Here is a 106,176-nt window from a genome sequence, read left to right as displayed (position 1 = left end):
TTTTTTTTTTTTTTTTTTTTTTTTTTTTTAAGAGAGAGAGAGAAAGCATGGGAGGGACACAGAGAGAGAATCTTTTTTTTTTTTCAACATTTATTTATTTTTGGGACAGAGAGAGACAGAGAACGGGGGAGGGGCAGAGAGAGAGGGAGACACAGAATTGGAAACAGGCTCCAGGCTCTGAGCCATCAGCCCAGAGCCCGACGGGGGGCTCGAACTCACGGAGCGCGAGATCGTGACCTGGCTGAAGTCGGACGCTTAACCGACTGCGCCACCCAGGCGCCCCACAGAGAGAGAATCTTAATCAGGCTCCATGCCGAGTGGAGCCCCGGGGGAGACTCGATCTAATGACTGTGAGATCATGAGCTGAAATCAAGAGTCCGATGTTTAACCAACTGAGCCAACCAAGGCGCCCCACAATTACTCTTTTTTAACGATGTGGCAATGGGGAGAGAATGGTCCATGCCTAAAAATAGCAAAAGCATTTAAAACCTGTCACCAGTCAGGATCCCACCTGACAAAACTATTATCTGATGACAGGATTGGATGTACCCAAATAGGCCAAAGGAATAGTGTTTGATCATGAAAAATAGTAATTTATTTTAGGTAACCAGTGAGATATTTTTAAGTATCAGTCAAATTTGCTTTTTCTTCATGTAAATCAGCTTCATAAAAAGCATCTTACTCTGAGATGTAGCTTGTAGCTTTAAATGTCATCTTCTGATGAGCTCAGAATAGATAGATCCAGTTTTACAATCATTACAGGCTTCTGAAATATAAAAGAGAAAATAATTCAGCAAAACTAATGTATATATCCATAGAGTCTCTAAAAACCAACCACCACCACCCCTCAAAAAAAAAAAAAAATCTCATTTTAGTAGCTGGGTGGATTGACAGAACCAAGAATTAACTGGGTTTTTTTCCTGGACTGTATACAAACAATTTATTCTTTAAAATGGTTTAGGAGTACCCTGGTATCCTCCTCTCTGAGTTTTTTATACGTCACTATGTCACATCCTTCCCTCTTCCCTACCCACCCGTCTCCCGATGTCATTTGTTAGGACCTGTGGTATTGGTTGCTACTGGTACCCTGGGTGTGCACGTTGCCCCCATCTACCCTGTCCTTGGGCTTCTAAAGCCCCAGAGTATGGTGGCCTCACAGGAACCGCGGTCTCATTTTGTTAGCATCTCTTATCCCAAACTGTGGCTCACCACGACCTCCAGGTGCCACCTCCTGGAACATGGGGGTAGCATAATGTATCTCCTGGGAGTGTCCAGTTCCTGGGCAAAAGACAGGGAACAGAGTTACTAGGCCTGTCATCCGAATCTCTGATCACCATTTCGAGGGCAGGGTTTAGCCAGCTGCCCTCGAAATGGTGTGCAGCCTCTGGACTTTTCCCAGAGAGCACTCACCATCTTGGGCTGTGCGAACACACTGCCTTGGTTCCAAGCCTGGCACAGAGTCTATGGGAACGAGATAAATTGGGAGTCAGTGGTGTTTGCATAGTACAGAGCAGGTAATTTGCTTAGCGCCATGCCTGGGGACAAGGCCAGCCCTCAGTCAGTTGGCCGGGTTTATTCTCATCCTTACCAAGGCCCTGCCCTGGGTCTATTTACCATAAAGCAGCGTATGATACCTGCATTAAGAGGGGGTCATAAGAGGCTCTGGAACACCCTGCGAATCATTCCGAATTGACATTAAAATATCTCCACGATACGTTGTGAAGTGAAAAAAATCAAGGCGTAGGATGACATGGCTATGACCTGCTACCAGATGCATAGAGTATCTGTGGAAGGATTTTAAAAACTGACGGTTAAACCAGCAGGGTGGAACTGGACGTCATGGGTCGGAGGGAGCCCTTGTATTCTATAACTTTTCTTCATTTTTTTTTTTTTTTGTACCTGTGTGTCTGTACAACCTTAAAAAAATTTTTAAAAGATGAAACCTGAAACCAACCAACCAAACCAATCAAAATGCCCAACAAAGTTCTCTTACCTGCTTGAGTTTCACAGACATTTGCATATATTCCAATTTCCATGGGTGTATTTCCATAGTCTCTGGGTGCCTGATCTCTCATAGCTTTTCCTACATAAATTGGTACAGAAACATTAAACCAATTCAGCCACATTTTTCTCATTTCCTCTGCCAAGGAGCCGAATCCCCCAAAGTTCTGAAACAAAGAATGACCCTGCTCCAATGGCCTACACTGTCATCCATTGAAGGAAAACCATGGGCTCAGCGAGGAATCCATATCACCCGCTTCTCCAAGCCAGAAGCCCTTCTGATTTATTTATTTATTTCTCCAAGGAACATCCTTTGCCCATCAGATTATGCAGATTGCATTTGGGTTGGCCAGAGACACATTTTCTTTCCTTTGCTGAAAAAGAACAGTCTGTAAAAAGCTTTGTAATATCTGCAAGAGACAGTAAATTACCCAGCCGAGTTCTATTGAATCCTGGCCAGTAATCAAGAATGCTAATTCCACTTTTGCAAGACCCTGGGCTTTTTGTAAGAAGGGAAGACAGGTTGTAAAAAGGTATAAGATGTATACATTTTGACATCTAGTTTCAAGTTTTGTGTCAACTGAGTCCCTGACTTCTCTGACTTAAAACTCTCTAGAGGAGGCACAGGGGGAGGCACAGGTGGCTAACATGCATCACTTAGGTCTCTCCCTAGCTGTGACAGTATCTCCCCATTCTACAGGTCAGAACACTGAGGCTCCAGCAAGTGAAGGAGCCTGCCCAATGCCCCTCGGCTCACTGGTACGGAGACATCCTGTTTTTTTTGTGCAAATCTTGATATTCCTCCATACTTGTGGGCCAAGTGAAAAGGCCAAATTTCAAAATCTTAAGTAGAGGTGGTCCTGAGAGGTGACTGGCGAAAAGCAGTGCCTGGGGCTTGATGCAGCACCTGAGGTGAGGCAGAGGCATGTTGCTCGAGTTCATCTTCAATTACGGAGCTTCCTCGGAGGGGCAGGGCCAGCAAGGAGGTGGACAATTACAAGGCAAAGCTCTTGCCTTTGCGGAGCTGGCGGTCGGGACCCACCACCTCATTTGCAGGGCCCAGTGCAATGCGAACATGCGGGGCCTTTTGTTAAAAAATTATTAAGATTTGTGTGCCCATGTTTACAGCAGCATTACTCACAATAGCCCAAAGGCAGAAGCAACCCAAGGCCCCACTGACAGACGAATGGACAAATTTAGCGGATATATGTATTTGTATCTATGTATGTATCTGTGATGGAATATTCTTCAGCTTTAGAAATGAAGGAAATTTCTGACACATGCCCAACATGGATGAATCTTGAGGACATTACGCTGAGTGAAATAAGCCTGTTACCAAAGGAGAGACACCCTAGGATTCCCTTAGATGAGGTCCCCAGAGTAGTCAACTTCATAGAGGAAGAAAGGAGAATGCTGGTTGTCAGGGGCTGGGGTGAGGGGAGCTGAATGGGGAGGGTTTAACGGGGACAGGATTTCAGTGTTGCAAGATGAGAAAAGTTCCGTGCACGGATGGTGGTGATGGTTGTGGAGCAGTAGCAGTGTCCTTATACTGAACTGTATACTGAACAGTGGTTAAGATGGTAATGTTTATTGGTTTTTTACATGTATTTTACAATTTTTTTTAATTTTTTTAATGCTTATTCATTTTTGAGAGAGAGAGAGAGAGAGGGAGGGAGGGAGGGGCAGAGAGAGGGGGACAGAGGATCAGAAGCGGGCTCTCAGCTGACAGCAGCGAGCCCAGTGCGGGGCTTGAACTCACCAGCTGCGAGATCCTGACCTGGGCCGAAGTTGGATGCTCAACCGACTGAGCCATGCAGGCGCCCCCTTCGTCGTATCCCATTTTTAATTTTCCTCTCCCTTCCTCTTCACCTTCTCTCCTGTTCTCTGCATCCAACGCCCACGGAAAACCGTGAAAAGCTGCCAAAAGCACTTACCTGCTCTGTACTTTGGTAGTATCCAAAATGTCAGAATTGGGATTATTACCATTAGCACCAGCAATAATCCCAGAAGCAGTAGCTGCAGACAGAAAGGACAGCTGCCTCCACCTGGAAGAAGATAGCGGTTCATTGGTTACCGCACAGCTTTCTTTTCCAATGACATTGAACTGTAGAGTGTTCTGGAAAGGGCAGTTTACAACCGTCTCCTAAATTAACTAATTTAATTGCCTCAGACCACTATGGACACTTGCAACTCTTGAGAGGTAACTTGTTAGTCAGTGAAGTTCTTAAAGTCACAACCAAATACATCTTCCACAAGGGGTCGCACAAAGGAAGAGAAAAAACAGCACAGCCTTGAACCAGATTCCTGGCAACACTGTTAGAGTCATAAGGCTCAGAACAGCCTGGCCACTTATTGGGCAAAGCCCTTAGTCATGTTGGCATGATTTATGTCACCTAAACAGCTACCATTCGTTATTAACTACACGCCAGATGCCGTGTTAAGCACTTTGCGTGCATTGCCTTATTTATCTCATTGATATCACTCCCATTGTACAAATGAGTAAGGCTCAGAGAGGACTTTCCTACAGTCACACAGCTAGTACATGGAAGGGCTGTGGTTTGTAGGCAAAAGCAGGACTCTGGAGCCTGAGTCCAACAGGCTGCCTCATCTGTTAGAACTTACCAAAGAGCAGGGTGTGGGCTCTGTTCTTCTGTGGATGAGGCTAGGTGAAGTGTTCAATGCCCAAGTGTGCCTACTGCCCTAGCTAACCTCATTTTTGTTCTACCCTCCTCCTACCTTGACAAGTGTCCCTTCATAAGGACCTGGAAAGCCAGGTTTGAATCTAGAATTCTCAGACTCTTCAGACTTCTGTGCCAGAATATGGCGGCATGAAGAGAGTCAGCCCTAGCCCCAGGCCCAGCCCAGCTTTCCACTCAAGCTCTGATGTGCACCCCAAGGGGCCTCACCTGCACATGGATCCTCTAGCCTGCATGTCCAAATGCTGTCCACACCCCCCACAAGCAGCCCCCTACACTTGAGTCTAGGGATGCTCCTATCCTTCCTTACCCTGGTACAATCTTGGGAGGATGAGCTGGGAACAAGACTTGTGTAGGTCCTGGAAGGAGGGTTCTGATGTGACTGGGTAGGGAATTCAGGTGCAGGTACCCAGAATACGGTTTAGGAAAGTGGAGATACAGGGTCCAGGTGGGCACATTCTCATGTTCCCCTGGGCCCCTCAGCCTGTGGGAAGATACATGGCCAAGAAGCACCAAAGCAGTGCCTTCCAAAACACAGGACTGGGACAGGGGCCCTTCTCACCACAAGGGTGGTCCCCCAGAAGTCTAGACTCACCAAGCATTAGTAGTGGGCAAGAAACAGCCAAACGGGAGGGCACAGACATTAGAAGTCAATGAAAAAGCAGAAGAAAATCAAGACTGGGCTCCAAGCCCAAGAAAGATGCAAATTCTAATGTGCTAGCTTAGAACCTAGGCAGTGGGAGATCAAGGCAGGAAGCAGGGTCAAGTCAGGAAATCTCACTGCAAGGTTTCTTCCTGACCTAGCTTCTAGGCTTTTTGTCTTCTTTTGAATGGCAGAAAGAAACCCCATCAGAATTTGTGTGGAACCTTCCAAAGGAAAGGCCTTTGCATACAGCCAAAGTGGGAAGTGCGTGGGCAGGGGAGAGGCTGGCTGCAGTTTTTGGAAGCAAATCCAGAGCCTGTCGAAAGAGTTCAGGTAGCCCTTACCTGTCGAGGGATTGATGAAGACTGGTTGACTGTATTTTGCATGGTCAGGCAATTTGTTTTCAGCTTTGCACCTATACTCTTCCCTTCCACCAGTGCTTTTCTTGGTTAAGTTGAATTCAGCGGGCTCCCTTACGTACTTGGAAATGGCTGGTGATATGGCAGTATCTTTTTCAAAGAAAGTATAATTGATGGGCAGAGAGCCGTTGAATGAGATGCAATGCAGTATTATATGTCGGTCTGTTTCTATTTTAATGACGTTAACGTTCAGCACTGGTGTAATCACTGGGTCTAGGCAAATGAAAGTATGTGTTAAAGGGATGAGCAGAATGGATTCACCCACTCAGTCCACCAGCATGGATTGAACCTCTATTCCTGACTGTGGACGCAAAGATAATGACACCCTTCTTGAGAAGCCAAGGAGCTTGCAGCCCAGTGGGAAAGACCAATGGTATATGGTTAGCTCCACTCAGTGTGGCACAAGCTGGGTGCTGAGAACACCAGAGGGTGGAGGGTGTCTCTTACTTTGAGGAATCAAAGCACAAACTTGCCTTTCAGCAGAATTCTCCATCTGTTTATTGTTGACAAGTGTAATTCTGTCAAAGATCTAGTTCCCAGTATGAAGTTGAGAGGCGCTCTTAGTCCCAGTCTTTATAAGGCTACATTGTTTTTTTTTTAATCAAAGAAATCTAAAAATATAATCTTTTCTAACTGTATTTTTATTTATAGAATTCAGCTGAATGATTATCTTCTACTTCCTCCCACAAGCAGGAAGTAACTCTGATAGATTCAAGAGAACTTTTCAACAGGAAGTGTGTGGGTCTGCTTAACTCTGTCAGGGAAAACCCTGTGGTGTGGGTATTTTGTGGGAGAATCCAGCTATATTATTTATTTAATAATTCAGTAATAAAGCAGTATTATAGGAAAGGAAGGATAATTGTTGAGTATCCATCATGTACCAGGCTTGCTATTCACATTACCTCATTTCACTTTGTAACAACAGTACTACAAGGAGGATAATATCATGCCCATTCCGCAGATGAACCAACTGTGATTCAGAGAGGTAAGAAACTCACACAGCTAGTAAACCAGCAGATCCAGGGCCAACTCTCAAACAGATTTTTTTTTTTTAAACAATATCAGTTTGGCACAGAAACAATGAAATACAAGGACCCAAGTATAAGTAAAATCAAGGAAAATGATTTAGTCTCCTTGCTCCACCCCTCCCTTGAGCAGAATCCCTGAAGCAACATCCTTGACAAGGCAGCACCTGGTTGGTGATGGTGGTCTCAGAGAGCAACTTTGGGAAGAGCACTGATAGGACATTCTTCCAATGGAACTGAAATTATACCTATCTGTGGGACAGAAGCTCAGGAAATGAAGACTTGGGGTTTTTTTAATCAGCTGATTTAAGGCTTCAGCCATCAAGTTCATAAACCATCTAAAACTGGGCTTATTCCTTACAGGAGTGTAGGTCCCCGTTATTCAAATGGAAGAAACCCACACTAATAGTGGGTCTTGACATCTTTTCTCACACTGAATCTCAGTGATTTGAAGGACAATCCTATGTTTTCTCTGCCAAGTAAGTGCCTACTCTCCTCACCCCATGCTGCCCACAAAAGACTGAGATTCCCACCCAGAGTTAAAACCCATGTTAAATGGTATTTTACCATTTAACCCATTTTAATGATTGAGGGCTGGAGATATAGCAAAGGCGCATCTAAAGGGAATATGCAAAGTTGCACGGGAAGCCAGGGGTGCACAGGTTCCCCGACGCTCACCCCATTGCTCTTTCTGCAGTACAAGGCGGCTCAGTCCAGCCTGGTGGCCTAGATGGACTATTATCAGCGGAGGGCCTGCCCTCACGTCATGTACCACATCCTAAGACCATGTTTGTAAGGATTTGCCCCTTCTTCACTCTTCTTCTACAGTATGGCTTCTGTTCATTTTGGGTTCAAAACTGTCCTAAAATGGTTGGTTTTAACCGGGACCTCCTAAAAGCCTTATGCAGAGATTTGCATCTGTAATCTCATGAATATGTCTCAGGAAAAGTACCCATCACTATCATTCGATTGTTAAGACAGCTATAACCTAAAATGCTAAGAACCCTTGCACTAGAGCAATGGCGCTCAGTAGAACTTTCTGTAATGATGGAAACGTTCTGTCTGCACGAACAAGGCAGCCACCGGCCGGCTGTGGCTATTGAATACACTAAGGAATTGAGCTTTTTGCTTCATTTAGTTTTAATTAATTTGGATGTAAATGTAAATAACCACACGTGGCTAGTGGCTACTATGCTAGAGAGTACAGACCTAGAGAATCACTCAAAGATTCGATCAGTGAGTCAGAGCTCTTATGTTTAGAAGCCTCCAGGTTCCATGCCCACATATTACCTGGAAACCCTCTCTCCCTCTCTCAGAAGTCCTTTATCAAGGTCACCTTTATAAATGAGACCATTAATGCTAGGTTGTGAGAGGCTTGGGTGGGAAGATGAGAGAGAAAAATATAGCAGTAATAAGATGTGGTTGGGCAGGAAGAGTGCTGGCTGGTGGGATGCCTGCTGGGTGGTCACTGCAAAGGGAAGAAGTTGGAAAAGACCTGGGGCTTTGAAGACCCTTGCCGCAGGGTCCAATACTGATTCTAAGTCTTCTTGCACCTTCAGAGAAAAAGTAGTTTTTGCCTACGTGATGGGAATCCTAGAATAAAGCATCTAGAAAAGATCTCAACAATTTCCCAAATTGTTCGCATAAGGCTTTTTGTCTAAGGCAATCAGGCTATCATTATTTGAAATAGCAACGAGTCTTTGGAAGAGGTATGCCGGATTGCCACGATGTCATTCCCCAAATACCAGCCGTGGCGGTTGGCCACCATGCCTGCTATCTTCCACCCAGCCGAATACGACAGGCACATCTGTGGAAGCCCAGAAGGCGCAAACTGAGTGGTTGGTCATAAGACACTAACCTGGGGCGCCTGGGTGGCTCAGTCACTAAGCTCCCGCCTCTTGATCTCGCCTCAGGTCATGATCTCACTGTTTGGGAGATTGAGCCCTGCGTTGGGCTCAGCGCTGACATTGCAGAGCCTGCTTGGGATTCTCTCCCTCTCACCTTGCCCCTCCCCAACTCGCACCCTTGCATGCACGCTCTTTCTCTCTCTTAAAATAAATAACTAAACGTTTAAAAAAAAAAAAAAAAAGATCCCAACCTAAATGGGAGTACTTGCTTCAGTACAATGATCTCAGCTGCAGAGGGCTCACCAAAGATCCTGCCTTAATTCATTGGGCCCTATGCAAGATCAGCAAATATCTGTCCCAGTCCCAAGACCTCACTCTTAGGAGCTCTGTTAGGAATTGGGTCCCCCTTCTTCTGGTATTATGTTTTCAAAACTGACAGAAATAGGAAAGAAAAACTTACCTAGGAAGGAAAATTGGATCGACCATTTAACATTTCATATTAAGTCTGGCAACGATGACCCTATGTATTATAATAGCTTAAAGAAGTCTATTAATCATTAAAAAAAAAAGTCTTCGGAAGAGCAAGCAAAATGGAATTAATAAGAATAAAGATCTCAGTGACATACTTTCCAAGCCCTTGAGTGAGTATTCACAGGAGAGCAGAGAGCCCATTCTAGGACAGGAAAGTATCCCACAAATCACAGGGCCCCCCCAGGGATGAGTCTCTACTTACCAACAAAGGTGAAGTTGAACTCATGACTGTATTTGATAACTGAACAGTTAGAAACTTGGACTTTGCATTTGTAGGGACCCAAATCATGGGCTTCTGAGACGCTTAGGTTAAAAATCATGGGTTCGCCTTTGCCTTCCTGGGTTCTCAGGTGCTTCTCATGCCGAAACAAAAGATAGGTGATCTGTAGTGATGGGTTCTGGCTGGAACAAATTAAAGACACATTTTGACCCCTCGTGACTGCATTTGTTTTTGAGTTCAAACTTGGAGAAAGGAGTTCTGGAAAACAGAGTAACACAAGAAAAAAGTCTTTGTTAATGTCGCTTAATAACTAAGTGGTAATCTGGCCACAGTTTGTGGGTCAAGGGGTAGAGACGCTCGTTCCTGGAGAACTTTCTTGTCAGCACAGCCAGGCTGACCAGTGTGTGAGGAAAGCCTCAGCACCTACAGAGGCTCCTTCCAGTGACGGATGGGTGGCCTTGACCAGCTCTTCCGTGCTTGCTAGCTCTTCTGCTGGTGAGAGCTTGAAGTGGACACTCTAATTTTTCCTTCTTTCTTTTTTTAAATTTAAATCCTAGTGAGGGGGCGCCTGGGTGGCTCAGTCGGTTAAGCATCCGACTCTTGGTTTTTGGCTCAGGTCACGATCCCGCGGTTTCGTGAGTTCGAGCCTCACATTGGGCTCCAAGCTGACAATGAGGAGCCTGCTTGGGATTCTCTGTCTCCCTCTCTGTCTCTGCCCCTCCCCCACTCGCACTATCTCTGCCTCTCTCGAAATAAATAAATTTAAAAAAATTTCATTCCAGTTACTTAACGCACAGTATGATATTAGTTGCAGGTGTACAGTGTGATAAAAGACACTCCCTTAAGACTGGCTGTGCTGACTTAGAGATATTAAAATTCCGGGGCGCCTGGGTGGTTCGGTCAGTTAAGAGTCTGTACTCGTGATTTCAGCTCAAGTCATGATCTAACGGTTGGTAAGACCTAGCCCCTGTGCTGACAGCACAGACCCTGCTTGGGATTCTGTGACTCCCTCTCTCTCTGCCCCTCCTCCACTCTCCCTCTGTCTCTTTCTCTCTCTCTCTCTCTCTCTCTCACTCTCACTCTCTCTCTCTCAAAAATAAATAAACATGAAAAAAATTTTTTGAAATAAATATTAAAATTCTAGGTTCTCTGACCAAACATTATGTCTGGTGACCTTTTTGGACCACTATTTCTTTTAAATTTCTTATTTTGAAAAAAAATTATTGAAAAATTTTTTTAATATTTATTCATTTTTGAGAGAGGGAGAGAGACACAGAGAGAGAGAGACATAGAGAGAGAGAGACAGACAGAGGGCAAGCAGGGGAGAGGCAGAGAGAGAGGGAGACACAGAAACTGAAGCAGGCTCCAGGCTCTGAGCTGTCAGCACACAGCCCGATGCGGGGCTCAAACCCGTGGACTGTGAGATCATGGCCTCAGCCAAAGTTGGGTGCTTAATCAAGTAAGCCACCCAGGCGCCCCGGGAAAAAAAATTATTATTTCAGAAAAATTTTAATACAACAGTAGAGAAGAGTATGTAATGATCCCCCAGGGGCCTACCACCCATTTTCAACAAGTATCAACTCGTAGTCACAACTGCTTCATCCGCCTCCCATCCCATTCAATTATTTTTATTTTTATTTTTATTGTTTTGTTTTTTGATGGGGGGGGAGTGGCATGTGAGTGGGGAAGGGCAGAGAGAGAATCATAAGCAGGCTCCACACCCAGCACAGAGCCCAACTCCGGGCTTGATCTCACAACCATAGGATCATGACTTGAGCCGAAATCAAGAGTCAGACACTTAACCGACCAAGCCACCCAGGAAACCTCCCCTTCCATTATTTTAAAACAAGTCCAAGACCACATATTATTTCCTCCATAAATTTCAGTATTGAGAATAAAAACAGCCCTTGACAAGTGAGAACCGGCCTGGCTAGGAAGTGACCCACCGCTAAGAACACCAATACCAGACAAAGACCCTGTGACCATGTTGGATTGAGACAAACACAAGATAATTTCACGATCATCTCCGAACGCAGATAAAGACGTGAGCATCGTCCAAACCATAAAAATGGCCAAACATCCCCCTGAACTGGCTGATATGAGTGACTACTGAATCTTCATCAGCCCTGACTCTGCCTTGCTCCGTTCTTCCTGTCTTTTAGATCGTAATTATTGAGATGGCCAACCATATCACTATCCTCACTCCCTGAAAGAATCCAATCCAGAGGAAAGCCTGCTGCTTTGGATCTCCCTCCAAAATCACCTAACATAAGTCCAAATCTTATCATAAGATTCTAACACCTTCTTGCTGAGACATCCCATGGCTCCCATGGGACACACTTGCTGTCACTTCCAAGAGTCAATACACCCAGCTTTGTTCAACTACACATGTGTCCTTGGTGATCTTTGCCTGGAGGACAGTGATAGTTTGTATCTCTAAAAGGTAAAGATTCTTTTTTGTAAAAATACCATTATCACACCCAAAAATTAACATTGTTTTTGAAATGTTGTATCAAACATCTAGTTAGTATTCAAATTTTCCTGTCTCCTGGTGGGGTTTTTTTTTGTTTTTGTTTTTGTGTTTGTGTTTGTGTTTTGTTTTTTTAGGATCCAAAACGGTGCATTGTAATTAGTTGATATGTTTCTTACATCTTATTTTTATTTTTATTTATTTATTTTAAAAATTTTAATGTTTATTTATTTTCGAGAGAGAGAAACGGAGAGTGAGCAGGGGAGGGGCAGAGAGAGAGAGGGAGACACAGGCTCTGAGCCGTCAGCACAGAATCCGACAAGGGGCTCAAACTCACAAACTGTGAGATCATGACCTGAGCCGAAGTAGAGGCTTAACCGACTGAGCCCACCCAGGTCCCTCCCTGCTTTTTTTTTAATTAAAAAAATTTTTTTTAATGTCTATTTATTTTTGAGAGAGAGAGAGTGAGGGGGAGACACAGACTCTGACACAGGCTCCAGGCTCTGAGCTGTCAGCACAGAGCCCGACACGGGGCTCAAACCCACGAACTGTGAGATCATGACCTGAGCTGAAGTTGGACACTTAACCAACTAAGCCACCCAGGTGCCCCTATTTCTTATGTCTTTTTAAATCTGTAGATGTTTCCATCTTTTTCTTTCCCTTGCAACTTATTTGTGGAAGATGGTAAGCTCTTTGTTCGATAGTGTTTTCCATGGTCTGGATTTTGTTGATCACATTCCCATGGTATCCTTAACCTTGGTCCTCTGTCCCTTGTCCCCTCAATTTAATGAAATTCAGATTAGCTTTTTTTTCTTTTAAGTTTTATTTATTTAAGTAATCTTTACACCCAATGTGGGCTTGAACTCATGACCTCAAGATCATGAGGCTCATGCTTTTCCTATTAAGCCAGCTAGGTGCCCCCCAGATTAGTTTTTATTTAGCAAGAATGCATGAGGATAGTGTGCACTCCTTCGATTACGAGGCACATAATGTCTGGTCATCTCTCTTTTTGTTTCTTAGTCGGCTTTGACAATAATCACTTGGAAGCATTATTTCATTAGAGGTTGCAAAATGGTGATATACTAATTCATTCCTTTTCCATTTATTATCTGAAATAATTCTATAAAGAGAAACTTGCCCCCATCAACTATGGTTATATGGAGATACGGTTTGCATTGAAAAAGCAGGATAAATGCTTGATTCTCTTCCTTTATTGACTGGTTCTGAAAATAATGAGTTGGTTTCCTAGCATCTTGTAACAGGATATTTTTCTTTCACTGTTGTTATTTGTTTGTTTAAGAATCATTATGAACTTGGGGCACCTGGGTGGCTCAGTCAGTTAAGCATCCAACTTCAGCTCAGGTCATGATCTCATGGTTTGTGAGTTCAAGTCCCGCGTCGGGCTCTGTGCTGACAGCTCAGAGCCTGGAGCCTGCTTCGGATTCTGTGTCTCCCTCTCTCTCTGTCCCTCCCATGCTCATGCTCTGTCTCTCTCTGTGTCTCAATAATAAATAAATGTTAAAATTTTTTTAAGAAAAGAATCATTATGAACTCATAGTTTACATATTTGATGTATTTCAATCCATTGCAATTATTATTTTTATTGTCCCATTTTTTGGCCATGAGAAGCATCTCTATACCAGCTCCTGAGTCCTTTTTTGTTTTGTTTTTTGTTTGTTTGTTTGTTTGTTTGTTTGTTTTTAAGTAAGCTCTATATTCAATATGGGGCACAACATGGGGCTCAAACTCATGACCCCAAGATCAAAAGTCACATGCTCTACCAGCCAGGAGCCCCTCATGAGTCCTTTGACACTAGCTAGTAGTCTTTGATAGCTTGTATATTTGTATTTTATTATTTTAAAATGCCAAGGAAAAAAATAACCCTCATCAGAAAATCTAATGTAAAAGAATAAAATTATTAAGGAATTAAAGAAATATTAGAAAATGTTTTTGTATCACCTGAGAAGAAAAGCTCTTCCAAATAAGACACAAAAATTGGAGCCACAGAGAAAAGACTGAAAAATCGACTCCCCTAAAACTTAAAGCTTTTCTATGGCAAAATTAAGACAAGTGACAATCTAAAAGGAAATACTTAACATATAAATGAAAGCAAGGGATTTTTCATGTATATATATTTTCATGTATGTAGGTAGATAAATAGATAGATAGATAGATAGATAGATAGATAGATAGATAGATATAGATAGATATGTCAATGGCAACTGAATAAGAAAAAGACAAATAAATGGACAAATAATATGAATAGGTAATTTCCAGAAGAATGAATGCAAAAGGCCATTAAATAATGGTAGGGCCACGGGACAGTTTGGGTAGAGGAGGAGTTTAGGCCCCTCAAAAATGTCATCAAGCTCCCTTCCCCTTTTTGATCTGGACAACTGACATTTTCTCAGTTTCTGTAAGCTCAGCTTCAAGATAAAGCCTCTCCTCTCCTTCCAACCAGACAGCTGTCCCTAAATTTCCTTTCCATAGAACTTCTGGAGCTTTCATGACCAATAAACATGAAGCAGATGCTCTGGCTCACAAGTGATGAGGTCAAAACAGCACTGAGATATTGTTTTTTACTCATCGGATTGGCACAAATTTAAAACAGATTGTGTCCACTGTTGGAGAAGGCTGGGACACACACCCTGTGACTGGGTACCCGGTCTGCGTGTTGAGAGGGCAACTTAACAATTCAAATGTACATGCCCTTTGACCTGGCGATTTCACCTCCAGGATTTTATCCTCCAGAGATGCTCTCCCCCTCTCCTGTGTCCACAAAGGATGTTTTGTATGAGGATTTTCATTGCAGCATTGTTTACATTACAAAGAAAAAAATGGATAAATCAGTAAGAGGGGTGGTTACATGAACTATGGCTGAGTCACATTATGAAATGCCAAGCAGCCGTTGAAAAAAGAGAGGTGAGTCTACATCTACTGCTTACAAGGATTTCTGTGATGTATTGTCATCTAAAAATAGGACTGGGCCCCTGGGTGGTTCAGTTAAGCATCAAGACTCTCGATTTCAGCTCGGGTCATGATCTTGAGGGTCGTGAGTTTGAGTCCCACATGGGGTTCCGCGCTGACAGTGGAGAGCCTGCTTTGCGATTCTCTCTCTCCCTCTCTCTCTGCCCCTCCCCTGCTCTCTCTCTCTCAAGTAAATAAATAAACTTTAAAATAAATTAAAAAGGACACGTCACAGAAGAGTTTGTTTCCTATGGTACCGAATAGAGAATGACCGTTGATAAGTGCTTGCTTCTGGAAATGGAGAATTGGAGAGCACAACAGCACTTTCATATTTCATCTAGTCACAGCAGCATGGGCTGGCATTTACTGACAGCTTACCATATACCAAGTTCTGTGCTAAGGGACATGGCTTGTCTCACCGAGTCCTCGTAAGAACCCTCCCAGGTAGGTGATGTTATTATCCTCACATCACAGAGGAAAGAGATTAAGTGTCGGGTGGTTACATCAGACACCCAGCCTCCCTGCTGGAAAACGGTAGAAACCGGGGTTAGGACCACAAGCCTGGCTGGTCTAGTTCCATGATGATAAACCACCTCCCAATATATATTTTTATTTTGTTGCTTGAATTATTTTACAATGATTATGTGTTGATTTTCTAAATTAAAAAAAAAAAACCAATAACAACAGAGAAAGAAAGAAACATTTCAGCGTAAAAGCAATCTCAACATTTAATCTCTGAACCTCAGCAAAGAGCCTTCAACTCCCTCCCTCCCAGCATTTCCTTTTAAACTGTAGGTAACAGAAAAGACTTGACTTTGGTTGTTCGTCTAAAAGCAAAGAAAGACTTATTCGTGAATGGTCGTGCTGAAAGCTGACCATCTCCACGTGTCGGTGAAAAGAGTTTTGGTAAAAGAGAGAAGGAAGTAAATGAAACTTACTGTTCCTCCATTCACAATCCAGGGCAGCTCTTTGAACTGAGAGAGAGAAAAGGAACATGAGAAAACTCTTTTTCCACATCACGTTTTGGTTTGGAGACACAAGCTTCAAAATAGCAAATGAGCCATACATGCGAGAGAAGAAAAAAATGCCCTAAAAGAACAGTTTCTTGAAACAGCTCCAGAAGAAATTAGGGAGGAGGACACAGGAGGCATGATGACCCCATACTGGTGAGTCATTTAGGGAACTTCCTCTTTTTTGACAACGTAAAAGTAATTGGAGGTGCCTAGACAAGTTTGAAACAAAATATGATTGGTTGGTTTGACCGACCTGTGTTCCCCCAATGAGTTCTTGCACGAAGAGACTGGTGGTTCATGGGTTCAAGCCCCATGTCAGACTCTGTGCTGACAGCTCAGAGCTGGGAGCCTGCTTCAAATTCTGTGTCTCCCCTTCTCTCTGTCCATCCTCCACTCACACTCTGTCTCTCTCTCAAAAAGAAACATTAAAAAAAATTAAAAAAAAAAAAAGAAATGTCTTGTATTAAATATTATATTAAATGCTGGTTCTTAGGCCCCACTCCAGACTTACTAGGAATAAAACCTGGGACTCTGTATTGTAACAAGGGCCCCCAGCAGTCTCTGAGTCTCTACGTTACAACCCAGAGAGGCTTGTGATCCACTTCTACTCCATCTAGAATTCTCCTGGCTCTGTGAAATGTATGCAGAAGTAGAGTCACATAGCGGCGCCTGGGCGGTTCAGCCGATTAAGCATCTGACTCTTGATATCAGCTCAGGTGGTGACCTCGGGGTCATGGGATCCAGCCCAGGGCAGGTTCCACACTGAACATAGAGCCTGCTGGAGATTCTCTCTCTCCCTCTCTCTCTGCCCCTCCCCTGCTCTCTCAAAATAAATAAATAAAAACTTAAAAGAAGTAAAGCCACATATTCCAGTGTCACCAGTCTGAAGTGGGGAGTAGGAAGTGTGAGGGGCTTCCCAAGTGGAGGGAGCTGTGATCTGGCCAGGCCACTTTGGTGGTGATTTCTTTTGCCACTCTAAGGCCTGCCCTATAGGTCTCCCACTTTTCTGTGGACAGGGGCTCTCTCTGGGGGAAGTCAGTTTCCTGCCCAGGTACATGTCCTTCTGGGACATCGTCCAACCTACTGTGTGCATTCGGTCCAGGTGCTCTTTGCTTGGCCTCCCCACGTCCTATCCTGTGGTGGTGAGTCATTCTGGGTCTCACACCTACCCGCCCCTGGGGGACTGAGCAAAGCCAGGGTCTGCCACCTGGCCACTGTCTGGAAGCAAATCATTAGTTAACTCTCAGTGCATAGAAGGCCCTTATTCCCTTCTGATAGTAAAAGTTGCTTTTGGGGGGCACTTGGGTGGCTCAGCCGGTTAAGCACCTGACTCTTGATTTCAGCTCAGGTCATGATCTCATGGTTCTCGAGTTCGAGTCCAACATTGGGCTCTGCACTGACAGTGCAGAGCTTGCTTAGGATTCTCTCTCCCTCTCTCTCTCTCTGCCCCTTCCCTCCCCGTCTCTCTCAAAATAAGTAAACTTTTTTAAAAAGTTGCTTTTGGGACACCTGGGTGGATCAGTCAGTTAAGCGTCCAACTTTGGCTCAGGTCATGATCTTGCAGTTCGTGAGTTTGAGCCCCGCATCAGACTCTCTGCTGCCAGCACAGAGCCTGCTTTGGGTCCTCTGTCCCCTTCTCTCTGCCCCTCCCTTGCTGGCACATTTTCTTTCTTAAAAGTAAATAACCACTAAAAAAATTTGTTTTCAGTTGCTTTTTGGGCACCTCTTGTAAAAAACACGACAGTGATTGATGGTGATTTTCTTTTTTTTTTTTTTAATGTTAATTTATTTTTTGAGAGAGAGAGAGAGAGAGAGGGAGAGACAGAGTGTGAGAAGGGGAGAGCCAGAGAGAGAGGGAGACACAGAACCCGAAGGAGGCTCCAGGCTCCGAGCTGTCAGCACAGAGCCCAACACGGGGCTCCAACTCCCAAACTGTGAGATCATGACCTGAGCCGAAGTCGGATGCACCACCCAGGTGCCCCAGTGGTGATTTTCATGCTGGGATAGTGGTGGTAATTTCTCTTGCTGAAGAGAGGGAGGGAAGGAACCTCACAAGTTTAATCTCTGGTGGGATGATCCTTCTCCATGTCAGAACTGTTGCCAAAGGAAATTGGAGGTTTTGCAGGCATGGCCGGTTTGACACTTTCCCCACCAGTATCTCATGCATCCTTGCCTGGGTGGTGGACGGGGCCAGTCCCTGAGGACTTTCATGCCCAGGAGGACTGGGGGGCAGGGGCAGGGGTACATTCAGAAGAGCTGACGTGTCTAGAACATTTTCCCTGTATGAAACTCAACTGGGTCAGGAAACTTGCAGACCGCAGCTTGGACGCTTAGAGAGCAGAGGAAGTGCTACCAACAGCTGTTGGTAAGTACTGATTGGTAGGGGTGCGTTAGCAAGGCCCCATAAAAGGAAAGTAATTTGTCAAAGGTTACACAGATATATCAAGAGGGAAGTCTCAAATGGAAAGAGAAAAATCCATCCGTGGACTCGTCATGCTTACTAACAGTAAAGTTAGTCTATTCCTCTTACCTGAGAACTTTACACTGATAATCTCATTCAATCCTTACAAAATCTCTGTGAGGTGTGCGGAGGTATTACAAATATTTAACAACCAAAAAAAAAAAAAAAGAAAAGAAACCCACAACCCCCCCTCCAAAAGATTTAACAACCTACGGAGTAATGTAAATAATTATTAACTCAATGCACAGATCAAAAATTTTAAAACACACTCCACCACCGCCCCTGCTTTATTTCTAAGTAAACTAAACCATGTGATACAAAGCTACTTAAGAAGTGATATACATATTTTTGCAAATTGTTAATCAAATCATTCTCATATTGTCCAAAATTTGGTTGATGTTTAGAAATGGTTGGTGCAGTCTTTTGATACAGGGCTCACTGTCGGGGATGATCTGATATGGGGAAGTGCCTTGAACTTTTCCAATGAATTCTTTTAAATAGATAGCCATGGTGGGGCGACTGGGTGGCTCAGTCGGTTAAGCAGCCTACTTCGGCTCAGGTCATGATCTCACGGTCCGTGAGTTCAAGCCCTGTGTTGGGCTCTGTGCTGACAGCTCAGAGCCTGGAGCCTGTTTCGGATTCTGTGTCTCCCTCTCTCTGCCCCTCCCCTGTTCATGCTCTGTCTCTCCCTGTCTCAAAAATAAATAAAAAAAAAGTTAAAAAAAAAGTTAAAAAAATAAATAAATAAATAGATAGCCATGGAGTAATGTGTAGTCTCAATAGAAAATTCCTCTTCCCATCAAGGATATTACTCATGATGTTAAATCTTCAACCCCTGATGACCAATAATAATTACAACTTTTTATTTATTTATTTATTTATTTATTTAAAATGTTTATTTATTTTTGAGAGAGAGAGAAAGAAACAGAGAAGAAATGGGCAAAAGACATGAACAGACACTTTTCCAAAGAAGACATCAGATGGCTAACAGACACATGAAAGGATGTTCAACATCATTCATTCTCAGGGAAATACAAATCAAAACCACAATGAGATACCACCTCACACCTGTCAGAATGGCTAACATTAACAACTCAGGAAACAGCAGATGTTGGTGAGGATGTATCGAAAGGGGAACACTTTTGCACTGCTGGTGGGAATGCAAACTGGTTCAGCCACTTTGGAAAACAGTATGGAGGTTCCTCAAAAAATCAAAAATAAGGGCTCCTGGGTGGCTTAGTTTGTTAAGCATCTGACTTTGGCTCAGGTCATGATCTCACAAGAGTTCGAGCCCTGCATCAAGCTCCATGCTGACAGCTCAGAGCTGGAAGCCTGCTTTGGATTCTGTGTCTCCATCTCACTCTTCCCCTCCCCCACTTGTGCTCTGTCTCTCTCTGTCTCTGTCTCTCTCAAAAATAAGTAAATATTAAACAAAATTTTAAAAATTAAAACTAGAACTACCCTATGACCCAGCAATTGCACTATTAGGTATTTATCCAAAGGATACAAAAATGCTGATTTGAAGGGGCACATGCACCTCCATGTTTAGAGCAGCACTATCAACAATAGTCAAATTATGGAAAGAGCCCAAATGTCCATCGACTGACAAATGGATAAAGAAGATACAGTACATATATCCAATGGAATACTACTCAGAGATGAAAAAGAATGAAATCTTGCCATTTGTAACAACATGGATGGAATTAGAGGGTATTATACTAAGTGAAATAAGTCTGTCAGAGAAAGACAGATATCATATGATTTCACTCATGTGGAATTTGAGAAACACAACAGATGAACATAAGGGAAGGTAAGGAAAAATACAATAAAAACAGAGAGGGAGGAGGCAAATCATAAGAGACTGTTAAATGCAGAGAACAAACTGAGGGTTTCTGGAGGGGTTTTGGGTGGGGGGTGGGTTAAATGGGTGATGGGAATTAAGGAGCACTTAATTGGGATGCGCACTGGGTGTTATATCTTGGTGATGAATCACTAAAATATTCTCCTCCTGAAATCATTATTACACTATATGTTAACCAACTTGGATTTTAATAATAATAATAATAATAATAATAATAATAATAATAACTCAACTCTAGAATATTGTCGGGTGGAGATGAAGTGCCATAGAGAGAAAAAGGCCTCATGGAATCTAATTTCTGAGGGGATTGTTAGCTTGGTGTAACTATTCTCTTAAGAAACTGTAGGGGCGCCTGGGTGGCGCAGTCGGGTAAGCGTCCGACTTCAGCCAGGTCACGATCTCGAGGTCCGTGAGTTCGAGCCCCGCGTCAGGCTCTGGGCTGATGGCTCGGAGCCTGGAGCCTGTTTCCGATTCTGTGTCTCCCTCTCTCTCTGCCCCTCCCCCGTTCACGCTCTGTCTCTCTCTGTCCCAAAAATAAATAAACGTTGAAAAAAAAAAAAAAAGAAACTGTAATGTTGGATACATGTCATACAGCATTTGTCAAAACCCACAGAAGTGCCCAACACCAAGAGTGACCTTTAACATAAATAAAGGACTATAGTTGATGATAATATCTGGGTATTGGTTCATCAATTGTAACAAATGTACTACACTAATGCAAAATGTTAATAATAAGGGAGACTATGGAGTTGGAGGCAGGGTGCGTATATTGAACTCTATGTACTACCTGCTCAGTTATTCTGTAAATTTAACACTGGACTAAATAAATCAAGTCTTAAAAAAAACAAACAAACATGCTATCTATATACTGTATGTAAATGAAAGCATTTAAAAAATTCAAAAAAATGATAAAACTACATATTAAATTGTGTTAAAAATTCTGACAGCATTTTGTGAATATCCTCACTTGCTGTATAGACACAATTTTGATTTGAAAATTTCCAGAATGTTTACCTGTGTGAAGTAGATTTAAGGTATTCTTTTTTTTTTTTTTTTTTTAATTCAAATTCAAGTTAGTTGGCATACAGTGTAGTCTTGGCTTCAGGAGTAGAACCCAGTGATTCATCTCTTGTATATGACACCCAGAGCTCATCCCAAAAAGTTCCTTCCTTAATGCCCATCACCCATTTAACCCATCTCCAGGAACCCTCAGTTTGTTCTCTGCATTTAACAGTCTCTTATGGTTTGCCTCCTCCCTCTCTGTTTTTATCGTATTTTTCCTTCCCTTCCCCTATGTTCATCTGTTGTGTTTCTCAAATTCCACATATGAGTGAAATCACATGATGTCTTTCTCCGAATGACTTATTTCACTTAGCATAATACCCTCTAGTTCCATTCATGTTGTTGCAAATGGCAAGATTTCATTCTTTTTCATCTCTGAGTAGTATTCCATTGTGTATATGTACCGTATCTTCTTTATCCATTTGTCAGTCGATGGACATTTGGGCTCTTTCCATAATTTGACTATTGTTGATAGTGCTGCTCTAAACATGGAGGTGCATGTGCCCCTTCAAATCAGCATTTTTGTACCCTTTGGATAAATACCTAATAGTGCAATTGCTGGGTTGTAGGGTAGTCCTAGTTTTAATTTTTTGAGGAACCTCCATACTGTTTTCCAGAGCGGCTACACCAGCACAATGAGATACCACCTCACACCTGTCAGATTTAAGGTATTCTTTTCATTATTTTGCTCACTGACATTGTAGAATTTATTAGAGCAATGAGCTTTGCCAGCATATGATTACCATTCCTATTAAATATATTTAGTATTTTCAACTTTTCACATTACAGCTGCTGAACCCCATTTATTCACAACCTCTGAAGGCTATTCATGTTTTTTGTTACGATAATCCAATTGTTTTTCATTGCACGAGCAGAAACTGTTTATTTTGTACTTTTCTTGCACAGTATAAAAAGATACTCTGGGCTGGGCCCTATAGCAGACGTTCTGGGCTGCAATTCATTATCTGTTTCGTATCTTATTTGTTCCCACGGATTCTGTATTCAATTGACTAGTGCTCCCCAGACTTCATATCCGTCCAGAACCTTAGAATATGGGCTTACTCGGAAGTGAGGTCTTTGCAGATGTAGTTAGTTAAAATGCAGTCGTACTGGTGTCCTTACAAGAAGGAGGCTTTGTGATTCTTCACAGAGGCAGGGTCTGGCAGGGGCTCTGGTAATTTTGTCTGTTTTCCAGTTTTCCTGCATCCAGGATGGCCTGGGCTGCTGCTGAAGAAGGCAGCCCCATCCCTGGGTCTCAGAATGATTTCAACTGACCCCCTAACCCCTCCCAGGGAAGGGGCTGCTGAAGATTCTGGGGTGGGTAGGAGGAGTTCACAAGGCCAGATGCAGGCCTTGCCCTCCTTCTCCTGATTCTTCTTGGACTTTCCTCCATCTGTCCGCAGCTGGGAATAAGCGACTTTGGTGTCCATGCCTGGACTGAGCTGGTGACCTCCCAGTTGTGGGGGTCACCACTCAGGAACTGCATCATGTGACTGAATTCACCAGGGTCTGCCCTGCCTCTGAATTTGCTGCACACTCATCTAGAGTCTCTCGAGAACCCGTGGGGAGGATCTAGCATGTACTGAGGTCTTGCTAGTCATGGGTCGGTCCATCAGATGGACCAGCTCCCTGCGTCCACGTAACACAGTGAGTTGTTCTGTTTCGAGAAGGGAAAAACCATTCGGGAACAGACGGATCTAAGTCTGCAGCTGGTAGAGGGAGATCTGGGGTACTAACCAAGGTGCCTGGCCATACCTAGCTATGGTAGATTGTAGTAAGAAGACTAAACCACATCTCCCTCCTCCCCTACCTACGATCACTGGGGAACACAGGCCCATCCTCAACAGAAAACTTACTTCAGCAAGTGTCAAAACATTTATCTTCTTGGAAGAAAGTTGAAGGGGCTTCTACCACACCAGCTAGCATCAGAATCCCTGCATCCAGAGCTGTGTCGTATAGACCTAGAAATTTCCCTCTCGATCTACAAGTGTGCCAAGGTAGGCACAGGGCATCCCTGCAGTTTTGCTTGTAATCATGAAAAACTGCAGACACTTAAGCGCCCATCGATTGGGAACTAGTTATTTAAATGATAGACATTCCTTACAATGGTATGTGTTTTGACATCCTGTTCTTTGAAACAGTTTTGCTGAGATATACACACCATAAAATTTAAAGTGCACAGTTTGGGGGTTTTTAGTATAACCACAAAGCTGTGCAACTATCACCACAATCTAACTTTAGAACGTTTTGGGGGCACCTGGGTGGATCAGTAGGTTAAGCGTCGGACTCTTGATTTTGGCTCAGGTCATGTTCCCAGGATTGTGGGATCGAGCCCTGTGTAGGACTGAGTGTGGAGCCTGCTTAAGATTCTCTCTCTCTCTCTCTCTCTCTCTCTGCCCCTTCCCCATTCACACCCTCTCTCTCTAAATAAATAATAAAATAAAATGAGAATAATTATAGTTAAAAAAAGAGTATTTTTATTACCCCAAAAATGATTCCCATACATAATGAGATCTTTTGGAGACATTTTTTAAAAATAAGGTCATTCTGTATGTATATAAATGAAAATATATTCATAATGGGCAAAAGGTGAAAAAAAAGCACATTGCAGAAATATATAACATATTATCCAGCGGTGCCTGGGTGGCTCAGTCAGTTAAACATCCCACTCTTGGTTTTGGCTCAGGCCATGATCTCATTGTTCATGAGTTCAAGCTCCACTTTGGGCTCGGCACTCACAGCACAGAGCCTGCTTGGGATTTTCTCTATCTCGCTGTCTGCCCCACTCTCCCTCTCTTTCTCTCTCAAGATAAATAAATCAACATTTTAATTTACTTAAATTCTTTTTAATGTTTATTTATTTATTTTGAGAGAGAGAGAAAGAGAGCATGAGCAGGGGAGAGGCAGAGAGAGAGAGAGAGAGAGAGAATCCCAAGCAGGCTCTGCACTGTCAGAGCAGAGCCCAGCAAGGTGGGGCTTGATCTCAAGAACTGTGAGATCATGACCTGAGCCAAAACCAAAAGTCAGACACCTAACTGACTGAGCCAACCAGGTGCCCCAATAAATAAACATTTTTAAAAACAAAATAAAAACTAGCAGTACCTGGTGACTCAGTTGGTTAAGCACCCGACTTCGGCTCAGGTCATGATCTTGCAGTTCATGAGTTCGAGCTCCATGTCAGGCTCTGTGCTCATGCTCTATCTCTCTCTCTCAAAAATAAACATTAAAAAATTTTTTTAATAAAAAATAAATAAAATAACATGGTAAAAATGGTAAATTAAAAAAACATTATCCTATTTATTTATTATAGTATGTATACTTACATATATATCTTTTTTTTTAAGTTTATTTATTTTGAGAGAGAGAGAGAGAACACAAGTGGTGGAGGGGCAGAGAGTGAGAAAGTGGGGGAGAAAGAATCCCAAGCAGGGATTTTTTTCAGTGCAGAGCCCAATGCAGGGCCTGAACTCATGAACAGCAAGCTTATGACCTAAGCTGAAACTGAGTTGGACGCTTAACCTACTGAGCCACCCAGGCATCCCTATGCTATATTTTTTAGAAATACTTAAAAAAATTTAACGTTTATTTTTGAGAGAGAGAGAGAGAGAGAGCGAGAGAGACAGAGCATGAGTGGGGGAGGGGCAGAGAGAGAGAGGGAGACACAGAATCCGAAGCAAGCTCTGGGCTCTGAGCTGTCCACACAGAGCCCCACACGGGGCTTGAACTCACAAACCCAACCATGAAATCACGACCTGAGCTGAAGTTGGACGCTCAGCCAACTGAGCCACCCAGGGGCCCCTATGCTATATTTTAATATAATTTTTTACATCAGTGATATGTTTAGAAACAAATAATAGCCAAGAGTGACATAAGTCCTGGAGGTGTCCATTGATAACGAAGTGCTTAAAAGAAGCTACTGCTGATAAATGTGAAGGTAAAAGAAACGATTTTTATGCCTAACCTAATCTTCCATTAGATGGCGCCATTGTCAAAGGTCTGTAGTTTGAAATGGGCAGGGAAAGACAGGTGGCACCCATTAACTGTTTCTGCCTGCAACCACTTTGTTTTTGTTATTGCTTGCTTTTCTTTTTTTTTTTTAATTTTTTTTTTCAACGTTTATTTATTTTTGGGACAGAGAGAGACAGAGCATGAACGGGGGAGGGGCAGAGAGAGAGGGAGACACAGAATCGGAAACAGGCTCCAGGCTCTGAGCCATCAGCCCAGAGCCCGACGCGGGGCTCGAACTCACGGACCGCGAGATCGTGACCTGGCTGAAGTCGGACGCTTAACCGACTGCGCCACCCAGGCGCCCCTGCTTGCTTTTCTTTTAAGTCACAGGGTGGGGCTGGGGGTGGGGGAACAAGTTAAATCTCCCTTCAGCTGTGTCCTACTATTTCAAGCCGAGGGGTCAATGAAATGAATGCTTATTAAAGGAATTTAGTCATTAGAAGAAAAATACAGTCAGATGCATGTAAAGACTGACAACTAGGAACGAGTTACTTTCCCTCGGTCCTGTAAAAAATTCACTACTGATAGTCTAATTATCAGAAGTGCAAAGGGCTGTTTGCTCCTTTGGAATTTTCCGTAAATCTGGGCAGACTGGGGATTCCTACTCTTTCACCATCAACAGCCCCTTCATTATTTTCATTCCACAAATCTCATTATTGGGATAATTTTATCCCAAACAGCATTAGCTAAATGTTAATGATTTTTCTATTTTGTATTTATGTGTGTATGGATTTGATTGATTAAAGTTTCTTTTTTCTTTTTTTTTTAATATTTACTTTTGAGAGAGAGAGACAGAGTTCGAACAGGGGAGGAGCAGAGAGAGAGGAAGGCACAGAATCGGAAGCAGGCTCCAGGCTCTGAGCTGTCAGCACAGAGCCCGACGCGGGGCTCGAACCCACGAACTGTGAGATCACGACCTGAGCTGAAGTCGGACACTTAACCGACTGAGCCACCCAGGTGCCCCTGATTAAAGTTTCTAATGGACAGGGAACAACCTTGCCAAGATGATACAATTCCAGCTAAAAACAGGACGAACTTGAGCTGGGTGGTAAGAACAAAGGCCCTTGGGTTGGCCCCTAACCAGCCATGGCACCATGGGTGAGTTACTGTTAGCTGCACTGACATAGGACCGGGCCACAGTGCGTGTAAAATCACTTAGTGCACTATGATAAAGGGCAGTTACTATTACTGGGTTTTTATTCAGCGTGTGTCACTTCATCCACAGGCAGCCTTCCTCTACCTGTGGTTCTGGAGGCGCAGCTTGGAGGGGCAGCAGGCAAGAGACCAACCCTGGAGCTGGGAATGTGTTTGCAGAGAACCAGCGGAAGGGTAAAGTCCTCCTGCCGACTATCCCTGGCTGGCTTCCTCGTGATTTATCGCTATGGAAACTGAGCTCTTTTCCTCTTCGCTGGCGGCTGCTTGGGGGCTTGCTCAGAGCTCAGAAGTTCCTTCCTCTTTCCTGTTGCAGAAATGCCACAGTGACCGTTGTCCAAGAACTGCAGCTCACACCTGAAGAGCTGGATCTTGGGAAAAACAATCTCATTTGATTCCCCAGGGGTTGTGGGGGCCTTCTGGGTAAGCGGAGGCCCGAGAACAATGCAGCCTCCGGGGCTGAACCGGGCCCCCGCTTTTCCCCTTCCTTCAGCTTTCCTAGCTGCGTTTAAAAAATGGACTTTCAGGCAGTCGCAGGTAGTATTGTGTGAACGGCAGAAAACTTAAACTCAAAGTCCCTTTGTGTGGGCAGAGCCTTTCTACAAGGGCCAGGCAGATGTGATCTATGGGCAGCACAGGGTCTCTTCCACGGCAAGTGCCTACCCACTCGCGGAGACCTCCCCACCCCCAAGAGCAATCTGTTCTTGGAGGGTAAGGCTTTGCAGATGGAGGGCAGATGCGGAGGGGGGAGGGGGGAGAGGCAAATGCCTGGGTGATTGGTATTCAGAGGGCAGGCACCCTGTGTCATCACTTCCACATTTACGTGAGTTTCAGGGGTTGTCACCTGGTGCTTGGTGACAGCTGGCTCTGCTGGGGTGGGCCCAGCACTCAGGCCAATCTTCAGAAGCCAGCACCCGGCTCAGAGCACCCTGGCCCTGGTATCACGCACACTGTGCCAGGTTCTTGATGTGAGGACACAGGGCAGGCGATGAGTGGGGACCCCAGAGACAGTGAAGGAAGCTCCCTGGCCAGGAAGGAGTTCTTGAGACACTGTCAGGCTCATCAGGCCCTTCTGTGGCTGCCCAGGTAAGTCATGGCCAACCTCAGGGGCCGTCTCTGTAAGCCAGCTTAAGGGATGGCATTTTGGCCTCATCTATGGGGGAGGAGGAGACTAAGGACACCTTACATTTATCCTGTCACTGTTCCAGAGGTCCACGTGAGGATAATTTTCTGGTTGCAACTGATCATGAAATTATCTGGGAGGGAGACATCCCACTTAGGAGCTGGGGCATTTTAGTGCATCTCTAGAATAATGTTCAACCCCCCCCCCCCCTTGCCGCGCCGAACATCCACGATCTTTCCTGGGTCTCAAAATGTTTCTGTTCACTTTCCACCTAAATGTCCCATTATTTGGAACATGTTTGTTCCTTGTCACCCTCGGAGAAGATATCCGAGTTTTTTCCAGGTTGGAAGTAGCAGTGTGAACATTCATGTTTTATTTTTGTCAGTGGAGTGGCCTGAACCCCTAGATCCCAGGAGGGCCCCAGCATTAGGGAGAAGATGGTGACAGACGTGGTCTTGCCACATGCCTTCAGAGCAGCTCAGATCACCTCTTCCTTTTAGTACAAGAAAAGGAGCCTCTTGGAGGAGAGCATCCGGGTTCTCCCGGATTTGCTCTGTGCCGGTGGGACCAGCAGAAATGGAGGACCCTCGGGGCACCTGGGTGGCTCAGTCAGTGAAGCGTCCAACTCTTGCTTTCAGCTCAGGTCATCATCTCAAGGTTTTGTGGGTTCAAACCCCGAGCGGAGCCTGCTTGGGATGCTCCCTTTCTCTGCCCCTCCCCCACTCGCACTGTCTCTGTCTCAAAATGAATAATTAAACTTAAAAAAAAAAAGAAATGGAAGGTTTTCACGTAATGCTCAGCTTCCCTGTCACCACCTGGCGTCACTCCACACAAGACCCAGGAGAACTGGAGGGTGGAAGGCCATAGCATATTTTCCTGGAGATTTGCTCAGTTTGTCGTTAATAGTTTGTTCCTTTTTATTGCTGAAGAATATTCCATAGTATGGATATACCGCTGCTTAACCATTCACCCATTGAAGGACATCTGGGCTAATTGCAGCTTTTTTTGGAAAAGTTGGAATTATAAATAATTCCAGCACAGCTGCTGTGCACATTCATGTACAGATATTTGTGTGAACACATGCTTTTTTTTTTTTTTTTTTTGAAAGAGAGAGAAAGAGAACACCAGCAGGGGAGAGACAGAGAGAGAGAGAGGAAGAGAGAGAACCCCATGCCCAGGCTTCATGCCCAGGGAGGAGCCTGATGCAGGAATTGATCTCACAACTGAGAGATCATGACCTGAGCTGAAATCAAGAGTCAGACACTTAATTGACTGAGCTACCCAGGTGTCCAACATGCTTTTTATTTCTCTGGGCAAATTGGTGTCTTTTTAAACAGCTCTCATTAGATCTCATGGTTCATGAGATCCAGCTTGGGACTCTCTCTCCCTCTCTCAAATAAACATTTGGGGCGCCTGGGTGGTTCAATCGGTTGAGCGTCCGACTTTGGCTCAGGTCATGATCTCACGGTCTGTGAGTTCGAGCCTGCATCGGGCTCTGTGCTGACAGCTCGGAGCCCGGAGCCTGTTTCGGATTCTGTGTGTGTGTCTCTCTCTGCCCCTCCCCTGCTCATGCTCTGTCTCTCTGTCTCTCTGTCAAAAATAAATAAACATTGGGGCGCCTGGGTGGCGCAGTCGGTTAAGCGTCCGACTTCAGCCAGGTCACGATCTCGCGGTCCGTGAGTTCGAGCCCCGCGTCAGGCTCTGGGCTGATGGCTCGGAGCCTGGAGCCTGTTTCCGATTCTGTGTCTCCCTCTCTCTCTGCCCCTCCCCCGTTCATGCTCTGTCTCTCTCTGTCCCAAAAATAAATAAAAACATTGAAAAAAAATTAAAAATAAATAAACATTAAAAAATTAAAAATAAATAAACATTAAAAAAGTAAACAGCTCTAATTAAAGCAGATCATTGAGGTTTGTGAGGGATCCATTTAGAAAGCCCCATGTGTTCTCACATTCTCAATATTAGAAATGTTTACACGGGCTCCCAGCTTGGTCCTAAATCACATGAATCTCATGTCTGTCTATTAGCACTGTTTCCTGTGCATATTCTCATACCCTAACTTGGCTGCCTTTTTTATTTGTATGCATCTATTTATTTTAATTTTGTTTAATCGGGTAGTGAAGTTATAAAGAAACAGGAAACAGCAAGACAGTTGTATAGAACAAATTGAAGGATTACATCCTAGAATAACCTTGGTAAATAAATATTTTATACTCTGTGTTCTTCACCTTTTTCACACTCTGACCCCTTTGGTGTTTGTTCAAAGCCGAAGATTTTCCTATTGTGGGGCATTTCAAGAAGTCCTGAAATGTTTTTCTTCTTCTTCTCCTCCTCCTCCTCCTCCTCTTCCTCCTCCTTCTTCTTCTTTTGATTTTGTTAAAACTAAAAAAAAAAAAAAAATGTTTTTCAACATTTATTTATTTTTGAGAGAGAGAGAGAGAGACAGGGTGCGAGCAGGGGAGGGGCAGAGAGAGAGGGAGACACAGAATCCAAAGCAGGCTCCAGGCTCTGAGCTGTCAGCACAGAGCCCAGCTCAGGGCTTGTACCCATGAACCGCGAGATCATGACCTGAGCCGAAGTTGGACGCTTAACCGACTGAGCCACCCAGGCACCCCTGAAATGCTTTTCTTCTAGAGGCATTTGTACAAGGAGTTCAGGCCTTGGAGTCAGGCATCCAACACTCCAACAGACTTTACCACTTAAACTGACTGTGGGACCTTGGGCAAGCGTACTAACCTCTCTGAGAGTCTTGTTTGTCTCCTGAAAAACCCCTCTCCAAGTCAATGAGCAGAAACGCCTCTCCAAGTCAATTTAAAATAAGGCAGGGCTTCACTGAAGGTTGTTTGAAGGGGACTTAGAGGGGAGAATCCCACTTCCCAGAGAAAGTCCCAGTACTGAGGCCTTTCCCTCAAAATCAAGTCCAGGCCGGCCCTCTCAAAGTCAACCAATCAGTCTTGCTCACTCCCAGATGGGCTCCTTTCTTCTGGGTGTGTGTGGCACATCCAGAACTTTTGTCATTCTGCCACCCTTGCTGGCTCCACATGAGACTTGAGCTCTTAGGCTACATTTTGTTTTTGTTTTTGTTCCTGTCCTGCTTGCTGTTTGAGTGGTCAGACAGATCTCAAGTTTCTACAATGGGGACACAGATGCATGTTCATTGTTGCATGGCCCTTCCTAGCATCCAGCCAGAACTGTGACTACCCCCTCCCCCGCCACAATCAACAGAAGCCACTTAACCACGTTCACAATGACAACAGCTTTCTTCTTTCCTTTCTCTTTGTGTTTAACCTTGGCAATCAGCAGGAACACTGCTCTGACCCACCAGGTGTTGGTTTTGACAAATATTTGCCTTCTTAGTAGCTTATTTATCAGTAAGATGAAGAGATGTTCAACAGGTACACGCTCCCCCTGGAGAGGAGAGTGGCTTACGTGGCCGCTGGAGTCCCCGGGGAACTGGCCTGCACACTTGCTTTCTTGCTGGAGGCTGTGTTGCCCAACGTTGGCCCAGAGGGTACTCCACAGCCCTCTAGAAACATGCCCTCCCTCCCTCAGCTGTCTTTAAAAACCTTCCCAGGGGCGCCTGGGTGGCTCAGTGAGTCGAACGTCCGACTTTGGCTCAGGTCATGATCTCACGGTTCATGGGCTCAAGCCCTGCTTCGGGCTCTGTGCTGACAGCTCAGAGCCTGGAGCCTGCTTCAGTGGTCTCTGGGAACTAAGGTCAGAAGTTTAACGTTGTTTTGTTTTTAATTTTTTTTAATGTTTATTTATTCTTGAGAGAGAGAGAGAGAGAGAGTGACAGAGCATGAACGAGGGAGGAGCAGAGAGAGAAGGAGACACAGAATCCCAAGCAGGCTCCAGGCTCTGAGCTGTCAGCACAGAGCCCGATGCGGGGCTCGAACCCAGAACTGTGAGATTATGGCCGGAGCCGCTAAGTTGGCCACTTAACTGACTGAGCCGCCCAGACGCTCCTGATTAAAAACTCTCCTGATTTAATTGTCCCACAAGTCGCAGATTGCACATACTTCTCCACAAGGGCTTCGGGACAGACCTGGCTAGATGTCTTGCTAAAATCGAGGAGCCCTGTACCTACAGGATTTTATGGTTTTGACAATCTAGTGACCTTGACAACAAAAGAAACCAGGTGCAACTGTCATGACTTATTTTTAGAAGAGCCTTGTCGGTTTTCTGGGCATCTCCAACTCTTGCCTGGAAGCCGCAAGTGCTCTCTGCCCACTCCTATAAGAGTTCTGATGTGATCTGCACCTGTCTGTTGTCGGTCCTTGCACTGGGCACTCCTCCTGTTCTGCCTACTTCATGACCCAGGCCGTGTCTAACCCTTAACACCTGGCCTGACCCTTCCGGGGCGTGACCTTCACAGGCGGCTCTATCAGGCCTGGCCCAGACTCCCCATCCTCCACCCTTCCCTAAACTCTCAACAGCTGAGGTCTGGGCCCTCGCCATAATTTCATTTATTTCAACAAGGACTTTATTGAAGCTCTATACACTTCTTGACTGAAGTGTGAGCCATCATAACTCACTAGGAAAAGATTGTAGGGGATGCATAGACACAACATGAAGTTTTTACATACCTAAGAAATAATCTGCTGGAGCTTTATGGAGGGTAGATGTCACGGCCCCTGTCATCTACGGTTTTAGGATTCCCTATCTCCCCCACCTTTTTTGTTTTTGTTTTCGAAGGAGAGAGAGAGAGAGCATGAGCAGGGGAGGAGCAGAGAGAGAGGGAGACACAGAATTCGAAGCAGGCTCCAGGCTCTACGCTGTTAGCACAGAGCCCGACGCGGGGCTGGAACCCATGAACCGTGAGATCATGACCTGAGCCGAAGTCGGACGCTCAACCGACTGAGCCACCCAGGCGCCCCTCTCCCCCACCTTTTAAACTCAGGCCATTTTTGGGGTTTCAGGTTAGATACTGGACGAGAACAAGGTTGCCCTTACACTTGCAACACGGGGAGGCCCAGCCCAGGGATAGCACAAACCTGCCTGGCCAAAACAGTGGAGAGGGGAAACCTCTGAGAGGCAATGTGTTAGCAGGAGCTACTAGTTGCTGTCAAAGCAGGTGAGACTAGCACTGTCAAAGCAGTGCTGAGAACTGAGAACATCCTTGTGGCTCAGCTCACATCGTTCCCGGCTTCTGCTTTCTCCGCAGCTCCCCCAACCAGATTTCCTGTTCAGACTGAGGTGATAGTTGGTCATAAGAAGCCGACCTACACTTCTGCCGGCCCCATGAGAAAGGACAAAGCAACACACGCACACTGGACCGGGAGCCACCCCGGTTGGTAATGTTTTAACTATTTCTAAGTGCTTTTCTCTCTTAGATCCCCAGAGCCTATGTGTACAGAGAACAAACTGTAAAGGGATGCTTGTGAACAGCAGCCGTCAGCCAACATTCCTATATCTCACCTTCTGTGTTTTCTGCTACTTCTCTTCAATCTCTAGTAGTAAAATATTAGGAGAAGGATGGATTTCTAGAGCCTAATGCTGTGGGCTTAAGAAGGCAGTTTGGAGAAATGGCTGCCACCTGTCCCCAGGCAAAATGAGGCTCTGGCACCCATCGAGATGGGAATCTACAGACACTGATGGGGTGACATGAGGAATGGGGACACCGTTCCTGCTGGAAAGTCCCCTAAAAGAGGGGACTACGCACTGAAAAATGTCTTTAAGTTATAGACAGTGGGCTTAAAACTAATCCCTGCATACAGGCAGCTGCCTGCTGAGTCCCACGTGCAGAGGAGGGAAACTGCCCAGACCTCCCCCTGGATAGGAAGGGGCTCAGAGCTGGGAGCCCGAAGAAACTTGGGGCTCAGTTACAATCTCAGCCTCACTGCCGATAAAGGGCTTGTTGGGGTTGAGCAGGGAACCTAATCAGTGTTTGTCAGACTGCTTGTCGAGTACATTTTGTATTTGCTCAACAGCCAACTTGAAAACAAACTTCTGGATCAAAACCTGATGATAAGCTGGAAACTGCCTGTACTTTAAACCGAAGTCACTCTTTGTATCTAAAATTCGTTTTACTGATCTCTGGATAAACCATGACCATTCCCCCCCCTGCCCTGCCACCCCCCACCCCTGCCCCGCGCACACTCCCCAAGAGTTGTTCCTGGCAGGGTAATTTTTCCTTGAACTTAAGATAAACCGATTAGGGTTTCCTCTTAGTTTAGTGAAGTTTACTGCGTCTTGGATAGAAAGGACAACAAAGGAGAGTGAAGACAAAAAAATATATATATTCTCTTATTTATTATTGTTATTGTGACCACTGCTGCCTGGATGGTATTGAGAGTGATCACCCTCTAATGGAGCTATAGTTTGCTAGCATTTCTGGATTTGATCAAGGCACCTATGATATCGTCATGAGGAAGCCTCACGTCCTCATGGAGATGGGTAGGATACATGACAGCAGAGGAAGGGGATTTGTAGCTTGCTGATCATTTATATCAAAAGAATTTTGATTAGGATCAGCCTGGGGCAAATCTGTAGAGTGCTGTAGGGTTGTATCTTTACTCCCCTACTGAGTATTTTTATTAATGACTTGGATGAGAACCCTGCTGACCTTCTGATAAAATCTGTGGATGATCCAGGGGCACCTGGGTGGCTCAGTGGTGGAGCGTCTGATTCTTGATGTCGGCTCAGGTCATGATCAGGATGAAGCCCCGCGTCGGGCTCTGCACTGACAGTGAGGAGCCTGCTCGGGATTCTCTCTGTGGATGATTCAAAACTGGGAAGAAGGAGTCAGAGGATAGTCAATTGTCAAGAAGATGGATAAAGACACTGGTTGTAGAAGTAGATATCGTTTTTCTGCTTAGACTGATGGGGAAAACCAGAGAGAAATATCCAGGGAAGGCCACCTCTGGCCACCTCATTTTCTGTCTTCTGCAGGGAGCTTCTCCCAGCACGCCTGACTCTTTGTTGAACAGTCTGTTGATAAATCAGCCTCCAGACCCCTCGAGGGCAGGGCCAGGACTTTGTCTTTCCTGGTGTTTAGCAGGGTGCCTGCTTGGGATGAGGCCATCCCTCTGCAGGCACATCTTTGCTGTTTCATTAGGTGGGGACTCCTAGAAGACACTGCCCTCCTGGTCCTGGGCCGGGCCTGGAGCAGAGCATTTCTGACCCTCCCTCCCATCTGCAGCCCCACTTAGTGCCTGTTTTGCCTCCTGTCCCCTCAATAACCTGAAAAAGAAACGCATGGGAAACTTCACTGCTTCAGCCCCCTGAACGTTCTAGCGTTTCTGCACCTGACTCTGGTTTGGCATAAGTGTTCCTGAAACAGAGGGGGTCCCGAGTGACGGTTGTCAGGTAAAATGCCGGATGCCCAGGTACATCTGAATTTCAGACAGCCCAAATCACTTTCTAGTCTGTCCTGTGCAATACATGGGACGTACTCCTATTACAAAATGACTTGTTGCTCTCGTGAAATTCAGATGTAAGTCGGGGTCGGGCATTTTTATTTGCTAAATCGGATCAACCCTACCAGGGCGGCCTCTCAGGATGCCTGGCCCAGCTCATTTCCAACCCAGACCACCACTCACACAAGAGCATGCAGACCCTTCAAACCACCCCTCCCCACACACACACACACACTTCCTCCTTCACTCCGATGGGCTCCTCAGGCCCTGGTCTCCTCCATTGGGGCCTTGGGCCCTCATTTCCTGTGGTTAATGAATTGCTGCATCTTGCCTCAACGCTGGCTTTCTATCAGCTCCCACTTAGTCTAGGTCAGCCTGAGGCCAGCCATGGAGAGCAAATCCGCTACTGTGGCCCGTGCGTCGCCATCGTACATGATGACTCTTTACAACCCATCTGCGCTTCCAGCACATTCACTCATTTAGCAAATATGTACGCAGGGCCTCCTACATCACAGGCATTGTGTTGACTGCAGGGACACTGCAGTGAGCCCAACAGACCCACGTCTGTCCTCACAGAGCTGACAGCCCAATAGGGGCGACACCTCTTGAGGCTCACACAGGGACACCTGGGTGGCTCAGTCAGTCAAGCGTCTGACTTTGGCTCAGGTCACGGTCTCGCGGTTTGTGAGTTCGAGCCCCGCGTCAGACTCTGTGGCCGACAGCCCAGAGCCTCGAGCCTACTTCGGATTCTGTGTCTCACCCTCTCTCTGCCCTTTCCCTGCTTGCACTCTCTCTCTCTCAAATAAATAAACATTAGATAAAACTTTGTAAAAAATAACAGTTTGTGGAGATGTATTTCACACACCATACCATTTAACTGTTTATAGTGTACAATTCAGTGGTCTTTAGTCTATTGACAGAATTGTGCAACTATCATCACACTCAACTTTTGGAACTTATTTTTTTAAGTAGGCTCCACGTCCGGCACAGAGCCCAATGCGGGGCTTGAACTCACAACCCTGAGATCAAGACCTGAGCAGAGACCAAGACTTGGATGCTTAACCAGCTGAACCACCCAGGTGCCCCATCTTTGAGAACTTTGTAATCCCTCCTACGAAGAACCCTCATACCCATTCAGAGTCACTCTTACTTCCCTTAACTCCCCCCGCCTTAGGAAACTACTAAGCTACTTCTCTCTATATACAGATTTGCCTACTTTGGACATTTCATATAAATAGAATCATATACATGTGGCCTTTCATGTTTGGTTTCATTCACTTACCATGACGTTTTCAAGGTTCATCCATACTGTAGCAGGTATCAATCCTTCATTCTTTTTTCTACCAAATAATATTCTATTGTATGGATGCATCACTTTTATTTATCCATTCATCAGTTGATAGACATTTGAGTTCCCCCTGCCTTTTAGGTATTATTTGTAATGCTGCTGTAAACGTCCGCATACAAGTATTTGTGTAAGCGTGTTTTCATTTCCTTTGGGTATATATACCTAAGAATGGAATTGCTGCTGGATCATATGGCAATTCTAGTTTTTAAGCTTTCCAACGTGGATGTATCATTTTACAATCCCACCAGCAATGTCTGAGGGGTTCTAGTATCTCCATCCTCACCAACATTTATTATTATCTGTCTTTTTTTTTCTTTTTTTTTTCAACGTTTATTTATTTTGGGGACAGAGAGAGACAGAGCATAAACGGGGGAGGGGCAGAGAGAGAGGGAGACACAGAATCGGAAACAGGCTCCAGGCTCTGAGCCATCAGCCCAGAGCCCGACGCGGGGCTCGAACTCCCGGGCCGTGAGATCGTGACCTGGCTGAAGTCGGACGCTTAACTGACTGTGCCACCCAGGCGCCCCTGTCTTTTTTTTTTTTTTTTAATTTTGGTTTTACCTTTTTTATTTTATTATTAGTTTTTATTAAGTGTTTATTGGGGCGCCTGGGTGGCTCAACCAGTTAAGCGTCCAACTCTTGATTTCAGCTCAGGTCATGGTGTCACAGTTTGTGAGATCGAGCCCTGCATCAGGTTCTGCTTTCACAGTGCAGAGCCTGCTTGGGATTCTCTATCTCTCTCTGCCCCTCCCCCCATCTCTCCCGCCCCCACCCCCTTCTTACCCAACACCGCTCCTAGCTTCTCAGAAGAAGCACTTCCTGGGTTGTTGTTTTGTTTTGTTTTTTCCTCATCACAGCAGGCAGTTTTTTCCTGTGGTTAATGAATTGCTGTGTTACACATTTGTGCGATTTTCCTGGTATTTGGGCAGAGGCACAGCATGTAGAAACCACGCTGTTCTCCTTCAATTCCCTTTACCGAAAAGAGGAAGAAGGGAACAGCACTGTAAGGAGAAATATAGTTTCTTAATTAGTTACCAAACAGCTAAAATAGTTTCTGGAACTTTTTTTTTTTTTTTTTTTTTTGATTATGGAGTTCACTGAGGACAAAGAGCTAGAAGGGGAGAGATACGTGAGGGCCACACACATATAAAAAGCCACCGAATTGACTATTTTTATGTTTATTTTTGAGAGAGAGAGCTTGCAAGCAGGAGAGTGGCAGAGGAAGAGGGGGACAGAGGATCTGACACAGGCTCCATGCTGACAGCAGGGAGCCCAATGTGGGGCTTGAATGCATGAACTGAGAGCTCATGACCCAAGCTGAAGTCTGATGCTTAACTGACTGAGCCACCCAGGCACCCCTTAATGGATGAGTTTTAAAAAGCTGAACTAGAAAACTTTCCATTTATATATTTTTAATTTTGAATAAGACATTCAGACTGTACAAATAAAGAATAAGGAGCCTGATCATCTTTCCGATGGATAAAATAAATGAAGGAGAGCATACAGTCCAGTTCTTACATCATAGCTGGGGGAAAAGAGGAGGAAGAGATTGCTGCGATAACTAGAAAGAGTGGGTCCCCTAGAAAGAGACTAAGAGGGAGGCAGACCCATAGTGAGTGGGGGTGGGGAGGCTCTCCTGTGAAGGATCAGCCTCATGTTGACTTGGCTCCCGGGGGGGCCTCAACACAAGTCACCCTGTAGCAAGTATTGTCTGGGCCGGGGTGGTGGGGACAACAGTCATTCCAAATAATGTCCAGCACCCGAGGCACAGCTTTTATTTTAGACTTTAATTTCTTAATTCGATTTTTAATAGGTAATACATTTACATGACTTCAAAACTAAAAAAGACACGAGGTTTCTGAAGAAAAGCACACCGGAAACTACAACAACATTGCTGTTTGTCAAGAGGTATGCTCTGTCTGTGGGCCAGAATACTCTAAGACTAAAAGGTCACTTCTCCCCACAATGGTTTACAGGTTCAATACCATTCCAGTCAAAATCGCAGAAGGCCTTTTTTTAGACAGAGATCGAAAAGTTGATTTTATTTTTTTATTAAAAAAATTTTTTTTAAGTCTTTAATGTTTATTTGTGTTGAGAAAGAGACAGAAAGCAAGCAGAGGAGAGGCAGAGAGAGAGGGAGACCCAGAATCCGAAGCAGGCTCCAGGCTCTGAGCTATCAGCACAGAGCCCGATGCGGAACTCGAACCCATGAGCTGTGAGATCATGACCTGAGCTGAAGTCGGATGCTTAATCGACTGAGCCACCCAGGTGCCCCTGATTTTATTTTTTTAAGGATTTATTTATTTTGAGAGAGAGCACAAATGGGGGAGAGGCAGACAGAGAGGCAGAGAGAATCCTAAGCAGGCTCTGCACTGTCACCACAGAGCCTGATGCAGGACTTGAACTCACCAAGTGTGAGATCATGACCTGAGCCGAAGTCAGAGGCTTAACGACTGAGCCACAAAGGTGCCCAGAGAAATTGATTTTAAAATGCATAGGGAAGGACAAAGGGCCTAGAATAGCCCAAATTGAGACAGAGCAGCGATTGGACTCCAGTGCCCTCAACCCAGACCACAAAGTCCAGCGTTCCTTGATAACTGAAACCCAGTGCCTCCTACTAGCATATCTTGCTTGAATGCGGAAAGAGGCTGCCTCCCAAAGGAGGGACTCCCCTACCAAGACTGGTGAAGACTGAACCAAACCAGTCTGCGCTAGGGTTGGGCCCCTGGCACTGAACTGTCACCGACTTTGCCCCTCATTATAATACTAAAAATCAAGCCTGGTGGAGATTTAACATGCCATTGAGACGTGCCATGCATGACAAAGCACGTTCTGTCCACTGCACCTGTGCGCCCAACTTCCTGTATCTCTCCCCACCTTTACCTGTTGCACCGCACTCCTTTCCTGCCTCAGCCTCTTTAAAAACTTTCCCCAGCCTTTGTTCAGAGACCCAGCATGAAGACCCTTTCCTCTGTGCTGTCTCCCTCTAGATCCGGCATAAACCAGAACTTCTAGTATGGCCTCTAGAAAATCTCTGTTCCTTGGAGAGCCCAAGGACCGGAGTTGGTAACAGATAGGGAACAAGTGGAACTCTCATACCTCACTGGTGGGAATGTAAAATAGTATACAGCCACTTGGGAGAACAGTGTGGCAGTTTCTTAAAATGTTGAAACACACGCCTATCATACAACCCAGGCATTCTACTCCTGGGTATTTGCCCAAGAGAAATCAAAGTGTGTGTCTGTATAAAAGCATGTTCGTAGCAGCTCTCTATGAGCTCAAAATTGGAAACTCAAATGTTCATTGATAAATAATGATTTAAAAAAAAAAACGATATATTCATGCAGTGGAATACTACTTGGCAATAAGAAGAAATTAATAATTGACTATGCTGATAAGAGAAGATAGACCCCCCCCCCACATATTACATACTGTATTATTCCATTTTTATAAAATTCTAAGAATACAAACTAACCTATAGTGACAGAAAGCAGGTGTTTGCAATGAGGAATGGTGCCTGTGGGGTGGATATTAGAGAGATTACATATTCATTTATGTATTACAGAGGTTAGCTCTTTGTCGATGATGTGAATTGCAAATATTTTTTCCAGTTTGTATTTTTTCTCTTGACTGACCTTTTTTTTGGGGGGGAGGGACAAAATAGAACTTTTTTTTCATGGAGTATAATTTGTCAGTCTTTTATTTGATAACTTCTGGATTTTAAGTCCTACTTGAACCAGCCTTTGGCATTTCGAGGTCATGAGGAATTCTTTCACGTTTTCTTCTAGATCTTCTATGGTTTTGTTCATACCTTCAGAGGGTCAGTCCATTTGGAATTTATTCTGGTACATGGTGTGAGTTGGGGGATATCGTTTTTTCTGCTTTTCTTTTAAAGTATTGGGGCACCTGCATGGCTCAGTCAATTAAGCATCCGACTCTCAGTTTCGGCTCAGGTCATGATCTCACATGTTCGTGGGTTCAAGCCCCATGTCGGGCTCTGAGCTGACATGTGGAACCTGCCTGGGATTCTCTCTCCCTCTCTCTCCTCCTCCCTTACTCACGTTGTCTCTGTCTTTCTCAAAATAAATAAATAAAAATTAAAAAATTAAAAAAATAATAAAATAAAGTATCAACACTTATTTTAGGGCACCTGGCTGGCTCAGTCGTTTAAGTGTCTGACTTCGGCTCCAGTCCTGATCTCAGAGTTTATGGGTTTGAGTCCCTGTTTGGGCTGTGTGAAGAGCCTGCTTCGGATCCTCTGTCTCCCTCTCTCTCTGCCCCTCCCCTGCTCTCTCACTTTCTCTCAAAAATGAATAGACATTAAATCAATAAAATATTGGCATTTATTTTGAAAGGAAGCTTTATTTTCTCATGGTGTGCTAAAACTATTAGCATTGTATGTGGAACAATGACTAAGTTTTAGAAGTTTCCTTTGGAACTTAGGGGCATCGGGTGGGACATTTATCACCATTGCTTGAAAGTCACCTTGAGAAGCACAAGCTGGTTACTCCACAGTATACAAAAGTTATCCTTGAAGCCAACCTTTATTTGAGGACTCATGGTGTTTCTTTTTTCTTGCCAAGTAGAAATTTGGTAGATGGGTGGAGCGCAGGAGCGGGGGTGGTTTCCAGTAGGTTGCTTAAGAAGAGAGTTTACAGTGGGGAGGGGGATAGAGGAAACAAAACAACAAAAGTAAATAGCTCAATAGAAAAAGTTCTGTTGTGTTACATTGCTCTTTCATAGCTCTTATCATAACTTCCATTGAACCGAAGATCAGAGAGAAGAATTGTTTTCTTGCTGGGAGCCATCCCTTCTTGGTATTTGCCCTGCAGCAGAGAAGTCTTTGATTTCCATTGTCCCAGTTTGAACCTGACTTAGATTTACCCTGTGTCGGTATCAGAGAGTAGCATTTCAGAAACAACACTGCCCTCAGACCTCAAGGCAGTAATAGTCTAATTCAGACAATACTGTTAACTTGTCTTCATTCACCCGATCATCCACTCTATTAATGTTTTCTGACCAGACACTGTCCCTGCGATCATGCAGCCAGCCAGCCGTCCTGTCCACGCGGGTGAGGAACAGGCCATTATCGCATACTGTAGAAAATGTCTCAGCCAGGGAAGCCCAGGGGGGTGAGGAATGTAGACAGGGATGCGGAGGAAGGGTGGTTCAGTGTGGGAGAGACAGAGGAGAATTCTGGAAGAGTGGATACCTAAACTGAGTTACGACACCTGGGTAGGAATAGGTCGGAAAAGGAGAGGGGATGAGTACTCTAGGGAGGGGTATGGCAAAGATAAAGGCTCAGACACGTGATGTGTTCTGGGAACTATAAATTCTAGCAACCAGAATGTAGGGGCAAGGAAAGAATGGGTGACAGACCCGGCTGGAGAGGTAAGCAAGGGCCGGATTGTGGAGGATTATAAACTGACTTTCCCTGGAGAGCAGTGGGGAGCCATTCCAAGGTTTCAAGCAAGGGAGTGAAAGGACCTGATTTATGTCTTAGAAAGCTCCCTGTGGCCTGATATACTCTGTATGTTTAAAGGCACAGGCTGGAGGGGAGCCACCAGAAGGCATGGATACCTCGAAGAGCTGCCTTCATTCACGCTGAAACCAACCACAGAAGCCAGGGAGAGCCTCCTAGGTCCAGCAAGTTCCAAGCTGAGCTTTCCCCAAGGTGGCAGGTCTGTCTGGTGAACCTGCAATTTTCTGGAAAAGTCAGCCCTGTCCGATAGCATTGCCAGGAAAGGCCGGAGGTCCAAACTTATGCTGTGTAGACAGGCCCATTGGGTTTGGGGTGGCGGGGTGGGGGGAATGGCTCAGGAAAATCAAGAGATCTTGTTGGGTGTCCAAAGAAAGAAGTCCTTTGGGTAGAGGTTGGAAAGAGGGAAGAAGCCTCTCACCCTGCTGTGAGAAGGGGCTCTAAACCCAGGTGAGACAGGAGGGTCAGGAGCACTAAGGCAAATGTCACTTGTAACTTTAAAACAAAGAGTCTGCATTCAGCGGCCCCCTCAGGAAGGCCAGTCATTTCCTGAGGGGATATCGGGCCGCCCCACGCTTCATTGTTTCCAGTTTCCAAGCAATGGCAGCCATTACCTGATCAGCACTATAGTCAGTCTCTGCTTGTGGTGCCAGAAGTTACTAGAGTGCTTTTCTCTACTTTCACAGGGCAGATTTATCTGTGCCACGAGGGAAGTGTCTTCTGCCCCAGGGGCATGGGCCAAAGGCAGAACTAACTGCCTGAAGTCTTTGCTCTCAGGATGCAGCTGGAGACAGCCCAAGACGGCAAGATGTGGCTCGGGGTGCTGCTGGCACTTATGCTTTGTGAGTTTTTATTCTCTTTCCACTGTCCTTACACTTCATGAGAATCAAAGCTGAGGAAATGAGCATATTTCTTCTGTCTTTTCTAGGTCCAGGCCTTGAAGGACAAGAAAACCGTAAGTTGTAAAGTTTCTACCTAGCTTCACTGTGTCTTTTCAGGATTCTTAAAACTCACAGCGAATTGCTTGGGTTTCATGTTTATAACAACTGAGAAACATATTGAGAGCTAAAGTCTATTTCTTTCTGGCATTTTTAGAAGGCTTTTAGAATAAAATGCCTCTTCTAAGCCAAGTTCTAATCAGTGTGTTCTAGGAGTCGCATACATTTTCTCTAGAAACAAGTGCATTGCTATTTGTGAGGATTGGGGAAGTGATAAAAAAGGAGTGATTCCATTATTTGTTTTACCATAAATTTCTTAATTTCATATTCTCCCCTATGCCCCATTGTTTTTGTTCAAATGAGGCATGATCAATTTGTTAGATTCTTGAAGACAGAACATAAATTGTTGTTACGACTTTTCTTCTAAATGATCTGAAACAGATCCTGGATTTCACTTCCCATCGGCCTGTGAGGCTATGATAATATTTGTAATGTTTTGTGCTTGTGGACAGGAAGGGGGGTTGCTTCTGCCCATCTTGGAGGTCTGGTTTATCATCCACTTTAGAGCTAATTTTGAATCTTTAAGACAAGTTCAGATGCTTGACGGGGTCTGGGGGCTAAATGGAGGGAGAGCCCACAGAAGAGGATCCCCTTGTCGCTCGGCAAAAGAACGGGGTTGACTGGATTGCAGACAGTTGTATAGTTCTTTGGAGATGATGTGCACGGATGACGCTAGTTTGCTGAGCCCAGGCTTGGAGCAGTGGCTCTGGGATTGGCCAGTGCGGCTACTAACAAAGCCAGTCTGTTGGTCTCCTGTCCATGTGCTCTGGTGGGCATTTGACTCCCAGGGCAACTCACGGAGACAGGATATCCCTGATCTTTGTAAGCATCCTAATGGACCGATAATGTCTCTATGACTCCAAGAAATAACCAACTCGCCCAGGTGAGAGCCAGTTAGCAAGGCATTGGCACTAGAACTTTCACTGTGTAAAATATGGGTCTCTGTCTAGAGCCAGAGGCCCAACTCAGATCTTTTTTAAAAAAAAATTTTTTTTAACGTTTATTTATTATTGAGAGACAGAGAGACACAGAGCATGAACAGGGGAGGGGTAGAGAGAGAGGGAGACACAGAATCTGAAGTAGGCTCCAGGCTCTGAGCTGTCAGCACAGAGCCCGACGTGGGGCTCGAACTCACAAACCTTGAGATCATGACCTGAGTCGAATTCGGTGGCTCAACCAACTGAGCCACCCAGGCTCCCCCCAACTCAGATCTTTAAAGCCACTTTCACTTTGCCTCTTTGAGACTTTTTTCCCCCGAATCTGTAGAATGGGGATGATAAGAGAATTGATCCCATAGAGTCTGTATGAGGATGAGATTAGATAAAAGGAAGTGACTTACCTGCGAGGCATGCGATGACTGACAATGGTTTAGTATCTGGTCTTAGCCCTCCACAATCATGGCTCCTGCACTGCCCCTGTGTGTCCGTTGCTGTTCACATACCTCAGCTCTTGTCCACACCATGCCCTGCAAACACGCAGGTTGCTGGGCTTCTGCTTCCCAGGACCTCCAGTCTCTCCCACCTCCCTACCTCACATGGGAAGGTATCACTCCCTTCCCGGGGTTCCTGGAGAAAGGCCTCTGTATCTTCAGGGAAGACCTCAGAACTGTAGGACTTGGAGCAGGGAGACTCTCCCACTGCTTCCTCAGGCTATCACCTTGTTTTACACTTGAGGAGATGGAGGCTCAGGGGCCACGAGGTACTTGTGTGTGATCAATGCTGGGTGTTAGCAGAGTGAAGACTAGGACCAGGTCTCCCGTTCCTCAGGTCACCCAAGACCGTGCTGACCACACGTTTGACACGCATGATGCCAGCTTGCTGTACATTGCCTGCTCTGTGGTCGTACTCCTTGGTCAGCCTTGGCCCTTTCCCTTCCTTCTATCCCAGTCTCCCCCACTCAGCCCCAGCCCGCCTGCCTGCCTCAGGAGATGACCTCAGCTCCATCCTTCACCTAGAAAACACTGCTGTCTGCAGGGAACTCCCTCTACTTCCCGCCCTGCCCTGTCTACAGGCTTATCTGTCTCCCCACCCATCCTCCCAGCTTCCCTCCCTGCTTCAGAGATGTCAGTCCCTGTGGCTGAACGGGGCCAGCCTGTCCACCTGGGCTCTGAGCCCATCACTCATCCGCCCCGATCTCCCTCTACCATTTTTTTAAAAATATTTTTTATGTTTATTTTTATTTTTGAGAGAGAGAGAGAGAGAGAGAGAGAGAGAGAGAGAGGGAGCACAAGTGGGAGAGGGGCAGAGAGAGCGAGACACAGATCCAGAGCAGGCTCCAGGCTCCAAGCTGTCAGGACAGAGCCCGATAAGGGGCTCGAACCCACGGAATGCAAGATCATGGCCTGAGCTAAAGTCAGACGCTCAACCGACTGAGCCACTCAGGTGCCCCTCGCTCTATCATTTATTTAGTTCACCATTCCACTTTCAGTATCTCTGTTTCCCACTCCGTTCTGGCTCTTTCTCCTCAGTCTACAAACACAAGTGGTAGTTTTTGGTTTGTTTGTTTTTGTTTTGTTTTTAGGAAAAAGAAAAAACACAAACAACCCACCTCCCTTCATTATCTTGTGTCTCCCCCCAATGAATCCACTCCCTTCCTCAAATTTCTGTCAAGGCTGGTTTATAACTGCAGTCTCTGCTTCCTCAGCTCTTAGTCTGCCCTCACTTAGTACTCTGGTTTTAGCCCCCACACCCCGCTGCCACCAGAATCCTCTCATTAAGGGCTCACCAAAGACCTTGTACTACCAAATGCCACGAACACTCCCATCCCTCACCTTTCTGGACCCCTTTGCTGCCTTTGCACAAAGCCTCCTTCCTTGACCTTCTAGACTCTTCCTTGGTGTTCTCCCACCCCTCTGACAAACCCTCCGCCTCTATTATTAATGACAGTACAGTCATAATGTGGTGCAAACATCTCCACTGTCTAGTTCCAGAATATTTTCATCACCCCAGAAAAAAAGTCCTTTCTCATCCATTCAATATTCTCAAGTCTACCCCTTCCCCCAGTCTCACTGCACCTGCCCTACCACAGTCTTTGTAGGTTTTCACCTGAACCATGGTCCAGGATGTTTATAGGCCTCTGGTCTCTCCCTCCAGCCCATAGTGATCTTTCTTTTTTTTACTTTATTTTTTTAAATTAAATTTTATTTATTTATTTATTTTTCAACGTTTATTTATTTTTGGGACAGAGAGAGACAGAGCATGAACGGGCGAGGGGCAGAGAGAGAGGGAGACACAGAATCGGAAACAGGCTCCAGGCTCCGAGCCATCAGCCCAGAGCCCGATGCGGGGCTCGAACTCACGGACCGCGAGATCGTGACCTGGCCGAAGTCGGACGCTTAACCGACTGCGCCACCCAGGCGCCCCTAAATTTTATGTTTTTAATGTTTATTTGTTTTTGAGAGAGAGACAGAGACAGAGCACGAACAGGGGAGGGGCAGAAAGAGAGAGGGAGACACAGAATCCAAAGCAGGTTCCAGGCTCTGAGCTCTGAGCATAGAGCCCGATGCAGGGCTCGAACTCATGAACTGTGAGATCATGACCTGAGCTGAAGTTGGATGCTTAACTCACTGAGCCACCCAGGCACCACCTATAGTGATCTTTCTAAAGCTCCAATGACATTCTGTCACCCCAACCGCCCCCCGCGCCCCCCCCCCCCTGCCAAATACCCTTAGGCAGGTCCAGCTTGTCAGTACCCTAAGAAACACCCTCCATTCTTGCACCTCCTTCCTAGCTTGCCTGGCCCCTCGGGCCCCATATTCTGGTTTCTGTAATTGTATGTGCCCAGAATACATTGATGTCTTGGTTCTAGGTAGTTTTGCCATAAACATCTTTGCTATAAGCATTTTTGCTGCATAACTACTAGGCCGGAAGGTAGTTTTATCATGCAAGGCTAAAAAAATAATTGGTTGACAGCTGGTTTTAACAACTGGTTGAGTTTGGTTTCATTTCTCCATTGACATGGTGCTCTGTTTTACCTTCTATACATCTTAGTCTTCATGATGGTCTATACAGTCGTGTAGAATTTTGAACCCACGCTTCCCATAGAACTTTGGAACAGCTATCAATGGACATGTGACAATCTTCCAAGAACAAACAACAGGATAGGAGGCAATACACTTTCACAGTGTAGTACAAAACTCTGTTACAAATATGCATCCTAGTATTTGGAAACTATACCTCTCTCTCTCTTTTATGTTTTTTTTAAGTAGGCTCTACACCCAATGTGGGGCTTGAACTCATGACCCAGAGATTAAGAATTGGATGCTCTAGGGGCATCTGGGTGGCTCAGTGCGTTAAACATCCTACTTCGGCTCAGGTCACGATCCCAAGGTTCATGAGTTCGAGCCCCGCGTCTGGATCTGTGCCGACAGCTCAGAGCCTGGAGCCTGCTTGGGATTCTGTGTCTCCCTCTCTCTCTGTGCCCCTCCCCCACTTGTGCTATCTCCCAAAAATAAATAAACGTTAAAAAAATTATTAAAAAAAAAAAAGAGTTGGATGCTCTACCAACTGAGCCAGCCAGTCACCTCAAAACTATACCTCTCTTAATGAGGAAGAAGCTTTAGTAAAGAAAGAATGAGGAGACCCATCAATAAGAAAAAAAAAAAAAAAAGTATAACACTATGAATGAAAGACTTTGAAGACAAATACTTAGGTACAATCCATGAAATAAAATCAGTTATTTACATAGAATTGGCATGAATCTACACACATTTTAAATGTATTCAATTATTTTTTATAATAGTTTTTCTGATTTTGTTATTCATTTTTCATGTTTTGTTATGTCCTCTTACATGAATGTCCCTCTTTTATTTTCCGTGATTTTATCTTTTACGGCCAAATGGCTTTAAGACAAATTAGTTAGGTGTTGAAAATGTTTGCAGCAAAGATCCTTACCATGAAAATACCAAACATGTGACCTTTCATGCCCCTGTGCCCTGGAACATGCTGTTCTCCTGCCTGGAGCACCCCACCACCCGTTCTTGGCCTGATTCAAGCTTTGGTTCAAGGGTCACTTCCTTCACACTTTCCTTGGCCTCCCTAGAGCCACCTTTTTTTTTTTTTTTTTTTTTTTTTTTTTTTGGGTGCTTAATTCATTGTACTTCGGTCATCTAGGTCTCCATCAGCCCATATGGTCTAGGACAGAGGGGATGATTTCTTACTCATCTTGTAATCCCAGCACCTGACACAGGTGCTCACTAAATGTTTCACTGAAGGAGACCCCAACTGAACTTGGAGATGCTTGAGATTCAGATGAGATGGGTCCGTGCATTCTCTGCTGAGCACCAAAGTTCATCAGGGGCTCCCTGCTAACTAGCTCCCTGTAATTTTCCTGACTACAATGGGGGGGGCACCTTTCCTCCCCCCATTTCTGAGTCATTTCCAGGTTGGCCAAGACACTGGCTGAGTCATGATGCCTCATCTTCCCAAGAAACATGAGCATCCGCTCACGGGGAGCTTGAGGTACAAGGAAGCAGCCCCTTCTTTCAGGGTCTGGGCATTTGGCATGATGGTCCCTTATCTGGGCTGTGGTGACTTTGTTACCATGGATCCCCCTCCATCAGGCTTCATCTGTCCAGGTTGAAAAGATCTGACCTATTTAGGCTGCTGCCTAACCCCAATCTTTCATCACAATTGTTCGGTAAAGAAAGTCGTGGATCCTTTTCTCTAGAACAAATGCACACTTGCATCTACTCGAAGGTGGTTCGTGGGCCCCCTACCACCTACCCATGAGCCTCAGGAGGCCCAGGGAGCCCAGACGTGAACACTCACTCTGTTGCATAAATAGTGAGACCTATACATGGTAATCCAGCTTGGCTCTTCCTGGACAGTTTATTCACAAAGAGGACAATGTTTTCAGTATTATCTTAATAATCAGGTAGAGATTTTTAAAGATTAGTTGAGTGGTGTACTACTGCTTAACAAATTACCCCAGAATTTAGTGGCTTGAGATAATGATTTATGGGGCACCTGGGTGGCTCAGTCAGTTAAGTTGACTCCTGATTTCTGCTCAGATCATGATCTCACGGTTCATGCGTTCATGCTCTGTCAGTGCAGAACCTGTTTGGGATTCTCTCTCTCCCTCTCTTTCTGCCCCTCCCCAGCTTGCATGAGCACACATGTGTGCACTCTCTCTCTCTAAAATAAATAAACTTAAAAGATAACAATTTATTATCTCACACCTTCTGAGGGTCAGGAATCTGGGGAGTTCTAGCTCAGGGTCTGTCAGGAGATTGCCCATAAAATGCTCTTCAGTATTACAATGATCTGAGGGCTTTAAGGCCAGGGGATTTGCTTTTAAGCTAACTCATGTGGCTGTGGGCCTCTCTATCGGGATGCTCAGGGAGCAGCTGATTTTGCACAGAGTGAGTGGTCCCCCCAAAAAGAAAGAGTGCTCAAGACAAAAGTTGCAAAGTCTTTTGTAACCTAAACTCAGAAGGAGCGAACAAGCATGCCAATATTTTGGGGTCACAAGAATAACCCTGGTATGATGTGGGAAGGGATAAAATGCACGTGTGAGGGGCGCCTGGGCAACTCAGTCGGTTGAGCATCGGACTTCGGCTCAGGTCATGATCTCATAGTTCGTGGGCTCGAGCCTTGTGTGGGGCTCTATTCTGACAGCTCGGGGTCTGGAGCCTGCTTCGGATTCTGTGTGTCCTTCTCTCTCTGCCCCTTCTCCACTCGCGCTCTGTCTCTCTCTCTCTCTCTCAAAGATAAATCAACATTTGAAAAAATGCAGGTGTGAATAGCAGAGGGCAAGGCTCAATGGGCGCCAACTTGAAGGCTGGCTTCCACAAGGGTTGTGGTGGTGGTGGTGGTGGTGGTGTCAAAACTCTGTGCTACTTTTGTTACATCATGTCAGTGAGGTTTTGTGTTTTGTCACAGAGCTGGGTTTCATAAATCTACGGTAAACATATTGATCAATTTTGTAGAATGCTTTTCCTTCTTCCATCCTGTTGCCCTTTTTTTTTTTTTTTTTACATTTTATTTATTTTTGATAGAGAGAGACAGAGCACAAGTAGGGGAGGGGTAGAGAGAGAGGGAGACACAGAATCTGAAGCAGGCTCCAGGCTCCGAGCTGTCAGCGCAGAACCCGAGGTGGGGCTCAAACCCACAAACCGCGAGATCATGACCTGAGCTGAAGTCGGATGCTCAACCGACTGAGCCACCCAGGAGCCCCAATCCTGCTGTCCTTTCTTCACCCTTGTCTGTTCCAGTTGACCATGGGACGGTGATGTTTCTTCCAGTGAATCAGTTGAGCTGATTTATGAAGCAAATGTGTGTTTGTTGCTTAGAAAGACCAGTTGGCAGAAGTGCCCCGTGCTAGTGGATCTCATCCTTTCTAAAAAACCGCCACCTGATGCTTTAGCCAAGTTTGCTTTGGGGCCCCTGTAAGATGGAAATGAACGAGGCCCGGTCAGTAGGAGACCCACGCAGGGATGGTGCTGAGGCCAGAGGTTCCCGAGTAGAGAAGAACCGGGAATGCAGATGGTGAGCTCCAGGGGGGCAAAAACTGTGCCGATCTCACTCTTCCCTGAACCCCCCACTATTAGATGCGGTGCCTGGCACAGAGAAGCCCCCTTAAATGTCTGCTGAGTGCCAAGGAAGAGGGAAGAGAATGTCAGCCAGGGCCAGGCATTGGGCAATACACACTCTGTCCCTTCAGGGCCCTCAGCCATCTTGGTTCAGTCATTACTCAAGACAGAAATAGGAGGGAAGGCAGGTACTAATGTTCCCACTTTATAGGAGGAGAAGTGGTAGCTGAGAAGAGTTAAGTAACTCCCAAGAGCACTCAGATAATGGCTGTGGAGACAGGGGTTTGGACCCAGACATGCCTGACTTGCTTTCTTCCTGTATCCGCCCAGGTCTGTGTCCCAGTCTAGGGCATGGCCAGCCACGGGTGTGTACTTCACGCAGGCTGATGACACGATGTAGCCTAACACGGCAGGGACGACTAACCACAGGAGTCTGAAGAAGCCACTGTAATTAACCTGGGAAATCAAGAAATGGTTTTCTTTTGAAAAAATTCATTAGCCAAAGGAGTGGATATCAAGTTTCAGAGACCTCAAGACTCAAGTTGGGTTTTATATCTGTGACTGGCAGACAGAAACCTAGCTAACATTTCTCAAGCATTCATCTGTGCCAGGAACTGTGGTCCCAGTACTTAAACTTGGGCTCCCATTTACACTTACTATTATTATGTCCATTGTGTGGATAAGCAAACTGAGGCTCAGAGAAGCTCAGGAATTTGCCAAAAGCCACACAGTTTGTGACCAGAGGTGGGATTTGGCCCAGGCAGTGTGGCTCTGCACGTACCTTCTTCTCCTGTTAGAATCACTGTACTAAACAGCATGGCTTAAAATGAGGAGGAGGTGATGAAGGAGTAGTGAGATGGCCTGTCCCTACCTGGAAGGGACCATATTAATGGATGGGAAACTTCTGTTCTGAGAGCTCACCCAGCAGGCTCTTCAGACCAGGAGCTGGTAAGGAATAGCGAAGACAAAAAAGGGAGTTCTAAAGACTAATGCTGCGGGAAACAACTTGCATTTTAAACAATCACCTCGTTTCATTTCATGGACTGATCAGATGCTGTTTTTTGTTAAATGAATTGCTCAGAAGAAAGGGACAGGTGTGGACAGTTGTATTCCTTTTATTTATTTATTTATTTTTCAACATTTATTTATTTTTGGGACAGAGAGAGACAGAGCATGAACGGGGGAGGGGCAGAGAGAGAGGGAGACACAGAATCGGAAACAGGCTCCAGGCTCCAAGCCATCAGCCCAGAGCCCGACGCGGGGCTCGAACTCATGGACCGCGGGATCGTGACCTGGCTGAAGTCGGACGCTTAACCGACTGCGCCACCCAGGCGCCCCAGTTGTATTCCTTTTAAAACCTGAGACATATTAGACACAAAGTCTAAACGGTTCAAGAAGACTTGACTTTTATTAAAAGAGAAAGACAATTTTTGCCAGTCTCTCTGGTCAGCTAGCTAGCTATCCATTTTCTTATTTAAAAAATTATTTGGGACCACTTATAAAAATTATGTGCTGTTGTTCATGAGGAGAACATAAATGAGGAAATCAGAGTGGAAGGTAAATAAAGGCAGGCCAAAGAAACTATGAGTCTTTAAACACACAGAAATGCATCCCAAAGTTTCCTAGAAGCAGAGGTGAAATTTTGGGTTAATGCTTCTTAGCAGTCAAAGCCAAAAGGAAAACAAGATCCATTAGAAAAATTTTGTGGGGGCGCCTGGGTGGCTCAGTCAGTTAAGCATCTGACTTTGACTCAAGTCATGATCGTGCGGTTTGTGAGTTTGATCCTCACATCGGGCTCTGTGCTGACAGCTCAGAGCCTGGAGCCTGCTTCAGATTCTGTGTCTCCCTCTCTCTCTGACCCCGCCCCCGCCCCCCCCCCCCCCAGCTTATACTCTCTTTCTCTCAAAAATAAATAAACATTTAAAAAAAAAGAAAAAAAGAAAGAAAAATGTTGGAATTTACAAGATAGAAATGAATAAACACAGCTTTTCCTGATGTAGTTGAAATACTATGTGAAATCCTGGACAACATCCCGTTGGCATCCTAGACTAGACAATATCGGGTTCCATAAGACAATTTCTTACCAGCATCTATCAGTTTCCTAGCTCTACCACAACGAAATACCACAGACTGGCTATCTTCAACAACAGAAATTAATTTTCTTACAGTTCTGGAGGCTAGAAGTCCAAGACTAAAATGTCAGCAGCTTTGGTTTCTTCTGAGGCCTCTCTCCTTGGCTCACAGATGGCCGCCTTCATATGGTCATCCCTCTGTGCACATGTCCCTGGTCTCTCTTTGTCCAAATTCCTTATAAGGACACCAGGCAGGTTGGATTAGGGCCCATTTTGATTTAATCACCTTTAAAGGCCTTATGTTCAAGCACAGTCACATTCTGAGGTACTAGGGGTTAGGTTTTGAATATATGAATGTTGTGTGTGGGAGGACGCAGTTCATTCCCTACTAACAGCGTCCCTTGGTAGAGGGCCAAGGCTTCATTCCATTAATACTAGTAAACGAGGGACCATAGCAAAGTGGTCCAAGCATGCAGATTTCTGAGATCTTCCTCTGTCCAAGGATAAGGAGATTGGGGATATGTAAGGAGACTCAGTAAATATACATTCATCATGGCCCATGAATATTTTTGTTATCAAAGTATCTGCTAAGAATTGATCTTTAGGAGCCTTACCTAAGCCACAGGACCCTGTTTTGCTTGAATAACACCTGGTGTCTACAGCCCCACACTATTTCTGGCCCCTAAAGCCCTCATGGGCCACATAAACTTTAGGTAGGGTGCCAAACTCTATACATGAAGATCTACCTTTTAAGTAAAAGATCAGGAAGGAGTACATAAGACTTTATCTTTGTATTTGCTTATAGATTGTACAGACCATCTGGAAGAAACTGAATTCAGTGGTTATTTCTGCAAGGGGAGGTGGGAACTGGGTGGGCAGGACAAGAATGGGAATGAGACTTTACACTGTATCTTTTTCTTTTTTTGTTTTAATGTTATTTATTTTTGAGAGAGAGAGAGAACAGGTAGGGGCAAAAAAAAAAGGGGGGGGGCGTGGAGCGGAGATAGAGAATTCCAAGCAGGCTCCATGCTGCCAACACAGAGCCCGATGAGGGGCTTCAACTCATGAACTGTGAGATCATGACCCCAAATCAAGAGTGGGACATTTAACTAACTGAGCTACCCAGGTGCCCCTGCCTTGTATCTTTTCTTCGTACAGAAAATACATTTTCTTTTTTGGGCCTCAAGTACACAGAATTGGACTGATTATAATCCCTGGCTCATAACATACTCTCATCTTTGATCTGTGCACAATTACCTTTTGTTTTATTTACATATGCATGCTTTTAATAACATAAAGAATTCATGTGACCCCACCACCTAACCTGAAAATTAGAACATCACCAATACTATATCACCCCGTGTATTCCTAATCCTACCCTCCTCTTCCCTTCAGAAGTGACCACTACCCTGATTTTTTTTTTTTTTTTTTAATCTTAAATAGGCTTCACGCCCATCGTGGGGCTTGAACTCACAACCTTGAGATCAAGAGTCACATGTTCTACCAACTGAGCCAGCCAGGTGCCCCCACTATCCTGATTTTTTAAATATTAGTTATATCCACCTTTTTTTTCCCCCCCATCCACTTTTCTAAACCTGCATTATTTCAAATGATCTATCTTTAGGCTCTTTGGGGTTTTTCACATAGATGTCATATCATCTGCCCTTGGGGATTTTGAAACATTTGACGGCACTATCCACTCAAAAATTAACATAGAATGTTTATAATCTCAGGATTGTTTATTCATACTTCATGGACATTGATGACAAAGGAGGCTAACAAAGCATGGGAGACACAGTAGCTCTTAACTCCAAGTCCTGATGCTAGATAGATAGCCTCCACGGCTATCACATACCATCCTTGCCTGTCTGGTCCCTCTGGGCACTGGGATCCCCGGATACTACACTGCAGAGGATGTGAGAATACCAATCTACTGTAATCTGATGTGGTGTAAAGGTCACCAGGATGATGTTTCTGAGATAACAGGTGTGTCTGCTCTCCTTCCCTTGGCATGTAGCCTTCACCATCAACTACATCCACATGAATATCCTGCCAGGACTGGAGGTGCAAAATGGGGAGAACCTGACCCTGCAGTGCGTCGTGGACATCAGCACCACCTCCCATGTCAAGCCTCAGCACTGGGTGCTATTCTATAAGGATGATGTGCTGTTTCACAACGTCTCCTCCATGAAGAACACGGAGAGTTATTTTATTCCCCAAGCCCGGGTCTGTGATGCAGGGACATATAAATGCACCGTGATTCTGAACAACAAGGAGAAAACCACATTGGAGTACCAGGTGTGGGTGAAAGGTGAGCCCCTGCATTTGAACGTAGCTCAAGTGGATGCAGCATAGTGCACGCGGTAGCAGAATAGAAATTGAATGGAGGGTAACACTGGACCTACCTGCCCATCCGTCACCCTTGTCACTCCTCTGCCTGGCATTTTCCTAACCTGCAAATGTAGGCATTAGACATGCTCCCAATACGCCAGGCTGTTTCTCACCTCCTTGCCTTTGCATACACTATATTCCCTCTCCTGGGAATACCCTTCTTCATCTTCTCCCTCCTTCAAGACTCAACTCAATCATCTCTTCTCTGACACTTTCCCAAGCAAAACCAATCTCCCCCAGGGTCCCGGTCCTTACAGCTCTTATGCAATCTGGACATTCCGTGGCATTTGTATAAAGGCCACAGGCCGAGTGTTCACATTGGATTCTGCAGTCGTTCTGCCTGGAGCCCAGTTTGGGCAAGTCCCTTAGCCTCTGTAAACTTTAAAATTCTCATCAGTGAAATGAAGATAATAATAATACCCAGCTCAGGGAGTGATTGCAAGGATTAAAAGATACCTTCTAGATAAAGTGCTTAGTATAATTTCCAACACATAATTAAGTTCCCCCCAAATGGCAATTACTGTTTCACTCAATTGCAAATGTTTCTCTCACACCTGTCTGCTCTACTGTGAGATTCCCAAGGAAAGAGATGGTGTTCGGTCCGTTTTTGTATTTCAAACAAAGAATCTGGCTTATAGTAGGCACTTAGTAAATGATTGTGAAATAAATTTGGCAGATGAAAAAGGGGAAGTAGAAATGGATAGAAATGTAGAAGTGGGAGGGAAATCATGAGAAATTTGGGTTTTGAGATATAGGATTCCATCCAGTCACTCATTGCTTTACTCCCTCAAGAAGCATTTCCCAAGGCTGCAAGTCAGGAACAAAAACCAGGTGCCAGACATGAAAATGTGTCAAGTCGAGTCCAGCTCTGGTGGCGGTCACTGTCTGGTGGGGAAGAGAGACATTAAAAAAATAATTACAGTCTCGTGGTCATATGATCTGAGGGCCTTGGGAGCACAAAGATGAGAGGCAACAATTCTTCCTAGAGAAGTTAGGGATGGCTTCCTGGAGGAAGGGACTTTGAGTCCAGATACAGAAGATCATGGAGGAGTTTGCTTGATGGTGAAATGGAGCAAGGGCAGAGAAATGGAAATGTCACATGAATGGAAGAGCAGAGGCCGAGAAAGACAAGAGTATCCCAATAGAGTTGCTCTTCAGTGAAATACCCCAACCTTTGGAGTCTTCATTTCCTGTCTTTAAAATAGAGATCACTAGGTAGCAACATGTACCCTTGAAGGTTGTTTTGTTTTGAGGATTAAATGTGATGGCATCGAAGTGTGCTTAGTAACCAAGTATTGAATGAATGAATGAATGAATGCCCATCATGTGTGAGGGGTTCAGCTGGGCCATCCTTAGAAAGGGATAACCCTTTCAGCATATAGAAAGCAGGAAGAACCAGCAGGTAAGAGTTCAAGGGCATTTTCCTTTCATGAGCATACAATCTCTGGCCACATTTTTGGTCAGGCCTTTAGGCTTACTTGGGAGACTATGACATCACCCTCCCCCAGGCCAATTCCCCCATGGGTGTCCTTTGGACAGTCAGGGACATGGCTGGCTAGACATCCCTCAGAGTCGCCAGGGGCAACAGCCACAGGGATGCAGAGCAGCCCTTCTCGTCTCCACTGAGGACAGGGCCTTGCCGGCCAACAGCTCCCAGCACTGACTTTAGTGATAAGGAAAGATTGGCAGGCTGAATTTGGGCAATGTCTGTTGAAAAGAAATGTGCTGGCAGGCTTTAGAAACTTAGGGTGATTTTTCTTAAAACTTGGATGGTTTAATGGATTGTTAGTGAATTGAACCCTGTGCTTCCTTGACAGCGACTGCCATAACGGTCGTTTCTGCATTTTGTGTGCTCACTTTTGTCATCAGAATAGTCATTCACTCTATTGTTACTTCCAATGATAAGAACTGTCACCTATCAGACCCTCATGGGGTAAACGGTTATAAGTGCTTCACACACGTCATTTAAGCCCTGCAATAGCGCTGAGAGCTAAATGTGACCCTTTCCAGGTGCAGACACAGGCCCAGAGAGGCTGAATGGCATGTTCATGCCTTGAAGTTCCTCAGAGGCAAAGCTGGTTAGAACCAAGATCTCATTGACTCCAAAGCTGGCCTCTCTAACTCTTAATTACTATTCAGGTCTTTGAGGTAGACCAGAGGCCATTCATTCATTCATTCATTCACTCAACATGTATTGAGTCCCACTCTGGGCTAGGCTGAGGAACCAATAATGAGTAAGATGTGATCCCTTCCCTTGGGGAGATCAGTGTGAAGCAGGGGAACACCTTTGTAAACAGCTGCCACCACAGGTGAAAACAGCGGTACGAATACAGTGTAGGTCACCTTCCCAAGAGGACAGCCCATGATGTCCGAACTGGGTGCGTTGAAACAAAGATTCAGAAGAGTCATAAGCAACTAGGTGAAGTGGCAAGGTTTAGGATACCAGCTAGTCTGTCTGACTCTCGAGGTGGACCTCATGACCACCAGACCACGGAGCCTGGACAAGACGTCTAGTCTCAGCTAGACCATCCTAGCTCCCCCTCATCTGACCCTGGCTCACCACCTACTGTACCTCTCCCCGTGCCCCTTTCTTTTTTCTAGATGGCCCTCCCGAAAAGTCCATCGTATTCCTTGACACAAGCAGTCCCCGTGCACACGCACCCTGAAATCACTGTCTTTAGCCCCCAACCTCATCTGTTCTTAGCCCCCACCTCATCTGTCCAAATAACAAATAACACTCTTCCTCCAAGATTACTCTCAGGCACTATTCCCTTCTAGAATCTTCTCTGATCCCTCAGGCAAAGAGGGCCTCCTTTTTTCCTGACTGCTTCATCACTCATTATCTCTACCACACATTCTAATGCTTAGTTATTTTCAGCTTCACTTTGTGAACCAGGAGGCGAAGTGTCCTTCCTCTCTCCCACCTCCCACCCCAACTCCTGGCTTTGGAGTTAGACCTGGAATCGAATCTCGGTTCTGCAACTTGCTGGCAAGGAGCTTTTGGATGAAACTTGGACCTCACTGAGCTTCACCTTCTTCAAAATAGGCATACTTTTATCTTTCATGTCCGCCCTGGAGATTTATTATGAGAATTACATGGGGTCATGGATAAAAAGTCTATCCTAGGTTGTGGCTGACAGTCAATAAATTATAACACCAACCACAGTAATGCCTATGGATATGGCTATTTTGTTTTAATTGTATCAGTTGGCAAGACTTGTCTCCCCAGTGGGATTGTAAACTTTGAAAGCACCAACCACATCTGAAACATATTTTATATTTTTCAAAGTAGCTGGTATAGCTCTGGGAACATACTTGCTCAGTAATCACCTGGTAGGTCGCCCTGGGGTTCTGGGAACAAAAGAGAAGACTCTCAGATGGGTCAATCACAGTGGTGCAGCCGAGGTAAGCTTGAATCACTAGATCAAACTGATACTAATGGACTTTCTCTTCCCCCAAAGGAGTGTCCGATCCCAGAGTGACACTGGACAAGAAAGAGGCAATAGAAGGCGGGGTCGTGACGGTCAATTGTTCGGTCCCAGAGGAAAATCCCCCAATATACTTCACAATTGAAAAACTCAAGCTAGATGCAAAAGGTTTCAAGCAAAAAAGAGAAAAAGTTTCTCAGAACCAGAATTTTATGGTGATGGAATTCACAGTGGAGGAACAGGACCATGTCATATTGTTCCAATGTCAAGCCAGGATCTTTTCTGGGACCAATGTGGAGATCTCTAAAGCCATCAAGAGTGAACTGGTCACCGTGACGGGTCAGAGTCCTACTCTCCTTTTCATCACTCTCTGGTTTGCTGGTTGGGATGGGGAGAAAGCCCAGAAGTTGGAAAGGGGCTGGGGCCTTCTGACTGGGCTGCTGTTTTCAAGACTGTTCTTAACCACTTACAAGCCATGCTTTTCAAACTTTTTGACTGCGATATAGTTCAAAAAATTGTGTGTGTGTGTGTGTGTGTGTGTGTGCAAAATTTCCCAAGCAAAAGTTTCACAACTAATCCTTAATGTATGGAGCACTTTGCTATTTTCTATTCTACTCTATTTTGTTTTTTTTTAAACACTGACCTTGACGCAGTGAAATGATGCATTGTGTGATTTGCAGTTTGGAAAACACGGCTTCAAGCCAATATGGGTCAGACACCAGGAAGTGGAGTCTGGAGGGGTTTGGGAGGGAAGGGGGTCCCTATCCCCAGCCTTCGCCTCCCACATTTGAGGAAGGACTCCCCTCTTCTACCCACCCTCCATCACCAAGATGTTGGACAAGTAAGAAGCAGATGAGGTGGCCTGAGGAATGCCCTTCAGAGAGAAAGGAAATAGCAGAGGGAGGCCCGGGCGTGCGTGTCCAGGATGAAAAGAGCTCCAGCACAGGCAGCCTGTAGGATGGCACAAGGACTCGTGAGTAGGGGAGAGTCAAGGGAAGGCATATTCTAGGGCAGTAGCCTCGAGTCTTTTCTATAGGAGCCCCAAAGTTTGTCATGGATACCCTTCTGCTTTTGGTACCTCATTCCATTCCCACCCATCGTGTGTGTGTGTGTGTATATATATATATATGTATATATCATATTTTTCTGATTATAATACATGGTGTGGGTTAAATTTCCAGAATATATGGCACGATATAAAGTATCAAGTGACAATCATTCATAGCACCAATACTTAGAGAATCACTTGTGTTGTCCTAGACTTGCTCTACTGTTATGTTCATGCACACACACAATTTTTGTTTGTTTTTCTTTGTTTTTACAAAAAATGTGACCTGTCAAACATAACTGTTTTGTAACTTTTCCTCAACTTAACAGTATGTTATAGACCTTTGTCCATATCAAGAAATACAGATCTACATCCTTTTAGTGGCATCTCGGAATCCTATTATAGGATTTACCTCATTTACTTAATTTACCTCATTTTTCTAATATAGACTTTTAGGTATTTTCCCAGTTTTTTTGCTCCTTCTTTTTTTTTTTTTTTTTTAAGAGGGAGAGTGAGAGAGCACCTGTGTGAGGGAGGAGAGGGGCAGAGGGAGAGAGAGAGAGAGAGAGAGAGAGAGAGAGAGAGAATCCCAAACTCAGTGTGGAGCCTGATGTGGGGCTTGATCCCACAACCCTGGCATCATGACCTCAGCCAGAATCAAGAGGCGGACGCTCAACTGACTGAGCCACCCAGGCACACTGTCCCCCTTACTCCCTGCCAACCCAGTGTTTTGCTACTAAAACAGTCCTGCAATATACAGACTTATAGCTTGTATACTTCTGTGAGTATTTTTTTCATTATTATTTATAAGGTTGATCCTGGCAGTCAAATTGTTGATTCAAGTGTTTTGTGCATTTTAAATATTGATATATATTGCCAAAGCACTCCTCAAAATGGTTGAACATTTCCATCAAAACTGATGCTACTGTTTATTTTCCCACATCCTTACTCTTACGTAGCATTATCAACATTTTCTTGTTTATGACGATCTGAGACACAGTGATATATCATTGTTCTTGTGATTTATATTTCTTTGGTCTTTACTGAGGTCAAGTATGTTCTTGGTGTTTATTGACTTATTGCATTTCCCCCCATAAACTGCCTGTTTATATACACTTGGCCCATTTTTACTGTTTCTGATTGATTTGTTTGAGCCCTTTATAAATTAAAGGCATTAGCTCTTTGTCAAGTACTATGCAAATATTTCCCTGAGTTTGTCATCTGTCTTTCTTTTATGCTCAGTTTTCAGGCAGAAGCGTTTCATCCTTATTGAATCAAATTTGTCCATCTTTTTCTTTTTTGGCATCTCAGTTTCATGATTCACACCTAAAGCCTATTAAAGATAATTAAAGGAAAAAATGCACGTATGTTTGCTCTTACTGTTTCTGTAGTTTAACTGTTTGCTTGTTTTTTTCTGCGTTTAGATTTCTGGTGCATCTGGAGTTAATTAGGATGTAAGAAAAAAAAAAAAAAAAACCTTTAATGATGATTACCCTTCTCCAGAGGACATTTGTTGAGTATCCTAAAAGATGCCCTTTCTTGTTTTTTAACTTCCATTCAGGGAAGTAGCCTATTTTTTTTCTTTTTTTTGAATTTTCATTTAAATTCTAGTTAGTTAACATGCAGTGCAATATTGGTTTCAGGAGTAGAATTCAGCGATTCATCACTTACATACAACACTCAGTGCTCATCACAAGTGCCCTCCTTAGTACACATCACCCATGTAGCCCATCCCCCCTCTCCCATCTCCCTTCTCTATTGTTAAGAGTTTCTTAAGATTTGCTTCCCCTCCTCTCTTTTTTTCCTTCCCATATGTTCATCTGTTTTGTTTCTTAAATTCCACATTGGAGTGAAATCATATGGTATTTCTCTTTCTCTGACTATTTTGCTTAGCATAATACTCTCTAGCTCCAGCCATGTAATTGCAAACAGCAAGATTTCATTCTTTTTGATGGCTGAGTAATATTCCGTGTGTGTGTGTGTGTGTGTGTGTGTGTGTGTGCGCACCACATCTTTTTTTCTTTAACATTTATTTATTTTGAGAGAGAGAGAGTGTATGTGTGCGTGCGTGAGCAGGAGAGGGGGAGAGAGACAGGGAGAGAAAGAATCTCAAGCAGGCTCTGCACTGTCAGCTCAGAGCCCATTGTGGGGCTTGATCCCACTAACTGTGAGATCATGACCTGAGCAGAAATCAAGAGTCAGACGCTTAACCAACTGAGCCACCCAGGTGCCCCTATATGCCACATCTTGTTTATCCATTCATCGTCGATGGACATTTGGGCTCTCTTCATAGTTTGGCTATTGTTGATAATGCTGCTATAAGCATTGGGGTGCATGTCATCCTTCAAAACTTTTTGTATCCTTTGGGTAAAATACATAGTAGTACAATTGCTGGATCATAGGATGGTTCTATTTTTAATTTTTTGAGGAAACTCCATACTGTTCTCCAGAGTGGCTGCACCAGTTTGCATTCCCACCAACAGTACAAGAGGGTTCCCCTTTCTCCACATCCTCGCCAACATCTCTTGCCTGTGTTGTTAATTTTAGCCATTCTGATAGGTGTGAGGTGGTATCTCATGGTGGTTTTGATATGTATTTCCCTGATGATGAGTGATATTGAGCATTTTTTCACGTGTCTGTTAGCCATCTGGATGTCTTCTTCGGAAAACATCTGTTCATGTCTTCTGCCCATTTCTTAACTGATTATTTGTTTTTTCGGTGTTGAGTTTGATAAATTCCTTACAAATTTTGGATATTTACGCTTTATCAGATATGTCATTTTTAAATATCTTCTCCAATTCTGTAGGCTGCCTTTTAGTTTTGTTGATTATTTCCTTCATTGTGCAGAAGGTTTTTATCGTGATAAGGTCCCAATAGTTCATTTTTTTGCTTTTGTTTCCTTTCATTCCCACGACAGCAGACTATTTTTTTTTTAATGATAGCTATTTATTGTGAAGTTAAATCACTTTGCGGTAAAAAACTAGCAAATTAGGGGCACCTGGGTGGCTCAGTCAGTTAAGCATCCGACTTTGGCTCAGGTCATGATCTTGCTGTTTGTGGGTTTGAGCCCTGCATCAGGCTCTGTGCTGACAGTTCAGAGTCTGGAGCCTGCTTCAGATTCTGTGTCTCCCTCTCTCTGCCCTTGCCCTGCTTGTGCTCTCTCTCTCAAAATAAATAAACATTAAAAAAATTTTTTTTAAAAAGACAAGTGAATGAAAGTATATCACTCTAAATTCACTTTTGGCTTCATTTTGCATAGTTGGCAATCTGTGTGTGTACTCTAATGCTCTACAATTTTTTTATTTGTGGAAGCAAAGGCTTATCCCTACTTCTCTTACCATCTCCTGATGATCCCACACCCTGGTATCTGACCAATATTTTATTAAAACAGTGTTTTTCAAGCTGCATGAGTCATGTAATCAATTTAGTCAGTCACAGCCAGCATTAAAAAAAAAAAAATAGAATAGACCAGAAATCAGTTTGGGGGGTGCATATCGTTATTTAAATATGCATTTCCATGAAATGTCACAGTTTACATCATTGTCACTTTAGAAAACTGTGGAATATTTGTGCTGAAATGCCATGGTTCCATGAAACTATGTGAGAAAAGCCTAGAAAATCCTTGGTGGGCAGGGGCAAGAGTCTGTTTCCAATGCTCTGATGATTTTTGAGGTCATTTGAAGAGGATTCTGCAGATGAGATCTAGGGAAGGTGGTTTTGGCTTTGGGAAGGTCAAGGGGGATTACAGCTAAGAAGGCTGAAGTTGCAAGAATGAGTGAGAAGCATCAGAGCAATTTAGGAGAAGGTTTTTAAGGGAAAATATTGAATTTGTTTAATTAATAAGGAAGAATAGTGTTGGCAACAAAAAAGATCACAAAAGGGGAGGATGTAAATGCCTCTTCCACTCACTCAGCTTTGAACCTGAGTCCAACCAGCTTGTCCTCTTCTTGTAGAATCCTTCTCTAATCCCAGATTCCACATCAGCCCCAAGGGAGTGATCACAGAAGGAGATCAGCTCAACATTAAGTGCACCATTCAAGTGACACACCTGGTGCAGTCATTTCCAGAAATCATAATCCAGAAGGACAAGGCGATTGTAGCACACAAGACGCATGGCAATGAGGCCACCTACTCAGTGATGGCCATGGTGGAGCATAATGGCAACTACACGTGCAAAGTGGAAGCCAGCCGGATATCCAAGGTCAGCAGCATCGTGGTCAACATAACAGGTAGGGCTGCTGCTGGAGGATGTGTGAATATGGTAGGCTCAAGCAGCCCCTGTGCTGGAATCCAGAATGGCCAATGAGAGCGGATATTTCTGCTCCTGCTTGTCTGAATGAATGTACTCAGGTGGGGGCATGGTGCTCAAGGGGAAAAGTCAATGCAGAGTCAGTAAGCAGTTAGCTGTGGTGGTTGAGGGTGCAAGTTCTGACATCAAATCCCAACACTGCCACCCACTACTTCAGTGACCTTAGGTGAATTACTCAGCTTCTCCTTGGCACAGCTCTATGAGATGGGGATAATGACAGCACTCACCTGTAGGACTGTCTCAATGATGAAATGACATGACTCTGCTATAAACAGCCTCATACAGAATAAGCACTCTGTGTGAATGTTAGCCAGTGTGTCTGCTATTATATTTATCTTTCCTCTGTGCCAGGCACTATGCTAGATCCCAGACCCAGGTCCTAAGACTGGGTCAGGAGTGAGAAAGCATTAGCAAATTCAAGAACAATAGCAACAATTCCCTTTTGTTGAAAACTCTATGACTGGTTTACATACATTTGCATTTCACGCTCATAACAATGCTGTGAGATAAGGATCATGATTCTGGTTTTATGGGTGTGGAAACTGAGGCTGAGATGTTAGGTAACTCACCCCAGTGATTATAGGGTTACCAAGTGGCAGAACAAGAGTCACCCCAGGCCCATTTGACTTTCAAACCCATGCACTTAAAAGTTCTATTGGACTCCTTTCCCCCTTTCCTGGCTTTACTTCTCTCCATAGCACCTATTACCAAAAAAATATATTCTATCTCTTCCTGTTTATTGTATGTATCCAGGCATTGGAATGCAAGCCTATGAGACTAGGAATGTTACCCATTTTATCCAGTGCTATGTCCTTAACACCTAGAATAGAGCCTGGCACATAGTAGGACTTAAATACATATTTGTTGGATGAATGAATGAACATTGGACCACTGTGTTTCAGAGGGGAGAGAGAGTCAGCACTTCGTGGTTGCCATGTGAAGGTATTCATTCATTTCTTCATTTACTGAAAGCCTTCTATGTGTAAAGCACTGAGTGTAGTCACAGGGACAGTCCACAGTATCATAGGAAAGTTGTCAACTACCCAACTGGGTGATTGGCATATGTGTTGGATCCCACTGGTCTATAGTGTGTACTAATAACTTAGTTTATTATTGATAATGATAAATATCTTGATGGTACATGATATTTTTCGCTGATAAGACATGTATTATCTCATTAGAGAAAAGTTTTCAATTCAACAGACATTGAGTACCATCCGCATGCTGGGCAACTTATTGGGGATAGACAGCTGCCTAAGGTCAGGCTTTGCTCCTGACAAACTCACAGACATAAATAGACTATTTGAATGCAATGCAATGAGCAAGTACAACCAAGGGATGGACATACTACTGTGAGAGCAACAGGGACCCTGTGGCGGACCAACTGACGGTTGCATCAGCCAGAGCAGCATCTTTACCCCTCAGGCCAGGCTACTTTAGGAAAGCATAAAGCATCATTGGACCCTAGGATACTACAGTTGTAGGTGATCACCTACACCCAGAAGTCTGTATTGGGTGGGGTATATAAGCCATTCAGTAGATCAGTCTCCCTGGCCCAAGATAACAGAGTGTTACACACAGCCTGCCCTTTCTGTCCTTTTAGCCTGAGTGCTCTGTGATCCTGAGCTCTGCCCTTTCCACCCAGAGCTAACTGAGCCACACCAGGGCTGGCAGGCAAGTACCCTCATGTTCAAGTTCCACCAGGCCTTTGGAAAGGTCTCCAGGCCCACTGATGCATCTAGTGATCCATGCCCCTGTTGCCATCAAGCTTCACTGTCAATGGCTCTATTGAGTGATGTTAGCAGCTCACAATAGATTTATGAAAATAAAAGTCATTGAATTAGTCATTTGTCTTTGGATAGAAAAGACACCTTCGTCCCCCACTGTCTACCTTTTCAGATCTGTTCTGTCACCAGGTGTTGTAGGTCTTTCAGCTCTGTTCTGTCTTCTTGTCTCGATAATCACACCCTAACACTGGCCCTCACACCAGGATTACCTATTGCAGGGGTTTCCTGGAGTATCTCTGTTCCAGTTCATTCTTCAACCAGCTATAGGAGAGGCCCTCCTAATATGATCCCTATTTGACATCACTGTTCATGAGCTTCAACCCTGAATGGTCATGATCCTTCACTTTGACCCCATCCCCTTCCCAATGTCCCTCCCACTCTCCCTGGGCCACTCTTTCCCCTCGGCCACTGAAAAACTTCTGTTGTCCTTAAAGACCAAACCCCAGATCTCCCTCGGGGGTCCGCCAGGACAGTTCCATGGTCACACCTTAATTCCTATCACACTCGGTTTCCATCTTTATGTCAGTAGTCACTACAAAGGTCTAGAGTCTGCCATCACCACTTTGGGTAAGCTCTTGAAGGACCAGATCTGTGGCTCAATTCACCTTACATCATTGACACTTAGCACAGACTGGCACGTTGGAGGAGCTCAGTAAGTGTTCATTCAACAAGTGAATAAAAGACTAATTCTTATTAGTCTACGTGATGGTCCTGCTGGTCTGTTACATTACCTGCAAATGGATCATTTACAAGTGGACTATTATTTCCTTACATTTCATTCCTACAAACCATCTTGCACCTACTTCTGAAAGATGGTTTCTATTTTTCACATTTTCGTTTACATATTTTTTTTTAATTTTTTTTTCAACGTTTATTTATTTTTGGGACAGAGAGAGACAGAGCATGAACGGGGGAGGGGCAGAGAGAGAGGGAGACACAGAATCGGAAACAGGCTCCAGGCTCTGAGCCATCAGCCCAGAGCCCGACGCGGGGCTCGAACTCACAGACCGCGAGATCGTGACCTGGCTGAAGTCGGACGCTTAACCGACTGCGCCACCCAGGCGCCCCCCGTTTACATATTTTTAAATAGTGAGTCATTGCTTTGGAATTTTTTTGCTGAGTGATTTTTTTCACATTTTTTGGTATCTGTCCACTGGGATTGTAAAGGCTTTTAGGATGTCAGTTTCTTTGGTTTCTTTTTCCCATTCCTAAACTAGAGCTTTTGATGGTGCTAGGAAAACAGATAAGTCAATGCTTATGTGGAAGGAAGGATGGAATGTGTCTTAATAAAACATAGATTAATTATTGGACTACCACCTTACTTGAAGTTTTATTTTATCCCTTGTTGAGGAAACTAGGAAGGCATTGGGGATTGATTTTGATGGAAATAACTCCTATAGATAGCTACTTAACATCAATGACAATGACAGTGTTGATTTGTACCTCCCAAAAACCTGTATGGCAGGTAAATTTAGAACCAAATGTAGAATTTGATTCCCTGACTCCTGGATGCACTCTCAAGCCTCTAGCCCAAGAAGCTTTCCAAAGAGGGACTTTGGGTCTCAGTTCCTTTCTCAATATGAAGATAGTTTCAAAAATTACTGACTTCGTCCTTCTGCATCACAGGGAATAATCTTGAAGCCAGCGTGCATTTGCTTACATGAAGGACCACTGCACAGTGGTTAAGTAGTTAATTAGTAATTTTCCAGTAGCTGAAATTAAAAACATAGTCCATGACTATGAAATCTTGGTGTATTTCAGGGAATATTCAAATAAGATGACAAGACTTCTTAAAAGTCAGCTTCTGTCTTTATTGCTGTTGACATCCAACCTCAACTATGGTGCTAGTGACTCCTTAAAGTGGCATAGAATGTTACAGCTTACAAAGTACGCAACCTCAGGTGTTATCTTCTCTGTGGGAAGTGCTAGAGGGATGGTGACCAGCTGCCACTTCTCCCCAACCTCATGCTCTCTGCATCAAGCCTGCACTTCATCCTTCTTGCTGCCAGTCCAGGCTCTCAGTCCCATCCATTCTCCCTCCAGATATCTCCCTTTAATAACACACATCTGATGTCATTCCCCCAAGCCAAACTCTCCATGGTTCCCATTGCCCCAGGATACAATTCACACTTGTTTAGATGGTTCTCAAGGTCCTTCAAGATCTATAGGTCTTCCTCTGGCCGCTTCTACTCCCACTAAGTTCCAGGACTTTCAGGTGCTCCAACTTCCTGCCAGGACTTGCATTGGCTCTTCTCTCTGCTTAGAACACTCCCTGTTTGCCTGGATAGTTCCTGTAAGAGTCCTTTCCTGATTCCCCGAGCCTAGGTTCAGCTATCCCCTCCATGGGCTCTCCTGCAAATAACCATGTCTGAATCACCCACTAAACGTAAGCACTTGGAAGTCAGGGACTTTTTTTTTTTTTTTCACAGCTATCTCTGATGCCAAGCAAGGTACCCAGTACAGAGAAAGTGTGTACTAAATACTTATGAAATAAAGCATATAAGTGAATGAATACCTGGGTGGATGCATGAATCATCACTGCTGCATTACACAGTGAAAAACTTTTCTAATTCATTTTTATGAAATAAATTGGATTAACAAAGGTAGAAAACCTGCCATTGCAATCCCAGGCAAAGAATGAACTCTAACTCTTGAATTGTGTGATTATCGGGTTTCATGAGAAGCTAAAGAGAAATTTCTGCCACAAGTTTGGGGATTGGCTCTGACAAAAGCAGCTGGGTCAAGGGTCTCTCTGGAAGGGGGCTGCGGGAGTGGTGCCCGGAAACGTCTCACCTCCTTCTACTCACTGGTCTTCCAGAGCTGTTTTCCAAGCCGAAGCTGGAATCTTCCGCCACCCGCCTGGATCACGGTGAAAGCCTGAACCTGTGGTGCTCCATTCCAGGAGCACCTCCAGCCAACTTTACCATCCAGAAGGAAAACACGATTGTGTCACTGTCTCAAAATTTCACCAAGATAGCCTCAGAGAGGGACAGAGGGACATACACCTGCAACGCAGGCATTGGCAAGGTGGTCAAGAAAAGCAACGCAGTCCAGATAACTGTGTGTGGTGAGTAGATCCTCGCTGGCTCAGAGAGTCTTGGGGTGGAATGAGAGAAAGGCAATTTATCACCAGCTGCCACCCTCTCCAGTCTGAAGGCAGATCAGACTAAGACAGGGTAACAACTTGGGGGTAAGAGGAAGCAGTGATATCAAGAGACCAAACAAGGGTGTATTCCTTCTTGGAGGACAGGAAAGAGGCGGTACAAAGAAAATGTTGGCAAAAATCAAGTTCATGGCTTTATTGTGGCTGCATGCTGTTGATGGGGCTGAGTTGGCAAGATTCTGGCTGCTGGAACAGGCACCCTCTAAAAGGTCAGGGAGGAATCACTGCTTACTCAACACTAAATTTTAGGATCTCAATTCCATATCCTGATCCATATCCTGGCTGACCAGCAGGGCTGGGACTCCTGGTGGGCCGAACATAGGTACCAGAACCACCTACGGCTGTGCTTCTCAGAGTGACTGTGCATGCAAAACCCAGTTAGAACACAGGTCCGGTTGGAGCCAGATTCCACATCTCTAACTAGATAGAGCCTTGGGGATGCTGGGTCCTGAACCACCCTCTGAGTAGAGGGGTCTAAGTGAATGGAGAGCTCTGGTCAAGGTGTCACAGGCTCTGTTGTTATTCAGTCACTGTCCTTCAGTTTACCCTGTGGCTGTGGTTTTAGCCAGCCGAGATTTTAGTCTCAACTCAATGAGGATTGTAGTCTATTGTCAACTCTCTCATCATGGAAATCCAAAGGAAATAATGCAAGAGACAAATGTGGGCCATTACATTTTCCTTTTCTCTGTTGTTCTTGGAAGGAGGTCATTTCATTTTATAAGCTTTATAAATAAGTGAACTTCTAAATAAGGACCTAGTAGAATTCTTGCTTCTTGGGGCATGCAGTTTATGATCAGGAGAGGCTGAGGCACTGAGGATTTGTTTTCAAATAAAATCTGTTTGGTACTTGTTATATTTTTAATGAATTTCCTTATATCTTTTCTCAATATAACTGCCACAACATATGGATGTGTGTGCATGTGAGATGCATGGAAATATAAAAATGTATTTATTTATTTATTTTTTATATTTTATTTTTGAGACAGAGAGAGGCAGAGCATGAATGGGGGAGGGTCAGAGACAGAGGGAGACACAGAATCTGAAACAGGCTCCAGGCTCTGAGCTGTCAGCACAGAGCCTGGCGCGGGGCTCGAACTCACAGACCGCGAGATCATGACCTGAGCTGAAGTCGGCCGCTTAACCGACTGAGCCACCCAGGTGCCCCTATAAAAACGTATTTAGGGGGATGTCATGTTTTTCTTGAACTTGTGTCATCCCTTTTTATTGATAGCATTCATTTCCGCCCTCCGTCCTCATCTCACACACACACACACACACACACACATTACTTGCCAATCTTAAAGGAGTCCTATAAAGGTAGATAAGGCAGGTAGGCATTTAAAATTATAGTAAATGTGCCTAGGGGGGCGCCTAGGTGGCTCAGTTGGTTGAGCATCCGACTTTGGCTCAGGTCATGATCTCAAGGTTCATGAGTTCGAGCTTCACATTGGTTGTCTGCTGTCATCACAGAACCCACTTCCGATCCTCTGTCTCCCTCTCTCTCTGCCCCTCACCTGCTCATGCTGTCTCTCTCAAATAAATAAATAAACTTAAATAAAATAAAATAAATTATAGTAATGTTAGAGTTTGGAGAAGGACCCTCTTAGGCTGGATGTTTTGTTTCTGCTTTCAGTCGTCATTCAGGTTTTCTCTCTCTCTTTCATTCTAGAAATGCTCTCCAAGCCCAGGATTTTTTATGACTCCGGCCCTGAGGTGATAAAAGGACAGACCATAGCAGTCAGTTGCCAGTCCGTAAATGGAACCACACCTATTAGCTATCACCTTGTAAAAGCAAATAGCATTTTGGAGAGTTGTAACATGGACTCCAATGAGCCTGCGGTATTCAAAGACAAGCCAACAAAAGATGTAGAATACCAATGTATCGCAGATAATTGTCATTCCCATACTGAAATGATCAGTGAAGTTCTGCGGGTCAAGGTGATAAGTAAGTTGCATGATCTTGAGTTCAAGCCCCACATTGGTCTGTGTGCTGTCAACGCAGAGCCCACTTCAGATCCTCTGTCTCTCTTTTTCTGCTCCTCCCCCCTCACGCTCTTTTAAAAATAAATAAACATTAGAAGAAGAAGAAGAAGAAGAAGAAGAAGAAGAAGAAGAAGAAGAAGAGGAGGAGGAGGAGGAGGAAGAAAAGAAAAAGCTAATGCAGAATGCCAAGTGAAACTGTTGGTTTAAACTGGGTCAGCATTAGTGGCTGACATTTACTGACCCCGGCTATGTGCCCACCCCTGTGTGAAGTATTGTAGTAAATTATCCTCATTAATACTTACAATAGCCATGAAAGGCCCATGATCATTATCCTTGTTTTATGATGAGACAACTAAGGCTTAGGACAAACAGCTGGTGGGCAATGGGACTGGGAATTAAGGCCAGGCAGCGTCGCTCCTGAAGCCGGCTTGCCACCACCCCTTTGTACTTTATCAGGAGAGATGCTGTCGAATCAGGCTGCACCCTCTGGGATCTGCCTTTGTGGTGGAACCCCACCCTCCCATCCGGGGCCTGGTCCTCCCTTTTTGTGGGAGCAGCAGCTCCGTGGTCTAGTGACCCACTGTACTCTTCAGGGAGGTGATTCATGGTCAGATGCCAGTGTGCTGACCAGTCAATTCTCACACCGATGGGAAGGTCTACTTGGGAAGACAATTGAGGATCAAAATTTCAGTAATTAAACATGGAAAATATACAGGGGAGGACATCGAGTTCTGCTTGGATCTGCTGGGAATGAGAGGCCGGCACGACTTCCAGGTGGAAATGCCCAGGTCAAAATCCAGACCTGGAATTCAGGGGAGTGATTGGACTAGAGCTATATATTTAGGCATTAAATGCCACATGTTTACGTGTTAAATGCACAAACAGAAGCTATAATGTGGGTGAAATCACCAGAAAGGAGAGTGGAGATGGAAAGCTGAGGACTGAATTTTGCAGAAAGTCCATATTTAAGGAGCAAAAGGAAGAAAAACTAGTGAAAAAAGAGGGAGTGACAGGTGGGAAGGTAAGAGAATCTGGGCAGTGAGACATCACCGAAGCCCCAGAAGAAGCTGGGTAGCAGTTGAGGCCACAGGTGGGAAGGTTAGATGGGAGCCTATTAAAGGCTGGATTTAATCTGCTGGAGACTCAGGGATGGGCTAGTCAGGGGATTGGTGACCTTTGGGGTTTCTTCAAAACCAGAGATAGAGGGCAGTTTCCGAAGCAGAGGACTGAAAGTCAGATGTCAGGAGTAGCGAGAATGTGGGAAAACGAGGAAGTGAGAATGATTGGTTTAGAACATCTATAAAAGGAAAAGGAGAAAACCAAGAATAACTAAAGGTGGTGGATCAAGATTATTCGTTCATAAGATCTGGAAATGCCATGCATCTTTGTAAGCACAGGGAGGGAAATCTCTCTCTCTCTCTCTCTCTCTCTCTCTCTCTCTCTCTCTCTCTCATACACACTCACACAGAATAAAAATCAACAGGACACAGAGGTTAATCATATCTTCAGGCTAAGTGTGGAGTAATACTTGAGGTGCTAAGTGAGGGGATGCGTCCATAGCATCTTGTGTTTAAAAAACACGTGGGGACAGGAGGCATCTGTTGCTGCCCTTATGGGCTAAGGGGGAGGAGAGGCTCTGAAGAATGTGGTATTGATGGGGCAGGGAGGGTGGTGGGAATGAACTGAGTAAAAGGATCCCAGTGTTGGTCACAGTGCAGCAGCAGGACAGCCATGGGCAGTGCTGTGTCATGTTCATTCCCTTGTGACTCCCCCGGTTCTCAGTGCTGTCCCTTTCTCTGCCTTTCAGCCCCTGTGGATGAGGTCAAGCTCACTATCCTGCTGAATGAAGAGGTGGAGTCTGGGAAGGAGGTTGTGCTTCGGTGCTCCGTGAATGATGCCTCTGGTCCCATCACCTACAGGTTTTACAGAGAAAAGGAGGGGAGTCCCTTCTACCAGATCATCTCAAATGATACCTATGCCATTTGGCACAAGGAGAAGGCTAGCAAGGAACATGAGGGACAATATTACTGCACAGCCTTCAACAGAGCCAACCTTGTTAAAAGCAATCCCCAAAGCAACATACTGACAGTCAGAGGTGAGTCAGGGTCTCAACAGTGAGATATAGTGTGGTTTCCAAGAGCAAAGCCAAAGTCTCACCCCTTGTAAGAGGAAATGGGTGGCTGTTTAGCTCATTTCACTGAGGGTTGAGAGACCAATGTTCTCAAGGTTCTTTTATTGCAAGTGACAGACATGCACCCAAATTAAATATAGAAGAGGAATTGGTTATTATAAAAATTAGAAATTTCTCATATAATCGTAACTCCAAATTCTTGGTAGAGAGATATCAACTGGCCTGTCTTGGGTCAAATGTCCACCCATGGACCACCTGTGGCCAAGAGGAATGGGTCATGCAGAAGGGACATAGTTTCAGGAGCCCACCAATGTGGGTAGAGGTGGCTTCCTAGTGAAGGAGAAGGGATGAATAGACCCCCAAAAAGTAATCTACTTCAGTCCAATGGTCCTTTAAGACCATAGCTGTAGCAAAAACCAAACCAAAAAAAAAAAAAAAAAAAACACAAAAAAACACAAAAAACAACATTTCTGCACCAGCTATGAACACAAGAGTCCTTTGGAGGTAGATGCTCATGCAAGATGCTGGTTACAAGGACTATAAAATTCAGTCTTATTTGTTGCTTAAATTTGATATTATTTCTTGTTGACAGAGGAAAAACCTGTGTGTGTGTGTGTGTGTGTGTGTGTGTGTGTGTGTGTATGTGTGTGCGCGCGCGTGTGTGTGCGTGCGTGTGTGTGTTTCTTTCTTCATTTCCAGTCTTTCTTGCCCCATGGAAGAAAGGACTTATTGCCGTGGTTGTCATCGGAGTGATAATTGCCACCTTGATACTTGGAGCCAGATGCTGTTTTCTGAAGAAAGCCAAGGGTAAGTACAATTCTTTCACTGCATTCTGGCAGGTCGCCCTGGCCAGGAGAAACTGGCCATGGATGTGAAATGCTTCAGCTTCATGGAGAGCTGGTGTTCTGCCCCAGCGGGAACTGAGGAGACAATTGTTTTTCTCCTTGGGGGGGGGGGGGGGAGTCACCTTGATAACCAAAGATTTGAGCTACAAAGCTTTTATTGCCCCTTGGATTTAGCTAGGCACACGTGAATGCAATGGTTCTTCTGGGACAACCCAGAAAAGATGAATCTGGAAGATTGCATCTACATGTGATCAGAAGAAGCTGTTTCTGTGGATTTGGCCACACCTAGTCCTGCAGTTGGTAGAGTGGGTTGTGAGTGCTATGGAGACACGCCCCCCCCCCCCCCCACACACACACACTCAATGCCTCCCAATTAATCTGCCACTTGTGCCATGATTTCTACCCTGTGCTTGAGGTTAACCATGCACGGAAGGGAAGCCAGGATCACCCACTGACCCTCAGAAATCAGAGTCAGCTAGCCTGAACTCAAGGAAAAGGGCACAGTCCCAGTAAATTCTGCAAAAATGTTTGTGGGGTAAGGCTACTACCTGGGATGGGTGGGGGCAGATGGATGAGGTGGGGCCCTGGGCTTTTTCTGGAGCAAGAAAGTTGCCACCCTTCTGGGAAGACGGGCTCCAGAACCAACCCCTTCCTAAGGTTGACCCTGGCCTTGGTCTCAGGCCAGCTTGGAATTAGAAGCAGAAGGATTGACGTCACTTTTACTTTTTGAAATCTTCTTGAATCAAAGCGATAATTGCCTGTATATCTGGCTTATCTGGTTCCTTTATCATTATCTTCATCTCAATCACATTCCACTAAGGAAAATCGCTCCTGGCTAAAACAGTCAAAATGTCATATTCCTGAAGGAAATGTGAAATCTCTCAGTATAAGAGCAAGAAAAGACTTACTTTATTTATTTTCTTCTCTTTTAAAGGCAGGAACAGATTTGGCTTTCTTTTCTCTTTTTATGGGTATTCAGCCTTCAAGAAAGTCAAATATGGTCAAGATGAGTGTTCCTATCTGGTATGGACATGGCTATTTTATACTGACTTTGGATTTTCTCTTTCTCTTTTAAAGCCAAGCAGACGCCAGTGGAGATGGCCAGGTCAGTGTGCGTATTTGGAAGAGACGTGGGTGGCTCTGTAGACATGTGGAAACTGTAGGGAAATTCTGGTCATCAGGAATTTTTTCTTGGGAAACTCAGAAAAATAAGGTCTTAGGTGTGAGTAGTGGAGGTGTGCGTGCATGCGTGTGTGTGTGTGTACGTGTGTGCATGCTTGTGTGTTTGTCTCCGTGGAAGATTGCCAATCGCCCTTCCCTGGGAAAGAATGGCCTTATTCTGAGGCCATGTCCTTCCGACACTCTTACCTGTCAAATCCCCTTTTCCTTATGGAATTATACTGACGGTAGAGGGAATTTTTAGAATTTACTTTCTTGGTAAAATAGAGTTGGCCTAAAAAAAAAATGGTTGTAATCATTTTACTGTTTTTGAAACCTCAAATCCAAAAGTATGGAAATGATAGCTCTGATGGTTCTGGAGAAAAACAGTAGCACAGGCTGAAGAACTCAGAGGGGTGGGATTCGCCTGATAAAGGCTGCCTGCAGTTCAGGTTCCCCTTGGCGCTGACATTTATTTTAACGGCGAAAAGTTTTTGTCAAATAAACTTAGAGCTGAAAACAATGTTAGCTTTCCACAGGAGAGGGTAAAGTTTTTGTAACTGCAGAAAACTCTTTAAAAAAGAAAAGAAAAAGAAAACTCTTCCTGGTTTTCTCATGATCTTTCCTTGGTTATTTTATTAGTTTGAAGTTAGAGCCAAAAAAAAAAAAAAAAAGTCATCTCTTCTTTACTTTTTAAATTTCATTTTAAGGCCAGCAGCGCCACTTCTGAATTCCAGCAATGAGAAGATGTTGTCAGATCCCGATACCGAAGCCAACAGACATTACGGTACAGTCTTGGTTTCCCGTAGTTGCTAAGCGTTTTCCCCAGCTGGCTACACACTCCCCTACCGGTCTTAGAAGCAGAATGTGTAGGTAATGGGGTTCAAGTTGGAAGGGAAGCCCTGTCCTCAAGCAGGGGCACTTAATCCAATCAGTCATGGAAGGGTGAGTTGATAAATAAACCAAAAACTTCGGAAGACAGGCAGAACATTTTATCCTAATTTTACCATCTTCTAAACATCCCAGGGAATGTGGAGGATAATTGTAATGCCATGGATACCCATCCTGGGTTATCTTCCAAAACTTTGAACAGTGCCCAAGTATAATCATTATCCTTTTGTTAGAGAAGAGACCAGTTACCAAATTAGGGCACTGGTAAAACATCTTCTCGGATGGAATTGTTTATTACAAGCACAAGACAGTTTCCTTTCAAACTTTGCCACAATTAATTAAAGTATTTCTCAGATAGTGGAGGCATTAAAAAAAAATGTTACAATAAAGGAATGCATGCTTAGAGGCTGAGTGAAAGCTTGAAAGTCAGCTCAGTAGGGTGGGGAGCCAATCCCTGGAGTTCTTAATCCCATTAAGTCTAGGAGAAAATTGCTCAAGCCTTTGAAGAAGGGCGCCAGCCACTTCCCAGAGGGGGGTATAATTATATCACGCAAGACATCCTGTCCCAGACCACGTTGGGGGCAGTTTTCTTTATCAGCAGGTCTGAGAATAGAATGCTCATGTTCTTTTCTAATTGTGTAAGTGTTTCACAAGAATGAGAATTTTAGGTAGGATATGCCTTTTACAGGGCATACTTGAGAAACATGTTTTAAGAATTGAGCAATTCTTATAGTACCAAATCAAACCTTTAAAAAGTCAATAAAACGGCCTGGTTGGCTCAATCGTAGAGCATGCAACTCTTAACCTCAGGGTCATGAGTTCAAGCCCCACATGGGACGTGGAGCCTACTAATTAATAGTCAAACAAACAAACAAATAAATGGAAGAACCTGGGAAACTGTATTCCTGAAGGCCATCAAATAAAACAGGAACTAAAGAAAGCACAAAATGTGAGACAATCCTTACTAGAAAGTGAATAAAACATTTGCAATAGCAAAAGCAATGGGCCAATAAAGAGAGAAATAGGCAAATATATCATTTAAGAAACTACATACAGAAACATTAGGTGAATATTTAGTAAAAAGTAATCCAGTGTTATAGAGAAAATACCTTTGTGTGGTTTAAGGGGGATTCTTTTGGTGATTTATACTATTTACACATAAATACATAGACACTTTAAATTAAATGCTAAGAGGTATATTAAAATAGGATTTTCCCCCAAATTTCCAAAATGCAAGAAATACTCTAATTCTTATATTGTCTCTGCATGGATTATTTCACTTTATAAAATATTTTAATAATCACAATAAGTAATTAGTTTTAATACATAATGGAAAATCATATGTTCTTCAGAAGTATTATTTATAACATCCGTAAGAATTATTATTATGTTTTTATTCTTGAGAGAGCATGTAAGCAGGGCAGAGGGAGGGAGAGAGAGAATCCCAAGCAGGTTCTGCACTGTCCGCGTGGAGCCCTGCACGGGGCTTGAACTCACAAACTGTGAGATCATGACTTGAGCTGAAATTAAGAGTCAGACACCTAACCGACTGAGCCACCCAGGTACCCTGAGAATTATTTTTAATAAAGAACAACTTGATTTAAAAAAATGTTAACAATTTTTTTTACCCACTGAGGTGGCAGCCTGAAGGTACCGTAATTTTTTAAACCGTGTTCTCATGCATTCAGTCCTCCGGTTGGAGCAGGCGAGTTTGCTAGTTTCTGGTTATGGACCCCTTCCTTTAGAATTAAGCTTAACCTCAGGGCCCCTGGGTGGCTCAGTCGGTTAAGCGTTGGACTTCGGCTCGGGTCACAATCTGCTGATCTGTGAGTTCGAGCCCTGCACCTGGCTCTGTGCTGACAGCTCAGAGCCTGGAACCTGCTTCTGATTCTCTTGTCTCCTTCTCTCTTTGCCCCTCCCCCACTCACACTCTGTCTCTCTCTCTCAGAAGTAATAAACAAAAAAGGAATTTAGCTTCATTTCTAATGGGGTTGCTCAACGTGAACAATTCTGAATTTTGAACAACCCATAGGCAGGAGTTTTCCTCCCATGGGATGGTAAGCGTGTTCCTGGTGTTAGAAAGAGACCGCACAGTGGGCGGGATGGGGCTGAAGGGAATCCAGAATCAGATACGCTGCTGGTTGCCCACTACACTGAAGAAGTTAGGCCTGACTTCATTTCTTAGTGGCACTAAGTTGTTGTTGTTGTTGTTTTGTTTTTTGGTTTTTTTTTAATTTTTTTTTCTTCAACGTTTATTTATTTTGGGGACAGAGAGAGACAGAGCATGAACGGGGGAGGGGCAGAGAGAGAGGGAGACACAGAACCGGAAGCAGGCTCCAGGCTCCGAGCCGTCAGCCCAGAGCCTGACGCGGGGCTCGAACTCACGGACCGCGAGATCGTGACCTGGCTGAAGTCGGACGCTTAACCGACTGCGCCACCCAGGCGCCCCGTTGTTGTTGTTTTTTAATGTTTGTTTATTTTTGAGAGAGAGAGAGAGAGAAAGACAGAGTGTGAGCTGGGGAGGGTCAGAGAGAGAGGTTAGACACAGAAACCAAAGCAGGCTCCAGGCTCCCAGCTCCCCCCCACCCCCCACGTGGGGCTCAAACTCACAAACTGCGAGATCATGACCTGAGCATAACCTGAGCACTTAACCGACTGAGTTACCCAGGTGCCCCGTGGCACTAAATTTTTTAAACATTATATAAAAAGCTAGAATTTCCATTGCCATTCATCCTAATTGTTATTTTTCAACTAGGTTACAGTGAAGATGTTGGAAACCATGCAATGAAAGCAGCAAATGAAAATAAAGGTAATTATCTAATTTAAAAAAGTTTTTTTAATTAGAAACTTTACGTTAAAAAAGACCCCTAGGGAAAGAGCTAAAACTGTTAAGGCCTGGGGATGTTTCCCCACCTCTCTCAGTGACCCTGTCCCTGGCCACTGTGTATAAATGGAGATGGCTGGTTGCTTTCTCCAAAGATGCTATCTTGTGTCCTTAATGGAAAGTAACCAAAATTCTAGTGGGAAAGAACTGGGTTCTACCTAACAGGGAACTGGCTGATTCAGAATGAGTACTGTAGAGGACCTCCTTTCTTTTGGATAGCAGAAGCAGGGATGTTTTTTTATTTTTATTTAGTTATTTTTCATGTTTATTTATTTATTTATTTATTTTTTATTTTAAAAAAAAATTTTTTTTCAACGTTTATTTATTTTTGGGACAGAGAGAGACAGAGCATGAACGGGGGAGGGGCAGAGAGAGAGGGAGACACAGAATCGGAAACAGGCTCCAGGCTCTGAGCCATCAGCCCAGAGCCCGACGCGGGGCTCAAACTCACGGACCGCGAGATCGTGACCTGGCTGAAGTCGGACGCTTAACCGACTGCGCCACCCAGGCGCCCCCATGTTTATTTATTTTTGAGAGAGAGAGAGAGAGAGAGTGTGTGAGTGGAGGAGGGACAGAGAGAGAGGGAGACACAGGACGCGGGGCTTGAACTCACGGATCAGGAGATCATGACCTGAGCTGACGTTGGACGCTCAACCGACTGAGCCACCCAAGTGTCCCATGTATTTTATACATAACTTAAAAATATTATTTTGTGTCTCAATATTTAATAAAAATAAAACATACACTATAAAAAAATAAACTAGCATTGCTGCTAATTTTTAAAGACAATTAACAGTAGATTCCCTGCTACGGTTAAACCTCAGAAGGATTGGGCTAAATCATAAATCGTTTCTCAAAATTCTTCCCCCCCCCACCCTGGGGCTCTATCACAGGAGCTAAATCTAAAGTAGGGTCGCCTGGGTGGCTTTGTTAGTCTGCCTCTTGATCTCAGTTCAGGTCTTGATCTCTGGGTCATGATTTCAGACTCTGAGTGGGATGTGAAGCCTACTTAAAAAAAAAAAAAAAAAAAAAAATCTAAAAAAGTAAACACCTGTGTCCTTGACCACATATCGATGTTTTCAGTGCTGGCGAGAAACCCCAACTCTGAGGCTTCAAAAATAAAACAATAATGTAATTTTGAGTTGAGACAAACTAATTTACTGGATTTCACTCTAGCGGCCCAACTGCTCTCATTAACTTGTTTTCCTATGCGTGTGGCTCATACTGTCAGAGCATTTTTAGGCGGGGGACCCTGTTCCCCATTTCCTGAGATCCTTTCCATCTTGGAGATAGCTTTCTATGCCTGTGGCTGTGGAGGAGGCTTCTAGAGTTAACTGCCATGGATGATACTGGCTGTTTTCTGTGTCTACTGAGCTTTTACAAATCCTTCCCCTGTAGAAACAATGGGGACCTGGGCCGGAGGGCCTTTCCACATCCTGGAGAAAACAGGACTTGTGACTGTCTTCTCTAGCCCAAGATTTCTCACCTACTTAGAATGGCATTAGGCCTGTGTCTGGCTTCCTCCTCGAAATATGGAATGTTATAATCATTTGAGTGGAAATCTCTAAGGCAGGCTGAGGCTCCCCAGGGAGATTTTGTCTCACCGGTGCTGTGGTTCTTTTGAGCAGAGCCTCTGACCATGGATGTGGAATACACAGAAGTGCAAGTGACCCCATCTGAGCCTTACCAAGGTAAACACCATCCCTGGAGCGATTCCCCATGTTTTGCTTTCTGCTTGGATGTAGACAACAGAGTGAGGTGTGCTATGACCCGGGGACAAGGGTCCCTTCAGTCGGTCAGAAGGGGGGTGGTCAGCAGACAGGCCTGTTAGACGTGCCTATGACAAGAGCACCCCCCGCCTAGGCTTTTGAGGTGTAACATTTCATTAATTATTGTTTACCTACTACTAACCATGAGTAAGTTTTATTGAGCAACTACTAAGCGCTAAGAAATGTGTTTGGTGAGAGACTTTGAGGGCAGCCTTACCCCTGGGCGTTTGGACTTTCCTACAGACGTATGTTCCTTGCCCAAACCTAGCATCGTCCTGAAAAAGTTGCTTGCACACTGAGCTCGTGTAAATGAAATGCACGTTTGAAGGTAGTGAGGGCTTGGCTCTTTCAAGGCACGCTTGGGTAAAGGCTCTTGAAAGTACAGAGTACCCTGCTGTGTAAACAGTGGCACTAGCTTCACACTTCAGGTTTTGTTTTCATGTGTGTGGTTCTCTCAGGGGCGGGCTGGCCTGGAGGCCACTAGTTCTGGTCCTGTGCTGGTTGAGACTGACTCAGAGTGGGCTGGTCCATAGCAAATGCTAGAACAGCAATTTCAGTTGCTTTTGGTCCCACAAAAAACCATGCATGCCTTCCTAGCTCTCCACCCTGGCTTTCCCACAGGCCCCTGCGCTCAAAGGGCTCAAAGGAGCTCTCCAAAGCCTTCCTCCCCTCCTGGGAAGCTCATTAGGGCTATTGTCATGCACCCACCCCCCCCCCTCCCTGCTGAGGCTGAGGCCACTGCTGTGTCTATTCTGCCTGGCAAGCTGAGGGCCAGACCAGGCATTAGCCAGAGCCACATGGCAAGGGCATCCCTTTGTTACCTCTAGCTCCATGATTTGGGAAGTGTTTGGGTTCTTTCTTTCTTCCCTTGCTTAGGTTCTGGGTACCATGTCAGCAGCTATGTGCACAGAATCTTTCGGTAAGGCAGTCCCCAAAGGCCCCTAGGCTGTGCACCGTGCAGTGGGGCACTGATCCTACAGTCTGCAATCAGAATGGCCCCCTAGAGTTGGTACTCCCCGATCTGCACAAACGCTACACAGGGCGTCCCACTTCCAAGTCTGGACTGGACCTGGGAATGGTGGGGGCCATGGCAGGCCTGAAATTCTCTTCTTCCTTATTTCATTGTAAAGTGGTTTGCCTGTTAGCAAGTTAAGGGCGGTGTTGGACCAACCCCTGTGCCAAGTAGCAAAGGTACGCGTGCAGCCTGCGGGGCCTCTGAGGTTCCCTTTGCAATTCTAGTCTCAGTGGAGCAGAAGGCCTTTAGACGCCTCTAAGCAGGAAATTGACAGGGTCCGTGTGGCTGGTGCAGAGGACAGACTGAAAGCAGACAGGGATGGAGACAGAGAGACCCGTGTGTTAACACTGGGCAACAAGGGGTGGGGGCGGAGCCAAAGTGCTGGCAGTGGGTGGGTTCCAGATCTATTTTAGAGACATCACAACACTGGATGAATTTTATGGCAAGGACCAGGGAGACGGAATCACTACAGGTTGTGTGAGTGGACAACTGTGTGGATGGTCATGAGATCTGAGACAGGGAGGAACAGCAGGTTCAGCTGGGTTAAGTATGAGATGCCCAAGAGGAGACAGCACAGGGCTCTGGTGCCCAGAACTGAGTATGGGTTGGCTCTGGCTACAGGGGCTGGAAGGGGGCTCCCCTCCAGCCTTCTCTGGTCCTGCCAATGCCCGATGCACATGCCCGTCTGTCACTTGGGCTCAGTCCTGTGAGTAACGGCTTACTTCCCTTTAAGGGGACTTCAGACTCAGAAGGAAAGAGGAACCATAACAGGAGGGCAGGGCTGCCCCAGGGTTTTGATGATGTGTAGAAAAACTCTGCTGTCCCCATTGACCCTCCAAACTCCACTGGGAGCTCAAGCAGACAGTCCTGAAGCTCCTCACAGAGGGCCAGGCCCTGCCCCTCCGGGGCTGCTAGTCAGCTCAGGGCAAGGTGGCTTCATGAGCGCTCTGCCCAGTGCCTGGGAGGCCTTGGATTTAAAGTAGCTGACGGAGAAAGGAAGCAGGGTTTCTCCCTGGAAAAGCATCCATTTTCCATTCTTTTGGAAATGTTTCCATGTTAGAGTATCTGGTTTTCTTTTTCTTGCTTGAAGGTCGGGGGCGGGGGTGCTTTCGAGGGAAAAGAAGTCCCAGGACGGGGTGAGGAGGGAAGCTTTTCTTGACAAGCTGTGTGCAGGTAGCCAGCCAAGTGGTTACCTTTCCCCAGGCTGCTGTGGGGGCCTCGGGAGAGCTAAAATGAGTGCCTCTTGGGTGGAAATGGAGAGTTTCTAGAAGATTCAAGTTGAGCTTTCAGAACCCAGCCTCGTAGGGAAGTCCTGAAGTGGGTGGGTGAGGAAAGGGCTCTGTGGGTTGAAGGCCAGTGATGAGTAAACTTGATCTGGTCTTGGCCAATCCAGTTCCCTGTCCTCAAAGCTCCCTCTTCTACAGCTGGGGTGGAGGAGGGGCTGGGAACCCAGTCCAGCTCTGACTCTGACTGGGCAGTTGCCCAAGGAGTCACTCGGGGATGGAGGCGGGGTGGGAAGGAACTCGTTAAACCAGTTTGTTGCTTGTTTGCTGTGAGGCTAATTGCTGGGAAAACCCCATGACGTTGAAGACTTCTCTTTCTCTGTTAACAGAGAAAAACAGGAGCCAAAATAAAGCACCATCCGGAAACATCCCTGACAGCAGAGACAAACAGCCTGCTGGCCTGGGTTAGTCATTAGCAGGCAGCTGCATTGCAGGGGAGGTGGTGACGAGCGGCCTGGGGTGGGGGTGGGGGGGCTCCCGCCCATCACCGAAGGGCAGAGCAGGGGGGCAGCGGGAGGAGCCGCTGGGGCAGCTGCAAGTGTAGCTGCTCAGCCAAGGACGGAAACCAACAGGCTGATCTGCAGTTATAAGGACGAAGGGAGTCAAGCGTGACTCTTGAGTCCAGAGGCTGTTAGCGTGTCCCCAAGGTGGCCAGAGAGGTCTACCAGCAACTCTTGTGTTCCGGGGAGCGGTGGAGCTTACAAGGGTGTCCAGGCCCCCACGTTGGCCACCCAGCCCCCTCCCTCGATTCCTAACCTGTGGCCCCCACTCCCATTGTGGGGCGGGGGGTCGGAGGAGGAGCTGGCAGAGACCCCAGAGCACCTATATTGCTTATCACAGCATTGTCTGTCCCATGGCCTGGGGCTTCTGAAAGCTCCAGTGTGGGTGTGATTTGCCTTTCTCTCCCGCTTCAGCTTCAGCTTCCACCCTGTCCAGCACACAATAGGTATTAGGATCATACTGAAGGAGTGACTTCCCTGGGCCTGACATTGAGCAGAATCCCTTGGGAATGTGAGAGATTTCCCCAGGAGATATGGGAAACCCTGGAGCTTCCCTCTACACCCCTAAATCTGGTCCCACGGAGGGAGCCTGGTATAAGCATCTCTGCTGGCCTCTTAGAGAACGGCAGGTGTCCGTCCTCTAAGCTGAGAGCACCTGGTATCTCAGTCACTCTAGTGAGTACCAACTCCTGTTTGGTGCCCTGGGTGGGGGGGGGGGGACCCATATGAAGACTTGTGTGAGGCCCTGGCCACCCAAAATGTCCCAAGTTCACCTGCTGGAGTCTGAAACACCCCCTCAGGCTTCCTCCTGGTGCTCAGGTCCTGGCACGGGAACCACCGCCATTCAGTGTCTAATGAATGACCATGATTTCAGTTCTAAAATCTAAAACCTCAGGGAGCAAGCTGATTATGCCAAAGCCTTCCTGAGGCTCGGGGGACCTGAGATAGAGGCACCCGCAAGCGCACTGACTGGTGCCGTCACTATCTCGCGAAACCTTTACGGGTGCCTCCAGGTAACTGCATTGACTGGGAGGTGCACCAGACCCCTGGAGAAGCTCCGGGCCCATCAGGGGACAGGCAGTCGTGGGGACAAATAATGTCAGTGTGGTTGTGGACAAGTGTCCCCAAACTGCCGTGGGAGCACAGGGGGCCTAGCAACTGCCCTGGGCCCTGAGAAGGGGTGCATGTGTTGGGGTGTATGCAGGTGGGTGAGGGTATGTGTACCCAAGTGTGGAAGCAAAGCCTGTCCTGAGACTTGGAGGATGAGGAGGAATGGGGCAAAGAGAAAGGGCCGGGCCAGCGGTGAAAGGGTATGTTCAGGGTCAGGGGGCATCCCTGGGGCCTAGGGAGTCAAGGGTATCTCGGTGCAGTTAGAGTCCGTGGGCATGCCCCAGCCACCTGCCACCAAGAAAAATCACATGGCGCTGAGCATGGTGGCAGGAAGCATCTTACCCGGTCTGGGGCTTCATTTCCAGATCTGTAGAAAGAGAATGTTGGCCTCATGGCATGAGCCACCTTTCTACAATGAGGCTTCCTTGTCCTTTGTGCAGGTGAGAGGAGGTGGGGGAAGAAGTGGGGTCCCATCCTGTTTCCTGAGGGTTCGTGGATGTGTATGTATGTACATGCTGTGTGTATACACCCTCTATGATTCATACAATGCGTGTAGATACACTACGAGTGTGTGTACAAGTGTGTGTATACACAACCTGTACACCTACTTCAACTTAAACAGATGACCATACGGGTGTTTTGTCCTCCAAACCCTGGGTCTCCCCTGAGTGTGATCCATACCCTGGCTGGTCATCTGTGCGCCAGTCCAAAAGAGTCCAGACCAGAGGATCTCAACCCCGTCTGCCTATTGGAATCCCCTGGGAGCTCTTAAAACCCACCAATGCCAGGGCCACTCCAGAACTAATCAGAATCAGAATGAGGCCCACGTGTTGGCGTGTGAAATCAACTAGCCCCGCTGTCAAGATTTTAAGTGGTTGTCGGTCCCAGCTGATCCTTAACATCACAGATGAGGCCCAGGCTCGAACCCAGGCCTCGGATGATTGGGAAGTCATAGCCCAGCCTCCTGGGAGGGGCGGGGAGAGCAGTTGGACACAGGAACGCACTGGCAGGGAAGGAGGTATGGGACCACTGAGCAGGAGGCTGCAGGCCTATGCTGGGAACCCCTCCACCTGTGAGTGGTCCAGGTGGACCCATAATGGCCTGTTGACTTCATACTTCCAGACAGAGAGTGAGGCTACTTAGACCAGGATCTTGTAAAGCCAGGGAATGGCCTGGGCTTAGTGGCATTAAGGTCTCCAGGGCTTGCTGGAGACAGGCACTCGTGGGGTGGGGTCGTGGGTAAGCAGGGAGCCTCACACATTGTCTTGCTTCGGCAGTGGGCCGACCTGGTGCCCAGAGGCAGCTGTTGACCTGTGCTTGATCACTTTCCAGGTCTGGAAACCAAGGGCACAGAGACGGTGTATAGTGAAATCCGGAAAACTAATCCTGGTGAGTGAGGGCTTCTGACTCCCCGAGCCTGGGGGACGCTTCCTCCTGAATCATCCACGTGGGCCTTGGGAGTGGGCAAGGAGAAGGAGCAAAGGAGGCCCCTTACACCGAAGTTGTTGACTGTCTCTCCCCCACCACTCTTCAAATGTAGCCACGTGTTATATGTGCTATAATTTAGTCAATGAATGCTTATTAAGTGCCTGCTGCAGGCCAGGCAAATAGGACTTTGCATATTCGTACCCAGCTGATGGGATGTGCCCTGGTGCCACTGTGTGCTCACGTGACCCCGAGAGAAGCAGTGTGGCCCTGCCTGTTCTCGGAGGCCAACCAGTGCACCTCACCTGCCCCACTCCCCAACGGGCCCTGGTGCACGGGACCGGGGCGGGGGTGCCCGAAGGTCTTAGTGCTGTGCTTTGAAGACCTTGGGTAGCTTCAGCCTTTCTGAGAACCCCCTTTCCGCCTGGGGGTGGGGTACAGATCTGCCCCCATTTCCTTTGATTCTTCCTTTCTTTGATTCTAGACCCCGATTCAGTTCCCATTTCCATTACTTCCTCATGAGGAGCTCCCCCCAAGGACTGAGCACAGTGCCCAAGCAGACATGGGCCTGGGGAAGCTCCCAGCAATAACATTTGTGTGTGTGTGTGTGTGTGTGTGTGTGTGTGTGTGTGTAATTATTCTATTCCATCCTGGGGAAATGAATGAATACAAAGATTACTTTTAAATTCTGAAAAAATAGGGGTGCCTGGGTGGCTCAGTCGGTTAAGCGACCGACTCTTGATTTCAGCTCAGGTCGGGACCCTAGGGTCGGCTCCGTGCTAACAGCACAGAGCCTGCTTGGGATTCTTGCTCTCCCTCTTCCTCTGCCCCTCCCCTGCTCTCTCTCGCTCTCTCTCTCTCTCTCTCTCTCTGTCTCTCAAATAAACTTTAGGATAAGTAAATTCTGAAAATCAGTCACAATCCAAAGGGCATAAGATTCTGGGGGAAATAGTCACTGTGAGTGTATCTTGCTTTGTATAACAGACCTGTATTTAAGTGGAAACTTTGGGAGAGCCTGGCCATTCCAAGTGCCGTCCCCAGACCAGCAGCCGTGGGTGTCTCCGGACCAGCCCAGCCCCACAGAATCAGAATCTCCAGAATCTGAACTCTAACAGGCTCCCAGATATCGCTGGTGCTGCCAGCGTTTGAGGAGCACTGTCTTACCAGAAAAGCCTACTTTTTATCTTTTTATATTAAATATATATATATATTATATATATATTATATATATATATTAAATAGTATTTTCATGGGTAGAGCAGAAACCCAGCCTCCTTGTGGAACTTGACACTGACTGACTGATTTTCAGAAACCATCCCCTGGGGGAGTTTTTGGCCTCAGTGTCTCATTTTGTATTCTCAAAATATTCAGAGCCAGCAAAATGCAAATTCAGAAATAAATAGGCCTTCTCTGTCCTTCCAGTGTAACAAAAAGCTAGAGTTCTTGTAGGGCTCATGCTTGGTCCTGTTGGGTAATTTTTTTTTCCCCCAAGACATTCTCTTATTTTCTTTTTAATAGGAAATTTATTGTCAAATTGGTTTCCATACAACACCCTGTTGGGTAATTGCGTGAAAATTGTATGAAACCCCTCTGCTCTTCTTATGGTCCCTGAAATTGTTCATTTTGGGTCGCTTTGGTTATGCAAAACCTCACATTTATTGAGCGCTTACTGTGTATGCCAAGTGGTCTGTGTTACAATACCTCTTTCAAGCCTCACATTTAAGTCCCATTTTACAGATGAGGATACTGAGGCATAGAGCAGTGAAAACACCTGACCAAGTTCACACAGGAAGCAAGTCCCCAGACTGGCCCACCTGGACCTGAACTCCAGGCTCCTGATCAGGCTCCTGCAGGGATGCCCCGCCCCAGGACCGGAGGACTGGGGGTCTGTGGTGGCCTGGGCCAGCAGCTGGAGGTCCTGGCGAGGGCCACACCCAGTGTCAGTATGAGATGCCCTGCCCCAAGACTGACAAAAGACAGATTAACAAGGAGAAAAACAGTGATGAGTAAGCCCTCAGTGTGGTTAGAACTGGGGGCTTCTTTAGCACGTTCGTTCGGCACGAACGATACATTTGTGGAGAAGTGACAAAACAAATGGGAAGGTAAATATCTGGGGGAAACGAATGGAATAAGGCTTGTTTAGGCAGGTCCATCTCAGCACCGCCTTTCTGTCATCTTGGAGGCCAGAAGCCTTCCCTGGGAGAGGGACTCATGGCTGTCTTCATTTCCCAGGAACTTCGGCTTCTGGTCAGATAAGGGAAACTCCTGGAAGGCTTCCTTCTGCATCCTCCGGCCCCAAATAATCCTATGCCAGTGTGGCATATTCGGGGGTGGCATTTACACCTGCTTTAGGGCAGCTGTTCAGACGGTTCTCCGTGCCTGAGTCCTCAGTCCCCCACCCTGGGAATCTCGCTGCTCCCTCTGGTCTAGGGCAGGAATGGACCCCAGGGGCTCAGGGTGGTGAAGGGCCCTGTTTTGCTCGCAGACATCTGAGCCCCAGTCCTGGTGCTGCCCCTTAGCAGCTGTGTGACTGTGACCAAGATGCCTGACCCTTCTGAGACTCCAGGTTCTTCAGCTGTTGCATGGAGATGGGATTAAATGAGAAACAGGGGGTGAGGTTAGCTTGGGGGGAGATGGGGCTAATTACCCCAGGCACGAGTCTGTCTACTATTCCTACCATACGGCGAGCATCCAATCCGTGTTGGCCAAAAGATGCAGGAGAAACGTGAGCCCTAGGGTTCAGGGCAGGGACCAGGCACAGCCGTCTCCCTCCCCCCCCCGACTCCCAGCCAGAGCCCCACTTGGGCCATCAGGAGTCAGCTGGGGCTGGGGCTCCTCTGTAACCTGGTCTCTGAACAGGCAGCTGGCTCCTGCCCCAGCGGTTGCGGGTAGAGAGAGCCCTGGGTGTTGTAGCCAAAACCACAGTGCTGCTGTGAAAGTCCGTGTGCTCACCTTGCCTAAGAGGCTCCCGTCCTGGAGGCCAAGGGAGCTGCTGTTTCCCAGCATTTCCTGCTCAGTGGCTGCTCCAAGGCAGGAAGCTGCAGGCTCCTCAGTCCTCTTCCTGTTCTTTCTTTCTGTCCCTCTTACTGCGAGACGCCTGCTCTTTGTTCAGTCCTCAAAACCATCCTAGGGTTGACGGAGGTTTTACTACTGTTCCTGTCCTGCAGATGGGAAAATGGGCCCGGAGGCTAAGTAACTCATCCCAATCCTAAAGCCGGTGATGGCAGAGCAGGGACTCCAATGCTGGGAGCCCGGCTTCACGTTTCCTCCCCGTCCTGCCAAAGGGACTGCCTGCTGCTGCCCTTTCCAGCTTTGTTCGGTTTCACATTACCATCCGCTTAATTAGAGGATTCAGTTCTATTAACAGCCTGGGGGGTGCCTGGGTGGCTCAGTTGGTTGAACGTCCGGTCTTTGACCAGCTCAGGTCAGGATCTCACAGTTCATGAGTTCGAGCCCCGTGTCAGGCTCTGAGCTGACAGCCTGCTTGAGATTCTCCCCCTCTCTCTGCACCTCTCCAATTCACACGATCTCTGACTCTCTCAAAATAAATCCATAAAGTTAAAAAAAAAAAAAAAAGAGTAACAGCCTGGTATGGTCTGGGTGACCCTGGGTGAGTCGTGGAACCTCTCAGAACCTTGGTTGCCTTGTCTGTGAAATGAGGGGCAGGGGCTCAAATGTAGATGGAGCATTCTCCAGGTGTGTTAAAACACAAATGATGTGGTACCACCACCCAGACTTTGTGATTTCAGTAGGTCTGGAGTGGGACTAATTTGTATTTCTTTTAGTATTTTTTTAAAATGTTTATTTATTTTTGAGGGGGAGAGTGAGCAGGGGAGGGACAGAGAGAGAGGGAGACACAGAATCTGAAGCAGGCTCCAGGCTCTGAGCTGTCTGCACAGAGCCCGACGTGGGGCTCGAACTCACAAACCGCGAGATCATGACCCAAGCCAAAGTCAGACACTTAACCGACCGAGCCACCCAGGCGCCCCAATTTGTATTTCTAAAAAATTCTCACATGTTGCTGCTGTTGTTCTGGGGACCACACTTTTAGAAGCATTTTCTAGATGCCCTCACTTCCCTTCTGATTATACCTCTGTTATGTTCTGCTTCTTGCTTGAAGAGGTAGGGTCTTTCTTACTCCTCAGCAATCCTGAAAGGATCCTGGAAGGACTGGCCTCAGGGTTGGCCAGCAGAGAGAATCCTCCAACTCACGTACACATGTGCATGTGTGTGCATGTGTGTGTGTGTGTGTGTGTTGGGGGGAGGAGGGTGACACACAATAAAATAAAGACCTTGGGGGAGGTGGGTCTCTGGACAGGTCGGTGAATGGGCTGAGTACAGAGCTAAGGCTTATCTAACCTTTCCTTCTTAATTTTTTATTCTTCCCATCTTAATTTCTTAGTTCTCCCCACCTTCCAACCAGCAGCACGTCAGGGCTGACTATTTTGGGAAATGGCTCACAGGGCATAGTTCTGGCTCTTAAACCCCCCTTTTCCCCTGAGTGATACAAAGGAAAACTGCTCCTCTAGATAAGGGAAAGGGCATTGGGCAGGCCTGCCTCCAAGGAACAGCCCCAGGGCGGGAATCTGGACAGGACCAGCGTCCTGGAGAGAGCGAGGTGGACTGCTGGCTCATGAGTGTGGGGGCATCTGCAGGCTGTGGGGGGAACCAGGTCTTTGCAATCTTGGCTTTAGGCTCTAAGCTCACAGCTTTGGTTGTGTGTTTTAACTGTGACAAAATACACATAACACCTGCCATTTTAACCACTTTTAAGTGTACGTTTTGGTGGCACTAAATACATTCACGTAGCTGTATAACCATCACCATCCATTTCCAGAACTTTTTCATCTTCCCCAAATGAAACTTTAGACCCAGTAAGCAATAACTCGCTACTCTTTCCAGCCCCTGGCAACAACCATTCTACTTTGTCTATCTGTGAATTTGAGCAAGCTCAGTGCTTCTGTATTGAGTGAGGTGGTTGAATGGATGATCTTAAGTTGCCTTCCGGTGATGACGTTCGGAGAGTCTCAGTGTCCTGGCATTTGGAAGTCATGGTCATTTGTCTATACTTTGGTCCATCCAAAACCATTCCCCTAAATGTTTTGTTCTAAGCAACTTCTAAGAGTCACTTCCTAGGTCCCTTGGAGGCAATTCTAATCCTTTACTCACCCTTGACTCCAAGACCCAATAAGTATTTGCTTCTACTAAGCCTGAGTTTTCCCTCCAAATCCGAATTAAATCATGGAGCTCAGGGGCCAACTCACTGTGCTTCTGGTACGTTTGTTTTGGCTGGAGTCCAGCTGGATGGTTCTTTGCACTGTAACCCTAAGAGGAACACCCTGAGTGGGAGATAGAGACTAGGGTTTGGTCCCAGCACTGCCCTTACCCAGTTATATGACTTGGCTCCCGACCCTTACTTCTCCCCTGGACGTCAGTTTTCTTATTAATTTTCAATAAAATGTCCCTCCCCCATATGGAATTGTCACAGTGAACACCGCAGTGTTCCTCGGGAGTGTGTGTAGGTGGATAAGCACGGCGGTGGGTAGGTGGGTTCAATAAAATTGGTATCTCTTCCAACTGAGTATCCCCTGCTGGGTCATGGCCATGGTTAGACAGGTCTGCTCTTCTGTTGGGAGCCTACTGTTTTGTTGACGGAGAGCTAAGTTAACATCTTATCCCAGCAGTCAACTCAGTCTGGGACAAAGAAACCTCTGATCTTTGAACGTTTCCCTTTCCCAACTGTTAGGTGATTCCTTACAAACCATTAGGGAAAGAAGGAGAGGGGTTCTCAGTACTAGGAAATTTATATCCAGAAGAGGCCCAATTGAGAAAAGCGTAAATAGAAGGGACAGCAAGCCCTGGAATGCCCCCAGAACTGGTTGAGAAAGAGCTTTTGCATTTACATAACCATCAGCTTTCTTAAGGTAAAGGAAAACTTGCCGATAATTTCTGGTAAGTTAGATCTGCAAGGTTAACACTTCAGGCTCTTTGAAGTACTTATTCCCTTTTCAATGACTTGCCTAAGATGAGGATTTGCAAATTCCAGGCAGCAACAGTAGCTCTGGTTATGACTTGCGGTTTGGCTTCACAGAAATGGGAACTAAGCCTGTGTTTATGCCTCTTCTTGAGCAGTAATGTGGGTGGTCCTAAAAAGTGAGCATTTGAAGGAAGTAATCCAGGTTGGTTTGGTACCTTTCTCTCTTTAACACTTAACTGGAACCAATTTCCTCCCACCCCCTGTAACCTTGGACTTCATACAGGATGCTGTTACTCGCCTGAGTTCTCTTGATTTAGATGGTGGTGTCCTTCAGGGCTTGCTCATAGCTTAGACACTCTTGGTTGTGGGGCAACCTGACATCAAAAGCCCCCAGCCCCACCCGCAAGCACGCGCCCCCCAAACCTCTCTTTTTACCTGTCGTCAACTTCCTCCTTCTCTGACTAATCCAGGGAAAGGTTTGATTTTCTTCTCCTCCCCTTGCTTTTCTGGTGACAAGAACGAAAAGAGAGCAATTATAGGCTGTCTATGGCTTTCTCAACAACTTCACTCAGCCTGGCTGAGCCTTGTAGGAACCACAATTTCTGGCTCATCAGGAAAGTTTGTATCTTCACTCTGATTCGGGACTTCACCTTTTATAGTGCTCCGGCTTATTCTAAAAGTACTTTGTAAAATGGCCCGCAGGTCATCCAAAGCAAAACCTACTAATGTATATTTACACTGGATTTTAACAGAAGAGTGAAGTGGTTTACTACAATCAGCAATGCAGTCAAGCTCTTTCACTATGAAAGAACTCAGGTCTAGGAGTCATCGGCCTGGAGCACTGGTTCACAAGGCAGGAGACATCTTTGGTTGTCATAACTGGGGGGTAGGAAAAGGGGTGCTATAGCATCTAATGTGTGGAGGCCAGGAATGCTACTTAACATCTTACAATGTATGGGACAGTCCCCACAAGAAAGAATGATCCAGTCCAGAGGTGCCTGGTGGGCTCAGTTGGGAGAGGATTCAACTCTTTTTTTTTTTTTTTTAATTTTTTAACGTTTATTCCTTTTATGAGAGAGGGTGGGGGAGGGGGAGGGAGAGAGGGAGACACAGAATCTGAAACAGACTCCAGACTCCAAGCTGTCAGCACAGAGCCGGACGCGGGGCTCCAACTCCCAAAGCATGAGATCATGCCCTGAGCCAAAGTCGGACGCTTAACCGATGGAGCCACCCAGGCTCCCTGAGAGAGCATCCAACTCTTGGTCTCAGGGTCACGAGTTGAAGGCCCACGCTGGGTGTAGATATTGCTAAAAAACAGTGTGTAAACTCTAAAAAAAAAAAAAAGAAGAAGAAGAAGAAGAAGAATGATCCAGCCCCAAATGTCAGTGTTAAGAAACCTTGGCTTCTCGTAATTCACCTCCTTGTGAGCCCTCCAACCGTAGAATTGGTTTTCCTCTCTAGATGCCCTGTGCCCACCTCCACAGGTGTCCTGGGCACATCCCACTTGACAATGCCAGGCCCTGGAAGAGATGCCGGGTCCTGCTCCAGACACGAAGTTATGCCTTTTGGGGTTGGACCCAGCCATCTTCCCACCTGAGGATCTGCTCACTTGGCCTTCACATTCTGCTCACTCTTTGGTGTTCCAAATGTTTCTAAAGGGGCAGAAGTCTAATATACTAAGAGTAGCTGTCATCAAGAAAGAACCACAGTGCAGAGGGCCTCTCACAACCCCTGTGGGAGGGAGAAAAGAGCACTTGAGAGCCGGTCCCCACCCATCCTGTGTGGCACTGAGCCAGCCAGCCTGGCGGACACTGCCAGCCCTGCCCCCCCCCCCCCCGGGGGGGGTGCATTTCTTTACTTCAGAATCTAAGAGGGTAAAAAAGTAGTCTGTGAAAAAAAAATAGGTACTACCCACCAGATTCTATTTTTGCAGTGATTGCTCCAAGTTGCAGTGATATGCTACAAGTGGGCATAAACCTAGGTTTTCCTTGAGTGTTACCAGCATATTCGAAATTTTCCGTCTTTTGTATTCATATTACTAAGACTAAGTAATAGTCTAAGACTATTACAGACATACAGACTAAGGCTCTTTCCCTCTTTAGTCTGATTCCAGAGCCCTCGGGGGTTTTGGGGGAGTGGGCAGCACGGGGTCCTTCAGGTCCTCCCGGGTCGGATTTGGGCTGCAGGTGGGAGCCTTGCCCGAGCCTCACTCAATGCGTGGAAGTTTACACAATGGCTCGACTTCGTGTGGTCCGGCTGATTCATCCATTTGGCTGTTTGACGTCTGCCTCTGGCCCAGCCAGGACAGAAGGGGGCCCCTTAGGAACTTCTGGCCCCGTTCCCTCTCCAGGGGACGCACAATAGGGCTGTGATAAGACAGGGTTTGAGGGGGAAGTGGACTTTTGGAAACAGGATATTTTTAAATTAGAGAGAGAAACAGAAGGGTTGTGACTCCCGTTGTGACAGGTGGGCCCCAAGACCGCCCAAGACTCAGAAGGGACTGGGTTTGAGGTTGGGCGGCCTCGCAGAGCCCGAGGCCCCTTGGAGTGCATCCACCTAGTAGCCCTGAGGACTCGGGTCCGGTAGGTTATGGCCCTCCTGCCATTGCCTCTTCCACCTTCAAGACTGGCTGCCACCCCCAACACCCACATACGCTCTGGGCGCCTTTCCCAGACAGCAGGAGGTCCCCATGGTTTCTCTGTCTTCAGGCCTGTGTCCTGCATGGACTGTTTGGGGAATCAGCCCCAGCCGTGTGGGCCACTGCCCGATTAGAAACTGCAATGGGTGGGGGCCTGCTCCTTTCCAAGGGCAAACCACAGCCCTCTCTCGCCTGTTGTAGTGAAAACCGGCTCTAACACTGGCGGGATGGCTCGCCCCCCACACAACACCTCCTGTTCTCCTTGGCCTTTCTTCACCTGGCTCCGATCTTCCTGACATTTGGAAGGACCTGACAGGCCCATGTTCATCCTTGCAGCCTGGCTGGACCAGCAGGTCCTGGCGTGCACCCTAGCAAGAAGACAGGGTGGCCTATGGGGGAAGGGGGAAGAGGTGGCCCTGTCATTCCAGGCAGCGCTTGGGCTGTCTATCCCGAGAGTGGTGGCAGTGTTTATACCTTCTCCGCCCCTGCTCCCACTTGTGGGGATGGAGAAGCTACTACAAAATAAGGAAATAGCCTTATTCCCAAAGAGGATGTGGCAGCACTATTTACATCTTTTTTTAAATTAAGTTTCTTTATTTATTTTGGGAGAGGGAAAACAGGAGCCGGGGAGGGACAGAGAGAGAGAGAGAATCCTAAGCAGGCTCCACGCTGTCAATGCAGAGCCTGACGTGGGGCTCGAACTCAAGAAACCGTGAGAGCATGACTTCAGCCGAAACCGAGAGTCGGACATTTAACTGACCGAGCCACCCAGGCTCCCCTGGCAGCACTATTTAAAACAGCAAAAACTTGGAAAGAACCTAAATTTCTAAAGTAAGGAGCTGGATAAGTAAACAATTGTACACCCATTGAATGATTATTACACAGGCCACTCCCAAGTATGTTTAAGAAGGTACCAGGAAATGTTTATAAGATCACGTTATGTAAAAAGGATAGGCTAGAAAATGGCGTATGTTGTATGTTATGACTCAGAACCAAGAGCCTACGGGAGAGCAGAAAAAGACTGGGGGACAAAAGTGTCAACAGGGTTTAAAGAATGGAACAAGAGATCATGCTTATCGGCTACTTTCTACTCCTCTATAGTTTTCAGTTTTTTTCTTGAAATAACCTGAAGTACTAATTAAAAAAAGAAACAACAAAAAAAACCTGCCGGGACGCCTGGGTGGCTCAGTCCATGAAGCATGCGACTCGGGTTTTTGCAATCATGAGTTCCAGCCCCACATTGGATGTAGAGATTACTTAAAAAATAAAATAAAATCTTTGGGCGCCCAGGTGGCTCAGTCGGTTAAGCATCCTATTTCAGCTCAGGTCATGATTTCACTGCTCATGGGTTCGAGCCTCGCGTCAGGCTCTGTGCTGACAGCTCAGAGCCTGGAGTCTGCTTCAGATTCTGGGTCTCTCTCTCTCTGCTCCCCCCCCCCCCCCCCCCCCCCCACCCCACCAGCTCACGCTCTGTCTCTTCTCGCAAAAATAAACAAACATTAAAAAAAAATTAAAAAATAAAATAAAATCTTAAAAAAAAAAACTGTTTAAAATGTCCAGTGAGCTTCCAGGGATTTTAATATGCTTGTCACATGGAGTATAGAGCCCAGAGGAAGCTGTCTGTGGGCAAAGGAGCCATACAGCTGAGCACCCAGTAAAGCTCTGGTGTCTCCTTCTGCACCGCCCCACCCCCTGCCTTTACCCATGGGGTTCCTGAGATGGTTGGGGGGCGGGGGGAGCCTGATGTACTCTCTGAATCGCTCACCCTCCATGTTATGCTTTGTTTTGCAGATTTCGTGGAAAACAGATATTCTGTAAGTACACATTTCACAAACAATTTTTAAAAATGGTCCATTGAACAGTGAACTATTTCCAGACTCAGCCAGGTTCTGCATTCCCACGAGTCACACTCCTACAGCGGCCTGGTCTGTTTTAGACCAGGAGCCCCGGGCAACAATAGCCTAGATGTTGTATGGAGGGTGTTTGGTCATCGGGCTGGCCAGGTTTTCTGGGCCTGGCGACTTCAAATATTCTCTCCCACTGTTTCCATCCTTGCATCTCAGCCCTCATACGAAGAGAGACCCCCTCAAAGGATCAGGAATCTAGAACATATAGCCCCCCTTGAGCGAAGTGCACGTTTCCTCCTAGTTCAGGTTCAGGCTTTGGAAGTGAGGCAGACATTGTTGTGGGGTGGGGGGAATGCTTGGAGTAAGGGAGGATCTAACAGTGCATTTGAACTTTGAACTCTGAGAGCCTATGCCAGTCACCCTGACACACCAGGTCCTCTGCTGCAGAGGCCACTCAAGGTCCTTGACCCACAGAGGGAATCAGATGAGTTAACACGGATGAGAAAGCAAGGTGATGATAGCTCACCAGAAGCTATGGAAACGCAGAAGAAAGACGGTTCTGGTTAGGGTCTCCTCCCCACGGAAGGGGTCACTGGGATCGGCCGTGAGGAAGGGGTCCAACCACAGCAGCAGGCCCAGGTAGAAAGATCAGCAGGAGTAGAGCCACGAGGGAAGGAACAGTCCAAGCAGCTCAGGGTGATAGGAGAAAGGACATCCAGGAGAAGCACTAGGAAGAGGTCAGTTAGGGCTTACATGCAAAGGACTCAAACACCTCATTATGGGGTTTTCCTTTTTTTTTTTTTTTTTTTAATTAACATTTATTTATTTTTTGAGAGTCAGAGAGAGCACGAGCAGGGGAGGTGCAGGGAGAAGGAGACACAGAATCTCGGAAGCAGGCGCCAGGCTCTGAGCTGTCAGCACAGAGCGTGATGCAGGGCTCAAAGCCACGAACCACCGTGAGATCATGATCTCAGCCAAGGTCGGTCGCTTAACCGACGGAGCCACCCAGGCGCCCCTGAGGTTTTCACTCTGTAGGAAATTGAGGATTTAGGATGCTGCTAGTTGGCAGATGGAAATATATACTTTTTTAATGTGGAGGTCCAAGTTCAAATTATGCTAAGACCTGTCTCCTCCTATCTTCCCACTCCCAACCTTTTGAAGAACTACCCAGTAGTTCAGGGGTTAACTAACTGGGCAGCTGGTATCTTGAGAAATGAGGAGCCGCTGCTTTAAGGTCTGGGAAGAAAGAACCTTCGGCAAGATTGCGGGTAGCCTTTCCAATGGGCCCCCTGGCTTCCTTTGTTTTGCTGGAGTCTGAATTCTTATAAAACAGAGAACTCATTATGCCTTTGACGGCAGGAAACCACTGACATTCTTCTTATGGAGGAAAGCTATCAATTTAAGGAAAAGAGGGATAAAACGAAGGTCTTTTTCTAGCCTAAACCCACCCCGACTCCCGAAACCAGTGACTTGCCTTAGCAGAGCCAGGACTAGAACCTGGGTCCCCAGATTCCTTGGCTAGTCCACAACACAAGACTCCCTCCAAGAAGTGACATCATTGTTCCAGCTATCATGGCCTTGAGGGAGTGGAAAGTGAGATCTTTGCTCCATAGGCAACGTGGGACCCAGAAAAAAAGATGCTCTCCCGCTACAATAAACATAGCTGTGTCCTCCCCAGGCAAGTCTGTTGGACCTGCAGGACTGACTTATTTACTTTGTCTGCAATCCAAACGGTCTCTCTGGACAAAGGCTCTGAGCTCCAGGACAGATAGAACTTTCCTTTTCCCCCAGGAGCTGACCCGTGGATCCAGAAGTCTGCTCCCAGGATGCTCCTGAGAGCTCCCCCACCAGCTGGTCCTGCCCTCCCAAATAATAAAGACTTTTGGCGGGAGCTCAGGGCTTCCCAGCCGTTGGGAGAGAGATTTTGACGCTTTAAGCGAATATAATTTGTTTAGAAAAGAAGGAGGTATAGTTTTCCTAGTAATCAGCTGGTGAGGGTCAGGAGAAAATTAATCGAATTGCCCAGCAGGGAAATGGGAGGGGATTTCCTTCCTGAAATCAAACCTGGCGATCATTCCCAGTAGTTTAATGGCCGTTGCTTCTGAAAACACATTGGAGGAAATATCTTAACAATGAGATAGCCGCTTAGCCAAATACTAATTTAGTATTGTTTGACTTGCTTCAATGGCACATTCTGACTTCATTTTTCCTCTGCCATTTTTGCCTTGTTTATAAATTGTGTTTGTGGCCCAGGCAGACAGATAATGTGAAAGAGAACACCTTGTACTTAAAAGAAAGGGGTGAATCTGGACCTTCGTGGGTCTCGGGATCTTGGAGACAGCCTTGTCTTCTTACGGAAAAAAAGGCGGTTCCCAGTTACAGCTCACCCCCTTCCCTCCTGGGAGCCAGCAGTGGGAACTGGAGTCTGAGCTTCAGCTCTCTGGCCATCTTTTGGGTGATCCTGCCCTCCTCCAACTAAGCTTTCCAATTCGTGAAACAGAGATGGTGAGAACCCCAAACACAGTAATAGCTCCCTACTAGAAGTTTCTTAAAGGTAAAATGAGGAACACATGTACAAAGTATTTTGCAATGGACCACATAAATGCTACTTGATGGTCTGTTTAAAGTTCTTTTCATCACTCTGGCAATATGAGGCACGAATGGGAGACTTACTTCATTTTGGCCCTGAAATGCCTCTTCATAGGATTCACCCAAAGCCAGGCTTTGACTTGGGAATCAGAGACCCATCTTAAAACTTAACCTTTCCATGATTCGCTGTTTACCAGCTGAGTCACGCTGGGCAGATGTCTCAGGGCCTCTGTTTCCTCATCTGGAATTGGAGATAATAACCACCCCCACCCCACCTGGTTGTTGCAAGGATTAAATGAGCACCTATCACAGACTTGGTTTATTGGAAGTGCTCATAAGGGGCACATTCTATTTTTATTTTAAGTTTATCTATTTTTTAAAAAAATTTTTTTAAAATTTATTTATTTTTGAGACAGAGAGAGAGCATGAACAGGGGAGGGTCAGAGAAAGAGGGAGACACAGAATCTGAAACAGGCTCCAGGCTCTGAGCTGTCAGCACAGAGCCCGATGTGGGGCTCGAACCCACGGACCGCGAGATCATGACCTGAGCCAAAGTCAGACGCTTAACCAACTGAGCCACTCAGGCGCCCCAAGTTTATCTATTTTTTGAGAGAGGGAGTGAGTGGGGAGGGGCAGAGAGCGAGGAGAGAGAGAGAGAGAGAATCCCGAGCAGGGATCTCAGTCCTGGACTTGAACCCACAAACTGTAGGATCATGACCTGAGCTGAAACCAAGAGCTTAACTAACTGAAAGACCAAGGCACCCCCCCCCCCCATAAGGGGTACATTCTAGAATCAGGAAGTAGAAAACCCAGGGGTGTTAGAAGTAAAATGGCCTTTGAGAGCATCTATACCATGTTCTGGCCCGAAGTGGGGCGATTTCATGGCTGTTCTTGGGTGGCTGACAGCTGGCCTCTGATTTAGGTACAAGGAAGGACAGGTCTTGGATGTGAGTATGTTAACCATTACTTCAAGGTCCGGTTGACTGTGACCCAGCCCTTCCCATCCGTGGGGCCAGTCCTGCTGCAGCTACCGAGTGCTTGCCTCGCCTGGCGGAGGAGAGCGGAGGCGTTTAGGGAGGGACTTGGTCTGGGGCCTCCAGGAAGCCTGGACACCAGGGTCACCCCTCTGGGCAAAGCGGAAGAAATGAAGGTAGCTGCCAGCGCTGGCGGGTCTCCAGCCCCTTGGGGCCAACACAGCTCTCTTGGCCCGGTTGCCAGGGTCTCTCCTGGCAAAGGCAGAGGCAGAGCCGTGGCCTGCCAGCTGGAGCCCTTGGGACCCGCATCCTGTTCTCAGAGGCTCCTCAGATGCTCAGGGACCAGAACAAAACGGGGACCTCAGCCCCCACCGTCAGAGAGCCAACCAGCCTGGCCATGGGGCTCCCAAGACGCTGGCTGATCCCCACAAGTGTCCCCACTTGTGTGCCCACGAGGTCCACCTGCACTCACAGAGGGTCGGGTCACGGACTCATTTGCTGTCTGCCTCTTGGGGCCCAGGGTGCCTTTGCTCCAGCATTTCCATCTGCCCCGCTCTTGCCCCCATGCTGCAGCCATTCGTCCAAACCTGCCTCACCTTGGAGGCTGGCTCCACGAAGCCTTCTGTGATTCCCTCGTGGTACAGCGAGGGCGTCTCGCCACCTCTGAACTCCTGCCGTTTGTTAGGACCTTTCCCACGTGCTAGCACTGTTTGTCAGTAACGGATAGGATATAAAATTCCTGGCAGGTTCTTGCGTCCTCGGTATAGATAACAGTACTCGGGTCAGATGGGGGTCCATTTACTGGTGGATACGGAGGTGTCAACAATATCACACAAAGCAGTTAGAGAACACTGCAGGATGGCGTGCGGAATCTGGCTTTTGTTTTTGTTTTGTTTTTTACTTTTTTTCTTGGGGAGGGGGCAAAACAGACACAACAGAAGGTACCATTTTAACCATTGTTAAGTGTACCGCTCAGTGACCTTAAGTACATTCACATCGTGTGCAACCATCAGCACCATCCACCCACAGAACTTTGTCATCATTCCAACCCAAAAGTCTACCCATTGCACACTCATTTCCCCCTTCCCCGCAGCTCCTGGAAATCACAGTTCTCCTTTCTAGCTCCATCACTTTGACTACTCTGGGTACTTCGTGTAAGTGGAATCACACAATATTTGTTCCTCCTGCGTCTGGCTTCTTCCGCTTCTTCATCTTTATGGCGATAAGCATCCTCAGTGTTTATCCGTGTGAAAACTCTTTGATTTTGCGATTAAAAAAGAAAATGGGCTGGGCGGGGGGGTGGTGCCTGGGTGGCTCAGTCGACTGAGCATCAACTTCAGCTCAGGTCATGATCTCACAGTTCGTGAGTTCGAGCCCCGCGTCGGGCTCTATGCTGTCAGCTCGGAGCCTGGAGCCTGCTTCCCATTCTGTCTCTCTCTCTCTCTCTCTCTCTCTCTCAAAAATAAATAAAAAACATTAATTAAAAAAATTTTTTTTAAAGAAAACGGGGGTGCCCGGGTGGCTCAGTTGGTTGAGCGACCTACTTCCACTCAGGTCATGATCTCCCAGTTTGTGAGTTCAAGCCCCACGTCAGGCTCTGTGCTGACAGTTTGGAGCCTGGAGCCTGCTTCGGGTTCTGTGTCTCCCTCTCTCTCTGCCCCTAACCCACTCGCAGTCTGTCTCTGTCTCTCTCAAAAATAAATAAACATTAAAAAAAAAAAAGTTGAAAAAAAAAAAAGAAAAGAAAACAGACCTAGAGAAGCCTCAGCTTGTGTTAGAAGCAGAGCTGGAGCAAGAAGCCAGGTCTCTCTTAACTCTACTAGTCTTGCTCTGTAGGTAAGTGTGGCACCCACGGGGCAGAATGCTGGGTGTACAGTGGGTGCTTGACAAAGTTGGCTGATAGCCTGACGTGCAGCACGCGTCTACAGGCAGTGGAGGCCACAGCCCTGGGCGGAGCTGGTGTGGAGAGAAGGGAGAAGTGAATGTGGGCAGGAGCTGACCCCACAGGGTGGAGGTACCAGCGGAAGACGGCGCTGTCAGAGAGCCTTTGTGAAGCGCTTGCTGCAATATTGCTTACCCCTCCTCCAGGCCAGTCTTGAGCCCTGAAGGGTGTGACCATAGCTTGTCTTCTCTTGTCTCTGCAGAGAACGGAAGGCTCCCTTGATGGAACTTAGGGCTGCGAGGACAGATGTTCCTCCTTGGAAGGACACCCATGTTCCAAGAAGAGGAGATCATTCCTGTATTCCAAGAGCTCTGTGCATTTATTTATGAAACTGCCCTGCTCCCACTGAACAGAGCAATTCCTCAGGCCAAGTCACCAGTTCTGAAATCCATCTGCCTACATTTATGGGGGGTATAAAGAGATACGGAGGGGCTGGTTAAGTCCCCCCACAGCGCCCCCCTCTCACCAAGCTGGGGCATCCTCAGGAGTGGGGAGCCGCAGAAGGAGGTTCAGGGTTAAACGGCCATTGGGATATTTTGAAACTTGAATATTTTTGTCTTGCACGGAGATCAAGAACTTGTCCAAGTATCTTCACACACAGAAACCATTTTTTTGTTTTGTAGCCAATCGCTTCTAGCGAATGGCTGGGCTGAGGGGCTATTTCTCTCTCTCTCTCTCTCTCTCTCTCTCTCTCTCTTTGCCTTTGGTCCTTCAAAGGCCTGTGGTTCTGGGTGGTCCTTGTTCCTCGGAAGTGAACAGCACTGACCAGACGGTGCCCCCTGTTCCCTCCACGACCTCGCCTGCCACAAATGTCACAACAAAGCGGCTTGGGAGCGACCCCTTTGAGATGCCAACCTGAAGATCAGGTTCATTCCGGGCAATGCACAGAAGAGAAAATGAAGTCGGACAGAGCACAGATGTTCTTATGCTGTTTTTCTATACCCTTTCTTTCTTTTCCTTTACCATGCTGCAGGCTGCAAGATGGGAAGATGTTTGCCTACAGCAAATATTGTTTTTAATAGAAAAATGAAATGCGTATTTTTCTTACTAATTTTTTTTTAATTTATTCCTTGCTAAAGAAATGGTCCCCTGAGGTCTTACGATATTTCTGAGGGTGTCTTGAGGGGGTGGACGAGTAGCCGCGGCCATTTTGCGGGGGAATTTCACCAGTGAGCACACCTAGCCGAGATCATTTTCCCCCCACGTCCCGTCCACCTCAGTGACACAGCTGCAGGGTATTGCACTAAATAAATTTGATCTTTACTCTTCACAGACCTGTGAAATGTCATCTTCTAAGAGGACACGTACACCTAGAATATCTGTAGTGCTTGAGGACGCCTCGGGCCTTCTGAAGTCACAAAGAACCAAGCAGGTCTTATCAGGTTGTCTCACACAGGCCAAGGGCCTCCGTGGCCTTTATTGAAGGCAGGGCCAGAGGTAGTCTGAACGTCAAACACTGAGTCATTAATATCCATTGGCTGCGATTCAGCGTTTGCTTCCCAGCCAAAGACTGCCAGGCTGTCCCTGGCAGATAGGGTTGCCAGGTTGAGCAAATAACACCAACAAAAAACACCGAAACACCCAGGGTGCTCAGTTAAATTTGAATTTCAGGTAAACAATGAATCTGCTTCGGGTGTAAGTATGTCCTATATAACATTCGGCTTATACTTACACTGTAAAAGTATTCATTTATCTGAGAGTCAAATGTAACTAGGCATCTCATTTTATCTGGTAACCCTACTGGCGAAACACCCCCTCCTATCCCTCTAAGCCATCCTCAGTGGCCTCAGACCAGACCTCGCTGCCCTACAGCCCAGGTCCCCATCAGAACAGCGCCCCACTGGGCCTGAAGGCAGAGGGAGATAGGAGTGTATGTCCTAGTTCTGCCACATTGCAGCTGTAGGAACTTGAAGGAGCCTCTTAACCTCTGAGCTTCAGGTTCTTCACTTCTACAATGAGGAGCTTGGACCAGGGGTTCTTAGTATCTGGAGGGTTTAGACTCCTTTGAAAATATGATAAAAGGTATGAATCCGTGTGCGTACACACACGAAGTTGTAGCACGAAAATGTTATATAATTTCCCCGGGTTCCAGAGCCAGGCATGGACTCAGGGTGGAGCCCCAGAATGTGATGGTCTGTATTGAACTTCAAGCCTGAAGGTTGATGTGTTGATGATCTGGGGAGAGCCCAGAGCCTCCGTGTCAACTCCTCAGTCCCTGCTGTCACCAGAGAAGGGCCATTGCCCTGGAAGCTGGGAAGACCCTGTTCCTGATGCTTATGACTTATTTATGGAACACAAATGGATCTTTGTTTTCCCCCTCTTGTCTATATTTCTGGGGCGGGTGCGGGGGAGGGGGGAGCCACACACACAGGGATCTTTCGTAGTAGATTCAGAAAATAAAAACCCAAGACTCTGGTTCGGCTGTCCTAACTCTAGGGCATAACCAAGCGTCTAAACCTCCAGAGCTCATCACTATGGAAGAGCTTCAGTCACCCTTTCTGGGAGTGGCTGGTTTTCCTCTGTGTTGGAACTTGTTAGAGCTCCCTCTCGTGTCCTTACATCGTCATAGGTCATTAAAGGACTTAACCACTCTTTTGCAAACATGTAATAGATTTTGGTGGGGGGGGGGGCTCTTTTGAAGATCCACAAGAGGTCAGCCACCCATTTCAGGAGCCACCCACTCCATTAGCATTAATTGATTACCTGAATTTTCACTCCCTGACATAGATGCAAGATTGGCAAAGTGACTCCAAGGTCAGCATTCATCCATTAAAGCGGTGGTTTTCTATCAGGGTGATTTTGCCTCCCAGAGTCACTGGACAGTGTCTGGAGACATTTTTAGTTGTCACCACTGGATGGGGCGCTACTGGGATCTGATGGGTAGAAGCCAGGGACGCTGCTAAATGTCCTACAATGCACAGTCCACCATAACAAAGAATTATCATGTCCAAAATGCCAATAATGCCTGCGTTGAACCAACCGGTTATTTATTTATTTTGATTCCATCACGCTCTATTTTCCTGACACTGTTGGGAATAGGCCAGCTTATAAGAATCACTTGGCCTCTACTCCTCCTGGAACACACAATCCAGTAGAGCTATAGATGAGTAGAGTGCCCATTATAGCAGGCAGGACAAGGACTGCAGTGGAGAAAGTCAAGGCCAATGGGGGCACAGGGAAAGGGCTCCTTGAACACTGACATTAGGGAATCAGAGAAAGTGTCCAAGGGGAAATCGTGTCTAACCAAAGACCTGAGGGTAGGGAGAATACCAGGTGGAAAAGGTGGGGTGAGCATGGCTGACCAAGGGGGCAGAGTGTGTGTGCTAAGACCTTGAGGCAAAGGAGAGGACAGTGCCTTCAACATAGCAGGAAAACAGCCTGTCAGCCCTCGGTCCTTTCCAGCCCAGGGATCAATTAGTCCTCTTCAAAAAGCCACCATTGTCCCTTGAAATTTCTGCCAGGAACCCCACTGGCCTGACTCAATCTTTGAGAGTCTTCAGGAGAAGCTTCCTGAAAGTTGCTCAGCCAGCACTCAGTTCCTGAGCACGGTTGTTTTTAAGACTCCCCGTGTGTGTTATTAATATGTTGGAGAGAAATTCTCTGCTGCAGGATCAGGTTCTGCCTTTGCTCACCACCACATGGCTCCAGTGAAAAGGAGAACTGGGGGGAAATGGAGGCCCAGCCACTTGAGGACAGCCTCCACAGCGGGGGTCCACAGAGTGGGGATGGTGGTAAGGGACAGTGTCTGTGAACACCGTGAGAGTAGGGGCAGGAAGTTGTGAGAACATGCCATTTTCTGGAAGTCGGTCATGGTTTTTATCAGTTTCCCAGAGACATGGTCCAAAACAAGGTTAAGAACTACAAAATAATTAACAACTCAAGTGTGCTCCATGTGATTTGATGTCTGTTAAGAACTCCAAAAGAGTGGTTAGCCCATTTTCTTCTCAAAGAGTCTACTTTGTGGATTGTTTTAAGTCCAATATCCCTAGAGGAACTTGGCTTGCCTTTAGAAAATGGCTCAAAATAAATAAACGGTGATCTCAGTGTTAAAAAGAGACAGCCCTCATCTCCCAAAAGTAATGAGCTATTAGGTTATTTTTGGTACAGCAAAGGAATAGGTGGTAAATTAATTTAAAACTTTCATAGTCCAAAGTATTTCTAAAACCTTCATACGGATTTCACAATTCAAACTGATAAAAGCCAACATGCACTGATAAAAGTTTCAACATGAACTTGGAGAGGAGAAGAGAAAAATGATTTCCATGTTTGCAGAGCATGAAGGAAAAGCCAAGTTGCAACAGGGGATTAGCTACCAGTTGATTCTGTGACCTTGGGCTGTCACACATCTTAGAGTTCTTCTACAAGAAGTTGCATTCATTTTCTAGGGCTATCATGGCAAATTATCACCAACTCTGACTTAGAACAACAGAACTTTATTCTCCCACTGCTCTAGAGGCCAGAAGTCCCCAATCAAGTTGTCCACAGGGCCGTAATCCCTTCAAAGTCTCTAGGGAAGACCCCTTCCTTGCCTCTTCTAGCTTTTGGTGGTTGTTGGTAAGCCACAGCATCCCTTGGCTTGCAGCTACATCACTAATCCTGGCCTCTGTCATACAAGGCATTTCTCCATACGTATCTGTGTCTGTGTCTTCACATGGACTTCTCTAAGGAAAGCAGTCATTGGAGTTAGAGCCCACCCTAATCTAGGATAACCCCACCTTTACTACTTACATCTGCAGAGACCCTATTTCCAAAGAAACTCACGTTCTGAGGCTCCAGGTAGACATGAATTTTGGCAGGGGGTGGT

The 106,176-nt window shown here is 45.9% G+C and overlaps 2 protein-coding genes, 1 long non-coding RNA gene and 1 other non-coding gene across 10 annotated transcripts in view; 1 reads left to right on the top strand and 3 right to left on the bottom strand.

The window, feature by feature from the left end:
* MILR1 (mast cell immunoglobulin like receptor 1) overlaps positions 1 to 15,890 on the bottom strand; it is a 21,891-nt gene extending 6,001 nt beyond the window's left edge. The window contains exons 1-8 of one of the 3 annotated variants that reach the window (XM_040452134.1): positions 15,758 to 15,890; positions 9,365 to 9,640; positions 5,685 to 5,972; positions 3,936 to 4,046; positions 1,994 to 2,083; positions 1,411 to 1,461; positions 1,210 to 1,278; positions 683 to 766 (exon numbers count right to left, since the gene is read on the bottom strand). In XM_040452134.1, the coding sequence (XP_040308068.1) occupies positions 711 to 766; positions 1,210 to 1,278; positions 1,411 to 1,461; positions 1,994 to 2,083; positions 3,936 to 4,046; positions 5,685 to 5,972; positions 9,365 to 9,640; positions 15,758 to 15,887 (1,071 nt within the window). In that variant the 5' untranslated portion in view covers positions 15,888 to 15,890 and the 3' untranslated portion in view covers positions 683 to 710. Of the gene's footprint in view, positions 1 to 567; positions 767 to 1,209; positions 1,279 to 1,410; positions 1,462 to 1,993; positions 2,084 to 3,935; positions 4,047 to 5,684; positions 5,973 to 9,364; positions 9,641 to 15,757 lie in introns of those variants that run through there. The other 2 variants (XM_040452136.1, XM_040452135.1) reach the window with 2 other exon arrangements.
* A 13,745-nt stretch (positions 15,891 to 29,635) lies between these two features.
* Positions 29,636 to 30,713, bottom strand: LOC121015288 (uncharacterized). Its single transcript, XR_005783737.1, has 2 exons — positions 30,233 to 30,713; positions 29,636 to 29,878 (listed from the first exon to the last, which is right to left on the bottom strand). It is a non-coding gene; the product is annotated as an uncharacterized LOC121015288 (long non-coding RNA).
* Positions 30,714 to 41,579: 10,866 nt separating this feature from the next.
* Positions 41,580 to 102,644, top strand: PECAM1 (platelet and endothelial cell adhesion molecule 1). Of its 5 annotated transcripts, XM_040452115.1 has the most exons (18): positions 41,580 to 41,596; positions 42,371 to 42,526; positions 42,613 to 42,639; positions 54,303 to 54,596; positions 58,138 to 58,443; positions 63,106 to 63,381; positions 68,067 to 68,315; positions 70,081 to 70,356; positions 72,202 to 72,489; positions 73,225 to 73,332; positions 74,448 to 74,475; positions 75,239 to 75,315; positions 78,175 to 78,228; positions 79,932 to 79,994; positions 82,700 to 82,774; positions 85,313 to 85,369; positions 95,812 to 95,834; positions 101,575 to 102,644. In XM_040452115.1, exons 2-18 carry the CDS (start codon positions 42,463 to 42,465, stop codon positions 101,602 to 101,604), a joined length of 2,295 nt encoding a protein of 764 aa, XP_040308049.1. In that variant the 5' UTR covers positions 41,580 to 41,596; positions 42,371 to 42,462; the 3' UTR covers positions 101,605 to 102,644. The 5 variants fall into 5 exon arrangements, with proteins under 5 accessions (XP_040308049.1, XP_040308048.1, XP_040308052.1 ...); XM_040452114.1 differs by lacking the exon at positions 41,580 to 41,596 and having other exon boundaries at positions 42,264 to 42,526; XM_040452116.1 differs by lacking the exons at positions 41,580 to 41,596; positions 82,700 to 82,774 and having other exon boundaries at positions 42,265 to 42,526.
* Positions 98,958 to 99,042, bottom strand: TRNAQ-UUG (transfer RNA glutamine (anticodon UUG)). Its single transcript has one exon. It is a non-coding gene; the product is annotated as a tRNA-Gln (tRNA).
* Positions 102,645 to 106,176: the final 3,532 nt, after the last annotated feature.

The sequence above is a fragment of the Herpailurus yagouaroundi genome, unplaced genomic scaffold, assembly GCF_014898765.1.
Source record: "Herpailurus yagouaroundi ecotype Mexico unplaced genomic scaffold, PumYag 206, whole genome shotgun sequence".
NCBI lineage: Eukaryota > Metazoa > Chordata > Mammalia > Carnivora > Felidae > Herpailurus > Herpailurus yagouaroundi.
This window is presented reverse-complemented; position numbering and strand designations above follow the sequence as displayed.

What these genes read in the sequence shown, in the direction of transcription:
- PECAM1 (XM_040452115.1), top strand. Translation starts at nt 42,463, where the DNA reads ATGCAGCTGGAGACAGCCCAAGACGGCAAGATGTGGCTCGGGGTGCTG. An exon ending in TGAACTGGTCACCGTGACGG is followed by an intron (nt 58,444 to 63,105) that starts GTCAGAGTCCTA and finishes CTCTTCTTGTAG; the next exon opens with AATCCTTCTCTAATCCCAGA. An exon ending in AGTCCAGATAACTGTGTGTG is followed by an intron (nt 68,316 to 70,080) that starts GTGAGTAGATCC and finishes CTTTCATTCTAG; the next exon opens with AAATGCTCTCCAAGCCCAGG.